This window comes from Podarcis filfolensis (assembly GCF_964270895.1).
Source record: "Podarcis filfolensis genome assembly, chromosome: 14".
Classification (NCBI taxonomy): Eukaryota; Metazoa; Chordata; class Lepidosauria; order Squamata; family Lacertidae; genus Podarcis; species Podarcis filfolensis.
This window is the reverse complement of record NC_139616.1, coordinates 10,943,109-11,057,558: the sequence shown is the minus strand read 5'-3', so window position 1 is coordinate 11,057,558 and position 114,450 is coordinate 10,943,109. Positions and strand designations below refer to the sequence as shown.

Here is a 114,450-nt window from a genome sequence, read left to right as displayed (position 1 = left end):
CTCTTTTCTTTTCTTTATCCGAAGATTCGAATTCATTCCCTAGTCTTTTATTGATTAACACTTTTTTGTGTCTCCTGGCTACGTGCGTTTCTTGCAAACAAATAATATCCAAATTTTTCTTTTTCAAAAATTGTTCAATTTTATTCCTCTTTTTTTTTGTCATTCATCCCATTAATGTTCCAATTCCATTTTTTTAACCCCATAGTGCCCAACTTTTACCAAATTTTTCTTTTCTCTATAAATTCGCTGAGTCTTCTTCCTCCTCTTCCTCTTCCTCCGTCTGTCTTCCACTCACTTCTTCTTCCTCCTCCATCCTTGGTTCCCCTGGTGAACCTCCCTCTGCACCTTTTGCTCCATTCTCGTCTGTTCTTAATTCCTTATATTTCCTGAGGAATTTCCCGGTTTCTTCTAAATTTACTAGCCTATGTCTCTTACTTCTGTACATAAATGATATTCCCTCTGGGAACTCCCATCTAAATTCAATTTTATTTTTCTTCAATGTCTGTGCCAAAGATTTGTAAGAGTCTCTTCGTTTAAGTAATCTGATTGGGATATCTTTAAAAATAATTATGTAGTTCCCATCTATATTCAGTCTCTTTTCCCTGTTCCTTTGTAAAATTCTATTTCTTATTTCTTTATCCTTAAATGTAACCAGACAGTCTCCTGTAAATTTCTTTACTCTCATTGTTTTCACACGCATTCTAAATGCGTTTTGAACATTTCTAGCCATTTCTTCTACTGGTAGATTCATCCATTCCGCCAATTCTGCTATCAACCTCTCTTTAATATTTTCCCCTTGTATCTCCGGCACAGCTCTGAACCTCAAGTTCACTTCCCTCTGCCGCAGTTCATTCATTGCAATAACATCCTTCATATCTTCCTGTGCTTTATTTAAATCCATCATTTCTACCCTGATCTTTTCTTCTTCCCGTTTAATGTCCTTTAGTTCCAATCTCGTCCTTTTCAGCCCTTCCTCTACATATTGTGTTCTCCCAAACGCTTCTTTTATTTGGCCTTTCAACTCACTAACTGTTTCATCCATTTTTTTATCCATTTTCCCAATTTTATTATCTACCTGCTCTAATTTGGTCTCTAAATTTTTTTCACTCTGTTTAATTTCCGCAAACATCTTTAAAATATCTGCCTTAAAGTCCATCTCTTGCTTGGACCCTTTCCTCTCACCAGGGGTCCCTCCGTTCGCTCCCTTCTTCACTGTATGCGACATCTTAAACTCTTATATTCTTCCCTTCCCCGTGCAATACCCTCCGCCTGCTTCCCCCACACAGATTATTTGCTTACCACTTAAAATTAATTAACCTCAATTTTGCCAATTCCCCAATTCAGAATCTTTTATCTAATAACGTTCGTCAATAATAGTCTTTCTCCACTTATATATATATTTCAGATAGTCAATATATAGTTCTTATTGCATATTCTTCTTGCCTCCACTCAGGCTAATCCACTGCGCGGGGGGTTCTTCTTGCCTCCAATCAGGCTAATCCACACAGACGGGAGGCTCACCAAAAGGTAGCAGACCAAAAAAGGGAAGGAAGAACAGCAAGGGGAGAGGAGGGAAATTAGAGACCAGTTTGCGCAATCTCCATCTCACCGCTAGAGGTCACCAAGACTCTTTAATGAAACAATAAAGTTTCCTGTAACTCAAGATTTCCAAAAAAAGAGAGGATAAAATAACCACAGGAAGTCCAGCGAATATATAATTTCCACAGTCAATATTGGTATAGTAATCCTTATTTTAGGCTTTCTTCAATCCACCGCGTTCTAAAGTTCTTAATGGCGTCGGAGCCTTCTCTTCCGGTTTCTCTGTCCTTTTACACTTTGAGAGCGATAATGGAGAAGTGCTCCTTCCTCCTGATCAAACCCTCCGTTTCATCAAGGGCTCTTAGTTCCAGCAATTCGCCCCTGGTCCCCCCTCTCTTCCCCAATCCTCTTAGTATCCAGTACCTACATAAAAAGTTACTTTTTTTAAGGGATTCAAGAGGGAGGAAACAAAGTATCCGCTAAGGCGACTCACTTTCACTTTCCCCCAGCACTGGGATCGCACTGCGCCGAAGTTGATTCCGGGTTTCAGCTGAACTCCTCTTACTTCTCTCAATACTCCGAAGCTTCCTAACTGTTAGATTTCGGAAATTCCAAATTCTTTGCAGTCGGAGTCCTTTAAATTGAGAGCATAGCGCTCTCTCGGCAAGCTCGGGGCTTCGCTATTTGAAGGTGGATAATGGCTTCCCTCGACCCGCTGATCCACTCCGCCGCTCTCTTCGCTTCTCCTGAAGCTACCTGACGGCTGGGTAGATCGCTTCTGGTCACGCCGGGAACCAGACCTTCTGAACACCCTCCAGAAGTGGTTTCGGGGGCCTCCGCGCCCTGAAGCCCCCCCTACTCCAAAATAGCCCGGGATCTCCCTCTCGGTAAGATCCCCGCTTGTTACGAGATCGCGCTGCACCGGAAGTCTATTATTATTATTTATTAGGTTTTTTCCCCATCCCCAAAACAGCACTCAGAGCGGCTTACAAAAACCAGGCATTAAGGAGGAGGATAGAATGGCCAAAAACACATGTGCTATTGCTATTGTTATTGTTATTATTTATTAGGACTTTTTGTTAGGTATTCTAGGACAATAAATGCCAAAGGAAAATTGGACGTTATTCATGTACATTATTCGTGTACTATGGCAGCAAGAATCTTAATAGCACAAAACTGGAAGACTGGAGAAATAGCATCTTAAAAACAATGGCAAGAAAAACTGATGAACTATGCAGAACTGGCCAAATTGACGGACAAATTGCATGAAATGGACAATAGTGACTTTGGAAAAGAATGGGAACCCTTTACAACATGCTTGTAGAATCAGCAAAAAAACATAGACTCATTGGCAGGATTTAAATAAACATTTACAACCTTATTTTGTGGGACGCGGGTGGCGCTGTGGGTTAAACCACAGAGCCTAGGACTTGCCGATCAGAAGGTCGGCGGGGGTGAGCTCCCGTTGCTCGGTCCCGGCTCCTGCCAACCTAGCAGTTCAAAAGCACATCAAAGTGCAAGTAGATAAATAGGTACCGCTCCGGCAGGAAGGTAAACAGCATTTCCGTTCACTGCTCTGGTTCGCCAGAAGTGGCTTAGTCATGCTGACCACATGACCCGGAAGCTGTACGCCGGCTCCCTCAGCCAATAAAGCGAGATGAGCGCCGCAACCCCAGAGTCGGTCACGACTGGACCTAATGGTCAGGGGGCCCTTTACCTTTTACAACCTTATTTACAGAGAACAAGAAATATAATTAGTGATAACAGAACATTATGTATGAAATATACTCAGAGTCGAGTGTGGATTTCATGTTCTTTATTCAGCTCATAGTAGTGAGGAGGAATGGAAGTTCCCCCGAAATGTCTGCTTTATATACATTATTTACACAATGGGCCCCACATGATTGGCTAATTCAGGGATTCTCCTGTAGGCCAATCAGGTTGCAGTTTCACTTCCACCTGGAGTTGGATTGGGTGGCTCCTGCGGACCAATCAGACTTCTGCATTCTGGACCCTATTGTTCTAGGACCAATCAGACTGCTGCATTCTGAATCCTATTCAACTCAGTACATAACAATGTATAAACAGCAGGATGTAGCATTTGATGTAACAAACCAGTAATGGAATTTAGGGGAAGTCAACAGGGAGGGGGGAAAGTAGAAAATGGATGTTAAATGATGATAATTGAATAATTGTTATGAGAAAAGAAAATCAATAAAAAAATATTTTTTTAAAAAAATCCCATCTGAAAACAGCAACAGTCTGGAAGTACCTCATATCACCCATGTACAGTGGTGCCTCGCAAGACGAAATTAATTCGTTCCGCAAGTTTTTTCTTCTTGCGAGTTTTTCGTCTTGCGAAGCACGGTTTCCCATAGGAATGCATTGAAAATCAATTAATGCGTTCCTATGGAGACCGCTTGCCAGGCTGGCGGTGCGGAGAAGGGCTTTTCTCCCCACCGCAAGCCTTCAGGACAGGTACGGGAACAGAGGGGAAGGCGCGCAGCGCTTCTCCTCTGTTCCCGGGGCTTGCGGTGGGAGGAGGGTTTTTCCTCCCCACCGCCAACATTCAGAACAGCATTCTGAATGTTGGCGGTGGGAAGGAAAACCCTCCTCCCACCGCAAGTCTTCAGGACAGCCATCCGAAGGCTGGCACGGGGAGAAGGTCTCTCCGCCCCACCGCCAGCCTTCGGAGGAGCCTTCCGAAGGCTGGCGGCGGGAGGAGATCTCTCCGCCCCACCGCCAGCCTTCGGAGGAGCCTTCCGAAGGCTGGCGCGGGGAGAAGGTCTCTCCGCCCCACCGCCAGCCTTCGGAGGAGGTCCGAGGACAGTGGGGAAGACGCGCTGCGCTTCCCCGCTGTCCTGGAGATTTCCCTATGGGCTTTCGTCTTGCGAAGGAAGCCCATAGGGAAATTCGTCTTGCGAAGCGCATCGAAAAACGGAAAACCCTTTCGTCTAGCGGGTTTTTCGTCTTGCGAGGCGTTCGTCTTGCGGGGCACCACTGTACATGCTCAGTGTACGGTCCAGATGCTAATTGAAGATAACCTACTTATAGGTTCTGTCACGGTCATTCTCCAACCAAAGGAATGCACACAGCAGATAGTTAACTTTATTGTCCGAATATCCACCCACACTAGTCTAACGTCCAGGCAGCTACAGTATTCCCCAATTTGTGCTCTATAGAGCAGTTGCAGTTTATTTTCCCTCTTCAATCCCCTCATAGTTCTGGGAGACAGTGATGCAGGAGAGAATGGGGAAGCACCCAGCCCTTCACTTGCCTGACTCTTCCTCCTCTTCTTCCAACTCATCCTGTGCTCCAGAGCTGGAGAGTCCTCTCCTTCTGACTCTCCTGGTCTCCTGGCTGGTACAGTTCCCCACAAATCACGACCCCCCCAAGTCAGACTCCAGCCCCCCTTCCCCCAGTGCATACTCAACTGGCAGTCCCCAGCAAGTGCCTGCTCTCTCTTATGGATCTTTAAACCAGACTTGGACCAAAATATCAGAAGATCAAGCAATAAAGTATGTAAATGTGCACGAGTACATTTGGGTGGCATGGAATCATTGCCTAAAGGTAAAGGGACCCCTGACCATTAGGTCCAGTCGTGACCGACTCTGGGGTTGTGGCGCTCATCTCACTTTATTGGCCGAGGGAGCCGGCATACAGCTTCCGGGTCATGTGGCCAGCATGACTAAGCCGCTTCTGGCAAACCAGAGCAGCGCACAGAAAATCCGTTTACCTTCCTGCTGGAGCGGTACCTGTTTATCTACTTGCACTTTGACGTGCTTTTGAACTGCTAGGTTGGCAGGAGCAGGGACCGAGCAACAGGAGCTCACCCCGTCACGGGGATTCGAACCACCGACCTTCTGATCGGCAAATCCTAGGCTCTGTGGTTTAACCCACAGCGCCACCCGCATCCCTAATCATTGCCTAGGGGAGCCTTTATATCAAGCATGAAGAATCCATGTCTCCAGATGTTGACTCAAACTCCCATCAGCCCCAGACAGCATAGCCAGTGATCAGAGATTATGGGAGCTGGAGTCCGAAAGCATTGGAGGACCACAGTTTTCCTGTCCCCACTTCATGTTTCCCAGTCTGTTAAAAGGCTAGGAGAACATTTAAATCACCCAACCGCAGGAAGAGGTCTCCTAGAATTTGCACTGTGACCGAAAACAGCCCCTTGCCTCAGAGATACATGAATTGTTGTGATTTTGGTAGCATTTGGAACTTGAGAATACAGTAGCGCATCATGTTAACATTGCTGGCGCTCCTCATGAATAGATCCCTAGGAGCCAGAAGGTGGCACCACGACACAACTTTTAAAATAATAATTTAAGAGTACACAGTGGCCAACCGAATGCCTGAGAGAAACCAGCAAGCAAGATTCGAGCACAAGAATGCTCTCCCCTCCTGTGGCTTCCAGCAACTTGTATTCAGAAACGGTGAGGCAGAAGACAGCTGTCATCTCTGTTCCATGAATTGGTCTTACGCTTTTTAAAAGCCATCCAAATTGGTGGCCATCACTGACTCCTGTGGGAATGAGATCCATAGTATAACTATGCAGTAAATGAAGAAGTAGGGACTTTCTTCCATGATCAGTGATTTCACTCAGTATAAGCCAGGATCCTGGATACACTGAGCGAGGTTGTTCCTCAAGCAGAATCTAACAAAAGATTGGTCAGCAACTTACTACTCCTGGACTAAAATCAGCCCAAGTGGGCAACCAGCAACTGGTCCACCATTTCCTGCTAGAAAATGTCCAAGAGTGGCTGGCACCCATGGAGACTGGTAGGGTAGAAAGTGGGGAGGGGGCACAGCATATGATAGGCAGAGCCAACTCATTCTGATTTTGTCCCCATCCTACCTCCCTGCTGCATTCTTGAAGGGGAATAATAATAATAATAATAATAATAATAATAATAATAATAATAATAATTTATTATTTATATCCTGCCCATCTGGCTGGGTTTCCCCAGCCACTCTGGGTGGCTTGCAGCAAAACACTAAAATGAACCTATTAAACAATAAAAGCTTCCATAAAGAGGGCTGCTTTCAGATGTCTTCTAAAAGTTTGGTAGTTACTTTTCTCTTTGACATCTGGTGTGAGGGCGTTCCACAGGGTGGGCACCACTACCGAGAAGGCCCTCTGCCTGGTTCCCTATAACCTGGCTTCTCACAGTGAGGGAACCGCCAGAAGGCCCTCGGTGCTGGATCTCAGTGTCCGGGCAGAACGATGGGGGTGGAGACGCTCCTTCAGGTATACTGGGCAAAGGCCGTTTAGGGCATTAAAAGACAGCACCAACACTTTGAATTGTGCTTGGAAACGTACTGGGAGCCAATGTAGGTCTTTCAAGACTGGTGTTATATGGTCTCAGTGGCCGCTCCCAGTCACCAGTCTAGCTGCCGCATTTTGGATTCGTTGTAGTTTCCGGGTCACCTTCAAAGGTAGCCCCACATAGAGTGCATTGCAGTAGTCCAAGCGAGAGATAACTAGAGCACGCACCACTCTGGCGAGACGGACTGCGGGCAGGTAGGGTCTCAGCCTGCGTACCAGATGGAGCTGATAAACAGCTGCCCTGGACACAGAATTGACCTGTGCCTCCATGGACAGCTGTGAGTCCAGAATGACTCCCAGGCTGCGCACCTGATCCTTCAGGGGCACAGTTACCCCATTCAGGACCAGGGAGTTCTCCACACCCACCTGCCTCCTGTCTCCCCAAAACAGTACTTCTGTCTTGTCAGGGAAGACTTAAACTGCCATGAAGTCCTATCCCCTGGTATAGTTTTAACAAAGAAGGCAGGCAAGCCATCATTCATGGATGCCTCAGAAGCATTTCCTGCATTGCAGGGTTCTGGACTTCCATTGGAAGGCAGTCTTCTCGCTGCTGAATGAATCAATTTATTACGCTCACAGACCAGAAATATGGACATATACAGTGATAGAGAACATGTAAATATACATAGGTAAAGGTAAAGGGACCCCTGACCATTAGGTCCAGTCGTGGCCGACTCTGGGGTTGCGGCGCTCATCTCACTCTATAGGCCGAAGGAGCCGGCGTTTGTCCACAGACAGCTTCCGGATCATGTGGCCAGCATGACTAAGCTGCTTCTGGTGAACCGGAGCAGCGCACGGAAATGCCGTTTACCTTCCCGCTGGAGCGGTACCTATTTATCTACTTGTACTTTGGCGTGCTTTCAAACTGCTAGGTTGGCAGGAGCAGGGACCGAGCAACAGGAGCTCACCCTGTCGCGGGGATTCGAACCGCCAGCCTTTTGATCGGCAAGTACTAGGCTCTGTGGTTTAACCCACAGCGCCACCTGCATTAAAATTAAACTCTATGAACTAGAGCACGGTAAATAATACAGATATAAAACAATTAAAATACATAAGTTAAGACCTTAAGCGCTAATGTAAAATATGCATGTTAAGACATCCGCTTGTTTTGGGACAGAAGAGAAGAGGAGCTCATGGAGAATCTCATTCTGTTCCAAGACAGAATGGTGCGTGTGGGATGCTTTCAGCTATGAGTACACCTCAAGCGGCAAGTGCGTGTGGTGTGACAGAGAACTGGCTTGGCCTTCTGCACTGAGCTTTGCTTTAAATTGGCCCCTCTGGGAAATCTGGTTGTCAGAGGCTGCCGCAAAAACTTGAAACTCTGCTACAATTTCCCATTATTGTGATTCAGCTGCCTTGCTTGGCCGCTGTTTCAGCTGCATCTGGCGTCTCCTCCTTCCAGCACTCAAAAACTGGCTGCGAGGGCAGTGCGTTATTCCTTTCCCGGTCATCCTTGCAGGTCCTCTGCTTGCTCTTCGCTTTTAAGCAGTTCTTGGGTAAGAGAGAATGATGTGAAAGGTGATATTTTGCATTTCCCACCGCACTTCCCAGCACAGTGACTACTGAGAGCTACAGTTTCTAGCAAATACGCAAGGTGTCAGAACCACAAAAAGTACCATAAATGAAAACAACCTCATCCATGAACACAATGGCTAGATCAGGAGCTGAAAGGGCAAAGTAGTGAAATGGATTCTATCTATAAGGAACAGGTATGCTAACTGTTTTGTGGAATTTAAGTATACATAAATTGTTTGATGTCCCCTTTTTCTTTTTAAATAATTTTTATTCAGTTTTCCATATTTAATTACGTGTCATTACACAAATCTATAACATAAAGCATTGCTCAGACAGAGCATCAACTTCCTTCCCTCCCTCTTTCTGACTTCCAAACACCTTTTACTAAATTCTCGCATTTCTATAATCACTTTTTTACCTTAAATCTTCTTTTTTATGAAAATTACCTCCTTATATGTAAAGCGCTTCCTTATTTTCACATTACAAAGCATTTCAATTCAAACCTACAAACGTTTTCAAATGTTTACAATTTTCTTTCTCTTTGACATCTGGTGGGAGGGTATTCCACAGGGCGGGTGCCACTACCAAGAAGGCCCTCTGCCTGGTTCCCTGTAACTTGGCTTCTCACAGTGAGGGAACTGCCAGAAGGCCCTCAGTGCTGGAGCTCAGTGTCCAGGCAGAATGATGGGGGTGGAGACGCTCCTTCAGGTATACTGGACTGAGGCCATTTCGGGCTTTAAAGGTCAGCACCAACACTTTTAATTGTGCTTGGAAACGTACAACCACAGCTTTCCTCTTGAGTCAAAGAGCTGTGTCTCATAGTACCTACTGGCAGATCAAACAGTTACTGAGGATCAAGCAAGAACACAGGACACCATTCCAAATTACAAAAGAATAAAATTTGCTGTCTGGACTGGGTTTTCTTGTGGATTTAGCCTAGAGACATACAGCAGTAGTTGTTTTTAAAGAGAGTTGAAAATGGTTTGAGGGATGTTTCCTTTTCTTTGGAACACACCAATATTTTTGGGGTCACAGTATCATCTCTAGTCAAGCAGGTACTGCAGGTCTTGGAAAAGACGACAGAACCAGGTAGCCCCTGTTTATTAGAGGGAAACATAGGATGAGTGTAGACTTCATAATTAACAACCATCTCCCTTTCAAACCACCTTCAACTCTGTGTGACAACTATCCATTCTCAGCCTGTCATTCATAGGATTCCTAAGAGTTCCTTTCCTATGAGCCCCATGAATTAATTTGAATGGCAGGAGTCTCTTGGTGTGCACAGCCCTTTGGATGGATGTCACTGTTTACTCCATTGAGATGAATACAGAAGCCTTTGCAAACAGAGGAGCTCCATGTATGTAAACAAATCTGCACCCATCACAAGCAGAAAATGGATTGCAATAACCACCCCCAAACGCATCTCCACAGCCACTAGTGCTGGAAACTTGTGTGTGTGTGTGCTTTCTTAAATGAGAGCTGCAGTTCTGAGGAACCTAAATTTCACTGTCCAGTTCAGTGCCATCCCAAAATGCTCTATATAGCACTTTTAAAATGTATTTTTGGTTGAAAGGCAGCATTCAAGGCAGTGCACCACACTGACCCTCAGGCTTATTACATTCCCCCTACTTCAATGTTATTCATCTCATTTTCCTGATTTTGTTATTTTTAATGCCCAAGAATCATGGCAGCAGCACAAGCACATCCTTGGCAATTCATTAATTTGCCTTCGGCCGCTCATAATTGACTGAATTTGGAAGGTTTATTGCTCAGCATTGGGCTAGGAATAAAGAGTTGTCAAAAGAGCATAGAGTAATTACAGCGGAAGAAGGAAAGGCAGCTGTGGGAGACAAATTTCTTTTTGATTGTGTTAGCAAATTTGGGAACCTAATTTAAAGCTACATGATCATTAGCCTAGAAGCACAATGACGGGAAGGAAAACCACGCCACATGGGGCCTGGAAATTGATCTGCCTGGTTTTCTGTCTCAGTATTATACAGTATCTTTGGTTTAGACCGATTTCTAGTGATACCTTACTAAAGGTGGCCACGCCAAGGAAGCTTTGGGATCTCTCAGTTATCAGTACAATTATGAGGATTTTCTAGGGCTTAAAACAGAACTCAGATTCCACAATGTACTATTCTCATTTTGTAATCTGCATGATAGTAAGAAGGCCAGAATACACCATCACTACCTTCAGCCATAAATATGAAGCTGTAACAAGTTCACTATTGAGCATGTACAAAGTATCCTTCTGAGAAAACCCAGGCATATGTTCAAAGACAGCTTCTATGTGCAAAGTGCCATAACTTTTTCTTCATAACTAAGTAAGAGTGAAAGCATTCGTGCGCACACACGTGAACACACACACACACACAAAAATATGTTTGTAGATAGCTAAGGTTTCAGGCTGATTAATAAGATTTTGGACTCTGAGCTCCTGGAACTACCAAGACGGCCCCATGAGTTATGTTACAATATTCACCACATAAAATATATCATTATTGTTGTTGTTGTTGCTGCTGTTTAGTCGTTTAGTCGTGTCCGACTCTTCGTGACCCCATGGACCAGAGCACGCCAGGCACTCCTGTCTTCCACTGCCTCCCGCAGTTTGGTCAAACTCATGCTATCATTATTATTATTATTTAGGTCTCAGGGCAGGTTACAACAATTAAAACACAATGTTAAAAGCAGTTTAAAACAACTTACAACCACAGAATAAGGTGGTTCTTTAAAAGAGGTGTGTTTGGTATTTATTAAAAGCTGTATAATGAAAATGCCAAATGCAGCTCTGTGGGGAGAGAGTTTCACAACTTGGAGCTGCCACGGAGAAGGCCCTCTTCTGGGCCTCCTTCACCCCAAGCTTCTGAGGGCAGGGGAACAACCAATAAGAAGCCCTCTGCCACTATTAACACCCAAGAAGGTCTGTAGGGAGGGAGGCCACCTTTCAGGTATTTGGGACCTGGGTAGATTAGGGCATTAAGCACTAATGTGGGCACCTTGAATTGGGCCCAGAAGCAAAGCAGCAACCAATTATTACCGTCTGCATTTCTACGTGTTTCTTTTCCCTGTATTCCCACTGTTTGTCATTCCACACACAGACCCCCAAAAATGTGCATAACTACCTGTAACACTTCATGGATCCAATGAAGTGAACTGCAGTCCACAAATGCTTGTGCCACAATAAATTTGTTGGCCTTGAAGGTGCTGCAAGGCTCTCTGGATACTGTTTAATATACACCTCTGATCCTGATCTTTGAAAATTCATAAAGTAGCCTAAAAAAGATCTTTTTTCGCCTCTCAAACATGTGTGTATGTCTGTGTATGCATGCACATTTTTGATCTTCACAAGATAGAAGATAAAAGGTGAACTGTGGCTAAACTGATTTATCATGCCCTGCAGCTCAGGAAAGATGAAACTGCTCTGTGCAGAAAGGTGTGAGTGGAATGTGGGGGTGGTGATTTAGCTATTATGCTCACTTGCTGCTGCAACGGGTCTGAATTTTGCCAACGGAAAACCCATTCATTTGCTTTTCTATGCTGTCTGCAGACTGATTCTTTCTCCAGCAAGCTCACCAGATTGGCTAATGTTCCCTGATTCTGCCTTAACAGCCTTCCCCATTAATTTTTTTTTAAAAAATCACCTAACAGATGAAACAATGCTGTTCTCACTCTCCAGCCTTGGTGACTGAGAAGCCAAGCTGCTGCACGTCATAAATGTGAATCATATGCCTTGCACATCACTTCAACAGATGCCGCTTGCAGAATAGAGATATAGATCACCGTCAACGCTCTTGACCTTTTCCTCTGCTTAGAATGGGCACAGGGGCGTTCTGTGGGTGGAGATTTTGTATGCATGCAATTCCGGAGACAGGAATCCCCTGCCTGTGGATTTCAAGGCTTGCTGCTGGCTCGGCTAGAGCAGCTTTATCCAACAGGCTGGGCTGGGCTAGAGAGCTGTGTGTAGGTCCAGGTGGTGCACGCATGCTCCCACATCCGCAGCCCCCCTCCCTCCCATTCTCCTCCCTGATCTCCTCCTCTTCTTTCTCCTCCCACCTCTGTCCGGAGCTTTCAGCGGGGAAAGGACCTCGCTCGCCTATCGATCAGGGCAAGGGAAGAAGAGGAGGAGGACGCTGAGCAATAAGGGCTCGAGCCATATCCCGGAGCAGTGAGCTGCAGCTGCGGCTCCTGTGATTTCAGCACCAAGAGTGCTGGACAGCTCCCATTGCGGCGGGCGAGGAACCGCTGCCAGTTGGGTTCAGTCTAGGTCCGCCAAGGGAGGCACTGACACACAAAGCCTGCTGGAAAGAAGGGAGGGAAGGATTTTTGATCTTGCTGGAGCAGCCAGGGGATCCTCTCCTCTCTGGTTTTGCCGCAAACCTTTTTCCAAAGCCACGGTCAAAGCAGCAAAGAAGACCTAACACACGGGAGGATGCTTCTCAAGCTGTCTTTATTGATACCGGTGCTGGCACTGATTTTAGGCCAGGTACATGGATTCCCCAAGCCCGAGGGCACTAGAGGAGGTAGGTACTTTAAAAGGTATAGCACCTATTTTGAAAGGCATAGCCCCTATTTTGAAACTTCCCAGTGTTGGGTAGGTGGGTCATCTCTTCTGATCATTCATTCCCGCATAGCTGTGAGAACTGGGACACTTTATTTTATTTTATTTAGCCAAGTTGATCCAGTTTCCTCTAGTGACTATTGACATATTACATGCCATTCTGTTTTGAAATCACTGCCAAGGGTCATAGCTGAACAAGGTGGATAAGTGTGCCAAGGTAAAAAGCAAAATGGCATATTTCTCTTCCACCCACCCACACCCACCCCAGATAACTGGAAGGAAATGAATGTGTGTTCTCTTTTTTATGCTGGATTTTCTTCATTCTGGAGTGTATTCTGAGACTGCCTGATCTGTAGTGCAGCAGTTTTCCACGTCTCTCTTTGTGGGGATTGCTCTGAATGTCATAAAATCTTTTAAGCTCTTGATTATTCCAATCCGATTAGATTACTGCTATTTTCGTCCAGCTCTTATGTGAGGTTTTTCTTTTTTATGCGTGCGTGTGTTGGTTTTCTGCTTGAGAAAACGTAGGAACAGTCCAGCGTGAAGGAGATATTCAAGGCTAATTTCCTAAACAAAGACAGGAACCAGGCAAACTGTACCCTCCTCCCTTTCTGTGACGTACAATGTAATCCGATGCATATTTCCTCAGAAGTTCAGTGGGGCTTACCTCCTGAAAAGTATGCATAGGATTACAGATTTAACTTCAGCATCTTCAATATTTATATTCCAGGAACTGATGTTTAAATACAGGCAGGGTATTAAGGGTAGATTGTTTAATACTATAACTTGTTTATTGTTAGTGTGTGTGTGTGTGTGTGTGTGTGAGAGAGAGAGAGAGAGAGAGAGAGAGAGAGAGAGACTGCATACCACAATTATACGTATATGTGTGTCTCTTTTCTAGATAAAGCTTTACACAACAGAGAATTAAGTGTAGAGAGACCACTAGAAGAACAGGTAGGTAAAACCAGTGTCTATTTATTTATTAAATGTCTATCCTGCTCTTCCACCCAAGGGAGCCCAGGATGGTGAACACCCGAATGATAAAACAAGAGAATGAAAAATTAAATAAAATAATAAAAATAAAAACTAATCTAAAGACATGCAAAATACAAACTCTCTTTGAAGTTGTTGCAGATAGCCCTGCTTTTAATTGTCAAGAGAGTCCCAACAGTTTGATGAGATGAATGGAAGAATGGTAGGCTATGTGAGCTGTTGTAAGACTAGTGGGGGGGAGGGGGGAGTGAAGTCTCATGTTGCCATAAAGATTCGTAATTATCCCAACTAACTTGTACAAATATACTTGGTTGTAAGCCCACAGCGTTCAATGGCTCTTACACCCAAGCAAGTCATTGCAGCCTTAATTGTGGTGGGAGCTTTCAGCAGGTAAGAAATGTAACAGTGTGATCCGAACCACGTCTACTCAGAAGTAAGTTTTACTGAATCAAATGGGGCTTACTCCCAGCTAAGTGGGGTTAGGATGGCAGGCTAATTCATGGAGGGATGAATCTGATAAAGTAGACTCTTGTTGTTTTTTTCTCTCTCCTTTTTTTAAAAAATAATATTTATTAAAGATTTTTAAAAATTATAAAAAAGGGGAAAAAAAGACAAAACAGAAAAATAGAAAGAAAAAATACATCCATCATTCTCAAATTCTCAACTTTCATTACCTTCTTTCTTTGACCTCCTCCTCCTCCCCTTTCTTGTATCCTGGTTAATAATTATCACAGCAAATCCTTTCCATAGTTCATAATATTTTGTCCTTACATTACCTTAATCTATTTCATCTTGTCTTATAGCAAACCTTAAAACTTAAAACTTAAATCTTATTTTTACCAACTTCTCCTAACCATATCATTAACCTAATTCTTTAAACATTTTTACTAGAACCAAGTAGTTCCATTTCAACATTTTTCTAACATTCATCAGTTATTTTAAAACAGTCCTAATGATAAAAGAAAAAAAAGATAAAGCAATCCAATCTTCATCCAGCGTCCCTTCCTCCTGGTCCCGGATTTTGTCAGTCCTTTTTGTCCCATTAATTTAGCGCATTAACCTGGTATCCTTATATCCGAGGCCCTCAAGTCTCTTCCATGTCCCTTCCGCGACTCTTCTTCATATTTTCCTTTCACTCGTGGGAACTCCATCTTAGTAATGTTTTTGACCCTTTTCAGCAGATCAGCCCCATTTCCATAGTCCAGACTAAACTCCATGTAATATTTAAACACCTGTTTCAGATTCCCTCCAAAATTAAGAGCCCCCACAACTCCAAACATCTGATGGCCCATTACCAGACTCAGAAAGTCCAAACATCCCTGCATGGGAGGGTCAATCCAACCCCCCATTTCCAAACCAAACCAAACTTTATCTTTCCAAATCTGGTTTTTTCCAAATTTATTTATCAAATCCAAAGGCTCATATTCCTGCAGGGCCGCAACTCCCTCCATTTCTGGCACCCAGGATTCAGCAGCATCCTCTTCTCTCATCTGTGCTGTCATAGCACACTCCTGTTTTAGTTCCTGGGTAGGCTCCATGTAGTTTCCTACTGCCTGTTCAAAGATTCTGGCCGCATTAGTCATCAAATCCGTCTTCTGACTTAACTGATCCAATAGGGCATTTATTTTACAGAAAGCACCCAACAGAGCTTCTGAAAACATTGTCCTACAAGGTCACAAGTCCTTTCCCACGATTGTAATCTGTAGCAGCTGCAAGCTCCTGAAATTGATTACAATTTCACAGTCCCCCTTTAGGGGGAAAACTTCTGTTTTTTCTTTCTTTTAAGAACAATAACAACAAAGCTTCTTTTTAAAGATATTCTGTCAATATTTGTTCCTTTAAAATGCGAGAGGAAACAATGGAATCACTATGTTACTTTTCTTTTAGCTGTCTGTCAAAAACATTTGTCTCTGGTCAATGAGCTTCAAACGTCAGTCCTGACACTCCGCTCCAGGATCAGGACGATGGAAAGTTACTTTACTTTAAACTCACTTCTGCAGGTTTAAACAGTCCAAAAAGAAATCCCCCTTCTTCTCCTGCTACCGAAGGGGGGTTCCACGATTTTAAATGATGAAAGCCAATCCTTTAAAAGTAATTTTCTAAGCTCTAGTTTACGTTGTCTTTGCTTTATTCTGACTACAAGGAAACGGAAGGCTGACTTCCTGTTTAGACCTTCCCGTTTCAGTACCGAATTGAAATAAATTTTGAGTCCAATTCCTCTCTTCTGGCCAGTCCTTATTTAAAGTCCAGTTGTTCAAGATTTAAGTACTCACGGGTGATTCTTTAGATGCCAAATTGTCCCAGGAAAAAGGCAGTGCTCTCCGGCAACGGCTATGTGGCTTCGCTCCACGGAAAAAGCAGTTGACTCACAGCACCGCGCCACTTCCCCCTCTTCGCTTCGGAGCCCGTTAATGGGTTCCTTTGTGGGTTGGGGGGCGCTAAAGGTGCCCGCCGAGTCCCATGGTCACAGGCTTCATCCGCCTGTGATTTTTTAAAGGGTCCCCGCTTTGCTGTAGCGGAAACGACCCGTTTCGCGCAGAGCTGGTCCCTCCAGTTCAGAGGGAGACCGCCATTGCCGATGGCGCTACCCCGGAAGTCCTGATAAAGTAGACTCTTGGTGTGCTAAAAGTTCGTGACATAATAACTGTTCTAGTCTTCTGAAGGTATCCTAGGATTCTTGAATGTTTTGCAGGCTAGCTAGAGTTCAAGAAGAAAATCATTTAACTAGTCAAAGAAGAACATGTTTCCAGAGCTCACTTCTAGCCCAGCCAGTGTCTTCTGTCATGACAACTTACAAATTATTCAGTAGACACATATAGCAGGGAAATCCAATAGTGCGCCATTCTTTTTCACTTACCCTGAGCATTTGTCGTGTACAGGCCATATTTACTCAGAGGTAAGTCCCACTGTGATCAACATGGCTTACTTAGATTCATAGATTCATAGAATTGCAGAGTTGGAAAGCACCTCTACCGTCATCTAGTCCTAAGCAACATGAAAAGCTCCAGAGCACCCTGAATGCAATAATTGATATCTTGGCTTCACTCTGTATTGATTTCAGATGCTTGTAACCTCTGGATATGCAATGTCTTAACAGTATATAAGGGAGGTGGGGGGAATCTTCTAGCCTTCATAGCCTCTTTCAGCCATGTGAATTTAGTGTCATGTTCCTTCTTTAAAGAGACATAAACGAGGTTATAGATAAAAGTATTTCTGAGCACGAAGTGCCTAATCTCCCACCAGGCTGATCAAGTGTAGCCCGTCTCCAAGGACTAGAGTTTCCTACCCAGATGGAATCAATAGATCTTAAAGCCTGATGGCTTTCTTTTATTTATTACACACACGATTTATTTCATTTCTCTCCCACCTTCCTTCCAAGGAGCTCAGGGTGGCGTACATGGTTCCCCACTCCCCATTTTATTCTCACAACAATCCTGCTGTTAGACTAAGAGACAGCGATTGACCGACCCAAGGTCACCCAGTGATCTTCATAGCTGTGAGGGGTCTAGATCCCAAGTCTCACAGGCCTCAGTCCAACCACTCTGGCCAATACCCCACAATGGCTCCCTTTCTCTCACAGTCATACCTTGGTTTTTGAACAGCTTAGTTCTCGAACATTTTGGCTCTCGAATGCCGCAAACCCAGAAATGAGTGTTCCGGTTTGCGAACTATTTTTGGAAGCTGAATGTCTGATGGGGCTTCCACGACTTCCGATTGGCTGCAGGAGCTTCCTGCAGCCAATCAGAACCCGTGCTTTGGTTTCCAAACGTTTTGGAAGTCGAATGGACTTCCGGAACAGATTCCATTCAACTTCCGAGGTACGACTGCATCTTATAAAAGTCATAGTTCATTTTCAACCCTATCGGTATATTACACCCAGAGGCTTTAAAAATTGACAAGCTGTGTTCCTGACTAGTCCTACAAACCCCTCCCACAGGGCAAAACCTGGTCCGTGGTATACTAACCACCCTTTGAACCAAACAGCAAGGTCATTTTAGAGTAAAAGTATGCAGGATTTATGGAAGAGATTAAAGAGCCACATTTGGGGGCGGGGGAGCGGAACAGAAGAACAGATATATATTCTTGCAAGAGATCCTTGAATTTTCAGAAATGGCCCCCTTTCTCTCCTTCTCATTCCCAGATATGTTTTACCCAAATGTCAAACCTGGTCATGATGCCTTCTCTTACCATTATCAAGATTATTTCCACCTGTTCCCATCTAAACATACCAACTTTCCAGATCGCAGGAACCACTCAAATTACCACACCTCTAGTAATAGTTTTATACTTATATCCCAGCCTCAAAAGTGACTTATCGCTAGTTATTGTACCCTCCTAAGTTCTGGTTTTTGTGTACCTTCCTAAGTTCTTCATGCCTTCTTATCCCTTTCCACTGTACTTTTGATAACTTAAACGTTATGCAGTAATAACCCTTGTGACCTTTGATGTATGCCAGTGGGGCTAGCCCTTTGGGGGGGGCAGATTGAGGGCCGCAGTGACCCACAGCCAAGCCTCCAAGGGCTGCATATCACGGTAGGCATAGAGAGCGAAAGTGGGTGTGGCAAAAGCTGCAGTTCTCAAGGCTGCCTTCCAAAAGGCTTTCCCACTAGCTGTTGCATACTGTTTAAAATCATTTTTTATCACTTGATCTTCATCATTAAAATTAGCAACAAACAAACAAATCCCCAAACATGTTTTTTTAAATAAAAAATTTAAAATGGACAAATTTGAGAGATGCCAAACACAAATAAAAACCCTTTGGTATCAAAACATCACTGGGGTGGGTGGGTCGGACTGTTGTTGTTGTTTAGTCGTTTAAATGTGTCCAACTCTTCGTGACCCCCTGGACCAGAGCACACCAGGCACTCCTGTCTTCCACTGCCTCCTGCAGTTTGGTCAAACTCATGCTGGTAGCTTCGAGAACACTGTCCAACATCTCGTCCTCTGTCGTCCTCTTCTCCTTGTGCCCTCCATCTTTCCCAACATCAGGGTCTTTTCCAGGGAGTCTTCTCTTCTCATGAGGTGGCCAAAATATTGGAGCCTCAGCTTCACGATCTGTCCTTCCAGTGAGCACTCAGGGCTGATTTCCTTAAGAATGGATAGGTTTGATCTTCTTGCAGTCCATGGGACTCTCAAGAGTCTCCTCCAGCACCATAATTCAAAAGCATCAATTCTTGGGCGATCAGCCTTCTTTATGGTCCAGCTCTCACTTCCATACATCACTACTGGGAAAACCATAGCTTTAACTATACGGACCTTTGTTGGCAAGGTGATGTCTCGCAGCAGTCAATAAAAATATGCCATTTGACATGTTTATTCAGAAGGACGTCCTACTGTATTCCATGAAATTCACTCCCACGAAAGTGTGCAGAGGGTTGCAGCTTTGAATGCCCCCGCCCACTCCAAGTCAATTTTCAAAAAAGAGCAGCTTCCCACAAAAGAAAGGAAATTCTCCATGAAATGAGCACGAATCGGCATTAAAGGGTCTAGTCCAGAATCTTTTATTTAGGGAAATGCTTCCATCACCTCCTGGGAAAAGGACAAAAGACGCTGTGGTGGGAAGTAGAAGGGCTGTGGCTCCAATGGGCTTTGCATGCAGAAGGTCTCAGATTCAGTCCCTGGCATCTCCAGGTTGGGCTGGGAATGTCCGCAGCCTGAGACTTTGGAGAGCCACTGCCAGGCAGTGCTAAGCTAGAAGGACTCAGCGTCAGGCAGCTTTGCATATTCCAATAGGTTAAAAGAAATAGACTGGAGGAAAAGAGCAACACACGATTCATCCCAGTGCAACAGAGACGGTGTGTTCCTATACCCATCAACTATCTTTCTCCCCAAAACAGATTGCTGAGGCAGAGACGGATAAAATGAAAAAGCCAGCCTCTACAGGTAAATTTCGTGCTTCTTCCCTTATTCATTACTGCTGATTGTTCAGAGGTATGAGATGGTTTATTGGGCCCCTGTGCTGTACATTTTCCAGACAACAAGCCGGAATTCAGAAATTACTCATTTGCTGACGACCTGAACCTGCTCAAATTGGCAGCAGAAAAAGAGAGGAAGGAGAAGGAAAGGGAATCAATCAGGAGCTCCCTGTATGACCAACAGCTTGCCCTCGAGGATACAGATTCCACCAAGAGCCGGAGGCTGGTGGATGATTATGACTCCACTAAAAGCAGCCCGGACTATAAATATCAAGGTAAATTCATTAGTCTTCATACACCAAGCTTGTGTTTTGAGTGTATATTGCATATAGGGCCTCTCCGGATGTCCATTTCATTCATGCTTCTTTGCGCTCGTGATGCTGTTGGGGCATATCATTTTCAATACTATTTGCACACAGCCCTCTGACTGGAAGTTGAGCATTTAGGGAGCAATCCAGCGCTCAAGAAGGTGATGCAAAGCAAACCAGTGTAAATGAAGCCGGTGTGAAGTTACACAAGATCTAAACCCAGCTCAGCAGCAGGGCTTCTGCTTTGCCTAAGCCTGGCAGAAGGGAAACCAGCCTTTAAAAGAGTGTCTCACACTGGGTTGCTGGATCACATGACCAAGCTGAAGAGGCTTAGGATCCAGCCTAGGTCTCCCCTCTCTGGACCTGCTTCCTTTGGGGGACTTAAACAGGCCTTGGCCAGCTTTGCCTGTGTATCTTTCGCTAAACTGGAGTTGGGGACTTAATGCTGGCAGAGCCTGGCAGAGCTAGAGATTCCCTGCATCCTAAGCCAGCAAATCTTGCCATATGATCCCTTAGCGTTCCCACTCTGCAGTGGAACACTGTTCACTGCAGAGATGCAGCAGGCACCCTCACTTTCAACTTTTAGGTGCCACTTGAAGACTTTTTTATGCCGACAGGACTTTGCAGCTGATTAATTTTTATTTTTGATTAGCCAGTCATCTGAATGATTGTGTGTGTGTGTGTGTGTGTGTGTGTGTGTAAAGAAAGAAAGAAAGAAAGAAAGAAAGAAAGAAAGAAAGAAAGATTTATGTTTTAACATTGTGCACCACCCTGATATTTTATGATATGGCAGGAAAAACATATTTTCATAAAGCAAATAAATAAATTGGGGAACTCAGACCATCAAAATGCCCAGCGACACCTGACCTTACTACTGCGTAGACAGAGAGTCATTTGCAGGATGCCACATATAATATGTTTTCACGTGGGAGAGGACATAAACAATGCAAACCACAGCGAAGTATATCACACAGAAACAGCCTATGAGAAAACCCTAGAATCATATTGATGTGACCAAAGCGGTTCATCCATTTATGGTTTAGCCTTCTATCCTTTGGGACTGGTGTCATGGGGGGGGTGTCAGATCATCACTTGAAGTAAAATTGGGGGGGGGGGTGTTCAGTCCAATCAAACTTTAAGAAGCCTTGGTCTTGGCTGTTGCAAATTCATACCCCAGAAGCCAGGCAAGTCTGCAAGCACAGTTTGATGCAGGAATAACATCCCAGTCATTGCCAAATCCCAGCCTGTCTTCATGGATGGCTTCCAAATGCAAAGTAATCTTCATATGCTAGTGGAACTATAGATGGCACAAAATGGACCTCTTCCAGTGCATCATTATTCCATAAACACTCTCCTTGTCTTATTGCATACTGTGAATTTGCCATTATGTTTTGCCAACATATTAAGGCAATGTTGACAACACAAAATATCATATATGATAAAAGCAATCTCAGCTCTCTGGATGCTATTCAAATAACACCCATGCATAAGAGTAGAAAGTACCAGCAGGTTCAGGAGAACTCTAAGCTTTGTAAAGGTAAAGGGACCCCTGACCATTAGGTCCAGTCGTGGCCGACTCTGGGGTTGCGGCGCTCATCTCGCTTTATTGGCCAAAGGAGCCGGCGTACAGCTTCCGGGTCATGTGGCCAGCATGGCTGTGCCGCTTCTGGTGAACCAGAGCAGTGCACGGAAACGCTGTTTACCTTCCCACCGGTACCTATTTATTTACTTGCACTTGACGTGCTTTCAAACTGCTAGGTTGGCAGGAGAAGGGACCGAGCAACGGGAGCTCACCCCATCATGGGGATTCGAACCGCCGACCTTCTGATCAGCAAGCCCTAGGCTCTATGGTTTAACCCACAGCGCCACCTGCGTCCCACTAAGCTTTGTAGATGCACCCAAAAAACCCCGTAGAAGAAACACCCAAGAGGAAGGATGCTAAAAACAGCTCAATGGAGCATACTCAATAGCCTTAGAATGCTGGCTTGCTGTTGAAACAGAGAGGAACGTAAGACAGGGAGGAAGGAGTGGAACATCCTGAAGAGAAGTGCTCTTGATGGCAACATTTTATCACAGGCTCCTCTTGGGCACAGTTACCTCATTTATCTATGACGGTTGTCTATGGAGTTCCAGTTTATGTATACTGCTCCCTTCACATCCATAGAGCGGGCAACTGCTCAGTTTGCATAGTTTTGGAAAGCACAAATTGGGTAAATGTGAATTTAAATGTGAACTGAATCCAATTTCTTCCCCTTCCCAGCTGACTGCAAATAGAATTAATTGAGTAACCCTACAGTTCTAATTATTTGAGAGACAATGAATCTCTTGATATCATTCATGCTTATATACTTTTCTGCCATGTCCCCTTAGACTTGTGTGGGTGTTTGTTTTGACAGCTAAAAAGCCCTTATTTCTTGAGACTTTTTTCAGTTGATGGATGGACTTCATCAAGCAGAAAGCACAAAGCCATGTTGATAGATGGTGGCATGAGATTTTCTGCACCCGCACGATTAATTTGACTGTGCCAGACCTGAGCATCTAGCAGTCCCCTGTATTTGCAAAGTTGACAAATGGTGGGGGTCAGAACAGGCCATCAACACTGTGGTGTTTCTCTCACCATCAGTCATTTTCTCATACCAGAAAGTATCTAGAATAACATAGTCCAGTTTCACCTAATGTTTTTACCCATGCAAAAGATAAACTCATCAAACGTAGTAGAGTAGAGCATCACTTGGTCAACCTGTGATACTTTCAGATGATCCAGATGGACTCCACCAACTTGATGGTACACCATTAACAGCTGAAGACATCGTTCAGAAGATTGCCATGAGGATATACGAGGAAAATGACAGGGGAGTCTTTGACAAGATCGTTTCTAAGCTTCTAAATCTGGGACTCGTAAGTTTCTGGGCACCAGTTCATTTATGCTATTATGCCTGGTTTTTCCCCTTTCTTATTTTAGTCTTAGCTGCTATTTTTAAAAAAGCACTGAATGAATAGTTTGATCCTGAAACAAATGGATGTTCTTTTGAAGCAGAGCTTGGGCTTTGAGCACTGGTTTCAATTTGCATCAATCTCACCCTGCAGTTAAACTGGCTATTTGAAGTTTAGCCATGCAATGCAAGATGCCAAGTTCTTGAAAGGTTTTATAATGGACAAATAAGCCCAGAAGGAGAGGGGCCGGGAACACAGGAATGTGAGAAACAGTCCCTGTAAAGGTCCAACCCCCAACTAAGGCTGCAGATTACAGAGTGACTTGCAATATATATATAAAAGAATAATCTGCAGGGCAAATATTACTGGATATAGGCATAGCACTATTGACTTCAGTAAAACCAGGCTATTTAAACCAGCTGAGTTGAAGTCTAAATTGATTTGCTTTGCTTATCATTACTGAAATATGATGCCAAAGGACTTTCTTCAGAGAGGTGGCTGGCTGGTTTTTTTCACCTCCTGAAGCTCCGACTGTCCTTACGAATTCTTGTGGCAGATGTTCAGCATCGTCTTAAGCCAACGGTAGTGCTTCAAACTGCACAATTAAACCATCTGCTGCATCAAACTAGACACTATTGATTTCCAAGGGAAACCTGCAAATTCAATTTGAAATGGATGTTCCAGTCTCCCTAATTCATTCTTCAGATGTCCCTGCGTGAAACAACTTGCAGACCTGAAGGGAGATGGATAATTCGGCTCTACTCTCCTTGTCTTTCCCAGATCACAGAAAGCCAGGCCTACACACTGGAGGACGAGGTGGCTGAAGTCTTACAGCAGCTCATTGCTAATGAAGCAAACGATCGCGAAAAGGCATCTGAAGATCTTGGTGACATTCCAAGCAGAGCAGAGAGCAATCCCAATGAAAAACAGGAGGAAAACATGGTAATGCCTATCAGTTTCATCCCACTTCCTGGAAAGGCCCCCTCACTGATCTTTGCTTTGGGGGAACGTGACTTCTAAACTGAGCAAATTAAAGAGGTGTTATTATCATTGTCAATATATCAAGTATTTGTAGGAATCTAAAAACCTGCCAGTTTTGTCCCTCTAGTCCAGCCTTCTGCTTAATACAGTGGCCAGTCAGGTGCCTCTGAGCACTCACAAGCTGTGCATGAAAGTGAGGGTGGGTCCCTGGAGTTTATCGCCAGCCTTTGGAATTAAGGAACCTGCTAAGGAGAAGGAGGGATGCGGGTGGCACTGTGGGTTAAACCACAGAGCCTAGGGCTTGCTGATCAGAAGGTCGGCGGTTCGAATCCCCGCAACAGTATGAGCTCCCATTGCTCAGTCCCTGCTCCTGCCAACCTAGCAGTTCGAAAGCACGCCAGTGCAAGTAGATAAATAGGTACCGCTCCAGCGGGAAGGTAAATGGCGTTTCCGTGCACTGCTCTGGTTCGCCAGAAGCTGCTTAGTCATGCTGGCCTCATGACCCGGAAGCTGTATGCCAGCTGCCTCAGCCAACAAAGCGAGATGAGCGCCGCAACCCCAGGGTCACCTGCAACTGGACCTAATGGTCAGGGGTCCCTTTACCTTTAAGGAGAAGGAACCTGACAGCCAGATGGACTTTTCTCCTTACTTGCAACCAGTCCAGAGGGTGGTCCTGGCTGTCAGCTTCCTCTTCCTTAGCGGTGCCCTTGTAAAACTCAGCAGGAAGGAGGAAGGAAGGATAGGGACAAAATTAGAATGAGTTGGTTTTGCCTCTTCTTTGCTCTGGCTCCCCCTACTGTTGGCCTCCCTGCCTTCCACCCTTTCAGTCCTAATGGGCACCAGTCACCACTGGGCATCCATATTTACACACTTCTCTTGTTAATGTCTTACATGGAGGCTACGAAAAATACTGATCAAGATGACACATTGGATAACACCTGGACTTCCTCCAACATCTTGGAAAGAAGAAACGAACTGCCTCCCGAGGATAATTTTGAAGATCTCCAGTATTTCCCTAACTTTTATGAGCTACTGAAGAGCCTCAACACAGGTGAGTCTCATACAGGTTGAAATATTTTCTGATGTTTGGTTTTCTGGAACACCGACTGCCTATACGCTGATGTGAATGTGTGTGTGTTTTTTAATAAAAAAGGATGGTAGAGACCCATCAGGGCCATAGCATTTCCAAGGTTTGCAAAACCATGTAATGGGGTGAAGCAAGTCCCCTGATTGAGGCAGCACATGGGGCAGAGGGGAACTGATGAAGGTAGGAACTGATGTCTGAATGGTGTGGCAAGACCTTTTAAGTGATGGCACCCTTACCCTTCATTAGGGCTGTGTTTCCGGCAGGAAAATGTCTTGCTCTGGCTAGAGATGGGGGAGAATTTAAATTCCATTTGCATTTAAAGCTGAACCTACCCAAAAGAATACATGGATAAAAGCAAACTCACCCTTTGAATTTCACACTTCTCTGAATTTTGCAATGCAGTTCTCCAGCCAACTAAGATGTTACCAAATTGCATATGCCAGGATAAAATCTGCATTGAAATGCATGTATTCATGAAGATAACACCCCAAAATGCTTTTTTATTAGGGGAAATAGCTGTACAAATTTTTGAATATTCATGTTCTAGCACCATTGAATATCACTTTTAGGCTGCCCCAGCTGTTCCAAACCTGGCAAAGAGTCCATATGAGCCCATTGAGGGGACATTGATGTTTGCCCTCCTGCACTCGCAGCCTTGCCCTCACAATCTCCGCAGCTGTTGATGTTCCAGCATATCATCGTTAAGATTATGCAACAGAATCAGCCACCTCTTCCTTATCCCTGGGCCAATGTGCCTCCAGTGGCCAACCTAGGAGAGCAACACTTTCCCTGGCCTTGATGAACCTCTGCATAATTCAGCAGGGAGGTCATTGTCACTCGTACGTCACTGCTCCTCCATCCCATCCGCACAGCTCTCTTGCTTTTGTCCCGTCAGCCCGCATCAAGCCAGGATGCCTAAGAGGCTCCTAGAATTGCAACCGTGTGCAGAAATGGGAAGCGGTGCCTTTTCTCTCTCTCTTAAAAACAAGTGGCTGTTGGCAACTCTGAAGCTCTTCTAGTGAGGTCCCCTGCCAAGGCTGAGTGGTTTTCCCCACCTCTCACCACTTGATGACAGGCTACTCAGCTCTGTATTAATGTGCCCTTCAGTCATCTTGCACTCAGGTGGCTTCCTGCATAGATGTCCCTGCCAGGCTAGGCAAATTTCATGCTGCTAATGCAAATGTATATGTCATAGGACTTTGTTCGGTCTGCATTTTTAATCAAGCCGGCCTGATTTGCACTTCCTGGAATAATCACTGGGCCGGATAGCAGCTACCCTTCAGTTTTTGCACTTCTCTAAATTCTGCAAAACAGTTATTGGCTAAAACAAACACAGAGAAAGAGAGAGAGAGAGAGAGAGAGAGAGAGAGAGAGAGAGAGAGGGCGCAAAAATATTTATTAAAAGTCATAATTTTAAATGCTGAAATGCATACGACATGTTATTTTATGGGGAAACATGTACAAAAAAATACACTTTAAAAAAATAAATTAAAAGGATTACAGTAAGTTTACAGAAATGGATGGAACAGACTTATGAACTAAGTAAAAAACTGACATGGACCAACAAAAGATTCATCCATCCCTTTTGTGTATGTATAGTTGGGATGGATGATCAGTCTGTTGCACAGAGAGCAGCAGAGATATGGAAAGTCAGAGACAGCCTGTGTGGTATAGTGCTTAGAAGGCTAGAATAGGACCTGGAAGAGGAGGGTTCAAATCCCACTCGTTCACAAGGGTCTCTTTGGGCCTGTCACTGTCTCTCAGCCTTAACTGACCATGGAACTTTGAAGTGTCAGGCATAGCTCTAATGGCTTTAGCCCAAACGTAGCAGAGTTTTCCTGCACAGCGAAGAAGCTAGTTGAGGTGGAAATGACTAGTCAGCTAGACTCAGAATAACTATTTACAGGATTTATTAAAAGGAAAAATAAAAACCAGCAGAGTTTCTGCATACAAAACAAAGCAAAATAAATCCTTTCTTTCTCTCTCTCTCTTAACCATACACAGCACTTCTACTCCTAACACACCCCTAACACACCAAACTGTGCTAGCAATCCCTAGATAACAGAGTTGAGTGCTGGTCGTTAACCAATCAGAGTAAGTAGTTTCTAGGTCAAGCTGACCTTGGCTTTCTGCCAAGAGTAAATTGACACGGCCTTGAGTTAATTGTGTGAAGCCAGAATCTGTAAGTTTCCCATGAGAACCAATTAACAGAAACTGAACACCCCCTCACAGATTCTGCTGGACAATTAACATCAAATACACCTATGTAGGAGATTATTTTTCCAGCAAACCTAAACCCTTGCACATTCGCTTGTTCTTTACCTTTGCCAATGGTTTAGTTAACACGTCTGCTACATTTTCTTCACTTGATACATAAGTACAGGTGATTACATTGTCTTGTACACAGCAACGCACATTTTGGTATTTTACAGAGATATGTTTGGAACGCGATTTGAAACCCTCTGTTTTACTTAAGGTTATACAAGCTTGATTATCAATGTAAACTTGTACTGGTTCTCCACAATTTACATTTAAATCTGTTAACAAATGCTTGAAATAAATCACCTCGTTGCACAATTCACTCAACGCGGCGTACTCTGATTCCGTTGATGACACACTTACAACGTCTTGCTTGCGTGACCGCCAGCTGATTAAAGCTCCACCGACCATTATGACTAGTCCTGTGACAGATTTTCTATCCGGCAAATTTCCCCAGTCACTATCACAGTAGCAACTCAACATTTCATCCTCTGAAGAATTTAATTGTAACATATAGCCAATTGTCTGTTTGAGGTATCTCAGAACTTGTTTTACCCCTTTCCAGGCATTTAGTGTGGGTTTTGAGACCAATCTACTTAATATGCCTACTGCATAGCTAATATCAGGTCTGGACCACTGTGCTAGATACAATAAACTTCCAATTACAGAATGATATACATCAGGATGTTCAAATTCAGGACTCTCATCTGTATGAAGTGTTTTTATGAAACCTGGATCCATAGGCACCACTGCCCCTTTGCAATCCTGCATCCTGTATGTAGTCAGTAGTTGTTTAACTTTGTTCTGCTGACTAATTAGGCAGCTGCCATCTTGGGCCCAGCACACTTCCAACCCTAGATATGTCCTAACCGGGCCTCTGAGAGTATCCTTGAGCCACTAAACGAGCTTTGTATTTGTACTCTCCTGTCACCAGAGGTTTAAGTTTGTACACCCACCTGCAGCCTACAATCTTTGCCCCCTCAGGCGCTGCTACTGGTGTAAAAACCTTGTGCTCATTCAGAGAGGACATCTCTTCCTCCATTGCCTGTTTCCAGAGCTCTGCCTCCTCTTTTGGTAACTTTAACACCTCCTGAAAACTCTTGGGCTCTGCAATTACACTAAACACATTTGCAGTATCTGGAGAAAAACGCACCGGAGGCACTCCTTTGTTTTGTCTTTTAGATCTTCTGGGAGAAAATTTTTCTTCTGACCCACTTTCCTCCTCAGAACTACGACCTCTCTTTTGTTGCTTAGCAACTGGTCTCTGGCTAATTCCACTTTCTTGAGAGCTCTTATCTGAACTTTCCTCCCCCTCAGACTCTGATTCTCTATGTTTACCTTCAGAGTCATGAAGCTCCTGGGAAGGTTCAAACCAAACCTCAGTATTGGCATGTAGTCTCTCCCAGCCACTATGTTCACAAAAACTGGCATTCCTGGAGATCACAATGCCATTTGTCCCTTCAGCAAAGCGGAAACCTTTTCCCAGCTCCTGGTAACCCACAAACACTAACTGTTTGGTCTTAGGATCTCCCTTCTTTCTCATTTGTTTTGGAATTAATACCCAGGCTTTTGATCCAAACACATGCAAATGGTCAATTTTGGGTTTTTTCTGAAACAATTTAAAGTATGGAGTTGTACCTATTGTTTGATGAAAGAGCCTATTTTGGAGATAACACGCGGTGAGCATGCTCTCCCCCCAATAAGACATGGGCAAATCAGCATCATCAAGCATGGCAAACATCATGTCTTGTAAAGATCTGTTTTTTCGCTCTGCAACGCCATTCTCCTCTGGGGAAAAAGCGTTCGTTTTTCTATGCCCAATGCCACGCTTTTGTAACCAATCTCTAAAAGCATTTGACATAAATTCGCCACCTCTGTCCGTCTGAATCCTTTTGAGTTTAATGGACAGAAATCTTTCCACAGATGCCACCCAGCTTTTAAACTTAGTGAACACGTCACCCTTATTCTTCATGGGATAAACCCAAGAGTAACGCGTGGCGTCATCCACAATTGTTAATGAAAAACGCGATCCACCCCTGCTTACAGCAAACGGACCAATTACGTCCATGTGAACCAGCTGTAGCGGTGACTCACTAACTCTGTCACTTCTGGGGTAAGAGACTCTGTGGGTTTTAACCTTTTTACAAACATTACAATCAAGGTACTTGTTACAACTCTTTAAATTACCCCCATCAGCCAATTCAGACATTTTTAGTACACTTTTCCAGCAAGCATGCCCCATTTTCCTATGCAATAAGTGCACACAGTTGTCATGTATAGCTTTGTTATTCACTGCAGGCTGAGATTTACTGACTACTGCTGCAACTTGAGATCCCACTTTAAGCCAAAACAAGCCTCCCTCTGACTTAGCAGTGCCTAAAATCTCACCAGCCTTCTTAATAATGCAACTGTCTCCTTCAAAATACACTTTAAACCCAGCTTTTAGCAAACAATCTACAGACATCAGATTGCTCCTTAATGAAGGCACATAAAGTACATTTTGCAGGCATTCACGAAGACAAGGAACAAAAACTGCACCCCCCGAAATCACTTCGGAAGTACTTCCGTCTGCTAGAGCCACCTGGCTGTGCTGTGCTGAGTTCTTGGAAACAAACAATTCATCTGAATTTACGATGTGCCGAGACGCTCCCGAATCGACCACCCAGACAGCTTGTTTCTCATCAGCAATCTTGACCTCGCCGGTCACCAGCTGAGCCGACTGTTTTTGTTTGAAGAACTTCTTTTTCCGCTGCTGCTGCTGCTGCTGCTGCTGATCTCGTCTCTGCTCCTGCACCGGCAACTGAGACTTGACCAACTCAGGACATTGTCGTTTTAGATGCGCTGAAGACCCACATCGGAAACAACGCCTAACAGCAAACGCAGACTCCTCACCGGCACGCTGCTCTTGCTTCACCCCTGGCACGGCATGAGAACTCCTTCCAAACCGCCCGCCTGTAGAAGCCTCTGCAGCAAACGACCTTTCTTGCCTCTTCTGCCATTCTTCAATCAAACGCCCAGTAACGTAACTGATTGATAAATCACGCTCCTGTATGCCTTCTAGAGACAAAACTAAATTATCCCAGCTTTCCGGGAGAGAACTCAAAATAATAGCCACCTTCTCCTGCTGGTCTAACGCACAGTCTCTTTCCTGTAGCGCAGCAAACTTTAACTGTAAACTGTGTAGGTGTTCCTGCATTGTAACCCCAGGCTGTAACATTGCCTTGTACAATGCCTTGCGAATGAACAGCTTGGAAACCGCTGTCTCACGCACATGGAGTTCTTTAAGTGCTTGCCACACACCTCTAGCTGTCTTGATTCCCCTCACATACGGCAACTGGGAATCTTCCAGCCCCAAGACAATTGTGGCCCTTGCTCTTTGGTCTTTATCGAGGTCTTCATCATCAGGCTTCGCAGGAAACTTACTCACCACTTGCCAGAGACGATCCCTCTGCAGCACTGCCTGCATGCGTTCCGACCACAGCAAGTAATTGGAGTCATTCAGACGCTCAAAAGCCATCTGAACTGGTTGTGAGGCCATCTTGAGAGCGATGTCCCTGGAACCCGGAACCAGCTACTCACGACCACCGAGAGAGAAAACAGGAAACACAGCACCCAGCACTCACACGCTGCAGCTGTTGTCCTTGTGTCCACTGCGTCACCAGCTCACAACAGTCAGGAACCAGCCAATGTCCATCTGCTGCACCAACGGGAACAACAATTTCTGGAACTACTGGAACCAACACCATTGATGCTGACACCACCACAACTCAGGCTGGCAGCACAATGCCCATAACCTCATGGAACTTTGAAGTGTCAGGCATAGCTCTAATGGCTTTAGCCCAAACGTAGCAGAGTTTTCCTGCACAGCGAAGAAGCTAGTTGAGGTGGAAATGACTAGTCAGCTAGACTCAGAATAACTATTTACAGGATTTATTAAAAGGAAAAATAAAAACCAGCAGAGTTTCTGCATACAAAACAAAGCAAAATAAATCCTTTCTTTCTCTCTCTCTCTTAACCATACACAGCACTTCTACTCCTAACACACCCCTAACACACCAAACTGTGCTAGCAATCCCTAGATAACAGAGTTGAGTGCTGGTCGTTAACCAATCAGAGTAAGTAGTTTCTAGGTCAAGCTGACCTTGGCTTTCTGCCAAGAGTAAATTGACACGGCCTTGAGTTAATTGTGTGAAGCCAGAATCTGTAAGTTTCCCATGAGAACCAATTAACAGAAACTGAACAGTTATGGGGGTTAAAGAAGGAGGGGGAGAATGATGTACACCGCCTTGAGCTCCTCAGAGAAACTGGTGGGAGTTAGATGCAATGAATGAATGAATGATAGTGGGAAGGAAAGAAGAAAGGTAAAAAAGGAAAATGTGCATGCTATGTTACAGGTTTTATGACAAGCTACTGTTTGGCTCCCAGACCTCCTTTGTGATTTTAGTCCTTCTGATCTATAAAGAGCAACCCTATGGCTTATGTAAAGGTAAAGGGACCCCTGACAATTAGGTCCAGTTGTGGCCAACTCTGGGGTTGCGGCGCTCATCTCGCTTTATTGGCCAAGGGAGCCAGCGTACAGCTTCTGGGTCATTTGGCCAGCATGACTAAGCCGCTTCTGGCGAACCAGAGCAGCGCACAGAAATGCCATTTACCTTCCTGCCAGAGCGGTGCCTATTTATCTACTTGCACTTGATGTGCTTTCGAACTGCTAGGTTGGCAGGAGCAGGGACCAAGCAACGGGAGCTCACCCCATCGCAGGGATTTGAACCGCCGACCTTCTGATCAGCAAGTCCTAGGCTCTGTGGTTTAGCCCACAACGCCATTGCTTAGTCCCTTGCAACCCTATGGCTTACTCCATTGTAAATGGGTGGGAGGTTGCAGTCTTACAGTGCTGCAGATTGCACCTTAGAGATTGCTGGAAGAGAAAGAAAAATAGGCATAGAAAGACAATTCCCTGGATGCCAATATCCACGTTTTAGGCAAGTACTCTTTGGTGAGAGAACCCCAGCAGAGATTTGAAATCGCAAAATAAGCAGCAGAGTAAAGCATGGAAATACAGGTTGTTAGACCTTTAAAATATAGCCTTCCAAGTTCCTTCCAAAGTTTCCCACTTCCCCTAGCATAGAAAAAGGCAGTTTGGTAAGTTGGAAATGGTTTACTTACAAACCCTTCGAAGGTCAGATTCCTGTGCTTTTGCATACAGCGGTCATGAAACACGGGTTGGTTCCAAAGTGGTGAAAGTTCCTAAATTATTTGTAAGGATGGATAGTAGAAAGAATCCATGTGGTTGGAGTTTGGAGCAGCAGCAGAGTTCACAAACACAATTATTATATATTTTGTGTTTTTATCTTGTATTTTTATGCTGTGAACTGAGATCTATGAATGAAGGGTGGTATAGAAATTTAGTAAATAATAAAACAATACTAATATGGCATTAACCCCTTCATGCATTTTAGACTTGAGCATCTTGGTTATTATATGAGGCTGGTTAGCCTACAGAGATTACATTTACCTGAGAACAAGTTCCATTGAACTGATTGGGGCTTGTGTACACTCAGGTGTAAACCCCATTCTTTTGAATTGAACATACTCACAAGTGAGCATGTATTCAACCACAGCCTTAAAGACCTTCTGAGTGGGACCTAGATATCTTGGAATATTAGTCTTCTACTGGTGGGTTGGGGTCCGAAGTGGGTTGTATTCTGATCTGAAGTGGGCTGCAGCAACAGATTGAATACTGTTGTCTTTTGGAGAGGAAGATAGAGCGAAGGGAGGCCAGCGGTAAAGGGAGACAGACCTCCTTTGTAGAAGAGGGTATTCCTATTTCAGAAGGTGCATTTATTAAAGTGCCATCTGCAAAGGGAACCACAGACTAAAGGAAGAGGAAGATCTCCTCCCTGAAACCAGATTGCCCCCAAGAGAAAAGTGGGGAGGTGGGCATGCATGACGAAAAAATTAAGAGGATCTCATGTTGAAAGTTGAAGTTAAAGGGGGGGGCCCATCATGTCCCTAACTTTCCACATCCTGTGCACATGTTTACACCTGTGCTTTGCTCATCAACACAGAGAAAGAAGCCAAAGAAAAAGAAACGCTCATAACGATCATGAAGACTTTGATAGACTTTGTGAAGATGATGGTGAAATATGGAACAATCACACCAGAAGAAGGTGTTTCGTACCTAGGTAAGAACACATTCCTAACTCCTTGTAACAACGTCGCTCCCAGTGCCAGATCTGGTGGTTCCCTCATTGCGAGAAGTGAGGTTACAGGGAACCAGACAGAGGGCCTTCTCGGTGGTGGCGCCTGCCCTGTGGAACGCCCTCCCATCAGATGTCAAGGAAATAAGCAGCTATCCTATGTTTAAAAGACATCTGAAGGCAGCCCTGTTTAGGGAAGTTTTTAATATTTAATGCTGTATTGTTTTTAACACTTGATTGGGAGCTGCCCAGAGTAGCTGGGGAAACTCAGCCAGATGGGTGGGGTATAAATAATAAATTATTATTATTATTATTATTATTATTATTATTATTATTATTTAATGGGCGGGGCCCATTACTTACATCATAGGAGCCTATGCAACACAAAACACTGTTGTTTTTTATCTTATATTTTGGAAATGTACATCCAGGTTTTTTTCCTTTAATTTTTTTTGGGGGCCCCCAAGAGAGTGGGGCCCTAAGCTGTAGCTTGTTTAGCTTATACATTAATAAGCTACAGCTTAGGGCCCCACTCTCTTGGGGGCCCCCAAAAAAATTTAAAGGAAAAAAACCTGGATGTACATTTCCAAAATATAAGATAAAAAACAACAGTGTTTTGTGTTGCATAGGCTCCTATGATGTAAGTAATGGGCCCCGCCTGCTCCCTAAAATATCACTGGTTTGCTCATTTCTATATATAGGGTACCTGCATTCTGCATGTGCGAATGGCTTTAGATACCTATTAGGTCCATAAATTACCATATAGCATATATTCAACACAAAAAACAGTGACAATTTGTTGTTGACAAAAGGACAGCTGGACATATAAAGGGCCCCATTAACCTTCAGTAGCTTAGGGCCTCATCAAACCTAAATCCGGCCCTGGTTGCTCCCTTTGTGCCATGAATACTGGTGATTATACTATCATTTGCTCATCATCAGGGCTGGTCCCTGTAAAATCAGTGACCTTTTCATGGCAATTCATTGTAAGTAGTGTTGAGGTGCTGGGTTTCTCTGTTCTTGGTCATAGTGTGAAGCGATTTCAACCAGAATGAGACTGAACCTGAACAGATGTTCACCGTAAGCTGCTGTAAGGCTGTTCATTTCACTGGCCTTTTACTTAGGGATGGGAGGTATTTTATTTTGTTTGCATTTCAATGAGAAACTACCTAATTTGCACTGTTCGAACCTGTACATGAACAGAAACATATCAATCCTTCAAAATCCGCACTACTTCATATTTTGTGATGCAGTTCTTCATCCAGAAAATGTGTACCAAAAAATGCAGCCTATTGTATGCAAAAATGTGTGTTTGAGTCAAAACTGTATACTAAAATGTGTATATGAGAAGCTGATACCAAAATACTGACAAGTTTTGATGAGGATTTAAAAAAACTGAATTTATGACCAGAAAAAATGAGAAACGGAAAGAAACCGGAACTGACATATTCATTCATTTTTCTGATGCTCCATAACAACAGAGCATTTCCTGACTGCAAGGTTTCCAATAGGAAACCTATATTTCAGATCTTCTTTTCCTGCTATCACTCAATACATGTACAGTGGTACCTTGGGTTACAGACGCTTCAGGTTACAGACGCTTCAGGTTGCAGACTCCGCTAACCCAGAAATATTACCTCAGGTTAAGAGCTTTGCTTCAGGATGAGAACAGAAATTGCATGGCAGCGGCACAGCGAGAGGCTCCATTAGCTAAAGTGGTGCTTCAGGTTAAGAACAGTTTCGGGTTAAGAACGGACCTCCAGAATGAATTAAGTTCTTAACCCGAGATACCACTGTATAAAGTGAGCTACTGTCTCCAGTTCTTGGTGAATAGGACCTTGAAGTATTATGACATTTTCCTGTGATCAGTTTTAGTTCCCATTCAGTAGTAGCCCTTGAAGCCAGTGGTCATCGGAACTGCTTCTGATCGCTTGTGTTTTCCAAACCCAACAGTTTGCCCTTAATGGGATCTAGATGGATTTGGAAACAAAGTGTTGGCCAGGGCTGGAAGTACACACTAAAAAGCATTCTGTGAGGCAGCCTGGTGGAGAGGCAGTGCTGCATGGTGGGGAGGGGGTGGAATGAAATTCCTGCTGTCGCTGAATATACGGCAACATTTCCACACGCTTCAGTGGGTTTATTGGATTGCAACCCTTTTGGCAACTCAGAATGTTTGGGTGGGTAGCAACAGTGGCGAAGCTGCATGCTCCAGAACGGGGGGCGGAGAGCAGGCAGGGCTTGACTGGCGCACGTCCCAGGTGTGTGGCATGCTCCTGGGGGCGTGGCACATCTCCTGCGGGGGTGTGGCATGCGTCCCGGGGGCGTGGCGTGCATCCTGGAGGCGTGGTGCCCTGTTCTTCCGCCAGTGGGTGGAAAGTCACTTTGCAAGTACCCAGCAGATTCCAAACATCTGAACAGATACCCTGACGCATGATGCATCAGGGAGAAACAGTAGCATGACGTGATGTTAGATGGCTTCCTCCAAATGGTAAAAAAATTGCAAGGGTTTAGACTGCAGTCTCGTGGGAGTAAGTTTCCTTGAAATCAACAAGAGTTGATTCTGAGCAGACATGGATGGGATTCAGACTAAACCTCATCTTTTTGTACCATTCCGGTTCCCTGCCTTTTGTAGCCGTTCAGCTGCTATGACAGTGTATGTCACCTCTTTGGCTACAGTAAGATCCAACCGATCAGGGATCACACAGCCAGCATCATGCGGCCAATCAATTTGGCCATCATGAAGCCAAATCAGAGTGATGGCCATGTTTTGTGCTCTCGCTTGAAGTACACAAACATCTCTCCCAGTCTTTCGCAGGCCTCCTAAACTATCGATGAAAGGGGATGGTGTGCGTTTTGCAGGAGCAAAGTTTTCAGAATGCGCATGCACCATTTTGTCTCAGCCCCAGTTACTGTGAACTAGATGACTGGTGGTGGAATGTGTGAACCAAGTCCATTGAGAAGTACTATGTTGAAGGCTATGTGAGAGTTCTATCTGTTGCTTGACCTGCAGTATACCGTTCACATATACAAGTCATACCTAACTGTTACAGTAGTCGGGTGATTATCATGATTCCTTTTATAAATTGCATTCCACACAAGTTTCCCAAGGCAATGCACAAGAGAAAGGTTAAAAATAACACAAATAACAGCAAAGAAAACAGAACAACAGCAGAAAATACAATATAATATAGACACACATGGCAGAGAACACATCACCCAGCTGGGAAAGCTTGTTGGAATTTAAATGTCTTGACAAGAATGCTATTCCACAGTACAGGTGTATCTATGTCGAAAGCCCTGCACTGAGTGTGGAGTGGACTTCTGATATCTTAGGAACTTGCAAAAGTAACAAATTGGCAGCCAGTGCAAATCCCACAAGCGATGCTGGAAGTGGCGTAGCGTGGGGGGTGCAGGGGGGGCCGGCCGCACCAGGCGCAACATCTGGGGGTTAGGGTTAGGGGGCGCAAATCCACGGGTTGGGGGCGCAAATCCACGGGTTAGGGGGCGCAAATTACTTGCCTTGCCCCGGGTGCTGACAACCCACGCTACGCCACTGGATGCTGGTGGTAGTTTGTCCCAACCTACAACCAGCTACAAGCCTCCAGACCAGGGGTCAGCAACCTTTTTCAGCCTTGGGCCGGTCCACCATCCCTCAGACCATGTGGTGGGCTGGACTATATTTTGAAAAAATATATATGAACGAATTCCTATGCCCCACAAATAACCCAGAGATGCATTTTAAATAAAAGCACACATTCTACTCATGTAAAAACATGCTGATTCCCGGACTGTCCACGGGCCGGATTGAGAAGGTGATTGGGCCGGATCCGGCCCATGGGCCTTAGGTTGCCTACCTCTGCTCCAGACCAACCTCAAGGGTAGCCCCACAAAGAGCACATTGCAGTAATCAAACCCCTGAGGCTACCAGCGCATGGAGAAGTGTGGTCAGCTATCTCCATCCAGGAATGGACGTAGCTGCCTTAGCAACCGGAACTGGTAAAAGGCTCTCTTAGCACCAAGGACACCTGTGCCTCCAGGAGCATCCCCAAACCACGCATGATGAACATGCATGTGTGAGCCAGCCCCAAGAAAAACCTAGCCACAGCTGTGGCTCCGCTCCGCTCTGCTAGTTTGTGATGCTCAGGGCACTGTTGTTTGCTATCGAAGCAGTCAACTGTGGTGGAAGGAAAACACTCTCTCAAACGCTTCAAGTTGTTTCACCGCTGGGCTATATTTAGCAGCACAGTTGAAAAGTGACTCTATTTTTTACCTTCAAAACGCTGATCTGATATTCTTCTCAAGAGGCTTAAGAAACCATGAGAATATGAGCTTGGTATAGCGGGGGGGGGGGGGGAGCAAAGTGCTTTGTTGCCAGAGCTGCTGTGATTTGTGAAAAGGTCTGATGTGTGCGTTTCCTTGGGAGCATGGACTGCAGGGCAGAGAACTGTTGCTGTGGGGGTAAAGGGAAGCCCCACACAATACCTAGAGAATAATGTTGAAGAAGCACTGGCTTGAAAAGTAAACCACAAAAAGTGGATTATTTGCCAAAATCCATATTGGAGCAGGATTAACAGCCAGGGGAATCACTCGTATCTGCATTTTTCGATACTGGAAAATACCCCAGAGGGTGATGCAACTCTGAAATCACTTCCCTTTTCTGCTGTACTAAGGTGGCTGTAGGGATGTGGGTGGCGCTGTGGGTTAAACCACAGAGCCTAGGACTTGCTGATCAGAAGAACGGTGGTTCGAATCCCCGTGACGGGGTGAGCTCCCGTTGCTAGGTCCCTGCTCCTGCCAACCTAGCAGTTCGAAAGCACGTCCAAGTGCAAGTAGATAAATAGGTACCGCTCCAGCGGGAAGGTAAACGGCGTTTCCGTGCGCTGCTCTGGTTTGCCAGAAGCAGCTTAGTCATGCTGGCCACATGACCCGGAAGCTGTATGCCAGCTCCCTCGGCCAATAAAGTGAGATGAGCGCCGCAACCCCGGAGTCGGCCACGACTGGACCTAATGGTCAGGGGTCCCTTTACCTTTAAGGTGGCTGTAGTGGGCCATTTTCCCCAGTTGGAGGTTGAGAGAACTAGGCCAGGAGTCCTGAAAAGTGAGAAATCTGTCGGGAAAGGCAATGACCTCAGTGCTGGGAATCACTTGGGATAAGCAGTGATGGAGGTCACTAGAGGTGGCAGCTGCTTATGGCTCCACCAAAGATCAGGATTAGGAAACAATGACTGAGAGCGGCTTTCCAGGGCTTCAGGAAGACGTCTCTCCTAGTCCTAACTGAAGATGCCAGGAATCAAACTTAGGACCTTCTTCATGCAAAGCAGATGCTCTACCACTAAGCTACAGTCCTTTCCTTATTTCTATTATTATTATTAAAATTTGTACACCGCCTTCTTCCATAAATCCCAGGGCAGTTCACAACACAAAATACATAATAAAAATAAGAACAACTGCAAACCAATAATCCCCCCTCCCACAACATATTTAAAAGGGCATCAGATGTCAATAAGCCAAGGACCTGGTGGAAGAATGTTTTGCATGCATAATGAAGGTCATTCATGATACATTCCAGCTATTCACACGAGGCCAATAAACAGTAGGCAAGGCTATTGACATCAAGCCACGTTCCAATCATGGAACCAGACCCAGTAAGTCTGTAAGGTTAGATCTGGGTATTTCCAAAGCAAACTAGATTCTCGGGGCTTAGAATTATTGGGGGCACTAGAGGTTGACAGGATGCCCCATTCGGTTAAGGGTCAGCCTGCTGAGAATCAGTACCTTCATCTTGGTTCTCTGTTGACAGACGGACAGACATGTCAGAGACAATGCAATCTATTTCTTACTTTGTCAAGCTCTTCTCTTTCAGGGGCAACTTTGTAATCAGCATGGATCTTTGCTGCTGCCTCCTGCAAGGGGTTCAGAGTATCACCCATCACTTTTTATTGACTAGGGACAAGGACAAATCAACATAGGTACCACCCCTTTTACCTCTTATGAGATTATATGTAGGGAATCTGCAGTAAACAACAACCATAGCTCAGCAGCAACCAGCAATATCTATGAAGTTAAACAAGACTATCTGGTTTTAGAACAGGCGCATTAAAACACCCCCTCTCCACTTTTAGGCTGAAGCTACGAAGCTGAATTATGCATTAAAGGCAATAAATCATTTAGTAGAGGTTATCACATGCTTCTCGAGCTCCTTGCTTGACAATCTGCAGAGACAGTTGCGTTGAAAAGCACATCTCGGTAGCAGCTGGTCTGGGATTTGAAGGCCCAGCATTATGTCATCCTTGCAAGATCTCTCTCCAGGGAGAACAGTCTTGAAGCATCATTCGGGGGATGAATTAGGTCTCACTGGGAGCCGTACAGGATTTAGCCTCCAAATCCAAGGCTCACTGAAAGGATACTGAGGCTATAGTATATGCAGTTGTATTCTTCTGAATCTGAAACCTATGCTGACCTTTTAGTTCCAGAATCACATTCTGTCCCCCTGAGCCATGTTCTCTTAAATGCTAGTATCCATGTGCAAAAGCAGGCACATCAATATCAAATAGGCCTAGGATTAGAATAAGAATGTTGTATAGTAATATGGATTTAAGCCAATAAGAAAAGAGATGAAGATAATTAATTGACGGAGTTAATTGTATTAGAAGGAGGATCTTGGAGAACTGTTACAAAGGTGTCACAATGAAATTCAGTTAGGGGAAGATTTGAGGAAGTCAGATAACAATGAAAGTTAATTTGGGTTTTAGAAGTAATAAGTGTTTTTATTTTGATTTGATTTTTCTTTTAGTATTGTAATGTATTTGTAGTTTTGTGTCTTTTATAGGCTATATTTGTTATAAATGTGGAAAATCAATAAAAAAATAATGGGGGGAAACAAAAGCAGGCACATCAGCCTTGTGTGTGCACAAATTTATAAGGTGTCATGGCTGCCCATCACAGTCTGTGCTTTCTGTAAGGTTCTGTTTCTCTGTTGCCCAATCCGTCAGTAGCCTTCCAAGTGAGAATCCAGTTTCATTCAACGGGTGTCTACTAACTTATTTAGTGACAAGGAGAAAGTCAAGCCAACCATGTTTCTGGGGTTGCTGGTATTTTTTAAGAATACCAGTGCAGGCAGCAAACTAGGTGTGGATAAAAACAGAGGCGTGGGTTAAGGCCACGTGCTATGTATTGGGAAGTCTCCACAATCCAGATCAGAACCTGTGTTGTGAGTACGTTGTGCGCTTTGGGCCACGGTCTCTCAGTTTCAGCCCCCCCAACTGACCCCCCTCACACAGCAGTTGTAGGGATGTTGCATTCATGAAATGCTTTGAGCGTGTGTAGGGAAGGGTTGTTTATTAAGGGTAAATTTTACTATGATGTTTACTATTAAGCTTCCTCACAGCAATGACTGGCGATGGCACTGCATGCTGCACACCCTCTTTGCTTCTGTAGCAGATGATGATTCTGAGGATAGAGCATTCACTATGCATGGTAGATCACTCCCAGGCCCTATACCCAATGGCTCCTGTTTTGAACCTTAGAGACGCTTCATTGTTGAAGCCACATTCCCTTATAGGAGGTATGATAGCCATCTTCAAGAATCTAAAGGGCTGTCACTTGGAGGATGGAGGATGAAGTGTCAGGAGCTCAAGTAGGACCCTGGTAGAGACACATGCCCGACTGGCATGTTCCCTCCCACCTGGTCAATCGTTCGGGAGCTTCAAAAGCTTTCTTCAGCCCAAACATCACAGCAACCGATGCCAACAGACATCAGCACACTTAGGGATCCGCAGAGTCTTTGCAGCTCGCGTGACAGACCTCAGCAACTCAGCATTTTGGCTAATCTACTTTATTTACATATAAACATACATGGAGTACTGCAACATGGCTCCCTCTCTCTCACGCATCAAACAGCAAAGAGAACAAAAGACAATAGTCCCACTTCACGGAACACAGTAAAACAAACATCCGGTTTCCGTCACTTCCCACTCTGTGGAGTCAAAACATACACCGTCATGTGATAGACAAAAATCCCATGACTGCAATCATGGAGTAGGAATTCTAAAAGGAAGTACCATTAAAGATAAAATAACCAAGCATGTAGAAGAACAAGCCTTGCTGAAGCAGAGCCAGCATGGCTTCCGCAAGGACAAGTCTCGTCTCATGAACCTTTCAGAGTCGAGACAGCATAAAGAGCAGCATAAAGAGCGAGGTGATCTGGTCGACATAATGTAGTGTTTTCTACGAGGAAAGGGTGCGGCATTTGAGACTTCATAGCGTAGAGAAAAAGCAAGTAATAAGTGGAATGGTCTCCCTCTAGAGGTGGTAACCCTCTAGGAGGTTTTTAAGCAGAGATTGGGTGGCCATCTGTCATGGATGCTTTAGCTGAGTTTCCTGCACTGCTGGGGGTTGGACTAGAGGACCCTTGGGGTCCAATCCAACTCTACAATTCTATGACTCTACCATGTCTCCATCTACATCCCAACTCCCCCTACTTCGCTGAGCCACTGGCTGTTGCACTGCCTTCCTTAGTCACCAGAATCACACCTTCCTCCTTCACCCATGACTCAGCAATCCCATTCCCTGGCCATCTTGCAACTGAGAAGAGAATTGTTTTGAGTAGTTGTGGATATGTCCAGATGTCACCGTATGCCTCTCCTCCCCCCATGTTTTCCTCTACTTTGCCAAGATGGGCAAGCCCCACCTTCTGCAGAGGAGTCAAGGATGTATAGCATATGGCGAGGCATTGAGCTGTTCTCTCCTAAAAGCGTGAATTCATGTGAGCAAGAATTTCTGTATTCGCTGACTTTATCACTGAGAAGATCAGTGGTCCTAAGCGATTACCGGCTGTCACATGTGCTTCCAGCTAAGGATGTGGGGGATTCTCTTTTGTTTGCACTGGAAGGCAAACGTAGCAAATTTTATTAAGCAAGACATAAACCGAAATATAGCCATAATTTGAAATTCTCAGAGTTCTCTGAATTTTGTAATGCATTGTCCAAAAATGTGTTTACTGGGGTAAAGTGCGCGTATAAATACATATACAGTCATACCTCAGCTCCCGAACTCCTTGAGAGTCAAATATTTAGGCTGCTAAACAATCGAAAACCGGAAGTGAATGTTCTGGTTTTTTAACATTCTTTTGGAAGCCAAATGTCCGACAGGACTTCCGTGGCTTCCGATTGGCTGCAGGAGCTTCCTGCAGCCAATCAGAAGCCGCCTTTTGGAAGTCAAACGTTTTGGAAGTCAAACGGACTTCTGGAACAGATTCTGTTCGACTTCCAAGGTATTACTGAAAAGGGGAAATTGCTTTGCAAAAAGTGTGTAACTTAAGGGAAATTGCATATAAATAGGTTATTATTTATTTCTGTACGTGAAGCCATTACAAAGCAACGTACATAAAAACAAAGTAAAATACATTATACTGTTGGGGGGGGGGAATATTAAAACTATTTTTGGCATTCTGCCCGCAAAAAATATTTGCTCCACTGAAGAATATAACTTAGCATTCCCACAGACATTTCTCCTTAAAATTGCTGCTCTAAACACAATATATAAGCCAATCCCATATAGACTGTGCTATGATGATAATGATGAAGATCTTTGTCACAAATTTTTAAATATTTGTGTTTTAGTGCAAAAACATTTCCATAGGGGGAGTGGGTGGGAAATGTCAGGTCTTTTCTCCAAAGAATGACTGAATGCCACAGATGCTTTGATGCGTATTGCTTCCAAGATATACTGACAAGTGAACAAGTGTGCGCTGACAAAGTGCCTCTCAGGCATATGTTGATTTTGCAAAGAATATCTGCCTTTTCGGGAAATGCAAGGAGAGCTCTGGAAATGTATGGAGAGGAGCAATGGCAGTGTAAAGCAAATGATTTACCTGAAATTCCTCCCCTTTCCCTATGGACCCTGTCAGATGTTAAGATCAGCAAGGAGGCCCTCTTAGCCGGGGGTCAGCAACCTTTTTCTGCCGTGGGACAGTCCACCGTCCCTCAGACCATGTGGGGGGGCTGGGCTATATTGGGGGGGGGGAATGAACGAATTCCTTTGCCCCACAAATAACTCAGAGATGCATTTTAAATAAAAGGACACATTCTACTCATGTAAAAACATGCTCATTCCTGGACCATCCGCCAGCCAGATTGAGAAGGCGACTGGGCTGCATCAGCCCCATGGGCCTTAGTTTGCTCACCTCTGCTCTTGGCAGTTCCACCACCCTCAGATGTTTGGGGTGTGTGACCCAGAAGAAGGAATTCTCTGGCAACCCCTAAGTTGTGGACTTCCCTTCCCACAGAAGTGTGTTTGGCACCTTCATTGTCATTCTTTGGTGATCCTTCGTAGCCAAGTAAGATTGTCTTCCATGAACACGGTTTTAATAGTGAGTCCGTAAGTGACTGCGGAGGTCAATTCTGGAGCCATGCGCCCTTCCACAGTGGGGACATAGGTTTCCAGGTGGGAGTTGATCATGGTGAGGGTTTGCCAAGCGTGCCTTCCTCTTAGCACGTTTATCCCTTTCGTCCTGAGTTCGAGCGTCTTCAAAGCCCATGACACCTTTGGTAAATGCTGTTTTCCAATTTGGAGCACTCGCAGGCCAGTGTTTCCCAGCTGTAGGTGTTTATACTACATTTTTTTAGATTTGCCTTGAGAGAGTCTTTGAACCTCTTTTGTTGACCACCAGCATTACGCTTTCCATTTTTAAGTTTGGAATAGAGTAGTTGCTTTGGAAGACGATCATCAGGCATCCGCACAACATGACCAGTCCAACGCAGTTGATGTTGAAGAATCATTGCTTTGACACTGGTGATCTTTGCTTCTTCTAGTACACTGACATTAGTTTGCCTGTCTTCCCAAGTGATGCGTAAAAATTTTCAGACTTCCCTTCCCACAGTGGTGTGTTTGGCACCTTCATTGTACAGCTTTCCCTTTATACCAAGGATAAACCTCTTCACCTTGGTCTTTGACACTTGAGATACATATATTTTAGGACCTACCGTAGTGGTGATTGTAAACTATTTTCAATTCTGTATTTTGTATTGCTGTACCCTGTCCTCAGATTGTGGGGAAAGACAGGTAATAAGTACAACAACAACAACAACAACTTAATTAATAACTCATCATTATGTCAGATGATAGCAGGTGGGTGCAACTCATCCCTTGTCAAAGTTGGCCCATGGGGTGCAAGATAGACAAAGATCTGACCCACAGGGTCAAAAATGTTCCTTACCCTGATTAATTTTCTCATATCAAAGACTTCCATTCTTCTCTTTCCATGGTTCATTTTGTATATCATAAATCCCTGCATATTTTACAAAAACTAAACCATTCAGTATTCCATTATTGCATCCATCAAAACTTACTTACACTGCTGAATTTATCTTAACGCTGCCAATGTTTTCAGGTGTACACAATTCCCCCCCCCCATATATTCAATAAACATTTTCCAATCTTCTCTAAACATATGTTCCTCTTGTTCTCTTATTCTATATGTTAAGTCTGCAAGCTGCGCATAGTCTGTCAGTTCAAGTTGCCATTCTTCTTTAGTTGGGAGTTTTCCATTTTTGGGCTAACAAAACATTGGATTCACTGGCGATCACTAGAAATCTGCAGAGCTGTCTCCAAGACAAACCAGGCTGTTTTATTTAAGTTGGAAGCTTTTTAAAAAGCGGTTCAGCTGCGGCAACGTTTTCCTTTCATTAACCCTATTAGAAATAGGTGTCCAGATGGGTGAAAGGTTGTCGCCTTGATGAGCTCAACTCCTTCCTCTGGTTTTTTTAAGGGTTGCCAAGGCAACCGGCCTAGCAATGACATCAGATCTCATTAAAGGCCCAAGTAGGACACCGAGTTGCTAAGCTACTGGCCTTGCTTATGACATTTCTCAGAATGACTCACCCCATTAGGATAACTCAAAGCAAATATTGTGCACACATATTCAGACCACAGCTGGTGGGCACTTAGAGTCTCGGCTGGAAACAGGGCTGGCTGGCGTTGCTTCCCTTTCCATTCTCATTTGTTTGAGGTAGCAAGTCTTGCTTGACATCATTTAGTGCTTGAAAATCTTGTTCTGTATTTTGTTTGTGGGGAAACAGTTTTAGGGAAGTGACGCTGTGATCCTGCCAGGGACAAAACCTAAATGGCCTCAACAGAAATTGCTTCTCAGCAGATAAAGTTGGGGTTGCACTATAGTGAGAGAGAATGTGGCAACACCTTGCAAAAACTATTATTTTATGGCCTTGTAAGGGACATGGGTGGTGCTGTGGGTTAAACCATAGAGCCTAGGACTTGCCGATCAGAAGGCTGGCAGTTTGAATCCCTGTGATGGGGTGAGCTCCCATTGCTCGGTCCCTGCTCCTGCCAACCTAGTTCGAAAGCACACCAGTGCAAGTAGATAAATAGGTACCGTTCCGGCGGGAAGGTAAACGGCGTTTCCGTGTGCTGCTCTGGTTCGCCAGAAGCGGCTTAGTCATGCTGGCCACATGACCCGGAAGCTGTAAGCCGGCTCCCTCGGCCAATAAAGCGAGATGAGCGCCACAACCCCAAAATCGGTCATGACTGGACCTAATGGTCAGGGGTCCCTTTACCTTTTTAGAAGCTTCTTTGGTTTCTAGTCCTTGTGGATACAGAATTTGAAAATGTGACAATAAGGGGTCGTGTAATTCGACCTTCTCTCAGTTTCTTGGTTTTACAATCTTCAGATCAGTTTCCACCTTTCCACATCTGTTTGCAATTAAAAACAACAACTCATCATGAAAATCAATCAGTGTAAATGTCGCCTGGTATCTATACATTTTTGTATGCAATTCTGCCTAATATCCACAGCTTTGCAAATCAACTTTCCCAAATATAATACATATTCTGTGTTGTTTTCAGTAACACATCCACGTATATCCACATTTTCCCTTTTTATATGCATTCTATTACACATAAAGTGCCTGGAGAAGTGATTGCAAAATTTGCAGAATTGCAGATTTCAAAGGCTAGCTGTATTTTCTTTCATGTATTGTTTTGTATTGTTTCAGAAAGTGCGGAGTATGTCGGTTTCTAACCTGCTATGTAATTTTTTCCCTATAAACTGACTCTTTTTTTTTTCACAATTGAAGGCAACATTTTTAGAATTAGAATATTGTTAGCATGTCTGAAGGCCATGGTTTGCTGTCCCCCATATCATGTTGTGCTCATTGTGCAGAGGTAAAAGATCTCTCTTGTTCTCATTGGCAGGGTGGCGTACAAAGGGAGCACAATAGTTAGTGAGTGCAGAGGATGCTATAATAGAACAAGGCTGAGGAATTTTTTGCTTCAGTGGGCCAAATCCTTATCGGGATTGACCTTGCAAGGCAAATTTGACAGGTGAGCGGGGTCACGCACCTGTCAATTACTTGACATCGCAATGACATCAGGTGATTTGATGCTTTGAAGCCCTAAGCTGGGACTTCAAGGCACCTTCAGGCAACAAGGCATTGCTAAAATGGTAGGGGGGACCTTTGTTTTAGCAGGCGTTTTGATGCAAATCTGTTTGTGATCAGGAAAGGGGTTGTGTTGAATCTGCTGAACTGAGCATGTTTTAACCCCTCTCTCATCAACTGATTAAAAGGTAAAGGGACCCCTGACCATTAGGTCCAGTCGTAACCGACTCTGGGGTTGTGGCGCTCATCTCGCTTTATTGGCTGAGGGAGCCGGCGTACAGCTTCTGGGTCATGTGGCCAGCATGACTAAGCTGCTTTTGGTGAACCAGAGCAGTGCACAGAAACGCCGTTTACCTTCCCACCAGAGTGGTACCTATTTATCTCCTTGCACTTGACGTGCTTTCGAACTGCTAGGTTGGCAGGAGCAGGGACCGAGCAACGGGAGCTCACCCCGTCACGGGGATTCAAACCTCCAACCTTCTGATCGGCAAGTCCTAGGCTCTGTGGTTTAACCCACAGCGCCACCTGCGTCCCTCATCAACTGATTAGCAAGGGGTTAAATCCTGGGGAGCTGGCTGCACATGTCAGTTCTTCGCGGGGGTGTGCAGTCAGCACAGAATTGAACACAAACTCGTCCATCAGCTGACATCACCCACTCTTCGAAATGATGTCACTTGATTGACAGGTGGGTGTGGTTTTGGAAAAATTGCCTCATAGGCCTCTGACAGGCCCAGAGTCTGAAGGTTCCCCACAGTCATAGAAGTCCCCATTCCCCATGCACCCCTTCTGAAATCGTTTTCATTTTTCCTCTGGCTGTAGGCATAACTGCAGGCCATTGCTGCTGCTACATTTTCCTGCTTCCTCAGTTAAAATGGAAGAATATTAAACTGGCCTTTTGTTGAATGCAGCAGGCATGTCTATGAATAGATTTTATTTTTGGTTCTTGGTATGTTATAAGAAGCATTATTATTATTATTTATTTTCAAACATACAAAGAAATATAGCTAACAAATACATACATTGATAACTTCTCTAAAAGTCAAATAATATAAAAGTTAGAAACCATACATCTCAACGTCTTTAAATAGAAAGATAAGGGGGGGGAGCAAATAATAGAAAAGACAAGACAAAAACAATAACAATAACAAAATAATTCAATATGTATCTTCTGTTAGATACTATTCAACGTGATTCAGTCCTAGAGTAGCATTTTTTGTATGTAATACCTTTCCATATGGATTGAATCTCCTTATGTATTTTAATTGTTGTGGACTTCCATCTACTTATTTTCATCCTATGTGCTCAATAGCTTTTTAAACATCTGAAAACCTGTATTTTCCTCAATGCAAGGGAATAATTCATTACTTTGCAAACCCATCAAATCAAGCCTCATATAAGCCCGTTCTACTGCACAGGGATGAATATCTTCTGCTTCTACTTTCTAGAAAACCTGGATGCAATGATAGCTCTACAGACAAGAAAGAAACTCGAAAAGCCCAGCACCAAAAACAAGCTGGCATCAGGTATTCATTTATTCTGATATTGCGTCGCTTTTATAGCTTTGTTCCCAGTAGATATAATCAACTGCTTATTGCACTGCTGTCCAATCGATTTCAATAATAAAAGCCTTCTGTCGTGAAAATCCTCTATTCCCTGGTGTAATTTGATTCCCATAATTTTCCAATTGCTTTAGTCTGGCTTCTTTGGCTTGGTTTTCTACCTGAGAGCTATCGCTCCCCAAAGCGCATAGCTGAGTAACAGAACACATGATCTGCTTGCAGAAGGTTCAGTGGCAGATCCTCGGGCAAAATGTTCCCAGTGGATCTTGGACACATTCACACCAAACATTTAATGCAGTTTTTTTTTTGTCACTTTTAACAGCCATGTCTCCCCATCAAAGAATCCTAGGAACTGTAGTTTGATCAGGGTGCTGAGAATTGTTAGGAAACCCCACTTGCAGTTGTATGATCCCCAGCACCATTGACAACTACAGTTCCCAGGATTATTTATGGGGGGGAGTAATGCCTATTTAGGAACACGGGTGGCGCTGTGGGTTAAACCACAGAGCTTAGGACTTGCCAATCAGAGGGTCAGTGGTTCGAATCCCCGTGATGGGGTGAGCTCCCGTTGCTCGGTCCCTGCTCCTGCCAACCTAGCAGTTCGAAAGCACGTCAAAGTGCAAGTAGATAAATAGGTACCACTCCGGCGGGAAGGGAAACGGCGTTTCCGTGCGCTGCTCTGGTTCGCCAGAAGTGGCTTAGTCATGGTGGCCACATGACCCGGAAGCTGTACGCCGGCTCCCTCGGCCTAGAGAGTGAGATGAGCGCCGCAACCCCAGAGTTGGCCACGACTGGACCTAACGGTCAGGGGTCCCCTTTACCTTTACCTTTTTAATGCCTATTTAAGAGGTGTAAGAGCTCATTTCTGTGAATGGCCCCACCTTCTCATAGCTCACAATCCACAGTTGGCCTAACAGAGCAGGCAAGATGAGATGGGGCTGCTGGTCACCCTCTTTGTTCCTGCCAGTACCCACTTGCATAGTTGAAGATCCAGCCATAATCAGCAAGACAGGAGCAGCAGGGCCAGGATACTCCAGGAGTTGGCAGAGGGTCTTCTGCTGGAGCACGGCCTTGGCAGGTGTCCATAGGTGCCAGCCCGTTACTCCTGCCCCAAGGAGGTCCCAGGTTCCATCTCCAGTGAGCAGGATCTCAGGTGGAATTGTTGGCTAAGCATCAGTCTGAGATGGTGGAGAGCTACCGTCTCTCTTTTTTTAAAATAATAATAATAATAATTTTTATTAAATTTTCCATTTTAACAATCCAATCAAATCACATTAAGTATTCCAAATTATACAAATAGATATCATATAGTCCAAATATTCTGCCAAATTATAAATTTTTGTTGGGGCTTCCCATGCTTCAAGTTCAGTGGGGTTCCAATCATCTTATGTTTCTACTGCCTTGAGTTTCCAATAGTTCCTTCTTCAAATCTTCCTGTTGTTATCCTTTTCTTTCGTGGCCTCTGAGTTGTTTCCACAGGTGAGTTGAAATAAACAATAATGTGCTTCTGTGTGAAATTTGTATGACTCTCCTTTTTTTGCAGCTGGTAAGTCTGTTGTTTGCATAATGTCCTCACACGCTGGTGTTTATGCCGAATCAGTCCAAAAGTCCTTCTCTGGTGGCAGACGCCATCTTCACTCAGTTCCGATGAAATAAAATCTAGGCGTTTGCTCATTAATTTTCTCAGACAGGTTGCATCAAACATTAGTCTTTCTAGGGGAGATTTGCCAAATCGGACAGATATAACAAATTAAGAGCTCACCTGGTGGAGAGCTACTGTCTCTCAAGAGTGTGGCCAGTGTTATTCTACCTGCCTTATAGTGGCTATAAACATTTTACTAGGGTAGAGACTTCAGTGCCATTGGAGGACACAGGTATGCATCAAATTTGCACCTGCAAATCTATAGGTAGAGGTGCACATTTAGACATAATTCCTGCAAATTTATAGGTAAAGACGCACATTTAGACATAATTTATGTAGTTTAAATAGAAACACAATCTGCCTCGCCAAAGTGAGGGAACCCAACCAGGTGGCTGCCATGCCTACTAAGACTGGGGACTACTCAGTGTTGATGGGCAATTTCAGCCCCCACTCTCCATTCTGTAGTTTCTTTACCTTTAAGCAAGACTTGGATGAAAAAGCCCTTTAAAGAGAGGAGTGCCCTCTGTAAAGTAGGGCTGTGCACACAAGATAAAGTTAAAGCACCTTCAAAATGCATGGCTTCCCCCAAAGAACCTGGGAACTCTAGCCATGTGCTTTGACTACATTCTAAATGCACGGTGTGTACACAGCCCTAATGTACTCCTGGCAGAAAGAAGTCAGCCAAACGGCGCTTCCAATTCCACTCGGTGCGTAAGGGTGAGCTGGTGCGCTTTCAGGAAATGATGCGGTTGAGATGATACAGGGAAACCTTCTGCTTTAAAACCCACCCCCCACCCCACCCCCCGCAGACAAGAGCACTGAAGAGGCCGACAGCACAAAAGCCGCAGCAGCGAAGATGGAAAAAGAATACGAAACGCTGAAGGATTCAACAAAAGCCGAAGAACAAAACACAGGAAACGACGAGGAGCCCAAAGGTAAGGAGAGGTTCCTGTCCTTGCTGCTGCCATTGTCAAATCCAGCCCCCAGGTTTTTTCCGGCATGTGTCTTCAGAACCTTATGTAATGAAATTATTGTTGTGGCTGGTTGCCAAAGACCGTACATTAAAAAAGCCCTGAATCCTCGTCTCTTAACAGTGGCCAAAGAGATGCCTCTGGGAAGTCTAGAAGCAGAGCCTCAAGGCGCATCTCTACTAGTATAGAATCATAAAAGAATATAATTGTAGAATTGGAAGGGATCCCCCAGAGGCCATCTAGTCTAACCCGCTGCAATGCAGGAGTCACAGCTAAAGAATCCCTGACAGATGGCCATCCAAACTCTGAGAACCTCCAGCGAAGGAGAGTTCACCAGCTTCTGAGGAAGTCCATTCTACTGTCGAACAACTCTTGCCATCAGGGAAAGTTCTTGCTAATGTTTAGTCAGAATCTCCATCGGTTTGGGCCCTACCTTCTGGACCAGCAGAAAAAAAGCTGGCTCCATCATCCGTGTCACAGCCCTTCAGATATTTGAAGATGTCGATCATATCACCTCTGAGTCATCTCTTCTCCAGGCTTAGACATCCTCAACACCCTCAAGTGTGCCTCATAAGGCTTGCTTTCCAGACCATTTATCAGCTTGGTCACCCTCCTCTGCTTGTCAATATCCTTCTTAAATTGTGGCCCCCAGAACTGGACATGGTACTTGAGGGTGGGGTCTGACCAAGGAAGAATAGAGTGGATGCGGGTGGTGCTGTGGATTAAACCACAGAGCCTAGGATTTGCTGATCTGAAGGTTGGCGGTTCGAATCCCCGCAACGGGGTGAGCTCCCGTTGCTCAGTCCCAGCTCCTGCCAACCTAGCAGTTCAAAAGCACATCAAAGTGCAAGTAGATAAATAGGTACCGCTCCAGCGGGAAGGTAAACGGTGTTTCCGTGCGTTGCTCTGGTTCGCCAGAAGTGGCTTAGTCATCCTGGCCACATGACCCGGAAGCTGTACGCCGGCTCCCTTGGCCAATAAAGCGAGATGAGCGCCGCAACCCCAGAGTCGGTCACGACTGGACCTAATGGTCAAGGGTCCCTTTACCTTTTTTATTACTTCCCTTGATCTGTACAAGATACTTCTGTTGATGCATCCTATAATTGCATGAGCCTTTTTTGGCTGCTGCAGCACACCGTTGACTCATGTTAAGCTTGTGGTCCAGTTGTGCACTTTGATCCTCCTCTGAATCTGAGCTCAAAGTCTTCCATGTCAGGGTGGGACTTTGCCTGGAGAACAGCAGTATCGACTGGTTCCGACCCCTTGCCTGTGGTTTCCATTTCTCAGGTCTGACTGGGCAGCTGTCAGTGCCCAAGCAATGACATGAGGCTGTTGCAATGAGTAAATGGCCTCACATATAGTACTGTGCTGAGTTCCTTGGAGAGCAGGTCACAAACGTGAACAATAAATCAGCTGTAAAATTATCACATCAAATGATTGATTAATGCTTTTAGCCCTGAACAGAAGGAAACAGGAAAGCAATGTTGAGCCTCTGGTCTAAGCAACACAGTATAACTGGGGTTGATATACTGAATTTGGAGCAATTAGCGTCCTTTATTTTTTCTTTCAGGCTCCGAATGCTACTTTTGCGACCTAAATTCGATACATTCAGTGCACCACTATAGCTAAAGATTTTCACCTAATTGCATCTATCCCTTTTTAAGAACGTAAAATCATTAGTGAGCTCAATAGTCTGGGCCGGGCATATTGATTGGTCTGTAACATGAGAGGTGCTGTAAAAAACCAACGTCTGCAAGTCGATTTCCAGCGCATAATGCTGCCCGCTGAATGGTTCAGAACAAAGTGCCCATATGATGGATGAGGTGGAGGCTTTCAACATCCCTTCTCCACATCACCACTTGTGCAAAGTTGTATGTAGTGAATGGTTAAGCAGAAACTTGGCAGTGATGTTTGATCTGCAATTTTGACGATGATACAATTTATTCTCTGCCCTCATACAAAAATAATGCTCCTTCATTTGCAGGTGTCAGGAGGGGGGGCACTTTGACCAATCTTTTGGGAGGGGTGTGTGCAAAAAATAATAATCAGCTTATAATTGCAACAGACCAGTCGTAGGCAACCTAAGGCCCAGTGGCCGGATCTGGCCCAATCGCCGCCTAAATCCGGCTCATGGACGGTCCGTGAATCAGCATGTTTTTACATGAGTAGAATGTGTCCTTTTATTTAAAATGCCTCTCTGGGTTATTTGTGAGGCATAGCAATTCATTCATATTTTTTAAAAAAATATGGTCTGGCCCCCCACAAGGTCTGAGGGACGGTGGACTGGCCCACGGCTGACAAAGGTTGCTGACCCCTGCAACAGACCTTTGTTGTTGTGTTTCCCTTTCTCCTCAGTTTTATAACCCTTGCCACAAAAAAGTAGCTGCATCGCTCTTGGTGGTTGGTGGCTGGCGGCCAAAATTTCTCTCCCTCACTTTATCCAGGAGACATTCTAGGACATTCTAGGTTCCCAACCTGGTGCCCTCCGAATGTTGTCGGACTCCAACTCCCATCAGACCCAGCTAGCAGAGCCAATCGTCATAGATCGTAGAGTTGGAAGGGACCAGGAAGGTCATCTGGTTCAACCCCCTGCAATGCAGGAATCTTTGGCCCAACTTAGGGCTCAAACCCACGACCCTGCGGTTAAGAGTCTGGTGCTCGATGGGAGGTGCCGTCAACCAGTTAGAAGCAGTTTCCCTTTTGGTGCAGCACTGCTATGCAAATTTTGCAGCGAGTGACTCACTGTTGCTTGCAGAGAGTTAGAGGTGGCAGGGAGGTCATCGTGAAGGGTTTGGAAGAGTTTGGATTTGATATCCCACTTTATCACTACCCTAAGGAGTCTCAAAGCGGCTAACATTCTCCTTTCCCTTCCTCCCCCACAACAAACACTCTGTGAGGTGAGTGGGGCTGAGAGACTTCAGAGAAGTGTGACTGGCCCAAGGTCACCCAGCAGCTGCGTGTGGAGGAGCAGGGAATCGAACCCGGTTCACCAGACTGCGAGTCCACTGCTCTTAACCACTACACCACGCTGGCTCTCCCATAAGAGCAAACTGGCATGCCTGCTGGCGAGTTTGCCATGTGCTGACCTGCCCACCAGCTTGCACCTTCCCTTTCCACTCCCAGTAAACAACAACGACTCATCTGCCACAAAGTTTACATAACCTCTCCACCCCACCCAGCAAGTAGCTTCTGCCAACAATATCTGGAGGGTCTCGTGCTGAAGAAGTCTACTCTGGGATATTTGAGTGGGGGGATAACAGCTCCCATTCCCCCCCCCCCCCAGAATACCCCAGAACCACACTCCACCCAGGGCATTCTGGGGAAAGCATAGTGGCCATTGAGAAGACCTGTGCAACTCTCTGCCCTCAAAGCTTCAGTCACCAAATAACAGGCATTTGCGTATTCAGACCCAGAAACCTCCCCCCCTAAAAAAATTCACACATGACTCAAATTTTGGTTTGGTTTTTGACAGAATTTAGGCCACAACTTTATTGATTACAGAAAGTGATTGGTTGCATAGGCTCTGGTTCAACTATCTCCCTGCCACGCAAGTAGCGCTGACCCACGGCTCCAGCATTGGTCAGCCAAGGGTGAACACCTGAATAAGCAGAAAGCCAGGAGTGGGCTAACTCCGCCCCCCAAATGTCCCCCTGGACTCAGGCACGGGCACAACCCCCAAACCATCGAGTCCCTGGATTCCGTTAACGGAATACCCTTCACATAAGGATGGCGAGAACGTTCTCCCATCCCTATCACCTGAACCAGAGCCTATCCGCAACCTTACAAGTTGTGACGATTTGCTACACGGCAGGGGAAACCCAAATGGCAACAGCCAATCAGCCAAGTGGGGGAAATTCCTGCCATGCCCCTGTCTCAATGACAGATGACACACAACGGCATAGCAAGGTCAAGCGCACAGCCCTAAATATAGGGAGAGGTGGGCGGGTGTTCCAAATGCACACGTCGAAAGAGGAAGCTCTGGGTCACGTGCATGGGCATAAATAGGTCCCTCGAACCATTTGGACTGCGTCCCATTGGCCAGATTGCACCTAGCTTCGAGGGACCTACCAATCGGGTGTTGTGGCTGACCGATCGTACCCACCCACAACACAGGGTGTCGGTTGTCCAGGTCTCACTGCAATACATGCCCTCTTTAAGGGAGGACCCGATTTGTGAATAACTGCTTTTCTTTCTTCCTTTTGAGTGACTGTCTTGTACGCCAGGATCAGAATATTGTTAATTTGTTGAAACCATAGATTTATTTGTTTGTTTTTAAAAAATGCAAATTTCATGTATGTAGTCTACATCCTAATTAAGCAAAATTGACAGAGTTAACCAGAATACCATACGTATTTCAAATGATTTGCTACAGGTTGAGACTAATTATATATATTCTGCTGCCAATTGGCTATGCATTTTAATAGCAGCAACCCAGGAATTAGCCTTTATTTCTGGAATAGCAGGTTTGACATCTGCTGGCGGAAAATTGACATAAAAACCAAAAGATCCTCCTGGGTGACATTGAAGCGGTAAATACATACTTTATTTAAAGCTAATTCACCACATATGTTCAACTCTACTCCCATTTAATTCACAACACCTATTGAATTCACTGGACTTGCATGATAATAAATCCGAGGGAGTTGGGCTGTTGCATTCTTCACCATAACCTGATTTTCTATGCTCTTCGAAACAAAAAAATATTATCCCACCGCTAGCGCTTAATTCACCTGTTCTTCAAATTACCGGCTCTTGAGGGAATGAGCCACACAGACCAAATGGGACCTGATTTCATCTGTGAAGCTCCAGCAAAGTTAAGTGATCAGAATCCATTAAACTATTATATTCCACTGGAGACCACATTAGGTTATCTTTTGTCCTGGTTACCCTGTAGACACAATGACGCACGGTAGTATAGAATTTTAAGCACTAATTTAAGTCACGGCTCCCACTATTCTTTCTCCCCTTTTTCTAATGCCCTGTTTGTTGTCTGCTTCCTGACTCTCTTTCCTTCTCTCCTCTTCAACTTTGCATGCTATGGCTTCACTTTCTAAGCAGCTCCTGCCCCCATGCACATCTGTGGACTGCACTCGTGGAGAGCTGATAGAGGGGAGCAGATAGGGCTGTTATGCTCAGTGGGAAGAGCACTGTTGCACTGAGGTCCCACCTGCAGACTTCCCAGAGGCATCTGGTTGGAAAGATGGGCTCCTGGCCTGATCTTGCAGGGCTATTCTTCTGTTAAGGCTCTCCATTATTGTTGCTGCTGTTGCTGCTGCTGCTGCTACTACTAATCATAATTATTTTATTGTTTATATGCTGCCCATCTGACTGAGCTGCCCCAGCCACTCTGGGCAGCTTCCAACAAAATATTAAAAATACAATAAAACATCAAACATTAAAAACTTCCCTAACCAGGGCTGCCTTCAGATGTCTTCTAAAAGTCAGATAGTTGTTCATTTCCTTGACATCTGATGGGAGGGCGTTCCACAGGGCGGGCACCACCACCGAGAAGGCCCTCTGCCTGGTTCCCTGTTACTTCACTTCTCACAATGAGGGGAATGCCAGAAGGCCCTCAGAGTTGGACCTCAGTGCCCGGGCTGAATGATGGGGGCGAAGATGCTCCTTCAGGTATACTGGGCCGAGGACATTTAGGGCTTTAACGGTCAGCATCAACACTTTGAATTGTGCTCAGAAATGTACCAGGAGCCATCCTATTTGTGGGCAGTGAGATTGGTGGTGGGGGAGCATTCTCCTGAATATTTGGGATGGGGGGATGGTAATTCTGCTGCAATTTGGATGGTGACAAAAAAAGAAAACTCAGAAAACTAATCAGAAAATTCCCTGGGAAAATTGCTGGCTCACGTAACATCCAGCATGATACTTGCAATGGTCAAAAACCAAGCTTCTTGGTCCAAAGAGCATCTTTAAAAACTGGGCATGTGGTGGGGACATGAATCTTCAGGATTTCTCCCCTCTTTCCCATGACTTTACCTCCTGTGCAACCAGCAGGACATTGTTCCATAGGCGTAGAAAACCGAAGATGTCCAGAAAGTCAGTGAATTCATCTGCACAGCTTTCAAGACAAGAACAGATGAAGGGATCTGAATGGCTGCTAACTGCTCCAACTGACTGGGCATTCAGCTTAGCCAGGGATCCTTTCAAGCAACTCACCTGGTTTCCTAGGAAACAAAACATTCCCCAGGATTCCACAGCTGGTTGTGAGGTCAGAGCCTGGCCAAGGACGGGAGCCAATGGGCTCTGGGCTCCAGGAACACTCTCTCTGCCAGGCCCAGGGCACCACTGGGCAACTTCAGGCAGCTACCAAGCATCTGACCCACCTTCTTTCCCTCAGAGAATCCCGGGCACTGAAGTTTACCTCTCACAGAGTTTCAATTCCCAGCAACTGAACAAGACTAAGACTAAGACTAAGACTAAGACTAAGACTAAGAATAGTTTATAACCTGCCCATCTGGCTGGGTTTCCCCAGCCACTCTGGGCAGCTCTCAACAGACTATTAAAACAAAATAAAACATCAAACATCAGAGTCCGGGCTGAATGATGGGGGTGGAGATGCTCCTTCAGGTATACTGGGCCAAGGTTGTTTAGGGCTTTAAAGGTCAGCATCAACACTTTGAATTGTGCTCAGAAACATACTGTAGATCCTTCAAGACCAGCGTTATATGGTCCCTGCAGCCGCTCCCAGTCACCAGTCTGGGAGCCACGTTCTGGATCAAATGTCAAAGAAATAAACAACTACCTGACATTCAGAAGACATCTGAAGGCAGCCCTGTTCAGGGAAGTTTTTAATGTGTGACATTTTAGTGTATTTTTGGTCTTTGTTGGAAGCCGCTCAGAGTGGCTGGGGAAACCCAGCCAGATGGGCAGGGTACAAATTTTTTATTATTATTATTATTATTATTATTATTATTATTATTATTAAGCTTAAAATCATAATTTGGGGGAGGATAAATTAAATTATATAATTTACGTTCCACTTTGTGTGTGCTTTGACGTTTTCTTAGTCTATATTGCGCAGCAGCTTGTAACATTCTGAATGCTGAAATTCGGAGGGGGCCGTTCATGCCAACGATTATGTGGGTAAACTTGAACTGACTGTGAACCAAACTAGTTCTTTTCGTAAAGGAGCAAATATGAACTGGGATGTTTCCTTTTGGGCACACTGAACTTGAGCTAGAGCTAGTTTCTTTTAAAATGTACCTTCCCAAAGTCTAATGATAGATTGTGTTTAAGACATGCTGTAATGAATCATTGCATATAAGAATGGGAAGATCTGCCAATCACAGTTTTCTCAGTTCTGTTTGTTTTTCCAGTTGTAAGCCCAGTACTCCACATTTCTACAGCAATTTGCTTCTTTTAAAATCCTCGTGAAAATTCGTCAGCATTTTCATAATGAAACATGTTTTTGTATGCAGTTCTGATTCATGAACAAATTTTGGAAGCAATTTCTCCTAATTTGATGCATTTTTGTATGTTATTTTTTAGGACCCACCCTTTTTATTTCATTTTATTGTAATAAGTTTTTTTAAGTTATAGTCCTTAAAAGTTATTTTTAACATTGTGTTTTAGATTGTAGTAACCTGCCCTAGGAACTTACGGTGAAGGGTGGGTAATAAATGTGTTGTTAATAATATTAGTTCATTTTTATGCACAACTTCCCCCTAAAATACCGTAGGCCTTTTTGTGAACATTTCATTTGGTTGGAGAACTGCATCCTAAAATTCATATAAGTGTGAACTTCAAAGGATAGTTGTGTTTTGGATCTCAGATTGCTTTGGAAAGTGGATTTGATAGATTCCGCTTTAAACGAGAACCAAAATGATTCCCACCCCCTGCCCCCATCTCTAATTGCCTATCGCTACCCTGAATATTAAGGGACCCGGGTGGCGCTGTGGGTTAAACCACTAAACCACTTCTGATGGCTTGCCCATCAGAAGGTCAGCGGTTCGAATCCCCGCGATGGGGTGAGCTCCTGTTGTTCGGTCCCTGCTCCTGCCAACCTAGCAGTTCGAAAGCACATCAAAGTGCAAGTAGATAAATAGGTACCGCTCCGGCGGGAAGGTAAACGGCGTTTCCGTGTGCTGCTCTGGTTCGCCAGAAGGGGCTTAGTCATGCTGGCCACATGACCCGGAAGCTGTACGCCGGCTCCCTCGGCCTGTAAAGCCAGATGTGCGCCACAACTGGACCTAATGGTCAGGGGTCCCTTTACCTTCACCTTTACTTTACCCTGAATATTTGGACTTGGTTCTAAATGGTTCGATTTCTCTTTTCTCTTGCTCTTGAAGGGAAAGCAGAGGCCTATTTGGAAGCCATCAGAAAGAACATAGAATGGCTAAAGAAGCACAACAAGCAAGGAAAGAAAGAAGGTAGGGTGGGAGAAAGTCTTTTGTGATGGGGAGGAGCCCCTCCCTCAAGGATGATTGATTGTTTGTTTGTTCATTGAGCCCTGGGATAACGGACTTTGCAGCTCAGCAGTGTACTTTCATTCACTTATAATTTATTTACTTGCTTTACTATGGCTAAATAGACAAAGTCATTCATACGATTTCATCACACCATAGGACTTGCATAGCGTGGGTTGCCAGTGCCCAGGGCAACGCAGAGGGGGAGGGGTGATAGGGAGGGAAATGGGCAGAGGATGAATGCGCATTCAGCTGCCTAATGGCGTCCATGTCACCCAGGAGATTGCAGCTGCAGAAATAAGAAAAGGAGGCATTCCATTGTCTGGAGAGGTCACTTCCTGGTTCACATGGAGAAGACCTTTTCACCACAGCCCAGTGACGGAAGCGTGCAGCTGTACTGAGGCAGCACTGGGTGCCAAAATTTTGCGCCCCTAGCAATTTTGCACCCGGGACAACCGCCTCTGTGCATACCTCACACTATGCCACTGACTCTATGGGCTGACTTGCTGGCATAAATAAGAGACATTCCTTTCAAGGTTGTTCTCTACCTACATTTGTACAACGGAAATTATGTACCATGTTATTTACATTATATATATATATATATATATATATATATATATATGTGTGTGTGTGTGTGTGTGTGTGTGTGTGTGTGTGTGTCTTTTCAGTCTTATACTTTTCAATAATTTCACAATCATTTTAACATTTCAAAACTTGACTTCCTTCCCCCTCTTTCTATGGTTCCATAAATTTATTTTTTTATATTTTCTGCATATCCAAATCAACTTAATTTGCTCATTTATTCATCTACTTTAAATATATATTCTTATAAAACTGCAGGTTATTACAATAATCCTGCCAATGTTCTTATCTGTTTACAGTTTGCTTGTAAATATTCCATATACCATTTCCATTCTTTTATAAAAAGTTTGTTATCTTGATTTCATGGTGGTTTTTTTTAATTATATGCAGGTAGATAGATGGTTTAATTTTTTAAAAAAATAAATAAAATTATCTCATACATTGATAGTGCCATCCTAGGCATGCCTGCTCTGAGCTAGGCTCCCTTGAGTTCAATGAGGCTTACTCTATAAAATTGGACTGGAGGCTGGTTTTTCAGGGCGATTTCCCCACCAAGCTCAGCAGGTCCCACCTGCCTGAGTTCTGGCTTACAACCAATCAGGGGAGAGGATCTGCCTGTCATTGACTCCAGCTCCACCTACCATTTGGTCTCCCTCCCTCCTGCCCTACCAGACCCAATAGGAGCCAGCCATTGCTGTAACATTGCACCCTAAATAACTCTCTTTTCAAGATACTGGACTTGCCAGCATTTAGATTTGTGCTGTTTTTGCTGTTTTGCATCTGCCTGCAGCCTTAGGTCTCCATGCCCCGCAAACATTTGACTACAGATCCGGTGCACAAACGTTAATCGTTCCATTAAACAAAACCGGAACAAAATGAAATTGAAGACTTGAGCTCACAATTCTGAGAAGTGTGTTATATTCGTATGGGATGCTAGTGTACATTCGTATAGAAAGAAAATCTGAAAGGAGACTCAATGAAGGGGGAAAGGGGAGAGCCGATATGATACGGCACAGCAAGTACAAACTTGGCAATGGTATTTGAATTATTAATCTGAAAAGCTCTGCGATCACGCCTGGGGAAATGGTACAACAGTGTTCCTTAGGCATCAGTGTTAATTGAGACAGCAGATGGGAAGATATTGCTGATTTTTTGTTAATGTGCCCATTACGATACTTTTCCACCGAACTTAACAGAGATAAGCGACATGCTTTGTTAATTATTAGAGGGCCGTGAAACATATTTACCAAATTAGCCGTAATCTGCAAATTTGCAAAGACCTTATTCCACATATATTTGCCCCTGTCATCTGGAATGTTGGGCCGAATGCTGCAATGAATGTGAACTAAGTGACAGGAAGGCCTCTTTGCACATTCAATTCAGACAAATGAACTGAGCGATTATCCATTTTCTCTAAACAGTCCTGGAAAGCGAGTGCTGTGAAATGTGATGGCTTGGTCATTATCTTTTGTGTTTGCAGATATTTTCACAGTACGCTGATCTGAATATACAAATTAAAGGGGAGTTCTGCCAATTTCTAGGCTGGAAATTAATGTAGGGTTACATGCTGCATTCACCTGTCATGGTAAGCCAGACTGTGGCTTACAGAAACTGTGCAGGTGTGCTCTGGAGAGGCGTTTGCAGGGCCAGATTTAGGTTTGATAACGCCCTAAGCTACTGAAGGTAATGGGGCCCTTTATATGTCCAGCTGTCCTTTGTCAACAACAAATTGTCACTGTTTTTTGTGTTGAATATATGCTATATAAAAACCACATATATCTAAACCACAGAGCCTAGGGCTTGCCAATCAGAAGGTCAGCGGTTCGAATCCCCACAACAGGGTGAGCTCCCGTTGTTCAGTCCCACTTCCTGCCCACCTAAGCAGTTTGAAAGCACATCAAAGTGCAAGTAGATAAATAAGTACCACTCCGGCGGGAAGGTAAACAGCATTTCCGTGCACTGTTCTGGTTCGCCAGAGGCGGCTTAGTCATGCTGGCTACATGACCTGGAAAAACTGTCTGCGGACAAACGCCGGCTCCCTCGGACTATAGAGCGAGATGAGCGCCGCAGCCCCAGAGTCGTCCGCGACTGGACCTAACGGTCAGGGGTACCTTTACCTTTACCTATATGCTATATGGTAATTTATGGACCCAATAGGTATCTAAAGCCATTTGCAAATGCACAATGTAGGCACCCTATATACAGAAATCAGCAAACCAGTGATATTTTAGGGAGCAGGCTAGCAGGAGGTGCCCATTACTTACATCATAGGAGCCTACACAACACAAAACACTGTTGCTGCATGTAGATTTTATTTTGTTTTTTATCTTATATTTTGGAAATGTACATCCAGCTTTTTCCCTTTAATTTTTTTTGGGGGCCCCCAAGAGAGTGGGGCCCTAAACTATAGTTTGTTTAGCTTATACATAAATCCAGCACTGTCTATCCTCCTCCCCAGCCCTTTCCTCACAACACATCACAACCGCTAAGTCCAGGTTTGACTTAGTGTGTCATCTGAACCCTGGATCCTGAATAAAGTCTCTATCCCTTGACCATCGGGCAAAATTAGGCTACAGGATGTGGTTAAGGAGGAGAGGCATAACCACCATCTCAGGTTTGGACAATGGTTGAAGTTTGGCGTCGCTGCTACACTGTACTGTGCTAAAAGAACTGGGGACTTCTAGAGGCGCTAGGAAACCTTCGCAAAAACTTTTTTAAACCCTCCCTTGGCAATGAAAACGTTATGTTTACTGGGAGAGCCTGACTCAGAGGAGGCTTGCTGCATGAATCCTTTCTTCTGTTCCAGATTACGATCTTTCTAAACTGCGGGACTTCATCGACCAGCAAGCCGACGCTTACGTAGACAAGGGCATCCTGGATAAAGAAGAGGCAGACGTGATCAAACGTATCTATGGCAGCCTGTAAAGAGCAGAAAAGGGGACGTCTCTTGAAGCTGTAGGGAATTCTAGTCGAGCTTCACCCACACCTAGTACAACCTCCTTTCTCCCTGCCCTCGCCTCTCACCCCAAGATTATTAGAAAGTATTCTCTCTGCGTTGTACTGAATTTCTTCCAGGTGAAAAGCCTTGGTTCACAACCTACTATGACTGCATCTTCATGTTTCCCTGCGCATCAACCATTCCACTTAAGGCAGGGGTTTTTTGCTGCCCACTTTCTAGTCAACAGGGTAAAATGCTGGCATTGTGTTGCCGTTAGCCTACTTTTTGACATCCTCAAGGGAAGGCGGATGCTTTTGGGAAATATCTCTTCCCCCTCACGCCCAGCATCCGCCAACTTGTTCCACCATTCAGTGGCTTTGTAGAGATGCCACTCTGTGCATTTGCAAAGGGCATTATTAGGATGAAAACGATGCAACTAAATATTAAGAAATCTCACATTCGGGTTCCCATTTGTCGTTCCTATTATTTGGTGTCAAAGATGGTCCCGTTTGAATTCGTATGTCGTCATTTCCTCGCTGTTTGGTGCATTCTGTATTGTGTCCCTGTCTGTGTGCCACTGAGTAGCTGCTACATGTTCGACACACTGCATCAAGCCTTTAAAGTAGATCTTACAGGGAGAAGGAACTGTTTTGTCACGGCATTGCTATGGTCAGGTACACCAGCAATGTTGTCATTAACACACCTTCATAATTCTTTAATAAGTGTTATTTCTCTGCATGTATAAAGAATGGAATTCTTGATGTGAGTAGCCTAATGGCACATGTAAATAGCTGTTAATTTATGAGGAGGAGAAGGAGAAATTTAAAGACAAAGCATTTGAGGAGCCTAGAATTAGAAGTGTGCTTAGGATGAGAGGTTTCAATATCAATATAGGTTGCTCATCACTTCTGCCAGTCAGACCATGCAAAGTTTTGAACTTTTGGCCTGCATTGAAGGAAATTGCTGTTATACCCTCAAGCTTGTTGGAGATTGAATGGCCATTTAGCACAATGGACTGTATCCAGTGTTAGTTCTACTCAGAGGAGACCCACTGAAGTTAATAGGCATGGCTAACTTTTATTTGTTAAGTTCTGTGGGTCTACTTCAGGGTTTCCCAAACTTGGGTCTCCAGCTGTTTTGGGACTACAATTCCCATCATCCCTGACCACTGGTCCTGCTAGCTTGGAATGATGGGAGTTGTAGTCCAAAAACAGCTGGAGACCCGTGTCTGGGTCAAGTTGAACGCAACCCAGTGTTTTCCAAATGTCTAAGAGATGAAGCATACTTCTATCAGGTCTATATCCCTCTTACACCTAAGGAGATACAGTTATGCAGTGTGTGGGAAGCATGTATTTTTTAAAAAATAAAGCTTAAATGAATTTTGAACATGCCTCCAAATTGCCCTAGGCATGCCTGTTTCCAATGGCACATGCAAAGAGACAGTGATCAGCTTCATCAGAGGACAGGCTACTGCTGCCTCAGGAATCAGCAATATCAAAAGCAACACAATGGACAGAAACAATTACAATGTGAAAAACTTTATGGAATAATTCAAAACATCAAAACTGGAACAGTGCCCATGTGATTATGTAGTCACTGATCACATGAGCACTGTTCCAGAGTATTTTTCATTCTCGTGTATATTATATCTGTTCGAAAAAAGATTGGTTAATGAAGAAATTACATATCTTTCTACTTACGAGTGTTGAACTAATTGGCTGATGAAGAATTCAACAAAACAGTAGTTGTTATCCGGAAAGACTGTTCAGCAGAGTTCAGAGTTGGACATCAGAATTGGACATTTGCTGATTATACAAAGCTTCACAGCTTGCTCTCCATCAGGTAAAGTCTGGCACCATGATTCATTTAAGGACTTTCACAGACTTCAGTTTGTTAGTTTTGATGTTTTGAATTAGTCCATAAGGTTTTTCACATTGTAATTGTTTCTGGCCGTTGTGTTGCTTTTGATATTGCTGACTCATATTTTGCAACACAGGGGGTTGTTTGTTTGTTTACTCATTGCTGCCTCAGGAATAGCTGAATGATCCAATCACATATCCTGAATTGTTGTGACAGAATAATCTGCCCTTTCAGAAGCAGAGATTGGCTGGGGGGGGGAAGCTAAGACTAGAGTTGGACATCATGCAGAGTTGCAGCAGGCAGCCTCTTTTGCAGATGGGAATTTGGAGTCCAGGAGGGACTTTCATGATTTCACTACTTACCAGTAACTTCTTGTCTTGGTTCTACTGTGGTATGTTGTGGCACACAGCTTTGGGGAACAACTGATTTACCATAATCATGACTGTAAAAAGTTGGAAGGAGAAACAACAATGCAATAATAAAACAACAACACATGGGCTTTCCAGTTGCGCAAGGGAAATGGTTTGATGAGTATTAAAAGAGAGAAGAAATAAGTGAGAAAAGAAATAAACATCCACGCCTGAGGAAAAGTTACAATATCTGGGGCTTTGGAGTTCAGAAAAAATGTGAATAAGGCAGGACGTGATAGAAGTAAATAAGATTCAGGTAGGTAGCTGTGTTGGTCTGACACAGTTGAAATAAATTTTAAAAAATTAAAAAATTGTCCAGTAGCACCTTGGAGACCAACTAAGTTTGTTCTGGGTATAAGCTTTCATGTGCATGCACACAAAAGCTTATACCCAGAACAAACTTAGAAGTAAATAAGATTAGACATCGTGTGTAGAAAGCAGAATAGAGACATTTTCCCTCTCTCCTTTTATAATAATAGAACCTATGGGGCATTGAGTGAAGCTGAATGTTTGAAGAATCGGGGCAGACAAAAGAAAATACTGTATTTTTCGCTCTATAAGATGCACCAGCCCACAAGACGCACCTAGTTATTGGAGGAGGAAAACAAGAAGAAAAATATTCTGAATCTCAGAAGCCAAAACAGCAAGAGGGATCGCTGCGCAGTGAAAGCAGCAATCCTTCTTGCTGTTCTGGCTTCTGTGATAGCTGTGCAGCCTGCATTCGCTCCATAAGATGCACACACATTTCCCCTTACTTTTTAGAAGGGAAAAAGTGAATCTTATAGAGCAAAAAATACGGTACTTATTCACCCAGTCCAGGGTTAGGGTTACCATTCACTTATCTAGGAGTGTCTGAACATTCTTCGGTAGGAAAAATACAGCTTGCATTTCCCCCCACCTCTGCCTCCCTAAATCATACGCAGAACTAGGACCTGCAGAGATTCCCCTGTTGTAGAAGACAAAGTTGCCACACATTTTAAAGCCTTCCTGGGATTGTTGCAGCTATGAGTAGAATTCTGGCGACTAATTTAGTTGTGTAGTGGTTTGCATGTGCTAGACACTGTGCAGATCACACATGTGGAGCTCCAAAGAGGACTTACTGTATCTGGAAAGAAAAAAGGAATGGGGAAAAGTGGGGGGGGGTTAGATCTGTGTGACCCACGTGTGGGTTATTAACAAAAGAATTGGCTGGATGCCTGGCTTCAAAACATGGGGCTTAACACACTACCCAGCAGAGTTTAAAACAGTCACAGAGTCAAGCAGCAGTATAGCATGGGAATATAGGTTGTTTTCATATCCCATTTCGTCTGCTTACTGTGCTTGCCCCTTTATCCCTCTGACAATGAACAGACCACACACTTAAGTAAGGTTAAAATACTTTACTTACAAAATCAAAAGTTCTGATTCATGTGTTGTTCCATGCAACTGCAAAGAGAACACAAGTGGAATACTCCTGGGTACAAAATACAGAAAGGTGGTTTCGGTCTGAGGTTGGATTACATGGTGCAAAGAGAGTGAGAGAAGAGAAGGAGGAGGTGAGATGGTGTGGTCTGAGTCTAGGAATAGACCTCTCTGATCTTAACCCCTTCGTGCATTAACTGGCACTCATTCATAGTTACGGCTGACTGCAATTTCCCACTAAAAGAACAGCTAGGTGGCAATGGTCAGATGAAAGTGTGGCTGGGGTTGCTGAAAAAGTTAATTTTGAGAAGATACATAGAGTAGGAAGTAGCATGCCAAAGAGGGAGAGGAATGTGGCTCAGATACAGGAGGTGTAAGAGGCTCCCCATTTTAACCAAAGATAGATGTGCGTAGGAGCCGGAGTGGTGACAAACAAGCTTTTGCATAATGGGCAGAAAAGAAAGGAGCCTAATTTTGAGTTTAGCAGAGGGAGGCGATAGGGAAGAAATAAGAGTGGGTTTTAAAGAGAAGGATGTGGGATGATGCGCTCGATTGCAAATAGCTATAGGGCATCACTTGAAAGATTTAAGGAAGTGATAGGCAGAGGTGGTATTAACCACAGGATGCTAGATGCAGCTAATAGTTTCACTAGTCATATAGGAAGAAACCGATCTAGCCTGGAGGTGCTGGAAGCAAGAAGCAGCATTTGCTTGCATTTTAGGTGATAATAATAATAATAATAATAATAATAATAATAATAATAATTTTTTATTTATACCCCGCCCTCCCCAGCAAAGGACGGGCTCAGAGCGGCTTACAAGCAATAATAAAACAAGATTAATGATGAAGGAAGGTGGTAAAGATGACCCCAGGCTTTCTTTCCAACAAGAGAATTAGAGATGTGTTGGAAAATTAGCAAGACTTGTGCTAGAGAAGCAGATTTGCAAGTCCTTAGCGTGAAGGTTGTAGCAGAAGCTGTCGAGATGCAGAGAAGTTGTATGCAGAGGAGGGGGAACAGAGGGATAAAAAGGCAAAGTTCTTTGTGGTTCCTACTAAGGAATAGAGAAAGAGGAGAAAGTAGAATCACCCAACATAAAGACTGGTGGAAAACACAAAATGGGGCTCCATGTATGGCATTTCCTAGATTTGTCAGCCCAGTTGTGTGGAATGGATCCATCCCTGACCTAGCAACTTGCAAGAGCTGGCAGGAAATGGTCCATGTCATTGTTCTGACACGCACTGGAGCACAGGAAGCTGCCTTGTACTGAGTCAGACCATCCAGTTCAGTGTTGTCTACTCTGACTGGCAGCAGCCCCCCCTGGAGATACCTGAGGATGAACCTGGGACCGTCCCCATGCAAGGCAAATACTCTACCACTGGGCATAGTTAACAAGGAGACTACTAAGTGACTTACACTTAGCACTGCATTGGATACAACCCAGTGTCTTTTTAATGGCGAGGGAACCTTGCACCAACAACGGCAGATTCATTTCCCTCTGCTTTTGTTCGGTGCACGGGCTCAATCAGGCTGCATCAAATGCAACGGCTTTTCATGGCGTGAGATGACAATGCAAAGAGGAGGCAGCCTCATCCATCACCCTGCACTGCAGAAGGGCTGTGGCTTGCGTTAAAAGGCCAAAGTGAGCCATTTCGGTCATCACGATTAGCACTGCAGATGCCCCATATGGTACCTTGACAGTTGGAGGCTTTTGCTATCACAGCATTTTAGTAGCAATTTTCAGACCACAGCTTGCAAGCATTTTCTCTTATCACCTCCATGGAATGAAGTAGGTATCCTGTACATCTCCAGTTGTAATTCCACGCAGCACCATTAATATTTTTTTTTAACATTCAAAGTATCTTTTAGAATTTAGGTATTTTGAGGTGTCTTCACTATTTAAGACTATGGCTGACGGGCAAATGTAACAGAAGTATACTACATTCACAATACACTTTTCTAATACAATCCTGTTTCTGATACTGTACTTTATTAAATGCTTTACTACAAGATACATTGGCGCAGGTTTTCGTTTCCTTCTTTTTCATGCATTGCCTCTCTGAAGGCTATGATCCTGTACTGTGGAAATTATTATAGAGTCTATGACCATGCATTGGGGGTGGAGAGAAATCTCTGCCATTTGAGACACATTTTTTGTGAGACACGTTTTGTGACGCAAAACCTATTTGAAACCTATTCCAATTGATTTCAGAAAGGTGCCAGTAAGAACAGAAAGGCTATATCCAAGGATCTGTACAAAATGTGGAAACTGTGACTTGTAGCCAATGCTACTCCTGCTTAAAATAGATCCGTTTAAAGTGATGGACATAACTAATTTGGGTCCCTTAATTTAAATGGGCTGGCTATGAGCTGAATGCAATTGTCTACAATAGTATGTCTGTCTCCCAGAAATCATCATTCTGACAAGGAAGAGTTCAGAGTCTTTTATTTCAGAAGTCTGCCCAAACCCACACCTGCCACTTAAAAAATGTGGGTGGCGCTGTGGTCTAAACCACTGAGCCTCTTGGGCTTGCCAATCAGAAGATTGGTGGTTCGAATCCCTGCAACCGGGTGAGCTCCCATTGCTTTGTCCCAGCTCCTGCCAACCTAGCAATTCAAAAGCATGCCTCTGCAAGTAGATAAATAGGTACCACTATGGTGGGAAGGTAAATGGCATTTCCATGTGCTCTGGTTTCCGTCACGGTGTCCCGTTGCACCAAAGTGGTTTAGTCCTGCTGGCCACATGACCCAGAAAGCTGTCTGTGGACAAATGCCAGCTCCCTCGGCCTATAGAGCGAGATGAGTGCCGCAACCCCATAGTTGCCTTTGACTGCACTTACCCATCCAGGGGTCCTTTACCTTTTTTTTACTTACAAAACCTGCAGAAAAGAACATAAAGAGACTGCTGGATGAGGCCAGTGGCTAGTCTAGCATCCTGTTCACTGGCCAACCAGATGCCTCTGGAAAACCTGCAAGCTCCCCTCCTGTGGTTTCCAACAACTGGTGTTCAGATACATTACTGTCTCCGTCCACAAGTGCCATCGATGGCACTCTGCTTCATGAATTTCTCTAGCTATGCATGTGAAAGTATTTTAAACATGTTTCCAGAGGTTAAAACAAATACCAAAGATGTCGTTCACCTACTACTTTGGGCACTAGGATAATTGTTCTCTTCAAGCTGCATGGTGCTATGAGATGCAGGCCCCTGGTAAGCACAAAACAATTCCATTGGAGGCTTCTCTTTCAAAGAAAGTGAAGAAGAGTTGACAGGAAGTCTATAGGGAGAACTTAAAGAGGATTCATTTCACCCCAACGTCAATCCTTATGGCAACAGCTTTCACTGGGCTTGAATAAAAAGGAGCGGGGGGGGGGGGGGGAGGGGAGGCAGGGATCTCTGAAATGAAAACCTTAGAACTTTGCAGTTGCTTTTCAAAACAGACCTCAGGGCTGTTGTGAGACACTGAATGGCTGTGTTCCATCGAAGAATAGCAGTACTGCACTTGATTTTAAATAGGGACATATATTAATCAATTAATTGCATTTATATCCCACTCTTCTTCCCAGGGCAGCAAACACTAACTGGTAAAACAATTAAAATACCTAAAAACAATTCCAATACAGATGCAGACCGGGAAAGCTCTCTGTTTAAAAGGCATGTTGAAAGAGGGTATGTTTGCTGACATCAATCTGTCTCAGGAGACAATGCAGGATTGTGCCTTTGAGGGTGAAGTAAAGACTGCAGCAAGCACCTGCTGTGGCAGTAGAGACTGATACAGGAGAGACATGCTTTGTTGCAGCTGGGGCAGATGAAGGCATCTGGTGTGCTGCTGCAGATGCACCATGGTGTTTATTCTCTCTGTGACTGTCTACAGGAGGCAATCCCAAAGGGTACGTGCCACAACACTGAAGGCCAGATTTCTATATTGTGCAGAAAAGACCAGATAAGACAAGTGTCTGTAGGAGGCCCTTGCCTGCAGAGCACAGTGATCAAATTTATATATAAGGGGTGAGATGATCTTTCAGAATCCTGATCACAAGTCACATGGATGTATTGTAAAGGGATGACAAGCCTTGAATTATGTGCCCAAGGTCCTTATAATTTGTATGCATAGTAGTTCCGGACACAAGCAAATGGTGAGACTTCTATCCATCTTTGCAGTGCCGGTGCAGTGAACCGCTGGTAATAGATGGGGCAGAATATTGCCACCTGAGGTTCCCCAACCCCGACATATACAATAGCATCCTCATTCATTTTCCACAACCAAGATATTAAATTTCTTTCAGTTTTTCAGAAAGCATAAAGAATAAAAAAGCATAATCAATAGATTCATTTTTCTTTATGGTCATAAAATGAATGTATTTAAAATAAAGCTGCAGTAGTTAGAAAAAGTCAGACACTTTGACAGCTTTGGAAATTTTAATACACTCAAATGAAACAGAAAAGCATATTTTTGAAAATGTATTTGCAAAGCACCAGACATTCTGTATTTTCTATACAGATAGGCTGAAAAACAAAGACAGTTCACTTTCTTAAAGTGCATTTTGCATTTATTACATGAAAACTACATATATCTGCACACAAGTATCTATGTTTTGAACATTACCCTGACACAAAGAAAAATACATTTTTACCAAGGTTCTTCCCTTTGTTTAAAAAAGTCTCCGAGCAAGGTATTGTGCCATACATACTTTAAAATCTCAACTGATTTCCAAAACAGTTAAAACTGGTTCATTTTAAGAACAAATATCTTTCTATACATATTTTTATATCTGTATAAAGACACATGTACACACACATGGAGAAAAAAATATTCAGAGCTGTATCCGTCAGCTCCGATATGCACAAAATCTGCATGACAGGCTTATCTATCTCAAGGCTCCATAATAAGGACTTTCATCATAAATACTTAATCTTCCTTACACTTTATCTTATAAGTATATACAGCTGTTTCCTAACGATCCTGATTCAGAGTTGTCTCAGGGATATATTTTCATAGCAGAAATACGAAGGCAATTACTAGTTTTGGAAGGATCACTTCCTTTATTAATGTATAGTAAAAGGACATTGGCCTGCAGAAGGCGAAGGTCAAATAATTTTAGTGCAAGTATAGTTAGTGGAATTACCTATATACGACTTGTAACAAGTACACGATAATAAATCAATCCAAAAGGTTTGCTTTTGAATCCTCAGATATTTAGTTCTTTAAGAACAGTTTTGATTCCAGCTCTTCAGTCATCTTCTTCTACTGCTGCTGATAAGAAGTTGCATAGGAGTTTTCCTCATCGTCCTCCCTGCTGAGAAAAAAGGAAGCTTGTGAAAATGTTTCCAGGTGCTTATAAAATTTACTCCACAAAGTAAAGCCTTCAAGGAATGTAGCAGAATGGCCATTCCTTGTAGGAAACCTTCACAATTTTCAAGCAGCAATGTATCAAGCGAGCCCACAAGCATTTTGTATACAGTGAGAAGTCTACAGTCATACCTTGGTTCTCGAATGCCATCCATTCTGGAAGTCCGTTTGACTTCCGAAAACCAAGGTGCGGCTTCCGATTGGCTGCAGCAGCTTTCTGCACCCAATCGGAAGTCACGTCAGACGTTCAGCTTCCAAAAAAAGTTCACAAACCGCAACACTTACTTCCGGGTTTGCGGTGTTCAGGAGCCAAAACGTTTGAGTCACAAGGCATTCGAGAACCAAGGTACGACTTTATATGTTGACTACGTAAAATGAAATTAAATATAATCCCTGCCCTCAGGCTTACAATCTACAAAAACATACCACAAAAGGAAAAAAAATAGATCAGTAACAACTATGAAATATGCAGATGCAAGTACAACTTCTTAGTTACAAGTTTTTCTAATGACAAGTTGGGGTGAAAAAGTTCCAGGACAGATAGCAAAAGTTGCTAGTTTCTCAGCTGCACTTATGGCATGGGCTTGCAACCTTTCTATTGCAGCCTTAAGCAGTAACTGCTTCTGGGCAGCAGTTCTTGCTACTTTGCACAATTTATTATGGCTTTGCTAATCATGGCAGGGGCAAAGACAATTAAATCCTTCAACAATATTTGAAATCACATTCAGCTGCATCAGGAAACTGAATTCTGCTCCCACCTCTACATTCTGGGCTATTTCTATGCTCCCAATGGTTCCATGGAATTATGGCATACATACACCCTGCGTACATTAAGAAAACAGCAAAACATATCACAAAAGGAAGATGGTTTTGGCCAACAAATAAAATTAAATAAAATTAAGAGAATAAAATTAAATATCTTTCAGTGTCCCTATCAAGCAGAACAAATGCCATTTTTAGAACTGTAATTCAAACTTAGCCACCTGCCAAATGGACTGTATCATAGAAGGATGCATTTGTCAAAGTAATTGAACTAAATTATTGCAACCTTTCCACAAAGAGTATTTTGTTTTACTACTAAAAGAATTTCTAAAAATAAGCTAAATGCACTCCTTTAATTTTTATCAAAATAAAAAAGGCAAAAGTAAAATACAAAGGCACAGAAGAAATAGAAGAACTGCTGCCCTGAGCAAGGAAATAATTACTGTGCATTAACAAAAGGTCAAGAATGAATGAGGCCATAGAGATGCTTGCAGAAATCTGCACTGCTACACTCTGGAGTGGGAGGGAAAGGAAGAGGGAGGGAGAGCCCTGTCATCCCCCTGAGAAGGGAAGAAAAGGGTGAAAAAGTTTGCTCCTGGCCTTGTTGGTGCGCAAGTTGTATTGGTGCAACTGGCACTACTTCTCAGTAGTGGCACCCACCCTGTGGAATGTTCTCCAATCAGACGTCAAACAGATAGTCAGTGTTTTTATTATGTTGGAAGCCACCCAGAGTGGCTGGGGCAACCCAGTCAAATGGGAAGGGTATAAATAAATACCCTTTATTCGGCTGATTGCCAAAGAATTAATGCTTTTGAATTATGGTGCTGGAGGAGACTCTTGAGAGTCCCATGGACTGCAAGAAGATCAAACCTCTCCATTCTGAAGGAAATCAGCCCTGAGTGCTCACTGGAAGGACAGATCCTAAAGCTGAGACTCCAATACTTTGGCCACCTCATGAGGAGACTCCCTGGAAAAGACCCTAATGCTGGGAAAGATTGAGGGCACAAGGAGAAGGGGACGACAGAGGACGAGATGGCTGGACAGTGTTCTCAAAGCTACCAGCATGAGGCAGTGGAAGACAGGAGTACCTGGTGTGCTCTGGTCCATGGGGTCACGAAGAGTCAGACACGACTAAACAACAACAACATAAATAAATAAATAATGATGATGGCTGTTACAATTATCTTAACTGTTGTCTTTTTTATTGAAGGAGGTGAAATGTGCCTGGGAGGAGCTGGGAGAGCGGAGGGGCAATCACAGTGGTACAGGGTAGGGGGAGGTTTGGTGCAGGAAGGGACACACAGCACAGGCAATTAGTGACTGTGCTGTGTGCCAGCCCTCAGGTCTGCTGTGGCTGCTGCTGTTGAATGGTAGGTTGATTCTGATCAAGTTCTCCCTCATCCATGATCTGATTGTGGATGAGGAGGCCAATCTCATTAGTATCGCTAAGACCAGGGCAGGGCAGGAAGATTAAACTCTGGACAGGTCTTTGGTCTTTTGATTTTTGCTTTTCTCAAAGTTTTTAAAAATGAAATTACTTCAGTTCTCTAGGTGTGTGTGTGTGTGTGTGTGTGTGTGTGTGTGTGTGTAAAATTTTAGCCACTGAGCTGATCAAAGTATCTGGAATTTGCCTAACCAAATCTGTAACATGGAAGCTCAAATACTAGAATACTGAAAATTTTGAGAATTTTCAGGAAAAATTGTAAACCCTTTCCAACGGCACTGTGCTTTAGTGGGTTACTCTCTGTTTTGTATGCTACTGTTCTAAGTATTATCCACAACAAGCCCTCAAAATGTGTTTAAATAAGCAGGCAGATTTCTTTTTTCTTTACCTGTTATCTTCAGGTTTTAGTTTCCGAGCTGCCTGCTTGGACATCTTAATCTGCAAGTCCAGTCTATGTAGAAAATCTTTGGCAGATAATTCTTCAGGTGGAGGGAGCTGATTGTCAGGCTCTGGAGGACTGGGTGAAGAGTTGTCTTCCTGAACTGTCACTGGTCCATCTTCACAAGAAGAGGGGGTGTCAGCTTCATTCTCTGGAGACTCCAATGAGTTAAGTCCATTAAACAGCAAAGGCTTCTCAGATATAACAGGGATATTCAATGTTTTTCTCAGAAATATACAGTCATTGGTGAACAGTTTATTTGCCCTTTTTATTTGCTCCATCTGAAACAGACACAAAACTATTTTTACTGATTCAGGTAAAGATTGTTTATCAGTTTTCTACAAACAGCTTCATGACACACATTTCCTTCTTAAATGTAATGTCTCAGCAACTTTACCATCTCTTCTTTCAAATATACACTATAAAATATATCTTTCAATAATGAAATTAAACAATAAAATATGATCCCTTTGGGCATATTCTCTTATTGGTGCCCCATAATAATGTTTCTTGCAAAAAGTAGAAAATAATGCTGCAAAATACAAATTGAATTTAAATACCACGCAGCCAGGCAAGTTATCTCTCACTCATTCAGCAGATTAATGAAACTGGAAGTCATGAATCAGGACACCTAATGCAAAATCTTCCATGGAACTTGAAAATTAGGGGTCTCAAGAGCTTATCTGAGTTTCTAGTTGCCAGCCTTGGTGCCCCTTCCAGCACTTGCTAGAAACAAGTGTTTGCAACAGCAAGGAACAAAGAGATGGGTGTGAAAGAGGGCCTTGTCATCTTATTTACATCCCTTACACTCTCCTTCATTTGCCTCGTCAAATAATAAACATAAAATATCATATAACTACAGTGACATTAAAGATGGCATAACTGAAGAGCTGTGGCTCTAACAGCACCACACCATCAGCCATCCAAAAATCCCACGATGGTGTTAGGAAAAGCTTGTAATTAACAGTCATGGAACTAGACTAACCGTCAACATGAAGCCCTATGTCCTATTACAGCTGAAATAACAGGTGCCTACCATAGACATGTGAATACTGAAGTGACAATAAAGGTTTTGGAGACAAACTGTATTTCCAGCTCTAACTAGACAAATAAAAAAACCTTGAAATTAAATTGCATTTTCTTTTTTATTTCCATAACTGTATGAAACAGTTTTGTGTTTTTGTTTACTGAAACTGGTTTTTATATATTTTTCACTATCAGGCAACAGTTTCTCCATATACGTGAATGATCTCAAGTAGGGTAGTCTCAACCAAGAAACACAATCTTTTCTCTGAGGAGTTGTTTTCACTATGGGGTAGCGAGAAAATGTAGCAGCCACAGCACAGCTTAATAAATAATGCACATAAAGCTATTACGTAACTCAAGATTTTGTTTCCCTCCTGCTTCTTTAGCACATGGCTCAAGAAATGTAAAACTTCAAAGGAATTTTTAACATCCTGGTTAAAATGATATCTAAATACAAACATGTTAATTTACACCTATCCCTTAAATATAAATCAGTAGCTTTCTATTAATCATGCTTGTTAATTTCTGCTTTTCTATATAAATATTGAACCATAGGAAATGAGATGAAGCACTACAAATGCAGCACTTTAGGTCATATTGTTATTATGAGTCAATACTGGGGACCAGGGACTGAGAAATCATCATAGGTACTAGAATCCAGCACCTGGCTCCATGAGATGCTATCCTGTCATGAGAAAGTTAATCCCACTGTACCAACATGAGCTATCCTCCTGTTTTTATAATCTTTCAATACCTGAGGTCTGCAATCTTCTATATAATTGCTATATAAATCTGTTATAAAATTGCAAACTGTTATTAACTATAAACAAAGCACACCTCCTTCTTATCTTATTAAGACAGAAGATCCAAAACTAGAAGCCTTTGCTTTTGGAAAGTTCTAGGCCCATAGTTATCTCTAAACAAAGTCCCTTGTGCAATGAGTTTTAATGAACCAACATTTTACATCAGTGATGGGAACTTTTCTTTCTTCAATGGTCACATTGCCTCATAGCAAATGTTTAGAAGCTACATGCCAAAAGTGGGTGGGATCAGAGGCAGAAGTGGACAGGGTTATTGCTGTAACATCCATCTCCCACTATGCAAAACAGGGTTTGCTTCCCAGGATGGCATTTTTGGCAGGAGGCTGGTGAGCTAGTTCCTAGCTCTTGCATTAGATGGTTCATTGTCCTGCTGTATGCCATGTAACAGGTAAATTAGTGCACTTATGTGTGTAACTTGACTTTCTCATTTCAGTAAAAGCAGCAAATATATAATTATATATAAAACCCCTTAATAGAGTGAATGCTTATTTCATAAATATGCTTTAGTAGTTAGCTTAGCATATGCAATACTATTAGTAACCAATTCCCTTACATCAGTAATTGTCTTATGTCTGATGTACGTTTCCAAGTTTTTCTACCTTCTTCAAGGACAAACCCAGTGTGAATGTTAGTCCAAGAGTTTGCTGTCTCTAGCAACCCATGAGACTAGCTCAGGATCTCCTTAGAAAGGTTGATACAACTCCTGGACTCCTGGTAGCAGCACATATTCCAGGAGTTGCACCTAAATCTCCCCAACCACTCTGCAAGGGATTGTTGGGATGCACCTTAAACCAGTGTTTCCCAACTGGGGGCCATATGGCCCCCTGGGGGGGGCCAGGATATTCCAAGGGGGACACAGGTGAAAATCGCATAAATGGGGGGGGGGCCCTTGGCACGAGGCTAGGGGGCCACAGAGGGAAGTGAGAAGGGAAATCATTTTTTTTTAAAAAAAATCCTGATTGGCTGGCTATCCGCAAAAAGTAGCGCTATGTTTTGCCGTGTGCTTTTTCTTGGAGCAGTCCTGGTTTGTTTCCTCTCAGAACCCCCAGGTCAGGTAAGTGCAGGGGTGGAGTGGCAATGGGTAGGGCTGGGAGAGCAGGAGCTGCTTGTTGCTGCCACCAGTGGCAGCCTGGGCCTGACTCAGCAAGGCACAGGGTGCAATCCACCCCAGCGCCAAATGGATCAGGGCCTTTGGATGTTGCCAAGGGGCACAGGGCCTGTTGACAGCGTTGGCCTGGCTCTGCAAGGCACAGAGTGAAATCCACCCCAGCGCCCAGCCAAGCGGAGTTGTCTGGTGCTGCTGACTTGCCTCTAGTAAATAACTGTCTACTCAGAAGAAAGCCACACTGAGTTCAGTGGGCCTTACTACCAGGTAATGGTTTGTAGGGCTATAGTGTTTTGTGTAGGTAGCCAGGGCTCCTCTGGATGACAAAATCTTTCTGCACCAGGTCAGTGAGGACCACTTGCTTTTTAAAATTATCCCTTATATACAGAACTCCCTGTGCACCTTTTGGACTGTATCTGTAGGTTTCCCTCTCTATGTCAAATAACTGGGGTCAAATAAGTGTTGCTTACTTTTTATAATACATGGAAGATGGATCTCCCTCAGGAGGTTCTGGACTCTCCTTCCTTGGAGGTTTCTAAGCAGATGTTGGATGGCCATCTGCCATGGATGCTTTAGCCGAGTTTCCTACATTGCAGGGAGTTAGAGTAGATGACCACTGGGGTCCCTTCCAGCTCCATGATTCTATGTTCTTCTGCTTCAACAATATTTCATTATGTTCCTATCATTTTATGTAATTGTATTTTGTATAAATTATAAAAATTATAAATAAAACATGTTCTATTTACAAACAAAACATTTAAATAGCTACCTTTCTACCAGTTGGGGGGGCATGAGCGTAGCCAGGATTTTTGTTAGGGGGGCAGGCTTTTGTTAGGGGGAACAGAACCTCAGATTTGTACTGATTTGTACTGTTTTTTACTTTTGGGGGAAGCTGCCCCCCTGCCCATGGGGGGCCACAGGAAGGAAACAAGATCAGAAGGGAGCCACTGTGAGGAAAAGGTTGGGAAACACTTGTTTGTTTCTTCTCTGAGATATTTCTGCTAAAATGTATTGTCACCCACAACAACCACTTCACCTTCTTTTGTATCTGGGTGAATCTTTAAATAATTCATACTAAAGGGGAGACATGCAGCCAAGGCAACAAACTGAATCACAGTTCAGTAAGGTTGGGGAAGTGCAACAGTTGTGTAACAAACATCACCTCTCCTGCTACGCAGAGAATCCTCCAAGAAAACTTTCTTTACACAGAGCAACAACATGTCTTTGTTCTTAAAGCTAGAGGTGCTGGAGCTCAGGTATCTCTGAAAGTCCCTAACCAGTTCCTAATGTGCTGGCTGTAGTACCTCTTATGATGGTGAAGATACTCTCTTCATGCTGAAAGGTGATCACAGTAGGGCAGCTACACATGAAACATTGGCATTTTATCTGCTGCCCAATTATGTCTTTGGGGGAGGACAGCAGCGCAGTGTAGAGAATCTGCATTGCGTTCAGAAGGTCCCAGGTTCAATCCCAGGCATCTTCAGGTAGAGCTGGAAAAAGCGCCTGCCTGAAATCCTGGAAAACAGCTGCCTGTCACAGTAGAGATTACTGAGCCTAGATGGACCAATGCACTGAATCAGCATAAGGCACTTCCCTGTGTTCTTACAACTTTAGTGCTAAAGACAGATGTGCTGGAGTTCCAAGCACATCTGTCTAGATTCTAGCAGCTCTTCCAGCTCAACATCTGAGGTGCCATCTACAGATATCCATGTTGGGGGGGAGGGGACATGAGGACACTGCACAGATTCAGAGGAAAGCATTTTTCTCACATCAATCACAGATGCCTGAGGGGCAATTTGTAGTGGGATCCCCTCTACACATATTCAGAGTGAATTGTTCTCCTTTTATCTGTCACAGATGCCTCAGGAGCTACCTGTAATTAATGCAGGGGAAGAAGGCAGGCCCTCTGTGCATACTTACTTCTTATCACTCACAAGAGGCCCAAAAAGCTGACCTGGGTTACTGGGCTGCATACCTATTGCACAAGTATTGTCCACATATCAATCTCAAATGCCTAAGGGGCTGACAGTTATTGGGAGGGGAGACGAAAGGCCCTCTGTACATGCTCAAACATTCTTCTGTCAATCACAGATGCCTGGGGCTCATCACACCCACAAAGAGAAACACTCTCTTCATATCAAGCTGCCTGAGGGACCAGCAGAGCCAAAGGGCAGGGGGAGGGGGAGAAAAGCCTTCTGTACATGTTCATAGACTACATCAGTCACAGATGTCTGGGGATCTATCTATAATTAGTTTGAGGAGGAGGAGGAAGGCCCTCTCTGCACAAATATAAAATAGGGGGGGGGGCAATCTGGCTTACTAGCAATACAGTGGTACCTTGGGTTACATACGCTTCAGGTTACATCCACTTCAGGTTAAAGAACCCAGAAATAGTGCTTCAGGTTAAGAACTTTGCTTCAGGATGAGAACAGAAATTGTGCTCCGGCGGCGTGGCAGCAGCAGGAGGCCCCATTAGCTAAAGTGGTGCTTCAGGTTAAGAACAGTTTCAGATTAGCTAAAGTGGTGCTTCAGGTTAAGAACAGTTTCAGATTAAGAACGGACCTCCGGAACGAATTACGTACTTAACCCGAGGTACCACTGTACATGTGAAAACGATCTAGGGACCAAGACTTGAACCAATGGCTTCAAGTTACAAGAAACACTAAACACCAGGAAGAACTTTCTGACAATAAGAGTGGTTCGACCGTGGAATGGTCTCCCTCAGGAGGTTGTGAACTCTGCCTCATTGAGAGCCAGTGTGGTGCAGTGGTTAAGAGCGGTGGACTCATAATCTGGAGAACCGGGTTCAATTCTCTGCTCCTCCACATGCAGCTGCTGGGTGACCTTGGGCCAGTCACACTTCTCTGAAGTCTCTCAGCCCCACTCACCTCACAGGGTGTTTGTTGTGGGGGAGGAAGAGAAAGGAGAATGATAGCTGCTTTGAGACTCCTTCGGGTAGTGATAAAGCGGGATATCAAGTCCAAACTCCTCCTCCTCTTCTTCTCCTTCATTGGAGGTTTTTAAGCAGAGATTGGATGGCCATCCGTCATATAGGCTTTGGTTTAGATTCCTGCATTGCAGGGGGTTGGACTAGATGACCCTGGGGGTTCCCTTCCGACTCTACAATTCTACGCTTCTAAGTGTGCTCTTCCTAACACTCACATATCTCTGAGAATCCAGCAGATCACTGAGAACGGGGGGGGGGGAGAGGCACTCTGCACATGCTTCAGATAAAGGGGGGCCGCTCGCTTTCGCTTATCCATCCCGCAATTATTTCTTCCGGGAGCCCCCAGAAGAAGACGGCACTCTGCACATGTTCAGGCGCTTCCCCAACCCCCGCCCGCCCAACCCGCGTCCTCTTACTCACAGCAAGGACGCCGACCCTTGGCAGGGAAGCCAGCGACCCTGCCGGCCCAGCCGAGCGCGGCCATCACCTACCGTCACGCCGTACTTGAGCGCGATGCCTTGCAGGGTGTCGCCGGCGCTGATGCGGTGCTCGACGTAGCGCTCGGCTAGCGGCGCCGCCACGGTGGCCGTGCTCCCGTACGAGCGGGTCTTGGTGCGCGCCAGGCTGAGGGACAGCTCGGCCTCCGTCTCGGAGGCATCCGGCCCGGGAAGCGGCTCCTCCCGCAGGAACAGCCCGGGCACCGGCAGGAACTCCGCCATGGGCCTTTTCCTCGCGCGCTCTCTCCCTCTCAGCGCCTGGCGGGCGACGCCGGGATTCGCCGCCGCCACATCCTCCCTCCCCTCAGCTTTTCCTGAGGAGAAGGCCGGCTGCCAGGTCGCCCGGAGCAACGGCCTCCTCCTACGCGCCTGCGCACCAGGAAAACTGAAGCGTGTGTGTGCGCGCGCGCGCGTGTGGAGAAAGTTCCCTCTCAGCGAAGGTCTCCGCTCCGCAACCGACCCCGCCGTCTGCGCGTGCGGGCAACGGCCGGCGCATGCGCCGATCCCGCTAGCGCGCCAAGTCGAGGCGAAGACCGTTTGTCCCTCAGGCTAACCGCCGCCACTGGCGCGCGCCAAGTTATGGTCGTTGCTTTAACTGCCTCCCTCTTATTCCATGGGGGCTATGAACCCTTGATTACAATACACGGGAGTGAGGGGAAGGGGCGTTTTTCTTATCAATTCCTCCAATTATCAATTCCTCCAAACATCATTATGAATGCTTTTAATAATTATTAACGTTAATCATCATCATTAATTCCTCCAAAGCATCCATATTGCTTTTTTTGACAGCTCTTCTGACTCTGACCGTTGCTTTAGGGAAGCTTTTAATGTTTAATAGGTTATTGTATTTTAGTGTTTTGTTGGAAGCCGCCCAGAGTGGCTGGGGAAACCCAGCCAGATGGGCGGGGTATAAATAATAAATTATTATTAGTATTATTAGTATTATTATTATTATTCTACATCCATAGTTTCTCCCTTGTCATCTAAAATTATTGTTGCTGCCAGGATGCCAAAATGTAGCCGTTAAGAGGCCGCGGCAATACTACTCTCAGAAGCAAGTGTACAAAACTATATTTTAAAAAATGCACAACTTGCAGACTTGACATTTAGAATAAGAGAACAAGGAGAACATACGTTTAGAGAAGACTGGCAAACGTTTGTTGGCCATACGGGGAATAATTGTGTACTGTACAGCTGAAAACGCTGGCAGCATTAATTCAACTGTGTCAATAATTTTTGATGGATGTAATAATGGAAAACCGATTGGTGTAGTTTTTATAAAATACGCAGGGATTCGTGATATGTAAAATGAACCATGGAAAGAGAAGAAGGGAAGAGATTGATATCTTAAGGATGTAAAATGAGTATTTTAAATTGCAAAACAGAAAATTTAAATAAAAATTATATACAAAAGAACAAAACTATAAAAAGAATATTGTGTTGTATTCAGTGCTTGTCCTACTCGGACTAGACTCATTGAAGTTACTGGGCGTGATTAACTTAAATTCATTAATTTCAATGAGCATACTCTTGAGGATGTCTTTAGCTGGACATACCTCCTATGAGAACGGGGTGGGGAATAAGAACCCTAATTTCAGCATCAATCACATTTTTACAGTATTCTATTTAATAACGAAATAGTTTGATATTAACCACTTCTACACTTTTAAAACAATTATTTTGACTGCTGCTGTTAGTGGGTGGTGTGTCCAGGGGCAAAAGTAGGCTTTCTGTCACCTGGGTCAGAGACCCAGTTTGGCAAACACACCACATGTGTTTGTGTAGACACACACACAATCCCCTCAACAATTTGTTTGTAGAAGGCATAAAAAAATATGCAATATATAATTCGAATACAAAGATTTATTTTTAAACATTATTTGTATTGATTTCCAGCATCATTTAAACAACAAGATATCCAACGTAACATAACTAGTAAATGATAAATAAAATATTATAAAAGTATGCATTTTTACAGTATTAGGATATATAATTTATAGCAATTGATAGCACTATTATTATTTTTTATGTCTGAGATAAATAATTTTTTGTTATTTAGTCATTTAGTCGTGTCTGACTCTTCGTGAACCTATGGACCAGAGCACGCCAGGCACTCCTGTCTTCCACTGCCTCCCGCAGTTTGGTCAAACTCATGCCGGTAGCTTCGAGAACACTATCCAACCATCTCGTCCTCTGTTGTCCCCTTCTCCTTGTGCCCTCCATCTTTCCCAACATCAGGGTCTTTTCCAGGGAGTCTTCTCTTCTCATGAGGTGGCCAAAGTATTGGAGCCTCAGCTTCACGATCTGTCCTTCCAGTGAGCACTCAGGGCTGATTTCCTTAAGAATGGAGAGGTTTGATCTTCTTGCAGTCCATGGGACTCTCAAGAGTCTCCTTCAGCACCATAAATTACTGTTGTATATTAAAGGCCAGAGTCAAACTGATTGAGGATGGGGAGGGTGGGTGGAGAATAAGAATACAAAAGAACAATATACATGATGCTTCAGATCCAAAGGAGGCTATTATATACCGACAGCACTGAAATTATTTGAAGTAAAGTTTATAGCCCAATTCATAGACAGTGCCCAGTTAGATTCCCTTCCAAATTCAACATCGTTGGAGCGCATCAAAACCACTGAAGATGTAATTAGTATATCAGAGATTTCACATAGCTGGTTTTTAGTGGATTTTTACTGGCTGCAGTGGCAGGCAGGAGCTAAAGTGTTCAATCCTTTAACCTCATAGCAAGCAAAGAAGATGTTCAGCTCCTCTGCCAATGAATCATCATGTTCCCCGTATTGCCCTTGTAGTTGGTTAGGTGCTGCAGTCCTTGCCACACTTGTTTCATGTTGTTATAGGCTAAATAATTTTCCACCTTAAGCTTATATTGTTGTTTTGCTGCCTTAATGCCTTTTTTGAGATTTGTTCTCGCCTCTCTGTAGATGTCTATATTCCCTGTCTTAAAGGCAGAGTCCTGGGTTTTCAGGAGTGTTCTTACCTCATCAGTCATTCATGGTTTACAGTTCCCATAGACTCTAATGCAGCTCTGCGATGTTACATTATCGGTGCACACTTTAATATAGGAAAGTATAGTATCTGTGCAGATCTTGATGTTCAAACACACTCCAATCAGTGCTCTCCAAACAATCCTGGAGCTGACTAAGAGCACCCTCTGGCCAAATTCTAACTGTTTTTATAACTGGCTGAATTCTTCTCCTGAGAGGGATGTACTTTGGACATAGAAAAACTGAAGAATGGTCGGATGAGCCTAAGTGGGGGAAGGGGATTGCCCTATATGCCTGTTTCAAATTGGAATATGCGAGATCTAGAATATTCTGTCCTCTAGTGGGAAATTTCACAAACTGTTCAAACTTAGGAAAAACTGTCTTCAGGCAGGCTTGATTGAAGTCCCCTGCCACAACAAGGGCACCCTCTGGGTGGATTTTCTGCTGCCTGGAGATGACGTCATATAGCTTAGAAAGTGACGCATTGACATTAGCATCAGGTGGAATATAAACACAGCTATAATAATTATGACAGTTACTTCTCTAGGCAGATAAAATGGCCGACATGTAACTGCCATCAATTCTACATCTGGGGAGCAATACGTGTAAGCTACTTTGCTGTTAACGCACCAACCATTGTGTATGTAAATACAGACTCCTCCGCCCCTAGCTTTACCAGAATCACTGTTTCTATCAGAGCGATAAATTATTCAATTTATCAGCTCAACTGCCGCATCCGGTAATAATAATAATAATAATTTTTATTTATACCCCGCCCTCCCCAGCCAAGGCCGGGTTCAGGGCGGCTAACAAGCAATAATAAAAACAAGTTGAATGATTACAACTTAAAAACAAATTAAAATACAACATTAAAATATTGAAACATTAAAATATTAAAATGCAGCCTCATCGCAGGAGGAGAAAGGAAAAGAAAAAAGAAAGAGGGGGAGAGAATCAAATTGGCTCCAAGCCAAAGGCCTGGCGGAACAACTCTTGTCTTACAGGGCCTGCGGAAAGAAATCAGATCCTGCAGGGCCCTGGTCTCATGAGACAGAGCGTTTTACCAGGCCGGAGCCAGTGTTGAAAAGGCCCTGGCTCTTGTTGAAGCCAATCTAACTTCCTTAGGGCCCGGGACCTCTAGTGTGTTGCTATTTATGGACCTTAAGGTCCTCCGTGAGGTATACCAGGAGAGGCAGTACCGTAGGTACGAGGGTCCTAGGCCGTGAAGGGCTTTAAAGGTCAAAAGCAGCACCTTAAATCTGACCCTGTACTCCACCGGGAGCCAGTGCAGCTTGAAAAGCACTGGGTGAATATGCTCCCATGGCAGAGTACTGCTGAATGTAGCCAAGTTTCTGTAATAATTACCACACAGCTCTCACGAAGAAGCTTGTTTGCTGCCATCAGCAACTGTAATTCGTCAGTTTTATGGACGAGAGATCTGGTGTTGGTCAGGAAGACGCTTGGCAGTGCTGGTCTGATGGGTCTTTTTCGAAGCCGGGTTAACAGACCAGCTCTGCAGCCATATTTTTGCTTTCGCTCTTTTCTCTTTCGCTTCTTTTGGCACTTCCCCCTCCCGACGACAATCCATAGAGATCCTGGAGGTCTTACTGTGCAGTTTGGTATACAGTGGGACCTTTGAAACTCTCTAGTTATCTCTATTTTTCTTGCGAGCCCGATGTTTACCAGTTTTGTGCGTGAGTAGGTGAGGCATGGGAGCTCAGAGCCGCAGCGTATGAACGCCCCGCCATCTTGGAACCAAAATGAAAACCAAAGAGTATTTCTTTACCCAACAACAGCGGCCAGAATGTTAATAGCAAAACACTGAAAATGTTAGAATTCCTGCTCCATGATTGCAGTCATGGGATTGCTGTCTATCACATGACGGTGTATGTTTTGACTCCACAGAGTGGAAAGTGATGGAGAACAGGATGTTTGTGTTACTGTGTTCCGTGAAGTGGGACTATTGTCCTTTGTTCTCTTTGCTGTCTGATGCTAGAGAGAGAGGGAGCGTACAATTTTAATTGGCTCTGAGAATAATCCTAGGCCTGAGGACCCAGTTTCCAAGTATGAGAGCCTGCTCCAACAATTAAAAACCCCATCTTTTTAATACCACAGAGAAAAGGCCAACTAAACCAATAACATCAAATAAACCCTGGTTTGACTACACCTGCTTTGAGGTCAAGAAAGCCCTGCAAAATGCTTACAAAGCTGCCCTGACAGCCGAAAATTCTGTCAGACAGCAAGCCTATCTTGCCGTCCGTGCCCTAAAAAAAGAGTATAAAGACCTAATAACCCACCAAAAGAACGCCTATGCCAGAAAATGTTGGCTAGAATAAATTAGTGCGGCAAAAGCAAAAGATCAGACACTATTCTGGAAACCGGTAGCTTCTGGCACCCATAAGGCTGTTTCCCCCTTAACCTCACAAATTCCCCCTAACCTTTGGGTCTCATTCTTCCAATCTTTGTACGAGGACGCTGAACCTCCATTACGGAATTATAATATAGAACAGCTGGCTAAATGGCCGCCAGTTTCAGTAACTGAGTGAAATCATATATGAACCAACTGAAAATGGCCAAAGCCCCAGGCCGAGATGGCATTACGCAAAAAATGATAAAACCACAGGCAGATTGGTGGGCACATTTCTTAGCCATCCTCTTTACTTACATAGATGACACTGGCTGCATCCCAAGGGAATGGGGAACAGCCATAATAGTCCCAATCTATAAAAAGGGCAACAGGGGGGCCCAGCGAATTATAGGCCGATTAACCTATTAAGTGTGATTAGTAAACTCTACTCAAAGCACCTCCTTAATAAGTTTACAGAATGGCTAGAGAATGAAGATATCCTGGCAATAGAACAAGCAGGCTTCAGACCCAGAAGGTCCACGACAGATCACTGTCTAACGTTACAACATCTCATCGACAAATACAAATCAGGAGGGCAGGCCTCACTATACGCTGCCTTCGTTGATCTAAAAGCAGCCTTTGATACAGTCTCCAGAACCAGACTCTGGGACAGACTACAGGGTACCAATATAGATAGAAGGCTTCTGCTCTTAATTCAGGCACTGCACGCAAACACGGCTCTTAGAGTCAGGTGTAGTCACCTAGGACACCTAACGGACCCTATTAAAACCTTCAAAGGAGTCAGGCAAGGGTGCCTATTGGCCCCTCTACTATTCAATTTCTATTTAAATAATTTATTATCTGCACTCAATGACTCAGAACTTCACCCTCTGAAGCTCGCAAATCGACATATTTCGGTCCTGCTATATGCCGATGATGTGGTAATTCTATCTAGAACCCCCATTGGACTCAAAAGAGCACTAAGAAAGCTCGTAGCATACTGTGAATCTGAATGTCTCAAAATCAACTATCAAAAGATACTCGCTTTTGGGGAAAAACCAAAGCTTAGAAGCTGGGAACTCCAAGGCCACAAATTAGAACAAGTCACAAACTATAAGTATCTAGGAATGGTGGTACAGGCCTCAGGAACCAACAAACTACACACAAACTCCATCTGGAGCTCAGCGGAAAAAAACGCAAACTGTATTCTTAAATTTTTCAGAGCACAAGGGGGCTTCTTCATCCCTGTGGCTCTAAAATTATACAAGGCCAAAACTTTGGCACAGCTCCTTTATGGATCCTTTCTGGGCCCACCTTCCTCTGCTTTCTCCCCCCTTGAGAGAGTTCAATCCAGACTTCTTAGAGCTCTCCTACAAGTCCCCAGATGTGTCTCAAACGCATGGGTTAGATTAGAAACGGGGATGATGAGAGTGGAGGCTAACATCAATCTACAAATGGCTGACATTGAATCTGCTCCCCCAAGGGATAGCCCCATTGATCCTCTGCGATCAATTCCAGTCGGGCTGGCAGTTCTGAACACTCTTCAGAAACTGGGTTTTGCCCCTCAAGCTCTTCTAAGTCTGGGGTTGGGCCAGGCAAAAGCTACAGTCAGGCAAAGAATATTAGACACTGAGAGACAACACGACTGCTCAAGGTGCCCCGACTATAAAATTGGAGAAACCGAGAGAGATATAGCCACACTGGCAGCATATCTCTTCTTTCTCGTATCTAGAAATGCAAGAAGGGCCTTTACACTCGCCAGAAGCTCAGCTCTGCCCTCGCCGGTCCTGGAAGGTGCCTTTAGAAAAGTCCCGTATGCTCAGAGACTTTGCACCTGTCCATTGGGGGCCCAGGTACCCTCAACATTTTTGTTATGGGTGCCTGGCCTCTTTGGTGACTGAGCCTAGGCCTGGTTCTCTGCCACAGGACTTCTGCAGTCATTTGAGGTCACAGTGTGGCCTAATAGTGGGGTGGAAAGGCTGAAGATAGTGCCAATATATTTCACATCTTTGTGAAATAGCAGTCAGAATTGATCCAGCCTATCTGAGATAGTGGCACAGGCTAAATGCTTTCAAGGATCATACCCTTATTAAGCTCCGGCTGATGAGAGCAACTAAGGGCAGGGGGCTGGGCACAAAAGTGCCAAGATAAGATATGGACTTATTATCTTCAAATGGAGAACTACTGAACCCTTAGCCCACGTGACCTTAGAAATTGCATTTTTTATTTATTGCATTTTTAAAAGCTACAGGAAAAAAGAAAATAGATTAGATTTTACACACATGTATTTCAAAAGAAAACCAAAGAAAAGTACGTTAATTAAATTTTATAACTATAAAAAATAGACTCTGCCGTCTAGCGCTCCCATTGCTCCTTGTCTATCTCCTGCAAAAAGGCGAGCCCAGAGGGGAGGGGTTAGGGACCCCTGAGGAGGGCAGCCATCGCAAAGGGGGGTGTCTGTCTCCTTCACCCAGCTGAGGAGCCTCCCAGGAGCAGCTCTCTTCCAAAACGAGGGCCACGTGCCCCCATGGGAAACCTCCTGGGGACCATATGCTGACAGTGAGAAAGGGCCCAGGGCCCAAAGATGAGGCAGTCATGGATGAGTTTCCCACCTTTGCCCTGTCGGCTACAATCCAGCCAGGTCCCTTGCCTGGAGGTGTCCTAACCTGGCAATGGGAAACATGCAGAGTGGGGGGGTCTCTCACACCTGAAAGGCACAGGTGGGTGCACGGGGGTGGGGGCATCTGATGGGGCTGCCTGCAAGGCAGAATGACAATTTTCCTGGTGGCCATTGTCACCCTCTCCTGATGCTGCAGCCACCTGCCAGGAAAAGAGGGGAGACAGAGATAGACGCTCTTAAAGCCCCAAAGAGAGCAGAAGAGGGGCTTCGATTTGCCAGTTTGCAAGGCAGGCGACCAAAGCACAACCCCACATTTATTTCAGCAGCGTCTTTCTCCAGGGGGTTCCAACACTATTCAAAGCTAATATATATTCATACGAAACATACACATATATAAATACACACCTTTACCCTGCCTTTTGACACTTAATGTATGTCTCCCCCCCAAATACATCTCATTTCTGTGCTTGTAGTTTCGTTTAAACTGCTTGGCTTGTTGTCATTTGCCAGGGGAGAATAAGAGGCAAACATCTTACATGATCCTCTCAGAAGGGCTGGACGCCACCAGCTCACAGATGTCTGGTGTTTCCTCCAAAACACAGATCAGGAAGAATGATCTTGGATCTGAACAGAGAAAAGAGACAAGATGGAAGAAGAGTCCTTACAGTGTCATCATGTGTAGTGGTGTTATGGCACCCCTTCTTACCTCTGGCTGAGGGACAGACGAGCGCTTAAAGAGGAGTCCTGTTCTGTCTTCTTCCTTAGGCATTTCATCTGCACCCACTTCTCCTTTGGCTTCAGGAACACAACCAGGTCTTTAAGAAGCCGGGCGTGCAGGCCTAAGAGACGCACACACAGAAAGTGAGGGGTTGTTGCTCACGGTGTCATGAAGAGCGGTGGTGTTATGGCCCCCCTTCTTACCTGTGGCTGCAGGGCGGACCAGGGTGGTCTCCAGAGGAACCATGGGCTTAAAACAGAGCCCCCTGCCTTCCTCTTGAAGCATTTTAACTGCATCCGCCGCCCCTTCGGCTTCAGAAAGATTGCGAGATGTTCCAGAAGCAGGATGTGCAGGCCTAAGAGACACAAACACACACAGAGAGAGAGGGATTGTTGCTCACCTGCTCCACTGATCCTGAGGAGAACATCTAGGTGCCAGGCTGCAGAATCAGCCAAAGGCCCAGCAAGTCAGAGGGACAAAGGAGGCTGGACCAAATCAGGCCCTTGGGCCCATCTAGCCCTGTCTTGTCTACATTGACTGGCAGAAATGGCTCTCCAGGGCCCCAGGCAGGGAGTCTTCCCCTGAGCTCAACCCGGAAATTGGGGTTTGAAGCTGGGACCTTCTGCATGCCAAGCAGGTGTTCTGCCATCGAGCTACCAGAGCCCTTCTGCCACCCAAACACTCTTTCCGAGAGTCTTGTGATCTGTGGCTTGTTGTATGACAGCTCTAAACACTCGTGAAAGTTGGATGTTTCAACAGCTAAGGCTCCACTTTGCAGCAGTGACTCTCCGGGGCTTTTAGACTCCAGAGTCTTTCTGCCACAAGGCCACAATCCCCTCCCCTCATTGATTCCTGTCTTAACAGAAAAGGGGGGTCTACATGGCAAAGCCAGCTGCAGAGGAAGAGCGCATGCCCCTCCACTCTGAGTGGCCTGTGCCATGTGTGTGTGTTTTGGCGGGAGAGGTTGTTTCTTCCACATACCCGAAGTCGTCTTCTTGTTGATTGCGCAGCTGCAGAGGCCCCTCCTGAATTATGTGGTGTTCTGTGAGATCAAGGTTCTGCACAGCAGGGGTAGAAAAAGGCAGCATTTCACAGAGCGGAAGAGCAGGACAAGGCCAGGGATTGGAGAGAGGGTGAAGGGGAGGCCCTACCTGGAACTGCCTGGCCAGTGGGTGGCTGCTCTTCCACAGAGATCTGGCATCCAGGTGCTTTGGGGAGGCATCCAGCCGCCCGTGATTCTCTGCCTGTCTCAACTCCTCCTGGATGTCCTCAAGGATCTCCTTGCACTCATCGCATGCCAGGCAGAGATACTGGTGCTCCCAAGTTGAATCTGAGCGAGGAAGGTGCAGAGAGAGGGGGTGACGAGGGAGTGCTTCTGATAGGCTGCCTGCAAAGTTGGTTTCATTTTATTACTTTGAAACCCAAAGCAGCTCCCAGAACAAACTAACAAGGCTGCATTTAAAAGCAAACAGGTCTGAAAGACAGATGAGCAGCAGCAGCCCAGATGCAGAAGGCAAAGGCATCCTTGTTTACTGATCAGAAAGTCGGCTGCTGAACAACACCGATGCCCATGGGGCACTAATGAAGGCAGATGGGGGCTGTATAAACACACACACCATCGTCTCCCCCCCCCCATCACCCTCTTGTGTGCTGTCTTTCCCTAGTAAGGCAGGCTCAATGCAGCTCACAACCTCCCAAAGTTAGGAAGCACATCAACACGGAATCATGGAGAGAAGCAGCTTGTGGCAATCACACACAGGGGCCCCGGACGTTTGACGGTCTATTGACCCTGTGCCACCACTGCAATTGCTTTTTTCCGCTGCCACCACCCCGTATCTCACAGGGACAACACGGAGTCCAGTCAGTTGTTAACATTAACAAATAATCAAGTTTATTTTTAAATGCAGGAACAAGCTTATGGTTACAGTTAATTTTTCTTGGCAGTTTATTAATCTTTGTTCCTAACAACTTCAAACTGATTATTCCCAACTATTTATCTGACTCCACCTAACAATTCCTCTCACTCTCTCACAATACAACTCGACCAACCCACTGCCTATTCCTCCCTCTTTCCTCTCCAACTCCCAAACCTCAACTCCCAACTCCCAAACCTCAACTGACTTTCAAAACCTCCCACTCTAACTTTACTCCCCACTTGCATTCTCACTGGCCAATCACATGACACCCATTTTAACCCTTTCCTTATGACCCATCCTGGGAGGCAACACCACACAGCTCTCCTGGGACACCCTCCCCACCACACCCGACACATAAATATATGGAGAAGGAGAGAGAGAGAGAGAGACCATTAGTGTGCTGGATGATGTTATTCAGCAGCAGAGGGTAGCTAGCCAGGCGCTGCATCTCGCACTCCAGGAAATTCTTTAGCTGAACGGTGGTGGCCTTATGGGCAGCTCTCGATTTCCTGGGAGAGGCAGAGAAGGAAGCAGACAGACAACATAATTATCATTATTATGACATGTTTCTGGACACCAGAGAGAGTCAGCGGCAAAACAAGTGGGGGGAGCCTTGTGCTCAGCTCCTGCTTGCTTAGGGGCTTCTCCTTTGGGGCAGCTGGGCGGCTGCTGTGAGAACAGGAGGCTGCCCCTCATTCCAAGGAAACCAAACCTAGGGAAAGCCCTCAGAACCCCTGGAATCTTGCACCACCTGGAGATTGGGGTGACATGCAGCTAGAGGTTGCCACCTAACCTCCACCTAACCTGGTTCTCCTGCACTCTTCATTCGCCCAGGGAGTAATCCTTCAGCTGAGAAGGCCCTTTCCCTGAGCTCAGCCTCCTCTTCTCATGGAGCATACCTGGATGACACGCCAGAACCGAGCATCCCTCTGCTGCTTCGCTTGAAGGAACTCCAGGGCCCTGGCCTGCTGCAAGCCATATTTGGTAATGGCCTGCTGGAGCTCCTCACTTGCAGCCACACCAAACTGGGGGGAAGGAAGGAAGGCAGGGGGCAGGGGAGAGGAAACACGTCCAGTGAGCACCAGGAAATCAAGGGCCCAAGTCCACTGGAGACCCACAGGCAGAAACCTCCCAGTTGCCGCCCGCCTCTCTGCACTGCTCTGCAATCCTTACCTGGGAAAGCAGGTGGTCCCCAATCTCCTGAATGAGGGGCCCTTTCTCCTGCACATCCTTCATTTTCCCCGACAGAGAACCTGGGGGGGAGGGAAGAGGCGGAGGGGGGGAGGTTGAGCAAGGCAACAGGAGTGGGGGAATAAAGAATAACCCCAGCAGGGACAGGAGAGGGACAGAGACGGCCTACTCTTTTTTGAATCCCACTTTCTCAGTGGTGGAGAGACCAGGCGTCTCATTTATTCATGTCATTTACACCCCACCTTTTCCTCCAAGGAGCTTAAGAGGGTGTCCATGGAGTCCCCCCTCATTTAATCCTCACAACAAGCCTGTGAGGTAGGTTAGGTTGAGAGGCAGCAACTGGCTGCACAAGACAGTGGATGCCTCTGAACAATCCCTGTTCCTGGGGGGTGGCATTGCTCTCATCCAAACTGGTTGCATTGCATCGGTGGCCAGTGTGGGCTGGAGAGTGTGGCGTGTGCAGGGCATCAGGGGAGTTGGGAGGGGCATTGAGCTTCTGCTCTGCTGCTTGTGGGGCCCCCTGAAAACAGGCTGCAGGTCTGGCTGGGCCCCTCGGGCCTGATCCTGCTGCAGAGCTCTTTGGATGCTGTGCTTTTATTTTTGGCCCTTCTCCCTCTGCTCCTGACCCACCCAGGGAGAAGCGGAGGCCTGGGCCAGGCACAGGATGGTCTGGAGGGGAAACAGACTTACCATGGATCTTAAGCAGTTCTCTTAGGTCGGGGAAGACGAGGGTCAGCTCCTCCTGAGAAAGGAGTTTTTCTTTATATAGCCACTGGTAGAACAGCACAGTAAGAACGTGCAGGGAGCTCAGATGGGAGGCCTCCGTCATAAACAGCTCTGTGCAAAGAGGGCAGAAGGGGAAAGACGTTAGGTTGAGGCTGAATCCCAGCAGGGTCCGGAAAAGAGGCAGCTAAAGCGGGTGTCCCTGCAGGTGGGTTCAGGGAGGCTCTGGGACTGGAAGGGATTTGGGCAGTATCCATGAATACTGCCGCCGCTGAGCTCGTGGTGGAGGGTGGTGCCATTGGGTCCTGAGCAGTGAAGGTTTCCCTTGGGAGTGTTGAATTTTTCTTTTTGAGCTTTTCACAATACCGGGGAGAGTCGCCATCGTCACTGGGGTCTCTCCGGGAACAGATGGTCCAGATTCCACCTGGGGCCGTTCCGGGGCCGATTCCCTTGGTGTTTTCTGCGTGCCACACTCTCCAGTTCACACTGAGTGTGGATGCGGTGCACATGGTCAACGTAGGGATGCCCATTGGAAATGCACATGGCTGGGGGTGGCCATCTCGCACCAGAGATCCTTCTCTAGCCCGCAGGAGGGGATTGGATGGGATTCGGCAATAGTTGGAAGGCCAACAGTCCTCAACATCTCCCCTGTTTCTGTTTCAGTGGGGTGGAGTTTCTGTTTCAGTGGTCTCAAACATTCTTGAAGCAAAATCTCCCTGGGAAAGTTGCTGGCTCATGTAACATCCAGCATGAGATTTAAGAAAGGTCTAATAACCAAGGAGCATCTTTAAAAACTGGGGATGTGGTGGGGGTACGAATCTTCAGGATGTCTCCCCTCTTTCCCTTGACTTTACCTTCTACGCCACCAGCGGCACATTATGCAAAAGATCTCCAAACCCAGAAAGGCCCACAAAGTCAGTTGAACAGCTTTCAAATTCAGAAAAGAAGGATTGCTGCTTTATACAGGCTCCTAACTGAACCAACGGGCTTTCAGCTTAGCCAGGGACCCTTTCAAGCAACTCACCTGGCCTCCTAGGAAACAAAACATTCCGCAGGATTCCACAGCTGGTTGTGAGGTCAGAGCCTTGCCAAGGACGGGAGCCAATGGGCTCTGGGCTCCAGGAACGCTCTGTCTGCCAGGCCCGGGGCACCTGGGCAACCTCAGGCAGCTGCCAAGCATCTGACCCACACCTGTATTTACCCCCAAGCAGAAGGCTCAGGCAGCTGGATCTAGGCTCTGCTCAGAGTTTCCCCAAATCCTCCCAACTTTGCACCCCTCTGGAGTGTCGAAGGAAATAAGGCAGGCCATGACTGTGGTCCAGTTTCTGGCATCTCCTTTAAACCCACCAAACAGGAGTTGGCTGGCTAGTGATCCATCATTTGGTCATATGTTCCAGTGGGTCAGATGTTCTTTTAAAGTTTTTTTGCCCTCCCCTTCATTGTATTATGGAACCACCTTCTCTCTCCACCTGGGTGCTCACCCACATTTGCTGCCTCTAGGCGTCTTTTTAAAAACCTTTTTGTGCACCTAGAAACCTTTCTTTGTGTTTTATTGTATTATTACATTATGTGGCGTTTGCCCTCCTAGGTGACATCATGCTGGGTCATAAAGGTAAAGGTAAAGGTACCCCTGCCCGTACGGGCCAGTCTTGACAGACTCTAGGGTTGTGCGCTCATCTCACTCTAGAGGCCGGGAGCCAGCGCTGTCCGCAAACACTTCCGGGTCACGTGGCCAGCGTGACGAAGCTGCTCTGGCGAACCGGCACCAGAGCAGCACATGGAAACGCCGTTTACCTTCCCCCTATAAAGCAGTACCTATTTATCTACTTGCACTTAAGGGTGCTTTCGAACTGCTAGGTGGGCAGGAGCTGGGACCGAACGACGGGAGCTCACCCCGCCGCGGGGATTCGAACCGCCAACCATGCGATCGGCAAGTCCTAGGCACTGAGGTTTTACCCACAGCGCCACCCGCGTCCCTGCTGGGTCATAAGGAAAGGGTTAAATGAGTGTGAAGTGATTGGCAAGTGTCCTGGGCAACTTTCTACCAGCTCCATCTGGTACGCAGGCTGAGACCCTACCTGCCCACAGACTGTCTCACCAGAGTGGCACATGTTCTGGTTATCTCCCGCTTGGACTACTGCAATGTGCTCTACGTGGGGCTACCTTTGAAGGTGACCCAGAAACTACAATTAATCCAGAATGCAGCAGCTAGACTGATGACTGGGAGTGGCTGCCGAGACCATATAACACCGGTTCTGAAAGACCTACATTGCCTCCCGTTATGTTTCTGAGCACAATTCAAAGTGTTGGTGCTGACCTTTAAAGCCCCCAATGGCCTCGGCCCAATATACCTGAAGGAGTGTCTCCACCCCCTTCATCCAGCCCAGACACTGCGAGAAGTGAGGTTACAGGAAACCAGGCCTTCTCGGTGGTGGTGCCTGCCCTGTGGAATGCCCTCCGTTCAGATGTCAAGGAAATAAACAAGTATCTGACTTTTAGAAGATATCTGAAGGCAGCCCTGTTTAGGGAGGTTTTTAATGTTTGTTGTTTTATTGTGCTTTTAATTCTGTTGGGAGCCAGATAGGTGGGGTATAAATAAATTGTTGTTGTTGTTGTTGTTGTTGTTGTTAAAAACACAGAGAAATTGCAGCACGATCCAAGAGAGGTATCTCTATTTTTAGCAACAATAACAAAAAAGAGGGGGAGATTTATTTATTTACATACCGCTTTATATTTTTAATAATAATCTCAAAGCGGATTACAGCATATTAAATCAATAAAACAATAGCCGGGCAATGTTCCTCCAGCCTCATGAGGAGCCTCTTCAGTGGGGCTGGTGAGTGTGGGCCTAGCCCCCTAGGCCAGGTGGAAAGGGCTTTGCGGGGAGCAGCCTTCACACTCTTTTTTTTTTATATATATAATATTTTTATTTTCCATTTAAACACAATACAACGAACATAAACATACAAAAAAAAACAGAAAACAAAACAAAAAACATGTATCATTTCATATCCTAATTTCATATCCCATCTTCCCCGACTTCCTCATGCTTCCCCTTTCTGTATTCCAAATTCTTATTGATTGTTCAGCAAATCTTCCCTTATTTTAATTTAAATTTAGACTATTCTTCCTTATTCTCCTTGTCTTAACCATTACTAATAGTAACCATTTACTTTCCAGTCCAACATCATTCTAACTTTCATTAACTTTGTAATATTTCTTTAAATAGTCCTTGAATTTTTTCCATTCTTCTTGCGCTGCTTCTCTTCCCTGGTTTCGGATTCTGCTCGTCATTTCTGCCAAGCCCATATAGTCTATCACCTTCATCTGCCATTCTTCCAGTGTGGGTAGTTCTTGCGTCTTCCAGTACTTCGCAATGAGTATTCTAGCTGCTGTTGTAGCATACATAAAGAAAGTTATATCCGTCTTTAACACCCCTTGGCCGACAATACCCAAGAGAAAGGCCTCTGGTTTCTTGGTGAAAGTATATTTAAGTACCTTTTTAAGTTCATTATAGATCATTTCCCAGAATGCCTTAATCTTCGGGCAAGTCCACCAAAGATGAAAAAATGTACCTTCAGTTTCTTTACATTTCCAACATTTGTTGTCAGGCACATGGTAAATCTTTGCAAGCTTGACTGGGGTTATGTACCACCTATATATCATTTTCATAATGTTTTCTCTTAAGGCATTACATGCCGTAAATTTTATCCCGGTGGTCCACAACTTTTCCCAATCAGCAAACAAGATATTATGACCAATGTCCTGAGCCCATTTAATCATGACCGATTTAACCGTTTCATCTTGTGTATTCCATTTCAGCAGCAGATTGTACATTTTGGACAAATTCTTAGTACTGGGTTCTAACAGTTCTGTCTCCAATTTTGATTTTTCCACCTGGAAGCCAATTTTACTGTCCAGTTTAAACGCTTCATTTATTTGATGGTAGTGGAACCAGTCTCTCACCTTCCCTTTTAATTTCTCAAAACTCTGCAATCTCAATTTGTCCCCTTCCTTTTCCAAAATTTCCCAGTATCTTGGCCACTTGGACTCCATATTTAACTTTTTAACTGCCTTAGCTTCCATTGGCGACAGCCACCTTGGAGTCTTATTTTCCAGCAAGTCTTTATATCTGTCCCAGACATTTAGTAGTGCTTTTCTGACAATATGATTTTTAAAACTTTTATGTGCTTTAACCTTGTCATACCACAAATATGCATGCCACCCAAAAATGTTATTAAAACCTTCCAAATCCAAAATGTCTGTGTTTTCAAGAAGTAACCATTCTTTCAGCCAGCAGAAAGCTGCCGCTTCATAGTAAAGTTTAAAGTCTGGCAGGGCAAACCCCCCTCTTTCCTTTGAATCCGTTAGTATCTTAAATTTAATTCTGGGCTTTTTGCCCTGCCAGACAAATTTAGATATGTCTTTTTGCCACCTCTTGAAACAATCCATTTTATCAATTATTTGCAATGCTTGGAACAAAAACAACATTCTTGGCAATACATTCATCTTTATAGCTGCAATACGGCCTAACAAGGAAAGCTTTAAGTTGGACCAAATCTCCAAATCTTTTTTCACTTCTCTCCAAGTTTTTTCATAATTATCTTTAAACAAATTCACATTTTTAGCTGTCATATTTATACCCAAATATTTCACTTTTTTAACCACAGTTAACCCTGTCTCATTCTGGAACCTTTCCTTTTCTATCTGTGTCAAATTTTTCTCCAAAACCTTTGTCTTAGACTTATTCAGTTTAAATCCTGCCATTTGACCAAACTCTTGAATTATTTCCAAAACTCTTTTCGTGCTAGCTTCTGGCTCTTGCAATGTAAGTACTAAGTCATCTGCAAATGCTCTCAGTTTATATTGTTTAGCTCCGACCTGAATCCCTTTAACCAACTGGTCCCTCCTAATCATATTAAGCAAAACCTCCAGGACCGATATAAAAAGTAATGGGGAGATAGGGCACCCCTGACGTGTCCCTTTTTCAATCTTGAACTCTTCTGTAACCACATTATTTACAATTAGTTTGGCTTTCTGTTCAGAATATATTGCACCTATACCATTCTCAAACCCTTGGCCTACCCCCATCCCCCGGAGGTTCTTCAACATAAAACTCCAAGAAATGTTGTCAAAGGCTTTCTCGGCATCCACAAATATCAAAACAGCTTTAGTGTTTATGTTCACTTCCAGCTTTTCCAAAATGTCAATTATATTCCTTACATTGTTCGACAAATGCCTTTTTGGGAGAAAGCCCGCTTGGTCCCCACAGCCTTCACACTCACAGCCAGCCGATGTTCCTCCAGGATCATGTCTAGATTAGTTTAGCAAGAGGCAATAAAAAAGTAATTCTGTGCTTGAGGCCTGAGAGCTCTTTTGTTTCTTAAAAGCGCATTTAAGAGGTGCACAGCAGCCTTTTTGGGTCTGGAGAGGCCCAATATTCTAGCCCACCTCACCTGCTGGCAAGGAGCTCACCTGAGGCCAGCACCTTCAAGGGCTTCACGCAAAGGCGTAGCTTGGGGGCTGGGTGGGGGGCTAGCCAGGGTTTTTGCCCTGGGTGAAACTTCCAGAGGGTGCCATTGAGGCTCCTAGCCTGTCCACCATTTGCTCTTCAGGCTTCAGCCAGAGAGAAAAGTGAGCAGTGTTTGCTAACGCAGCCTTGCCTTATTGGTTCTTCCTCTCAGCCCTCAAGTTCCTCAGAGAAAAGGTGTTTTCATGTAATAATACAATAAAGCACCAAAAATGTTTTAAAAAGATGCCTAGAGGTGGCAAATGTGGGTGAGCACACAGACAGAGAGAGAAGGTGGCTCCATAATACAATAAAGCCCCCACACACAAAAAAATTAAGAAGATTCAACCCGCTGGAACTTATAATGCACTGTGACCAAATGATGGACCACTAGCCAGCCAACACCTGGGCAAACAGGTGAGTTTTAAGGAGGTGCCAGAAACTGGACCACAGTCATGGCCTGACTTATTTTCTCGATTATCCAGAGGGATGCAAAGCTGGGAGGATTTGGGGAAACTCTTAAGGGGAGCCTAGATCCAGCTGCCTGAGCCTTCTGCTTGGGGGTAAATGCAGGGCTGGGCCAGAAGCTTGGCAGCTGCCTGAAGTTGCCCAGTGGTGCCCTGGGCCTGGCAGAGAGAGCGTTCCTGGAGCCCAGAGCCCATTGGCTCCAGTCCTTGGCCAGGCTCTGACCTCACAACCAGCTGTGGAATCCTGGGGAATGTTTTGTTTCCTAGGAGGCCAGGTGAGTTGCTTGAAAGGATCCCTGGGTCAGTTGAAAGCCCAGTCAGTTGGAGCAGTTAGAAGCCAGAAAGCAGCCATTCTTCTGTTCTTGTGTTGAAAGCGGTTCAGATGGATTGACGGACTTTCTGGACATCTTTGGTTTTCTACTCCCATAGCACAATATGCCGCTGGTTGCGCAGAAGGTAAAGTCATGGGAAAGAGGTGTTGATCCAGAATTGGCCTCCACAGTCACTTACGGACTCACTGTTAAAACCGTGTTCATGGAAGATAATCATACTTGGCTATAAGTGATCGCCAAAGAAGAAGGAGGAGGTCAGGAACATTGTTGTCATGGATCCTATGAGAGAAGTTTCCATTGTTATATCGAAGACTGTTTTGTGCTAACAGGCCTATTCAGTTGTTTAATTCTCCCCTTTTTGATGAGCTAGTCATTCTTGTGATTATTTTGTATTTCGTAACAATATTTTTGTATTTTATTGTGTTTGCATATTTTGCTGTGTATCACCTTGATATTTTATGTGACTGTATAGACTTTTATAAATGAATGAATAAATATTAGCTGACTTTTCCGATCCTAGAAGTGTGCTTTTTACTTTGCTGTTGGGAAACACAGACCCTCCAAGTGTCCCTATTTTCCTGGGACATCCCTGATTTAGAGAAGCCGTCCCAGTTTCTGATTTGATCCTGGAATGACCCATTTTTCCTTAGGATGTCCTTTATTTTCATTGGGGAAATGTTGGAGGGTATGGAGTTATCTGACCCCTGAGCCATCTGAAGGCAATCCTGTATAGGGAAGGTTTTTTTAATGTTTAATGTTTTTATATATGTTGGAAGAAGCCCAGAGTGGCTGGGGCAACCCAGTAAGATGTGTGGGATATAAATAGTAAAATTATCATTATGGAATGGGACGTCCCTATTTTCATCGGAAAAATGTTGGTGGGTATGGGAACATAGGAATCTGACTACAGTGGTGGCCCGCAAGACGAATGCCTCGCTAAACGAAAAACCCGCAAGACGAAAGGGTTTTCCAATTTTTAGCGGCTTCGCAAGACAAATTTCCCTATGGGCTTGCTTCGCAAGACGAAAGCCTATAGGGAAATCTCCGGGGACAGCGGGGAAGCGCAGCGCGCCTTCTCCTCTGTTCCCGGACCTGTCCTGAAGACTTGCGGTGGGAGGAAGGTTTTCCTCCCCACCGCCAACATTCAGAAGGCTGTTCTGAAGGCTGGCGGTGGGGAGAAAAGTCCTCCCCCCCCCGCCAGCCTTCAGAAGAGGTCCGGGGACAGTCTGTCCCCGGACCTGGTCTGAAGGCGGTCTCCATAGGAACGCATTAATTGATTTTCAGTGCATTCCTATGGGAAACCGTGCTTCGCAAGACGAAAAACTCGCAAGAAGAAAAAACTTGCGGAACGAATTAATTTCGTCTTGCGAGGCACCACTGTACATTATTTGCTGGTATAAACTGCAGCCATTATAGCTGGAACATATGATTGCAACCTCTCTGTTCAGTATAAAATAGCTAATCTACCATAAAAACAGTTGGTCGATTTGCTTTTTTATATAATGGAAGCCGAGCACTGGTATTTTGTTTAGTAACATTTTCCTCTGCCTAGAGATAATTGCTTTAATTTTAGCCACAATACAGTCTGGTGGATTATTATATAATTGTGAGTAGGAGTTGTTGCTCATTAACTAGGGCAAATGAGTGAAGACTGGGCTGAGGCTGACCCATGGGAATTAGTGATCCACTCAGTTGAGCCCGAGGTGAATTCCAGCCATCCAGCTAATTGACAGAACTAGGAAGTTGCAGGTTGGAAAGTGTTTCAGAGGAGCCACTCTTACCAAAATACATATCTGCCAAAGCAAAACTTTCATTGGGAATGCACCGTGCATGAAGAAAACCCAAATACGGAACAAAGTAACAGAAATTTTGCTCCATGAGTAAGACAAATTCTGCAGCCTGAATAAATTGTGCATATATGTGTGAGAGAGTGCTTGTTCTGCATTAATAATAATAATAATAATAATAATAATAATAATAATAATAATAAATTCTATTTATTCCTCGGCTCAGGGCGGCTAACACCAGTAAAATTACAGTAAAATCGTAATAGGGGAAAAAAACAATTTAAAATACAGGTTATAATGCAATTTGAAATGCAGCCTCATTTATAAGTAGCCCATAGATCAAAACCATAAGGGGAGGGAAAACATAAAGGTCAGACTGAGTCCAAACCAAAGGCCAGGCGGAACAGCTCTGTCTTGCAGGCCCTGCGGAAAGATGTCAAGTCCCGCAGGGCCCTAGTCTGTTGTGACAGAGCATTCCACCAAGTCGGGGCCAGTACTGAAAAGGCCCTGGCCCTAGTTGCGACCAGTCTGATTTTGGTGCTGCTAGCCACTGAGGGAGGGATGAAGCTATGCAGACTACAAGTCACATTCTCCTTCCCAGCTGCCACTACTTGTCGTGCAGTGGTAAATTAATCAAAGCAGAGTCTTCTTCATAAGCAGAATAAAAACTTTTACTTGAGAAAACAAAGTTGTTTGTAAACAGCATAGTTAAAGAGCATACACAAAGTGCTCGTGGCAGCTGTCTGACTCTTCACAGAGGCACAGTCTTAGTTACTGATTTACTAGAGTCCTGGAGCCACTCTGTCTGCAACAACACAACACACACACTGGCTGAGACACATACACTGATGCCCACAGAGAGGCTGGCTACTTTATAGGGAGAATGAGGATGAGTCACGAGTCACAGTGACTTAGCAGTTTGCTGTTCACAGTTCGCAGTTAGCAGGTTTGAATGATTTTGTAGGCCTTGTAGGCCTTACTGCTTCTGCTCTCAAGAACCTTTGTCTCATGACACTATTCACATCACTGCTTAGGTACGAAGTTCCTAGGTGGCCTTTGGCAAGTCACCAGTTCTCAGTCTCTCTTGCGGGTCCAGGCATTGTGCTCTCCAGTCCCCAACCTGCAGACAAAAATAGGACTGATTTGGAGCGAAATAAACTTTATTGAATACAGATGAAAGAGGTTTGGCTTGGGCATGGGGCAATCAAAATACTTCCGGCCCGCCCACCAGAAGTGACACTTAGGCCAATCCAGGCGGGGGGGTTCCTAATACTTGGGGACGCGGGTGGCGCTGTGGTCTAAACCACCGAGCCTCTTGGGCTTGCCGATCCGAAAGTCGGCGGTTTGAATGCCTGTGACGGGGTGAGCTCCCGTTGCTCTGTCCATAGCTGTCAACTTTCAGATTTGAAAATAAGGGATCAGCAGCCTTGAAAATAAGGGAGCAGCAGCCTCACCTGTACTGGGGACAGTCTAAGGGGTATATAACAATGCGGGAAGCAGCGGGAAACAGTGCTGGAATAAGGGAATTTCCTGCCAAAAAGGGAAGGTTGACAGCTATGGTTCTGCCCCAGCTCCTGCCAACCTAGCAGTTCGAAAGCACACCAGTGCAAGTAGATAAATAGGTACTGCTGTGGCGGGAAAGTAAAGTGTTTCCATGCGCTCTGGTTTCCATTATGGTGTTCCGTTGGGCCAGAAGCAGTTTAGTCATGCTGTCCACATGCTCCGGAAAGCTGCCTGTGGACAAACGCCGGCTCCCTCGGCCTGAAAGTGAGATGAGCGCCGCACCCCATAGTTGCCTTTGACTGGACTTAATCGTCCAGGGGTCCTTTACCTTTCCCCTTTTCTTAAGACTTACATCAAATAGGGTGACCACCACAGGGACCACTATCTGGGGAGTGCCTTCAGCCCTGGCCCCGCGTGGACATGACCACTCCCCCCCAGGTCCCTTTAACGGGATACCCCAGCGTTTGGAGGGGCAGGCAGAGACTACAACCTCCCTTCCATCCAAAACAAAGGATTGCCCCAATGTCCAACCCAGTTGTGACAATTGCTAGGAGGTAGGTGTTGTAACAAAATCTGCCCTTTTCCCCTTATGGGGTATCCAAGAGCCCATATAGATTCCTTACATGGGTTCCCTATTGGTAGGAGAAAATAGCAGAGGCCAACCAGAGAATATTGAGAAGCAAAGCAGCTCGTAAGCCTGATCTTTATTGAACTGTTGCAACAGGGTGCTCCCCTCACACGCAGGAAAGGAGGAGGACCCAGAACCAAGGTTTGCCTACCCTTATATAGAGATTTTAAATTCCCTGCCCTGGAGCTCAAGACCACCACTCCATACGTTATACATACATCACAGAAGGGGTGTAACCCAAGACCACCCCTCACAAACATCATACCTTCGTCACAGAAAAGGTGGTCTACAACAGAAATTTGAATGTTGTTGTTTTCCTGTCTGCCAGGCTATCTGATAATGCCTTATCTGATTGCCTTTCCTGGTAGTCTGTCACCCTTTGAAATGGTGATTACTAAACTCCTGTAACAACAAAGGTTTTTTTTACCTCCTCCCTCCTTGCAGAGAAACGTTGGTTTCAGGACTGTATTCCTGTGCTGCTCCAGACATGTTGTTTGCTTGGTACATTTATGATACTGTAGCCACAGCATAGTCCTTAGCCATCGGTTTGAACCGGGGGGGGGGGGAGGGGACAAGCAGGTAGGGCCCCAGGTGATGGCTGCTTAAATGGCCAGGGAGTGGACCCAAGAGAAGCCTTCTTTCTCCATCTGCTCTGTGCCCCGGCCCAGCCCAATTGCCAATCCAGGATACAGGCTAGGATCCGGCTTCTGATAGGTGATGTGGGCTTACGTCCCTGCCCCCTATCTGGATGGGGCTCCGATGCCCCGATTCCCTCGTTGGGGTCTTGGAGGAGCCTCTGTTGTTCCGCAACACCGCTGCATCTTAAAGGCTGAGCGGACTTCTTTGATCTGCAAAATGGTAATCTTTGATCTACAAAACTGTAATCTTCCACAAAAGGCTTGTGAAGATGAATGAAGTCTAGAACGGTCTGAAAGCACATAATGGATAATGAGATTGATACTGACCTGAAGCAAATAAGAAAGAGCCAGGACACGAGAAGAAGAACCTGAAAAATTGCTGGATTTTCATATCGTTTTGCTACTTTTGATGGTGTAAAAGGCACCCGAGAAAAATTTACTCAATTCGGATATCCTTCTTGGAGTTATCTGGTGAATGAAACTACAGCTATAGAAGGTTCCCATCAATTCATATGATATTGTGGGTTTTACATGCTTTTTTAAAAAAGATATAGTTTCAGAAAGAGAATAGTGGGGGGTATTTGGGTAGTGGTAATATATGAATTCTGTATAACATTGTATGCTTTGAATTCATTATATATTCTAACTAGGTATAGTTTTAACTATTTCAAAGGCCTAAGACTGCAATCTTAGGCAAACTTTTCTGGAGGGCTGCCATATTTCAAAAAGTAAAAACCAGGACACCCCAAAAGTGTCCCTTTTTTTAGGAAGACCCCAAAATTGTTGAGCTTTTTTAAAAAATGAAAGTGTTTTTTCGGTTTACTTGCCAAAGATCCAGGCCTTCCATAAATTTCCCCAAATGTCACTTGCGCATTTGAAATCCCAATAGTGTCCAGGAAAACCAGGACATATGGCAGCCCTCTTTTCTGGAAATCAGGGTTGGACTAGATGACCCTCAGGATCCCTTCCAGCTCTACATTTCTATGATTCTAACACTTCTTTATTCTCCCAGGGCTAAAATATATGATTTTAATGTTGAAGCACTGTTAAGAGTCTATGTAGTTTTTAGTTATTCTAGTAATTTTTATGCTGCAATATGTTGTTTTGTGATAATAAAAAGTACAATGGCCAGTACCACTCATTCACTCGTATAATTTCCATTCCTTTTCCTTAGAGGAACACGTGTCTTGCAGCAATTTCCACAGCACTCCAAAGACTAGAATTTGCATTTCCTTCTCCAAACAGAATCTTGGAACTGCCGTTCAAGGTTTTTCTAGTCCTTGAGGAGGAAAGAGGAGCTAATTATAATTATACTACATTGGTTATGATGTTTTATTTATGATCTGTACTTTGTGTTTTTTATAGCTTCTTATATGTTGCTCTGGACTTCCTTGGGAGAAAGTGATCTAGAAACGTAACCAATAAATAATAAGGGTTGTAGCCCATGTCAGGCATACTTAAGAGTAGACCCACTGGAATTAGTTGGCGAGAAAAAGTGGGGTCTCTTAGTTTCCGTGGTCCTACTCTTAGTAGAACTTAGCTGGCTACAACCCTAAACAATTTAAACCACATCCAAACCACTTTAACAGGCATGACTTCCCTCAAAGAATCATGGGAGTCGCAGTTGACCCCTCACAGAACTACAATTCCCTGGATTGTTTTGGGAAAGCAGTGTGCTTTAAATGTATGGTGGGTGTGACTGTAGTTAATAGTTATCTACTCTAAGGTAGGTTTTACTTCCAGCTTCAGATCCCCATTTATGTTCTGGGACAGGGCCAAGCCCTCGCAAAATTCCTCACACCCTTTCTCCCATGCAGAACACTTCCTTAGACTTACTTGCACAACTGGAAAATTTGCTCACATCATTTCAATAGTCCGGAAGCTTTGGGATGTAAGCACAGTAAGAAGCATCCCAGAGCATCCAGGGATGGTGTTGTCATGACAACCATGCATTTTACTCTTCCCCCTTTGCATTATTCAGGCACCAGAGCACTTAAAATGTTGATTCTTTCCCCTCCATTTCCTCCATCTTAATATTGACTGACTCTTAACTCTTTGAAAAAGGTAGGTAAACTAGGGACGGCTACCACAGATTACTCTGCTTCATATTTACTGCACTGGCAAAAAACAGCAGGGAGAATGGATCTGAGACCACAGTGGTGATGTGAGCTGTGCTGTCTTAAAGGTAAAGGTAAAGGGACCCCTGACCATTAGGTCCAGTCGTGACCGACTCTGGGGTTGCGGCGCTCATCTTGCTTTACTGGCCGAAGGAGCCGGCGTACAGCTTCCAGGTCATGTGGCCAGCATGACTAAGCCGCTTCTGGCGAACCAGAGCAGCACACGGAAACGCCATTTACCTTCCCACCGGAGCAGTACCTATTGATCTACTTGCACTCTGACATGCTTTTGAACTGCCAGATTGGCAGGAGCAGGGACCAAGCAACGGGAGCTCACCCCGTCGCAGGGATTCGAACCACCAACCTTCTGATTGGCAAGTCCTAGGCTCTGTGGTTTAACCCACAGCGCCACCCATGTCCCTGTGCTGTCTTACTGGATATAAATATGAATCTGGATTTATACTTTTCTGCCATATACCTCTACATGCTGTTATAACTTAAAGGCCTGTGATCTTCTGATCTGGCTGCCCTGACTCCAACCACAAAACAGATGTCTCTCGTTTTTTTCTGTCAGGATGCAAAACTTGGGAGTGTATGTTCAGCACACAAAATCTCTTGCCTGGATGATCCGTGTTTACTCTAGCTGTTTGCTAAGGACAGGTTGTTCTAGCTAACATGCTGTTGTTAAGAAACTGGAAAGCTCTCCTGGGGTCTTATACTGCTCAAAGGTCTGTTTGAGGAGAGGCAACGTGAATCTGGACTAAGTCGTCTCTTAGATAAAGAGTTGAGGACTCTTCTACCACATGTGCTAGCTAATAAATGAGGAGGCTGGTCAGCAGAAAGCATCGTTCAAGCTTCTTGCAGAAAAATATGCTTATTGTTATTTCAGTGGCAAAGGCAGGTTCTCCTCTCTTTGCTGCCACCTTTTGTTTGGAGAAGAGTAATAACAACAATAATAATAAATTTTATTTATACCCTGCCCTCCCCGGCCAAAGCCGGGCTCAGGGCGGCTAACACCAGTAAAATTACAATGGAAACATAATAGGGGGTGTTTGTGAACAATTTAAAATACAGGTTAAAATGCAATTTAAAAAGCAGCCTCATTTTAAAAGTAGCCCATAAATCAAAACCGTAAAGGGAAGGAAGACATAAGGGTCAGACTGAGTCCAAACCCAAGGCCACAGCTCTGTCTTGCAGGCTCTGCGGAAAGATGTCAAGTCCCGCAGGATCCTAGTCTCTTGTGACAGAGCGTTCCACCAAGTCAGGGCCAGTACTGAAAAGGCCTTGGCCCTAGCTGCGACCAATCCAACCACCTTGTGGCTCGGGACCTCCAAAGTCTTGTTATTTGTGAACCTTGAGGTCCACCGCGGGGCATACCAGGAGAGGTGGTCCTGTAGGTACGTGGGTCCTAGGCCGCATAGGGCTTTAAAGGTCAAAACCAGCACCTTAAACCTGACCCTGTACTCCACCGGGAGCCAGTGTAGCTGGTAAAGTACTGGATGAATGTGATCCAAAAGAGCAATCCAAAAGCCATCTTGGCTTTCTTAAAGACACTCAATATTTCCTCTGCCTCCTTAATCCCCATTGCCTGAGAACACATAGGCAGAGAGCAATCAGGGGACATTCCTGAAGGGATTCCTCTCCTATATCTATGAACCTCCTTTGTATTACCGTAATTGTCATTGTTTGCCCAGATGCTCTGCATTGAGGGATGTCTGAGAGCATCCTGGTTGTCATATCAAATGCTAATGTTTTGTGTAAACTGTGTCTGGAACTATGTAAAACTTGCTAAATCCTCAGGAATATCACCCCTTGGCCTGCCTGAGCCACAGTAACCTCACCTTCGGTGTGATGAAATTTCTGACTTTGTAGAGGGGATTGTCCTCCTTCTCCACGCAAAAATGAAAACCCTTAAAAGAGATGTTTCTTCTTGGTTCTGCGTCACTCTTGCCTCCTTGCTAGGAGGGAGGGAACTCTGTTGCAACAAAAATAAAGATCTGCCTTGTTTTCACTGCATCCTGCCCTCATCCATTCATCTCTGACCGATCCTGGACTTAGGGCAGGGGTCAGCAAACTTTTTCAGCAGGGGGCCGGTCCACTGTCCCTCAGACCTTGTGGGGGGCCGGACTATATTTTTGGGGGGGTAAATGAATGAATTCCTATGCCCCACAAACAACTCAGAGATGCATTTTAAATAAAAGCATACATTCTACTCATGTAAAAACACCAGGCAGGCCCCACAAATCACCTAGAGATGCATTTTAAGTAAAAGCACACATTCTACTCATGTAAAAACACGCTGATTCCCGGACCGTCCATGGGCCAGATTTAGAAGGCGATTGGGCTGGATCCGGCCCTTGGGCCTTAGTTTGCCTACCCATGACTTAGGGGATTCAGTCCCTTGGGGAGTTGGGCAGCAAAAGCCAACCACCCCTATTTTTCTATATCAAGCTCAACTCCCCATCAAGGGACTTGGGATCCCTTGAGGTCCACTACTGGGCTGTGGAAAAAAGCCAGCCTCAATTTTCTTACAACACCTCTTACCAAAACAGTCAACGAAGGCAGAATTAGAGGTGCAGCACAGTCCAAACACACCAGGGTCAAGCACAGAGAATTAGTTCTGGTCCAAAACATGATCCAGAGGCAAGGTCAAGCATCCAAGGTTAATATCACAGAAAGGCAGGCAGCTCCACAAGGTGACAAAAACCAGAGAGAGGCATTTGCTATTTCTAGCAATTGCAAGGCACAAGAGGGAGACCTTATGTATTCTGGCCTCCTCAACAATGCCCTACAGCCAGAATGTATCTACTATATTTTATTTTTTACCTTTGTGTCCCACCTTTTTCTCCAACGAGCTCCAGATGGGGTACATGGTTCCCCCCCCATGAATCCCCCCAACGAGGAACAAGTGCTTGACTCTCGTTTTATTGAGCTGCATTAAAATAACCCAGCATGTCTGATAGATGTATAAAACGATGCATGGAAAGAGAGGGTTGTCTTCTGCTCCTTCCTCTCTTCTTAGACTCCAGGGTCATCCAGTTAAACTGAGAAGCAGGAGATTTAAAGCAGGCAATTGCTCTTCACATAGCCCAATGTTTATCTGAAATTGTAAAACAGAAAAATTAATAAAAATCCTTTTTTAGTGTTGCATCATGCCAGTGTCCAGATGCAACACTGGAAAAGGTACTATGATGCATATATGGTGGAATTGTTTAAACATCAAACAATTTTGGGAAACAATATATAATGAAGTGAAAAAAATGTTCAGATACTCATTTAGGAAAACACCAGAAGGTTTTCTATTGGGAATAGTACCAGGAAGTCTAAAGAAAGAAGACAAGACATTATATTTATACACAACAGTAACCGCAAGGCTATTGATTGCAAAAAATTGGAAAAGTGGTATTATACCAACAAAAACAGAGTGGCTTGCCAAATTATTGGAGTATTACAATATATCCAAAACAACGGGAGAAATTGGAAGGATCTCAAAAGAGAAGGTAGACAGGGACTGGAAGGTGTTTAAAGGATACTTGCAAAACCATATTGAAAAATCAGAACTCCTATTAGAATAAACAAGTTCCATTTTAAATACTGAAATACTAAATAAGATGGATAACAATGTGTAATAGAAAAAAAAGCAGAAAACTGGGCTAAAGGTGTGTGAAAGAAAGTAATAGAAGTGGAAAGAAATTGCAATTGAGTAGATTGGAAGTCTAACACAAAGGTGGGGTGAGGGGTGAGGAATGGGAAAAGGAATTATCTGTGGGATTGAGTAGGTATGTTTGAACATTTTTAAGGATTGTATGAAATGTATGTTGGTATGCTTGTATATTCGTAATATGTGTGTATTAATGCTGAATTATTTTAATAATAAAAACTTTTCAAAATAAAAAAATCCTTTTTTTAAAAAAAGAGAGAAAGAGAGAATTCACAGCTTCAAGATGTAGTAATGGCGGACAACAACTTGGATAGCTTTAAAAGGGAATTGGTTTTATGCATGGAGGATAAAGCTCTCAATGGCTTCTGGTTTTGATGACTCAATTCTACTACGCCCAGGTTCAGAGACAGTATATGGGGGAACAATAGCTGGGGAACAACAATGAGAGAGTGCTGTTGCACCCATATCTTGCATATAGACTTTCCATGGGCATTTGGTTGGGAAACAGGGTGCTGAATTAGATAGGGCTTTTATTCTGATCCATCAGGTCTCTTTATATTCTAATGAATGTTACTGATTTGATTTAGCTTATTTACATACCCTTTCCACAGTGAGCTGTGACCAAACAAGCTAAGAACAGCCACCCACTTATTATCCAATACAAAACACTGAGGGAATAGAACGTGGAGAAGAAAGCAATCAACAGAATGTATCAATACATTCAAAGACAACAAAATCAAAAATTTTGCAAACAGAGGAGAGTAAATTCAGTATTACAAAAGGAAACAATCTAGACTTGATTACGAAAGTATGAAGCAATAAAGAAGCTAACAGCCAATAAGGTTCCAGCTGCTACAGCAGGAGACTCAGCAGCCTGGCTTGAATATAGTTCAGAGGAGGCAGGTTGCCAATTATATTGTTGTAAATATAGCAAACTTTGTAAATGCCTGAAAACTCAAAAGATATACCAGTGAAAGCCAATAGTTGCCTAAAATGCCATTGTCAGCATGCACTAGCAGGCTTTTGTTGGTATGTGCCAAAAGCAGGGAAATAGATATCTATTTTTGGACACGCATAAAATTCATCTGGGATTGTCAGCATTTACATATGAAGGTCAGTTTTCTTCAAATTTTGGACATTCGTTGTAATGCACTGGCTGATAAAGTGCTGTTGCTCCCCCTAGCGGGACAAAGATTACACAATGTGCATAATATTAACTATTGTAGATTTTATTTCTTGCTAAACCAGAACATTTTTTAAAATTCCTGTTTTTGTGCCCAATTTGGTGATGTGAAATGGAAGCTCAATGGACAAGGAGTTAAAGAGAATGACTTCTGTAAACCTAAACGTACATCTGGGCTGCTGGAACACGCCTACAAAGATGGGCTGGGGATTCTCAATGCAACATTTCGTTGAGAAATGGCTAGAAAGTAAATTTAGATGTCATCTATGCTGCGTATCATATTACAGACAAAGCACTAACCAAGTGTTGTTATTTAAAAAAAAAAATTGACGTGGCTTATTGGTTCATGTATACAGTCTCCACTGACCTAAATTGATTGAGCCTTTCCAAATGATTCATTAAGGAGTGAATGAAGCGTGAAATGACAACCATCAAACAATCTCTAATTTGTTTTCATTGATAATTTAGTTTTACATTCTACTGTGTCCGACACAGTGAACATCTTTCTATGTAGGTCACAGATCCCATCCACTCTTTCCCCTCCTCTCTGAGCCCCCTCCTCACACAACCAGATCTGCTTCCCTCCCTTTGTTTTGTTCGCTGCCACTCCTTCCTTCTTGGGTTAGTGACACCACTTCCACTTTGGCAAAAGCAGGCAATGGTCATTTTACTCCACCAACACAATCTTTTAACAGTCCTTGAACAATCTACACCCTTACTGTGCCTCCGGCTACTTCCCCTTGTTATAAGAACTTTCAGGTCTCAAATATAGAATAAATATTCATAAATGCACACATATCTAAATATATAAAGCATGTGTCTGAAATCCTAAAGCCATTTTGACTCTGCCAATTTGCCTCTGTAGTAAGGGAGGCAAAGGGGAAAGCCTTCCCCTTGTCTTTTCTCTTACAAACCCTCTCTTAAGAGCATATTTGTGTATGGATAGAGTGAACCTGTGACCTGGATTCAGGAACTGAAGTATTAACCATCACAAAAGAATGACCAGGCTGCCCAGGGAATGTAACCAGCGACCATTATCAGGTATCCTGGCAGACAGGATTTCTGCTGTAGACCGCCTCCTATGATGTATGTATGATGATTTTGGGGTGGTCTTTGGCTAAAGGGGTTGGGCAATGTCAAAAATCTTTAAAGGCTCCTGAACACTTTTGTTCAGGGTCTCTCCCTCCTTGGAAGGAGGGAAGGGAACTTTGTTGCAACAGAAAAATAAATATCTGCCTTGCTTTCCACTGGATCCTGCCTCCATCTATTCTTCTCTGACCAATCATGGACTTAGGGGACTCAAGGCCTCTCTGGGCAGTGATCGCTGCTGCTTCCTGCATTTTAAATTGCATTTTAACCTGTATTTTAAATTGGTCCCCCCCCTTTCCCCCCTATTATGTTTTTATTGTAATTTTATTGGTGTTAGCCGCCCTGAGCCCAGCTCTGGCCGGCGAGGGTGGGGTATAAATAAAATTTATTATTATTATTATTATTATTATTATTATTATTATTATTAATGATGCTGAATCTGTCCTAAGGATTTTGGCTCCTAGAGTGAAAATCTGGCTTTGTGGCTGACGAGCAGAGAAGTCTTGCCGGCAGTTACAAATAGCAATATGTATTGCAGAGTTGCATAATAACAAGAGAAACTGTCCTATACAATTAGAGTCTGTTACGAAATTCCCATCTCCTTTGCTTTCCTGTTATTACTACTTTACAAGCTGCACTACGAAAATAAAAAAGCAGAGTAGATTCTGCCTCCCGACCTACAATCTAAAAATTGTAAAATTTACATTCAAGCTATTCTCCCCCTCATGTCACACTCAATAACTCCAACCGTCACTATAAGTGACAGACAGACAGACCCTCATTAAGACCAACTGTTGTTCTTTTGTTTGTGTTCAGCTACATTTCTGAAATGGACAAGAACAACAGGAACATTGAGGACATTCTCTTAGGGCTTGCACAAGTAGCCCAAGCAGTACTGTACTTAGGGCAGAAGTAGGCATAGCATATCAGGCAATCTGAGCAGAGACACCACTTAAAGTAAGATATGTGTCTATCTGAAGGGACGCGGGTGGCACTGTGGGTTAAACCACAGAACCTAGGACTTGCCGATCAGAAGGTCGGCGGTTCAAATCCCCACAACGGGGTGAGCTCCCGTTGCTCGGTCCCTGCTCCTGCCAACCTAGCAGTTCGAAAGCACGTCAAAGTGCAAGTAGATGAATAGGTACCGCTCCGGTGGGAAGGTAAACGGCGTTTCCGTGCGCTGCTCTGGTTCGCCAGAAGCGGCTTAGTCATGCTGGCCACATGACCCGGAAGCTGTACGCCGGCTCCCTCGGCCAATAAAGCAAGATGAGCGCCGCAACCCCAGAGTCGGTCACGACTGGACCTAATGGTCAGGGGTCCCTTTACCTTTATGTGTCTATCTTCTCCACCATCCTTCACCTTTCGGCAGTTATTCATCTTCACTTTTCCAGTCTCATCACACACTTTCCAGTGCATTTCTCCATTGCTTTCCTAATCGCAAGAAGTCCATTTTTAAAATAATAATAAAATAAAAAATAGACCCGCTAAGTCAACAATGCTTTAATCAATTAAGCAATCTTACATTTCCAGTATGCACTTGAATCCCTCCTGCAGATTCTGACAGCCTAGAGATGAGTTAGGCTACCCCAGCCTGCCTCCTACAAAAGAGGAAGATGTCTTGGGAGTGGAGGAGAATTGCAGTCTTGGCAGAGTTAAACGAAGCCTCCAGAATTGTTGTTTAGTCGTGTCCGACTCTTTGTGACCCCCTGGACCAGAGCACCCCAGGCTCTTCTGTCTTCCACTGCCTCCCACAGTTTGGTCAAACTCATGCTGGTAGCTTTGAGAACACTGTCCAACCATCTCGTCCTCTGTCGTCCCCTTCTCCTTGTGCCCT

The 114,450-nt window shown here is 44.5% G+C and overlaps 3 protein-coding genes and 2 long non-coding RNA genes across 5 annotated transcripts; 3 read left to right on the top strand and 2 right to left on the bottom strand.

Annotated features, from left to right (window-relative positions):
• The first annotated feature begins 12,145 nt into the window (after window positions 1-12,145).
• Window positions 12,146-65,484, top strand: SCG3 (secretogranin III). The gene is made up of 12 exons (XM_083586782.1): window positions 12,146-12,909; window positions 13,849-13,901; window positions 19,778-19,823; window positions 19,915-20,130; window positions 22,919-23,061; window positions 23,878-24,039; window positions 24,976-25,129; window positions 33,490-33,606; window positions 48,457-48,534; window positions 51,022-51,147; window positions 59,487-59,567; window positions 62,995-65,484. The coding sequence occupies exons 1-12, from the start codon at window positions 12,819-12,821 to the stop codon at window positions 63,111-63,113; spliced, it is 1,386 nt and encodes a 461-aa protein (XP_083442908.1). The 5' UTR covers window positions 12,146-12,818; the 3' UTR covers window positions 63,114-65,484.
• Window positions 65,485-71,193: 5,709 nt separating this feature from the next.
• LYSMD2 (LysM domain containing 2) lies at window positions 71,194-81,668 on the bottom strand. Its single transcript, XM_083587081.1, has 3 exons — window positions 81,179-81,668; window positions 74,738-75,069; window positions 71,194-72,087 (listed from the first exon to the last, which is right to left on the bottom strand). The coding sequence occupies exons 1-3, from the start codon at window positions 81,404-81,406 to the stop codon at window positions 72,039-72,041; spliced, it is 609 nt and encodes a 202-aa protein (XP_083443207.1). The 5' UTR covers window positions 81,407-81,668; the 3' UTR covers window positions 71,194-72,038.
• A 6,011-nt stretch (window positions 81,669-87,679) lies between these two features.
• Window positions 87,680-88,797, top strand: LOC310749780. Its single transcript, XR_014541776.1, has 2 exons — window positions 87,680-88,470; window positions 88,653-88,797. It is a non-coding gene; the product is annotated as an uncharacterized lncRNA (long non-coding RNA).
• A 118-nt stretch (window positions 88,798-88,915) lies between these two features.
• Window positions 88,916-93,774, bottom strand: LOC310749684 (rho guanine nucleotide exchange factor 11-like). The gene is made up of 6 exons (XM_083587037.1): window positions 93,670-93,774; window positions 92,962-93,041; window positions 92,179-92,297; window positions 91,024-91,202; window positions 90,854-90,930; window positions 88,916-90,227 (listed from the first exon to the last, which is right to left on the bottom strand). The coding sequence occupies exons 2-6, from the start codon at window positions 93,015-93,017 to the stop codon at window positions 89,972-89,974; spliced, it is 687 nt and encodes a 228-aa protein (XP_083443163.1). The 5' UTR covers window positions 93,018-93,041; window positions 93,670-93,774; the 3' UTR covers window positions 88,916-89,971.
• A 5,205-nt stretch (window positions 93,775-98,979) lies between these two features.
• LOC310749829 lies at window positions 98,980-105,905 on the top strand. The gene is made up of 2 exons (XR_014541828.1): window positions 98,980-100,134; window positions 105,741-105,905. It is a non-coding gene; the product is annotated as an uncharacterized lncRNA (long non-coding RNA).
• The last annotated feature ends 8,545 nt before the right edge of the window (window positions 105,906-114,450 follow it).

Excerpts from the sequence above, each read along its gene's own strand:
- SCG3 (XM_083586782.1), top strand. The coding sequence starts at position 12,819 with ATGCTTCTCAAGCTGTCTTTATTGATACCGGTGCTGGCACTGATTTTA. Across the intron at positions 20,131-22,918 it reads CCCGGACTATAAATATCAAG|ATGATCCAGATGGACTCCAC; the intron begins GTAAATTCATTA and ends TGATACTTTCAG. Across the intron at positions 23,062-23,877 it reads AGCTTCTAAATCTGGGACTC|ATCACAGAAAGCCAGGCCTA; the intron begins GTAAGTTTCTGG and ends TGTCTTTCCCAG.
- LOC310749684 (XM_083587037.1), bottom strand. The coding sequence starts at position 93,017 with ATGTGCAGGAGAAAGGGCCCCTCATTCAGGAGATTGGGGACCACCTGC. Across the intron at positions 91,203-92,178 it reads CATCATCCAGCACACTAATG|ATTCAACTTGGGAGCACCAG; the intron begins GTCTCTCTCTCT and ends TTCCTCGCTCAG. Across the intron at positions 90,931-91,023 it reads CACTGGCCAGGCAGTTCCAG|AACCTTGATCTCACAGAACA; the intron begins GTAGGGCCTCCC and ends CCTGCTGTGCAG.
- LYSMD2 (XM_083587081.1), bottom strand. The coding sequence starts at position 81,406 with ATGGCGGAGTTCCTGCCGGTGCCCGGGCTGTTCCTGCGGGAGGAGCCG. Across the intron at positions 75,070-81,178 it reads CGCTCAAGTACGGCGTGACG|ATGGAGCAAATAAAAAGGGC; the intron begins GTAGGTGATGGC and ends TGTCTGTTTCAG. Across the intron at positions 72,088-74,737 it reads CTAAAACCTGAAGATAACAG|GGAGGACGATGAGGAAAACT; the intron begins GTAAAGAAAAAA and ends TTTTCTCAGCAG.